General features: G+C 43.5%; 5 protein-coding genes across 10 annotated transcripts in view; 3 read left to right on the top strand and 2 right to left on the bottom strand.

Annotated features, from left to right (window-relative positions):
* LOC121545873 (complement C1q-like protein 4) overlaps nucleotides 1–8,735 on the bottom strand; it is a 12,952-nt gene extending 4,217 nt beyond the window's left edge. The window contains exon 1 of the mRNA XM_041856756.2: nucleotides 7,978–8,735. Coding sequence (XP_041712690.1) covers nucleotides 7,978–8,529 — 552 coding nt within the window. The 5' untranslated portion in view covers nucleotides 8,530–8,735. The remainder of the gene's footprint in view (nucleotides 1–7,977) is intronic.
* Nucleotides 8,736–50,534: 41,799 nt separating this feature from the next.
* Nucleotides 50,535–61,939, top strand: tmem9 (transmembrane protein 9). 2 transcript variants are annotated; one of them, XM_041856758.2, is made up of 6 exons: nucleotides 50,535–50,617; nucleotides 50,981–51,143; nucleotides 53,315–53,406; nucleotides 53,829–53,937; nucleotides 60,920–61,051; nucleotides 61,383–61,939. In XM_041856758.2, the coding sequence occupies exons 2-6, from the start codon at nucleotides 51,048–51,050 to the stop codon at nucleotides 61,533–61,535; spliced, it is 582 nt and encodes a 193-aa protein (XP_041712692.1). In that variant the 5' UTR covers nucleotides 50,535–50,617; nucleotides 50,981–51,047; the 3' UTR covers nucleotides 61,536–61,939. The 2 variants fall into 2 exon arrangements, with proteins under 2 accessions (XP_041712692.1, XP_041712691.1); XM_041856757.2 differs by having other exon boundaries at nucleotides 50,562–50,613.
* A 2,841-nt stretch (nucleotides 61,940–64,780) lies between these two features.
* On the top strand, nucleotides 64,781–109,965 carry LOC121545876 (dihydropyridine-sensitive L-type skeletal muscle calcium channel subunit alpha-1). Of its 4 annotated transcripts, none has more exons than XM_041856762.2 (45): nucleotides 64,781–65,407; nucleotides 77,793–77,898; nucleotides 84,963–85,102; nucleotides 85,445–85,578; nucleotides 85,870–86,022; nucleotides 86,461–86,666; nucleotides 87,252–87,355; nucleotides 87,701–87,846; nucleotides 88,621–88,696; nucleotides 89,027–89,187; nucleotides 90,510–90,735; nucleotides 91,201–91,408; nucleotides 91,494–91,614; nucleotides 92,653–92,767; nucleotides 93,176–93,275; nucleotides 93,673–93,742; nucleotides 94,516–94,648; nucleotides 94,900–95,029; nucleotides 96,540–96,599; nucleotides 96,695–96,801; nucleotides 97,624–97,711; nucleotides 97,808–97,915; nucleotides 98,357–98,409; nucleotides 98,669–98,815; nucleotides 99,369–99,570; nucleotides 99,853–100,011; nucleotides 100,201–100,311; nucleotides 100,454–100,537; nucleotides 101,253–101,300; nucleotides 101,893–101,919; nucleotides 102,035–102,160; nucleotides 102,410–102,475; nucleotides 102,571–102,662; nucleotides 102,988–103,147; nucleotides 103,239–103,366; nucleotides 103,627–103,723; nucleotides 103,935–104,037; nucleotides 104,167–104,268; nucleotides 104,576–104,715; nucleotides 107,146–107,271; nucleotides 107,514–107,728; nucleotides 108,143–108,219; nucleotides 108,494–108,549; nucleotides 108,907–109,044; nucleotides 109,208–109,965. In XM_041856762.2, exons 1-45 carry the CDS (start codon nucleotides 65,211–65,213, stop codon nucleotides 109,523–109,525), a joined length of 5,664 nt encoding a protein of 1,887 aa, XP_041712696.1. In that variant the 5' UTR covers nucleotides 64,781–65,210; the 3' UTR covers nucleotides 109,526–109,965. The 4 variants fall into 4 exon arrangements, with proteins under 4 accessions (XP_041712696.1, XP_041712694.1, XP_041712695.1 ...); XM_041856760.2 differs by lacking the exon at nucleotides 101,253–101,300 and adding an exon at nucleotides 100,784–100,849 and having other exon boundaries at nucleotides 103,935–104,046; XM_041856761.2 differs by having other exon boundaries at nucleotides 64,782–65,407; nucleotides 103,935–104,046.
* Nucleotides 109,966–113,338: 3,373 nt separating this feature from the next.
* Nucleotides 113,339–132,663, bottom strand: smc1a (structural maintenance of chromosomes 1A). The gene is made up of 23 exons (XM_041856765.1): nucleotides 132,285–132,663; nucleotides 131,484–131,672; nucleotides 131,124–131,236; nucleotides 130,638–130,841; nucleotides 130,147–130,385; nucleotides 129,718–129,976; nucleotides 129,091–129,231; nucleotides 128,766–128,948; nucleotides 128,391–128,498; nucleotides 127,601–127,786; nucleotides 125,188–125,367; nucleotides 121,884–122,030; nucleotides 120,228–120,365; nucleotides 119,764–119,987; nucleotides 118,681–118,822; nucleotides 118,242–118,387; nucleotides 117,820–117,973; nucleotides 117,287–117,397; nucleotides 116,864–117,020; nucleotides 116,536–116,690; nucleotides 116,100–116,321; nucleotides 115,701–115,808; nucleotides 113,339–115,431 (listed from the first exon to the last, which is right to left on the bottom strand). Exons 1-23 carry the CDS (start codon nucleotides 132,391–132,393, stop codon nucleotides 115,351–115,353), a joined length of 3,696 nt encoding a protein of 1,231 aa, XP_041712699.1. The 5' UTR covers nucleotides 132,394–132,663; the 3' UTR covers nucleotides 113,339–115,350.
* Nucleotides 132,664–132,763: 100 nt separating this feature from the next.
* On the top strand, nucleotides 132,764–139,453 carry ribc1 (RIB43A domain with coiled-coils 1). 2 transcript variants are annotated; one of them, XM_041856767.1, is made up of 8 exons: nucleotides 132,764–132,918; nucleotides 133,052–133,272; nucleotides 133,378–133,601; nucleotides 133,900–134,014; nucleotides 134,273–134,391; nucleotides 138,302–138,544; nucleotides 138,858–139,024; nucleotides 139,275–139,453. In XM_041856767.1, exons 2-8 carry the CDS (start codon nucleotides 133,074–133,076, stop codon nucleotides 139,354–139,356), a joined length of 1,149 nt encoding a protein of 382 aa, XP_041712701.1. In that variant the 5' UTR covers nucleotides 132,764–132,918; nucleotides 133,052–133,073; the 3' UTR covers nucleotides 139,357–139,453. The 2 variants fall into 2 exon arrangements, with proteins under 2 accessions (XP_041712701.1, XP_041712700.1); XM_041856766.1 differs by having other exon boundaries at nucleotides 132,764–132,957.
* Nucleotides 139,454–144,179: the final 4,726 nt, after the last annotated feature.

The raw sequence follows: 144,179 nt of genomic DNA, 5'->3' as shown, positions 1-144,179 counted from the left end.
TCACCTAGTCTGCTTGGGGATTCAAACCAGCAAACTTTCAGTTACTGGCCCAACACTCCTAACCGCTAGGCTACCTGCAGACCATATCGTCTGAATTGAGACGAGCTTGTTTGTAAGTTTGAATGTTTTTTTTTACACCATCTATGCTCAGTGGGCAGTCAGAGGGATAGGTAGAGGGATATCATAAAGGAAGGATAGTCCTACAGTGAGCCAGGGCAATGGAGGACGAAAGAAAAAGAACATGACAGAGACGTACCACTTAGAAAACATGACAGTAAAAGGATGGCAAAAGAAGACACGGTGGTTGACATAAAGAGAGAAAGAAATCAGGGAATGAGGAGAGGAAGATAGATGTGTGGGCTGAGGGACGAGGCAACAGGGAGACGGGCGGTGTGAGGGCCAGACTGAGATCACACCACAAGACAGATGTATAGACAAGACATGCAACATGTCATGATGGCCAGACAAGTGAACAAGGCATTAGAGAGAGAAAAAGAGAATGGGTCTAGACCAGGGCTCTCCAACCCTGTTCCTGGAGAGCTACCGTCCTAATCTAGCACACCTCATTCTAATAATTAGCTGGTTGATAAACTGAATCAGGTTAGTTACAACTGGGGTTGGAGCGAAAACCTACAGGAGGGTAGCTGTCCAGGAGCAGGGTTGGAGACCCCTGGTCTAGACGTTGTATTCGTGTGCTAAATATCGATGTCTGTTTGAGTTACGTGAAATCAGTATACTCATTAATTAATCCAGAGACTGTCATGTGATGTGATTCCTCCAGGGGATATTTCCCATGTTAACTCCACCTGTATGTGTCTGTGTTTGTGGTAGTTTTCCTCATTGCTGTTAGGGGACATGACATGTGGTTGGAGCTAGAGGTTATGGTGGTGACATGGTGGTGACATAGTGACAGCAGTTTTTCCCCTGCCCTTGCCATCAATGGTCTTGCCTATACTAATGCAGCCATGCTTTAGAATATATCACGGAGGGGTAATACTGCATGTCATGCTATACTTCTTAAGCGCAACATCTCCCCTAACCCCTCATTAACTTTGTGGTGGTGCTTTCATTAATCGATTAATTTATAGTCCCACGCTGACGATCTGTACATTATCTGGAAATAATGGGGGCGAAGTGGTGGGGACCTCAATACAATGTGCAATATGGACATGCTGCCATTATTCCCTTTGATTTAATCTATCCCTGGGTCTTTCTTATCTTTAATCCCATAATCTTTTAATAGATCACCTGAAAGGTCAAGCGATTTCATACGGCCGTGTTAAAATGTCAGTCACCTGGCCCACTCTGTAATGACCAGCACCTGTATTAACTCTAAGTGACATGGGTTGCTTCCCAAATGGCATCTTATTCCCTACATAGAGCACTACTTTTGACCAGAGCCCTAATGGACTCTGGTCAAAAGAAGTGCACTAAATAGGGAATAGGATGCCATTTGGGGCGCAGACATGGATATGGTAGAGCTGCTGAAATATAATATAATTAGCCTTCAGAGTACTATAGCTAAGGAAGCTCTGGCTCTGCCTATATATGGTGCTTGACTCTGTATGCATGCTGGATTTCAATATGAGCTAAAATGGGTGGGACTTCTGTCTAATTTGAAGACGTGATGTAACCTGTATTTGAGACTTCAAGGCAACCAATAAAATAGTTAATGATTATGAAATATAAATCTCTCAAAATAGAGATCATGCTCTTTCCATGACATAGACTGACCAGGTGAATCCAGGTGAAAGCTATGATCCCTTATTGATATCACTTGTGAAATCCACTTCAATCAGTGTAGATGAAGGGCAGGAGACAGGTTAAAAAAGGGTTTGTAAGCCTTGAGGCTGTTCTGGGGGAAAAAGGGGGTGCAACTAGGGCTGTTGCGGTGACCGTATTATGTCATGAAGGCAGTCAAATTCCACGTGACCATTTAGTCACGGTAATTAGGCTTCTCCAAGCTCTGATGCTGCTGATGGTCATTAGTAGCCTACCAAACTTGCTAACTGCCTAGTACTCAGCACTCTATTGTCCCTCTAATCACTCTGACATCATTGCACATTTATTTCAAAATATAATCAAACACTTCATGAGACAACATTTCAATAGGCTATGCAATTGCGGGAGAAAACTGAGTGATGGCCTCTACTAAAAAGAGGAGGATCAGCTTTCTATAGGCTAGGCCTACTAATATTAAGCACATTGCTTATATTTACAACAGGAGTATAGCCTACCTGGCTGGCATGAAAATAAACCACAGGGAAAAGCGTCCTCCATTCGCTATTTAAGTGCGTAGATGACGTATTTTTTCCTGCTGCTCCTGTTTCGATACAGGTGCATTATAATGGTCCATTCTAAATCAAAACAAATGTCACACATATATTATTTAGTATATGTAATGACAAGATTAAATTAAGAATAGTCTGATGGGTGACAATATTAGCCTATCACTTGTGAATTATATATTATCACTTGTGAATGATGCCCAGCATAAGAAACAATGCCTTTTTTTGCAACTTTTTCTAATCATAGTCGCACACCTCATGTAGCCTAGCCCATAGGCCCATATGTTTAAATAAGGAATTGTATCACAACTAAAGTGGCCAAATAACTTCTTAAAATTAAGCACATTAATCTGTTTTACAAGGGGTGTAGAGCCTAACTGGCATACATAAGCAGCGCGTGAGTTTCAGGTTTGGGGAAGGTAATTTTCACCCTAAAAATGCACCTTTTATAATAAAAGCATTACATGCGTAATCGCATTTGTAGTCACTTTTTATAATGGTGTTTTCCCGCTAATAGAACATTTGCGCATAAAGCCTACTGCTGTGTGCGCGTTGCTGGGCTTATAATGTGAAGAAATAGCCTAATAGTTTATCAACATTTTAAGCTAAACGTTCTGATCTGTTGCGTCAGCCACATTGCGTAAAAAAATGTTGGGGATGCTAGTGGTTGTATTAATTTGGGATCTAATGCATTCCACAACTGTCCCAGACTATGTTCTGAATATCTATTTCTCGCACAGAATAGAATAGGTCGACCTTTGTACTATGGGGGATAGTAGATTGGCATAGGCTAGTGCTTTTGCTGTTCGTTAGGCCTGCTCATCTTGTTGGCTGACGAAAAGTACAATGGGGAAAAAAGTATTTAGTCAGGATTTCTTTAGGATGCATTACGGCCACACAAAGGGGATGCCGTTTTTTATTTTTAATACATTTGCTGAAATTTCTAAAAACCTGTTTTCACTTTGTCATGATGGGGTATCGTGTGTAGATTGATGAGGAAAACAATTAATTTAATCCATTTTAGAATAAGGCTGTAACGTAACAAAATGTGGAAAAGGGTAAAGGGTCTGAATACTTTCCAAATGCACTGTATATATACAAATCTGTGTACGCAACCAATACACTTTTATTTGATTTTAATTACATGTACTTACCTAGTAGTCTGGACTGTTATTGTATAAGACTGTTTATGTAAAATACCAAAAACAAACCGTGAGAAGAAGAAGAGAAACCTTACCATATGTTATCAAAATTTACAATTTATCCCAAAGTATAATATCTTGCAAATTGAGATCTTTTGCATATCACAGTAATGCCACTTACATAGTAAACTGTATTTATAAGAAGGTAGTCCACTAGATGTTGTTGGCACTCACCCTCATTCATGTAAAATGCCAACAAAACTCTAGAAAACAGTGCAATGCTAAAGTAACTTGTTTCCCTCTAATACCCAACCAAGAGTCCTCTTGGGGTAGCGAAAACCTTTTCAATAATTTTTTTTATTTCTACTGCAGCAGAGAGAGAGAGTCCCCTAGGTAAGTTTAAGAGCTACTTTTCTATTGGCTTCGCTCTAATAGGTCAGTATATCACTGCCAATGAATCCTGTCAGTTTTATCACCACTGAACCAAGGCACTACAGATAAAAACAAGACTTTGTATACCCCCACATCTCCCTGCTGGTTTCACAGAATAGCCATGCTTGATCAGTTTGTTACCCTAGCCACCCCCAGCCCTCCTTCACCATCACCCTCCTCCTATCAACCCTCTGGTCCTTCTGTTTTCTCTTTCTCCTTTCGTCTACCCTTGTCTGTCTCTTTCTACACACACATTCACACATCCCAGGTTGTATATGAAATGACAGTGCAGCTGCTCCCCTCCCTCCCTCCCTCCCTCCCTCCCTCCCTCCCTCCCTCCCTCCCTCCCTCCCTCCCTCCCTCCCTCCCTCCTTTCCAGGACCGTTTACCAGAGACTCTGTGATGAAAGGGCCAGACCCAGCCAGACACAGCGCGAGAGACAGCCCCAGGCTCTAGGCTGGCCCCAGGGGCCCCATTGCTCCTCACAGCCCCAAGATCAGCTCAGTGTGGCGGCCTCACATGGAGGAGCTCACTCCCCCTCTCCTGGCCATCTCCATCCCCCTGTTGCTCTCTCTCTCTCTCTCTCTCTCTCTCTCTCTCTCTCTCTCTCTCTCTCTCTCTCTCTCTCTCTCTCTCTCTCTCTCTCTCTCTCTCTCTCTCTCTCTCTCTCTCTTGCTCCCACTCAACCCCCACCTCCACATTCATCTCCTTCATAATCCTACCATGCCTCCCTCACGTCTGTTTGTCTCTCTGTCATTTCACCATTACCAGCAAAAATAGCAGACCTACATAAATAATCCTTTCACATATTGGAGCAATATTTCTACCATAAAAGCCCCTGCACCCAAATATCATGCTTTATACATGCATAATAAATCATGTTAAAAATCGTACAAAATAATAGACTTATAGTGTTGAATGCTTGGGGAAATCAAAAGTGGCCACATTCCAGCGTTTTTAAGTGCAGACTATATGCCTGAGGAACAAAGCACCACTTCCCAGTTTGCCCAAAATAATGCGGAGGATGACATATGCTGGGTGTCAATGGGAAGTCACAGTAACACAGCATCACGGTCACCAGCAACATGAGATGCTAATGTAATATTGGCTTGTCACTACGGACGTCTATCAGAATGACCAGCTAACCTTTACAGATGACAATCAATCGTTGTTGTTATTTAAATGATATATGAGAAAACACATTGCTAAGAGTAAATATATTTAGCATATATTTATTGTGTCTATATCATTACCTTGGTCAAATCTATGTTTATGTTATGGTAACAGAAGATATTACCTCTACAGTGGAGTGGATGAATCAGTTAATTAATCTGATTGGTTTTTAAACTGTTAACCACCACATATAGCATATACACCACTACTAACAGCCACATACAGTCGCTGACTCTATAACATATCTAAGATGTAATAAAGTTTGACCAGTAGACTGTAGCCGTATGGGCGCCATAGCCATAGCTCCATACACACACACACACACACACACACACACACACACACACACACACACACACACACACACACACACACACACACACACACACACACACACACACACACACACACACACACTTAATTAATCTGCCTTAGAGTTGACACTGGACAGCCACACAGGGCTTAACTGAACCTCTAGCTGGCTGGCTGGAGGTAGACATGCTTCATGTCCAGTGTAGACTCCGTGACCTGCGTCTCATTTAGAAACAACTACCATACGGACACTGACCAGAGCATGGAAAATAATTGAGGCATTGATAGATGTACAAAGTCATCAGCAGGTGTCTGGAAACAGAATGTAACTATGTAAATTATGAGTAAGAAGTAGTTATAATGTAGCACCATAAATGAGAGAAGCATGGTGGGTGTGTGGGTGTTCACATTGATTTTCAGGATGGAACGCATTTTCTCCAAGTTGATATTTTCAGACCAGCTCAGTGCCCTTGTGGTTATGAAGAATGAATTTTCACAACTTTGATATTTTGTGTTTATGAACCTTTAAACCCACGGCCATAGACAGACACTATAGGGTGCATCCCAAATGGCACCCTATTCCCTATAGTACACTACTTGAGCCCTATAGGCTGCAGTCAAAAGTGCATTATATAGATAATAGGCTGCCATTTGGGACACACACAACTTTCTCACAAAGTTGCAATACTGCTGCACCTGCAGCAATGGAAGAAGATGTCCTTTGACTCTAAAGTCACAGCGGCCATTTTGTACATACTGTACCATCAATCGACTGACAGGGATATAGCCTCAGGCATAGAGCTCTTCTGCCTCAGTTGTTCAGAATGTAATGCACCATTTGGAGGGTTCGAAGAGTGAACATCAGGTTAAAGAAAGATAAGACTTGGACACGAGACAGCATACAGAGTTCAAAAGGACATTACTTTATTCTTGGTCAGGCAACCACCATCTCAATCAGTTTATGTGACAGACGGGAATTAATAGACACAGGTTAGGCATTTCTAATCAATGATCTCCAACTCCAATTTCAACTTTTACAAGAATAAGACCACACAGCAGAACAGTAGTGATTCATTTTCACCACACTTCAATCTACATACATCTAATCTCTCACGTGGACAGATGCATGTAACATAAATGGTATCGTGGCATCTGTCAACAGACTGTGGGAAGCAACAACTAACAAGGAAACATTGTCCTGGTGTGCTGGTTCTTCGTCACTGACCATTTGGACAAATCCTCAGATGCAACTAGGCAAGATTTTAGCTCTGGGTTTCTGAGATGAAGTAAGCGAAATACACATCCCAAAAAACTGTCTGGGGAATCGACTAGGCTGCAGTCAAGGTAACTCGAAAAATAATCTTCTTATATTTAGAGTGGAACATAAACACTGATATTGTGCTGGAGATAATGAATATGAGGGTAAAAAGTGGTGAAGTGTCCCTTTAAACTGATTTCTAATATGAGATCTGATCTCTATATAAACTGTTAAAATAAATGGGACCACCTGATGGTTGTGAGATGGACCTGGGTCTCTGTGACGTTAAATAATTGAGTTGAGTGAAACTATAATTTATGGACAATCAATGGACAAGGACGAGTGGAGGGAGAGGGGGGTAGAAGTGGAGGAGAAGGGGTAGAGGGAGGTGGGGCAGAGGAGGGGGTAGAGGGTGGTAGAGGCAGGAGAGGGGCATACGGGGGGGTAGAGCGGAGGCAAGAGTGGGGGGGTGGGGGTGGTGTTTCAGGGGATCTAATCTAGGAGTTATGAATGATTTAACAGGGTGATGAGATGACTGGAATGACAATATATCTGATATCGCTAACTGGTAGCCAAATACATTTACTCAGGCTTTGGACACATTTAAAGGACTAAATGCCACACTGTTAAAAGAAAGAGTAAGGTGACTGTCTGATTAATTAAGATGAAAACATAGCCGTGTTAAAGTCCTCAAATTAAATCCCTGTGATTTATCCCACACCTCTTCTTTTCCTCTCCAATTATGTGTTCCTCTTCCCACCATCAGGCCCTCTATCTTTAATTAGTACCAGGGGAAAGAGAGAACAGGGAACGAGGGATGAGTGGATGAGTGGCCTGTCAGTTTCACTTTCATTATTTATTTATCTATCTGACGTGTAAGCTGACTCGTCCGCATAGTGACAGCCTGTATCCCAAATGGCACCCTATTCCTATGGGCCCTATATAGTGCACTATATAGGGAATAGGGTGCCATTTGGGACGCAGTCCTGGTGTATGATATCGACTAATTTTACTTTCCTTTGGCGAAGACCGACGGCAGCATACTGCCACTCGTCATTTGGCTATGGCTTGTGGGAATGCAAATATTAGTAGCTGTGATTTTAAAGTGTAAATTGTGATTTTAAAGCATGACTTCTCTTTAATGAGGTAAAATATTTTTTTTGTTCTATATTTTGCTGCCGTGTTGCTGCGGCCCATAGATACAGGGAAATGTGATGTGAATTGAAAGTGACCGATGATGTATAGCAAAGGTGAAAGTGAGTCAATTAGTGATTCTGAGGCAATGGTCAATGGAGATGTGTTGCTCGGACAAACAAACATACATGCACGCACGCACACGCACACCCACATGCACACACTCTCTCTCTCCTACCTGTCCATTCTTCTTCAGGTCGGCCCACATGCTGGTCCCATCTCCGCCCCTCATCAGAACATGGTAGGTGAAGTAGTAGATACCTGGTAGAGGACAGGTGAACTTCCCAGTACTAGGCTCATAGTAGTTCCCTACATTGGTCACCTCATCATCAAACTTCAACACCTCGCTGCCCTCGTGCTGTTTCCTTAGCCCTGCATAGAAGGCAATCTTGGGGCTGTAGAAGGAGGGGACGTAACCATTAGGTCCAGGGCCGGGAGGCCCCTGTGGGCCTGGCTTGCCTGGTTCCCCAGGGGGCCCTCGGGCGCCTGGAGGACCAGAGATCCCAGGGACCCCGCTGTACCCCGTTTTCTTCCGCCCAGGGTAGTCCGGTTGGGGGGACACGGCTGTCAGCTCCTGGCCTGGTTGGGCAGTACTATATGGGTCACAGACCATTCTGCAGCTCCCCAGCATCTCATAATGGGTCCCCCCTCCGCCACTTCCTGGGTTAGCTCCTCCCCCTTTGGTGGTGTGGACCAATAGGGGGATGGCGATCAGGAGGAGTAGGACCATGGCCACGCCCACGGCGGCTCCGATGACACACTTCCAGCGGCTGAGACGAGAGGAGGCCAGGGTCAGAAAGTCCTCCTCCCCTTTAGACGGAATGGTGCCGGGTGCCAGGGTGAACTTTAGAGAGACAGAATATGAAAGAGTGGAAGGAGGGATGGGTGGATGAAAGACTAGAAGGAGTGTATGGAGAGGTTTGGCTGCTGTATGAATGCGGTGCTCTTAGACTAGGAGAACAGGCATCAGCAGCCAATAGAGAGGGTCCGTTGAGACACCATGAGTAGAATGTGGGCGAGAAAAGGAAGATAGTGGACGGAGAGATCAATGACAAAGGGAAGAGAGGAACAACAAGGGAGAGGGGGATGACGACGGGAAGGGGTGGTGAAGGAGCAGGATTTAACTCTTTTAAAATCAGTGATCAGACAACACTGTGTTGTAGTTGTTCTGGACAAAGATCTGGTTTGGATTGTGTTGGATAGGTTAGAGAAAACATCATTTATTTCATTTAGCCTCTTTCACCCGTTTTTTCCAGTTCTTGTCTTCCAGAGTTCTTCTTCGCTTTGATCAAATTCCTTCTCTTTTCTGTGCATCAAACATCAACCAAACCCAGCTCAAGAGAGGGTACAATAGTTAACTTATGACATCAGAACTTATCCAGAGCTCACTGATTCGATATCAGGTGCCAAATTCAGCTAATTATGTACTGTAGTTGGCAATTGTGGTTTGTTTAATAAAGAGTAATTCACAGTCTCTTCTTCAATAGAACACTTCTGCTTTCCTTAATGTCCCCCTAAGAAGGACATAATCTCACCTAATAGAGGTGTCTCTGAACTAAATGTGTCATGACTGAGAGGGAAAAGATGGGAAGAGAAGGAAAAAATAAAGTCGATGTATTCAGAGTTCCCTTCCTGTCATAATCATTTTAGTCCTCTGTGTTTATAGGGTGGTAGTGGTATTATAGGGTGTCCTGGTCTAATTGGAGGGTGCCGGGGAGAGGAAGCAATAATATCTTTATTTTGTGATCCAAGGTATATTCCTCTATTCTGGGACTCACAAAGTCTGTGGAAAGATGAAGAACAAAAATACATTCATATAGTGTTTCTATTGGTTGAGCTTTTTTTTATTATCCCATCCAATGAATATAATTATCCACCCTAAAAATCTAAAGTCCTTGAGGTTTGACACTGACCACTCTCATTTAAAACAACTGGTATTTTCTACATGGAGGACACTGTTTTATTTTCGGTCCTCTTTTCAGATGTTATAAGATAAATGCACAAATAAGGCAATTATTGAAATCGTTTATGAGATCTTACTGGGTAAAAATCCAATTAATCTGACAAAATGTAGTTTTATATTCATCCAAAGCAATCCCTACATATATAACTAACAGCATGTTTAAAGGAATTTAATTCATTTCCAATTATCAAATGTTATTTGTTATATACTTATTTATCGAATTATTATTAGCTTATAGGTAGCCTACAGTATTTCTCTTCGTTTTTATCACTGTTCAAACATGTCTCACTCTCTCCATGACAAATCTGGGGAACCGACACATAAAATCGAAAAGCATGCACCGCACCGTATTTTTACTCACTTTCTGTCTTCCTACTATAGTGAAACTGGGGTCAAGAAGATTTCTCCACCAGGCGTCTTTGAATCGAGTCTATCCAGGTACGAATCCTCCTCGTGCGATGACACTCAGCGAGGAACTTCGCGTGCCAAATGAATAGCCGAAGGCGCGCGCACTTTTTAAGCAGGAGATGGCCGGAAAGTGAAGTGAAGGAATAAGAAATCACTTCTTCTCACCACCACCTCTACGGTAATTTCCCGTTTCGACTGAGATCAGTACAGCCAGGTTACTTATAAAGTCCAACATAGATCTCCATAAATTAGGGAAATAACCAACCCGAAGTTGCTAGAAATGTTTTTGTCGCCTTTGTTAGCTTGTCCAAGTTGCTGTTCAGTGTTGAACATTGAGCAACCTTGTGTTTATAAAAACCTAGTTACTTTGAGGAACTGATGTTTTCTATCCATCAAACCACGTTGAAAAAGCTTCCAATCCCTCCATGTGTAGGCAACACCTGTAAGATCTCTCTCTCTCTCTCTCTCTCTCTCTCTCTCTCTCTCTCTCTCTCTCTCTCTCTCTATCCTTATGTTTTTTATTGCAGGCATTGTGTTACAAAATATAGCCTTTGGGCTATTATAAGGGGGAAATAATTACATGTATTTTGTATGGAAGCCCATTCCCACCACCAATTATTATTTTTTATGTCAATACTATCTAAAAATGTCAAGAAATTAAGTCCACATTTTGAGATACACTATATATACAAAAGTAGGTGGACACCCCTTCAAATTAGTGGCTTCGGCTATTTCAGCCACACACCCTTGCTGACAGGTGTATAAAATCGAGCACACAACCATGCAATCTCCATAGACAAACATTGGCAGTAGAATGGCCTTACTGAAGAGCTCAGTGACTTTCAACTTGGCAACGTCATAGGATGCCACCTTTCCAACAAGTCAGTTCGTCAAATTTCTGTCCTGCTAGAGCTGCCCCAGTCAACTGTAAGTGCTGTTATTGTCAAGTGGAAACGTCTAGGAGCAACAACGGCTCAGCCGTGAAGTGGTAGGCCACACAAGAACTGTTCGTCGGGAGCTTCATGAAATGGGTTTCCATGGTCTAGCAGCCACACACATCGGCTGGAGTGGTGTAAAGCTCACCGCCATTGGACTCTGGAGCAGTGGAAACGCGTTCTCTGGAGTGATGAATCATGTTTCACCATCTGGCAGTCCGATGCGAAATCTGGGTTTGGCGGATGCCAGGAGAACGCTACCTGCCCAAATGCATAGTGCCAACTGTCAAGTTTGGTGGAGGAGGAATAATGGTCTGGGGCTGTTCTTCATGGTTCGGGCTAGGCTCTGTGGTGGAAATTCTAACCAGAAAGGAAGAGAGACTGCAGATTCTTCAAAACCACTTATTTTATTATAACAATTGCAATTCTGGAGCGGTTAACAATCACACAGGTGCAGAGTTAAGAGCCCAACGAAGAAGAGTTGGGTCACAGTTTTTATGAGAAAAAGTAAAAAAGAGACAGTCACATAGACAAAGGGGAAGTGTTCTAGCAGTGGGAGCAAGTCTCATTAGTACATCATATTACTTTAGTTAAATGCATAGATACACTGGATAAACATTATAACAGACTTTAATTAAATGCATAGATACACTAGATAAACATTATTACAGCAATTTTTGCCACCATAGCCCCTTAGTTCCAGTGAAGGGAAATCTTAACACTACAGCATACAATGACATTCTAGACGATTCTGTGCTTCCAACATTGTGGCAACAGTTTGGGGTAGGCCCTTTCCTGTTCCAGCATGACAATGCCTCCATGCAAAAAGCGAGGATCATACAGAAATAATTTGTTGAGATCTGTGTGGAACAACTTGACTAGCCTGCACAAAGCCCTGACCTCAACCCCATCAAACACCTTTGGGATGAATTGGAACGCAGACTGCGAACCAGGCCTAATCGCCCAACATCAGTGCCCGACCTCACTAATGCTCTTGTGGCTGAATGTCCCCACAGCAATTTTCCAACATCTAGTGGAAAGCCTTCCCAGAAAAGTGGAGGTTCTTATAGCAGTAAAGGGGGGACCAACTCCATATTAATGCCCATGATTTTGGAATGCGATGTTCGACAAGCAGGTGTCCACATACTTTTAGTCATGTAGTGTATGTCAGCAAGTCCCTGCAGCAATGTTCCAACAGTGGACGCTTCGTTAAAATAAAACTAGAAAACAACTGCGATGGACAATAGAACTAACCCTGCATAAATCAAGCTCAGCCCTGTTAGTTCTATTTTCCAATCACAGTTGTTGTCTATTATAATGATTTTACTATGTGACCTGATTAGAAAAAATCTGGTCCCATCATAGCCCATATAAAACCGTTTTACATCTGATTCATTACTATGTCATACCCTGGGTTTGGAGTTTTACCTGGTTAGGTTAGCCTAACAGATCAGGGAAAACTCGGGGCCCCAGGAAAACACTCCTGTGGTACCACCTCTGAAATCACCACAAAATGTTACAAATGAAGAAACATATCCTATAAGTATAAGTTAAATTTGTACTTACAGTACCAGTCAAAAGTTTGTACACACCTACTCATTCAAGGGTTTTTCTTTATTTTCACAATTTTTTACATTGTAGAATAATAGTGAAGACATCAAAACTATGAAATAACACATTTGGAATAATGTAGTAACCAAAAAAGTGTTAAGTTTATATTTGAGATTCTTCAAATAGCCACCCTTTGCCTTGATGACAGCTTTGCACACTCATGGCATTCTCTCAACCAGCGTCACCTGGAATGCTTTTCCAAAAGTCTTGAAGGAGTTCCCACATATGCTTAGCACTTGTTGGCTGCTTTTCCTTCACTCTGTCGTCCAACTCATCCCAAACCATCTCAATTGGGTTGAGGTCGGGGGATTGTGGAGGCCAGGTCATCTGATGCAGCTCTCCATCACTCTCCTTCTTTGTAAAATAGTCCTTACACAGCCTGGAGGTGTGTTGGATCATTGTCCTGTTGAAAAACAAATGATAATCCCACTAAACCCAAACCAAATGGGATGGCTTATCGCTGCAGAATGCTGTGGTAGTCATGCTGGTTAAGTGTGCCTTGAATTCTAAATAAATCACAGACAGTGTTACCAGCAATGCACCCCCACACCATAACACCTCCTCCTCCATGCTTTACGGTGGGAACTACACATGCAGAGATCATCCGTTGACCCACACCACGTCTCACAAAGACACAGCGGTTTGAAACAAAAATCTCAAATTTGGACTCATTTCCACCGGTCTAATCCATTGCTCGTGTTTCTTGGCCCAAGCAGGTCTCTTCTTCTTATTGGTGTCCTTTAGTAGTGGTTTCTTTGCAGCAATTCAACCATGGCCTGATTCACACAGTCCCCTCTGAACAGTTAAACACGTCCACACACATACACACACACACACACACACACACACACACACACACACACACGCCTAGACTGTCGTCTGTCTGTGTGAGTCGCTTTCCCTCGCTATCAGGCCTCATTAGGAAGAGATACAGTGGGGGAAAAAAGTATTTAGTCAGCCACCAATTGTGCAAGTTCTCCCACTTAAAAAGATGAGAGAGGCCTGTAATTTTCATCATAGGTACACGTCAACTATGACATACAAAATGAGAAAAAAAAATCCAGAAAATCACATTGTAGGATTTTTAATGAATTTATTTGCAGATTATGGTGGAAAATAAGTATTTGGTCAATAACAAAAGTTTCTCAATACTTTGTTATATACCCTTTGTTGGCAATGACACAGGTCAAACGTTTTCTGTAAGTCTTCACAAGGTTTTCACACACTGTTGCTGGTATTTTGGCCCATTCCTCCATGCAGATCTCCTCTAGAGCAGTGATGTTTTGGGGCTGTCGCTGGGCAACACGGACTTTCAACTCCCTCCAAAGATTTTCTATGGGGTTGAGATCAGGAGACTGGCTAGGCCACTCCAGGACCTTGAAATGCTTCTTACGAAGCCACTCCTTCATTGCCCGGGCGGTGTGTTTGGGATCATTGTCATGCTGAAAGACCCAGCCACGTTTCATCTTCAATGCCCTTGCTGATGGAAGGAGGTTTTCACTCAAAATCTCACGATACATGGCCCCATTCATTCGTTCCTTTACACGGATCAGTCGTCCTGGTCCCTTTGCAGAAAAACAGCCCCAAAGCATGATGTTTCCACCCCCATGCTTCACAGTAGGTATGGTGTTCTTTGGATGCAACTCAGCATTCTTTGTCCTCCAAACACGACGAGTTGAGTTTTTACCAAAAAGTTATATTTTGGTTTCATCTGACCATATGACATTCTCCCAATCCTCTTCTGGATCATCCAAATGCACTCTAGCAAACTTCAGACGGGCCTGGACATGTACTGGCTTAAGCAGGGGGACACGTCTTGCACTGCAGGATTTGAGTCCCTGGCGGCGTAGTGTGTTACTGATGGTAGGCTTTGTTACTTTGGTCCCAGCTCTCTGCAGGTCATTCACTAGGTCCCCCCGTGTGGTTCTGGGATTTTTGCTCACCGTTCTTGTGATCATTTTGACCCTACGGGGTGAGATCTTGCGTGGAGCCCCAGATCGAGGGAGATTATCAGTGGTCTTGTATGTCTTCCATTTCCTAATAATTGCTCCCACAGTTGATTTCTTCAAACCAAGCTGCTTACCTATTGCAGATTCAGTCTTCCCAGCCTGGTGCAGGTCTACAATTTTGTTTCTGGTGTCCTTTGTCAGCTCTTTGGTCTTGGCCATAGTGGAGTTTGGAGTGTGACTGTTTGAGGTTGTGGACAGGTGTCTTTTATACTGATAACAAGTTCAAACAGATGCCATTAATACAGGTAACGAGTGGAGGACAGAGGAGCCTCTTAAAGAAGAAGTTACAAGTCTGTGAGAGCCAGAAATCTTGCTTGTTTGTAGGTGACCAAATACTTATTTTCCACCATAATTTGCAAATAAATTCATAAAAAATCCTACAATGTGATTTTCTGGAAAAAAAATTCTCAATTTGTCTTTCATAGTTGACGTGTACCTATGATGAAAATTACAGGCCTCTCTCATCTTTTTAAGTGGGAGAACTTGCACAAATAGTGGCTGACTAAATACTTTTTTCCCCCACTGTACTGAGCCACTCAGAGAACTGTTCTTCTTCTCTTACACACACATACACACATACACATACACACACACACACACACACACACACACACACACACACACACACACACACACATACACATACACATACACACACACATACACACACACATTCACACACACACACACACATACATACACACACATACACACACACACACATACACACACACACACATACACACACACACACACACACACACACACACACACACATACACACACATACACATTCACATACACATAAACACACACACACACACACACACACGCATACACTCATTCACACGCTTTTTTCCAAGATCCTTGTTTTTGCTCTCCGTCCTGTTTGTTATCATATGTTATTACAGTTATATAATAATATATAGTAAAATAAATCACTTCAAATAATTGCAATAATTGTAATTTTATTTACAGTAAATGCATCTCAATTGCCCAATTAATTTACTAAACAATTGTGGTCAAAACAGTATAGGGACATAGTTGTAGAGGTATTAGTATATGTAATGGCCTTTAATAACATGTTTTTAAATGCAGGTTTTAGCTCCGTATCCTCAGAGAGTTGTGTCATCTCTCTCCATGACAGGCATAATCACACATCTGCATGTTTAAAGTTTATTGGCTGAGATGGGAGCTGATGGGAGGCTCTGGGGAAATACACATTGATGATTACTCTTTTTCATCAATCACCAATCGTTCTACCTCTATCCCTCTTTCCTTAGATATGACCACTGTCAAGGGAGCGAGAGAGAAAAAAACTCAGAGAAGGTAAAAATGGTGCCTAACAAGCGTTAAGCTATCTCGCTATTAGCCTAGTGAATATGTCAAAGTCTAGGAAATAAGACAGCGTGAGACTAGATTTTGATGGAACGTGAAGAGAAGGAATAGGGTGGGTGTGGGGCTGAGCTAGATTAGGCTACTATGGCTCCATGGGGTTATGTTTGAGAACTTAACGAGTGCAGTCCTGTCCTATCCAACACAGGTAGCGGGTATGTGTTGTGTTAAATGGTGTGTCAGTCTCACTTTGTGGCTTGGTCAGTCTGCCAGTGCCATTAAAACCATTAGAATGCTAGAACATTAGAACATAATAGAACACTCCTAAGAGCTCTGGAAGCAGTCTCAGTCACTGACAGGACAACAGATAGATAATCATGGCCAGCAGTCAGAGGCAATATAGTCCGGATTGGATTTTTAGGGGCTGTTAAAATATTACTGAGCTCGTTAATATTGAAATATGCCTATGTGTCTGAGCTGTCTGTCTCTCTCTCATTCCCTCCTTCTGTCTCTCTCGCTCCCTACCTCTCTCTCTCTCTCTCTCTCTCTCTCTCTCTTTCTTTTGGTTTAGCTCCTCTTCTCTCCCCCTCTCTCTCTCTCTCTCTCTCTCTCTCTCTCTCGCTCTCTCTCTCTCTCTCTCTCTCTCTCTCTCTCTCTCTCTCTCTCTCTCTCTCTCTCTCTCTCTCTCGCACACTCTCTCTACCCTTACTTGTCCTTGTTAAATTGTTATTTATTATGAGAAGGGTTCCTTTTATTTGCGTTATTGAGGAGTGTGCGTCCATGCTTCTGGTAGCAGAGGTGTGAACAGGACATTCCATTTACTGCAGCTAGGGCCGGGAGACATTTTGAATTGCTTCCCGGCCCTAGCTCATATATCGTGGTGCAACAAGGAGAAATCTCTCTCTCTCTCTCTCTCTCTCTCCCTCTAACCAAGGATTTAGGCTCAGTCGTTTCTCTCCTCTTTGTCTAAAGAGGACGAGCAGGAACCTATTTATGGTCACATAACTCATGGAATATTTCTCGCATTTGTCTGTGTGTGCTTTCTTGTATACACTATCATATCACAATTTGCATTTAGCCATTGTCAGAATTCAAGGCTCATTTAATATTTAATTCAATTTTAGACCTCAATTTCAAAGAAGCAGGACAAATAATGCAATAGTTTTACAACTTGCATTGTAAAGACAAAATATACAAACCTGCTTGATGATACAGTACGAGGTAGATTTCAGTGAGAACGTTCGTATATTAGATAGGCATCAGTGTGAGTTCCAGTCTGAGGGATGTAAGGATGGTGTTGGAGAGATGGTGAAGGGGATGATGAAGGATGGAGTGATAACATTAGAAGGATGGTTGTTGGATCCCCTAGAGGCAGGTCACAGCTGGATGTCTGATGACCACCACCACTACTCCCTAGGGTCCCACTCCTCAGCAACACAGCTACCCACAGCTAGACCCACGCTACCACTAAACACAGATCCAACTATCTAATCCGCATCCACTGCCAGGGGGACAGATAGCAATCAATCTGGGGGTCATTAGGATACAGAGGATACACCGGATTCAACAGGGTTGTTTGGGGACAGGCCAGAACGACACGCACACACACACACACACCAAACGACGGACAGGAGAGAGTTATTACTCAATATAACCATTGTGGGAGCGGGAGTGAGAAAGAAACAGAACGTGGGGCATCTATACTACAAGTGGTTAGTGACAAAAGAAAGAAAGTAAGAAAGGCATGACCTGGCCTCCAAATAAAGATGGAGGATATCTTGCCTAACATTGATGTGGTGTTAGTTGGAAATAGGGTCAATAACTCCCAGTTTGGTATGGCCTCTCAACAATGAGATCAACGGTATGGAAAGAAATATAATTCTTAAGACAGGAAAAGGGAAGGTATACACTTGTCCACACAGCGCGTGTGTGTGTTTGTGTGTATGTGTACAACATGGTTGTGCTGTGCTGTTCCATTAGACTCTGATTAGGAGGCCTGATGCAGAGTGACAGTGTGCAGATTGAGTTGCACAGCCACTCTCATTCTACCTATTAATAATACCAGCTACACGCCCTGCTCTCTCTCTCTCTCTCTCTCTCTCTCTCTCTCTCTCTCTCTCTCTCTCTCTCTCTCTGTCTCTCTGTCTCTCTCTCTCTCTCTCTCTCTCTCTGTCTCTCTGTCTCTCTCTCTCTCTCTCTCTCTCTCTCTCTCTCTCTCTCTCTCTCTCTCTGTCTCTCTCTCTCTCTCTCTCTCTCTCTCTCTCTCTCTCTCCCTCCCTCCCTACACACTGCCGGCCCGGACCACATTTATTAATCACTATTTGTCACCTGTCCAATGCTCCACCCTCTCTCTCACTTTCACTCTCTCTCTCTCTTTCTCTCTCTCTTGGTCTCGGTCTCTCACTCTGTTTTTTTAACTCATCTTTCCTCTATCGCTCCCTCTCTCCCTCCTGGTCTGTCCAGTTATCCCTTGCTTTCCCCCTCTTCCTCCATTCCAAGCTCAGCGACATGGTCAGGCATACTGAGAGATGTTCTACTCTCTCTCTCTCTCTATCACTCTCTCTCTTTAAGTCCACATACATTTTTGTTAAAAAAAAAAAGCTTTCCAATTTAAACTTTGCATAATTTACGCCCACATTAGGTCTTTACAAAAAAAGTCTGATGTATAATGAATATTTATATTTCTGAACGCTTTGTATTTTTTGCGTGATATTTGAATACATTTTCCCATCAGTTGATCAGATTTCTGCTCACATCTCAGTTAGAGGCTCTTTGACCCTGTTCAGTATAATTATTTATGACTGGATTTCATATTTGTATTTTTTATAATATATATATATATATACACCAGAGACAAACTTATACATACGAACAACAACTTACACACGCACACAAACAATGACTACATCTCATCTGCCAAGACCCACATGATCTCACCCCCATCCCTAGTGCCATCCCTTGGCCTTCAATTGTACCAATTAGTTTTTCTTGGTCTCCCATTCTATTTCAATATTTCAGTAATAAATCATTTTATTTTTCCATTGTATTAATGATGGCAGATTGATTGATTTCCAGGTTTTTAGTATACCTTTTTCAAGATGAGTGATGAGAAGAGAATTGTCCAGCCCATTGGGTATCTCACTACACCCCCATATGCCATGTCTTGAAATATGCAGACAGACGGATTAAAATTAAATGTACATTGTAATACTTATGACAGCCAACTTTCTAGCTCCGCCCATAACTTTTAGACTTTATAGCGTTCCCAGAATGCATGGATTATTGAGTCATTCTTAGTTTTACACTTAAGACATGACTCTGCCGTTGTGCTGTAGAATTTGTGAATTTTGTCTCTTGTATAATACATTCTATACATTAGTTTATACTGGATTAAGCGTAAATTTTCCTTAACTGTAATTTTGTTAGTTATGCTTCAACATTCCTTCCATCTTGTGCCAACATCAGTTATAAGTCTTGGTTCCAATAGTTTATATTTTTTTTCTAAGAGATTGTCAGTTGGATATGCTCTCTGCAAGGTTTTGTATATCTTACCTATCATATGAACATTTTCTGACTCAAATAAGATACCCTCAAGGAGGACCGAGTATTGAAATCAGTGGAATGCCCGGTGGAGTATGATAGCTAAGGAGATTTAGAAAATTCTGCCGTTTGATTGCAAATATGCAGAGGGAGTCGAAAAGAGAACATCTTCAAACTAAGGGCAACCATGGCATCCGTGACAGAGCGGGAGAAGCGTCCATCAATGTATACGGGTAAGATAGTCTAGCTAGCTACATTTTCAGATATTTCAAGTTAAAGATTACTGTTAGCTAGCTAGCTAGCTAACGTTAGCTGGCTGGCTCGCTAGCTAACGTTACGTGTATGATCTGTGTAGTAATATTATTAGTATCTCAGAGCCATTTGCATTGCTAGTTATAGCCTAATGTTAGCTAGCTAGCTAACGTTGAACCTGGTTGGTTAGCTACCTGCAGATTCATGCAGGGTAGTAGCGTTATGAGTTGGGATTATGGTTAATTGTTCATTGTAAACAAAAGACTCCACCATGCAAGTAACCATTTCACTACACCTTCTGTATCCTGTGCATGTGACAAATAAACTTTGATTTGATTTGATATAGTATGTGTTTACCAGAGACAGTAATGTGAAGAACATGACCTGCACCAATGTCAAATTAGGATATAACGTTAGGCCAACGAGACATTGTCCAAGTTCTAAAGTTCTCTGGTAGAATGCCCTGCTTTTATTTGGTCACACTCACAACCGCAAGCTATTTTCTGTAATTGGCTCGCCATTAACTTGTAAATAATGATCTTGTTGTGAGTTTATTTTCCTGTAATAATGAAGACAAAATGAGCTAAAGTGAAGACGTTGTCAGCTAAATGATATGGTCATTATTTGAACTGGCTAGCCAGCTAACTTAACATTAGCTAGCTAGCTAACAAGCTAGAAATGAAATTTAAAAAAAGAAGCTAGAAATGAACCAAAACATTGTTTAGAAAGTTGCTTTTAGTTGCCTGGTTTGCTAGATTGACATTTACTAAATTCATTTTTAAACGGGTGGGTTTATTGGTGTTAAAATACATTAGTGATGCTATTTTGGACCACCAGCCTGCCTGTAGTTTTTGTGTTCAAACATTTTAATAACTACAAGTTTGATGTCGGATGACAATAGAATGTTCATGATGTCACTGCGACAACTGTCGATAGACGTAGTATAAACTAGCCTTTAGTCTTGAAATCTTTGCTTGTTTAGTACATGGCTTCACATGTGAATCCTTAAAGAGATGGGTGGGGCTAAGGCTTAAGAGGGTGTGAACTATGCTGAATGGGTGTAGACAAAGAAGAGCTCTCCAGTAGGTTTACCAAAACATTCAAGGGCCATTTTCTCAAAAGTGAGGTTAGAAGTTGATCAACTTTCAAAGCAGAATTACTTTCCCATTGTTCCTCAACTGTAGTGTTTGATATACTGTACCATTTTCTAGCTCTGAGTCTCTACTTTTATCCAATGTAAAAAACACCATTTCAAATTTTGCTACATAAGACCGAATCGAGTCGGTCGGTCACAAATGTATTATTTCAGCTGGAAAGTTGAAAGCTTCCAAAGTTTTTAATAGAAAAGGCCATTCAGGATGGTCGAAAGCCTTTTCAGCATCAACAGCCATTATTAATACATCTATATCTTGTTGGGTGTTTTTTAATGATTTTTTTACTGTGGATATCAATCATCTAGAATAATGTATAACTACCCTGAACATTAGTTACCCACTATTGACATTTTTAGGATGTTCATTTTGAAAATCAATAAAGTTCTAATTAGTCAAATAGGTTAAAGGTTTTGGACAAGGAGTGGGCACACTAATAAGGTTTTTTCTCAGAATGGAAAGGAAGGAGATTTGTGGAATTTAATAGGATAATAATACTGTATTTCGGTACACTACTAAAAGTTCTGTATGCATTTTATTTCTTCACTATTGATCCCCTCTAAAATTATCTCCCCAGTCACCTAGTTTATCTTTATCTTAGAGTAGAAAAAACTCTGGTGTATATTATAAACTGTTCCTCACTACTGTACTCAAGTCGTGGCATAAAGTAGAGGAATTTTGTATGAACAGTATTTTAATTGGATTCCACAAGCCAATAGTTCTGACTGTGGTTTTCGAGTGTGAATGTGGGTGAACTCAGATTCAGAGAATGGACTTCATATGAAGAAGATGAGGCCATGCTTGTATCAAACAGAGCTGATACCCATAGACCCATTTGAACTCTGCCCACATAATGTGTGTCCCTTGATGTGTTGTATGAAGCTTCCAGGGGAACTACAGGAAATCCTAGCATGTTGGATGGAAACAAACGGACAGACAGACAGAAATCGACATGCACCTCACACCTTCACATGCGAGCCTGAGGGAGGGAGGGAGAAAAAGAGAGAAATAAAAAAACGGCGAAATGAAAGGAGATATGGAATGAGAGGTGGTGTAAATAGCTGGAGGGAAGGATGGAACTTTGTGTTGGAATTAAAGGATGGGATGTAAGCTTTGGTCTCCAGTGAGACCTGCCAGTAGGTTTAACATGGTTTGACAGGAGGCTTGATAAACTGACAACCATTCATGTCCACCTCACAGTCCCAATGAAAAAAAACGACAGATCTATAAAGCTGGGAATACACTAAATACTCTCATTCTATCTGGGGGTTTGAGTAGCACTCTTTAAAAATTTTTAACATTTTACTCATTTAGCAGACGCTCTTATCCAGAACAACTTACAGTTAGTGAGTGCATACATTTTTCATACTGGCCCCCCGTGGGAAGTGAACCCACAACCCTGGCGTTGCAAGCGCCATGCTCTACCAACTGAGCTACAGGGGACCTACAAATAGCCTATGACAATCTCTCACATGTCAAAATAATGTGTGACACACCTTTTCTATGTCAGCTTCCTCCAAAGCATTGTGGGTAACGTGCTAAGCCATCAAAGGTCATTCAGAGGTGTTTGTTTGGTAAAAGCCTGACAGATGAGAGAGGAGAGACGAGCATGTTGTCAGTTCTAATTCTACACGGGGAACCTCACAGCTCTCTAGTCTGGGGAGTAGCGCATGCACACACACACACGCACACACACCTGGGGAGTGTGGGGGTTTCCCGACATGCCCCTCATTGAGGAGGTGCTGTGTTGAGCCTGTGCACGTCCTGGAGCCCCCTGGAGCGTCAGAGTTTGATCCACCTGCTCCAGCTGCGGCTCCAAACTGCAGGCATAGAGGTCTGCAGGCAGACAGGTCTCCACCGGGGCTCTCCTCCAAATGCCACAGTGAGTCACCCTCCTCTGCATCCACAGACAACACAACACTATCAAACCTGGCAGCGCTGAAAGTGCTACACACCATCCTACCCTGTGTCCCCTAACACACTCAGAGTGATACGTGATAGAGTATTATTCATTATTTCATATGAAAGGTAACGAGCCTGTTTCGATTAGGAAGTACAGCTTTTAGTCACAGAAAGAGACAAAAAATAAATACACATAGATATACTCACACGAGTGCACACACACATACACACAGTCTTTCTCTGAGAGCAGAAAAAGGGCTTGCTGTGAATCAACTGTAAACAAACAGGGTGATCTGAGACCATAGTTGTCATCTCACAGCTTCAAGAATCAATATAGCCCCCCTTTCACACTCTAATCCCCCAGCACGTGTGGAGCGGTTTGGCGGAGGCTGGGACCTGCAGAGAGGCCTGGGAGGGAGAGAGGGAGGGTACACACTCTCTTCAATGCCCTCTCATCTTTACCAACTGACGTGTTACATTTATTGTACATTTATTGTAGAGTAAACATTAGCCTAACGCCTTTGCTGCATTTGAATTTTATGACAATAAATCTGTTGCCTCTCTCTTCTGTTATTCTCTCTCTTCCACCTCTCCCTCTCTGTCTCTCTCTCCTCTCTCTCTCGCTCTCTCTCTCTCTCCCCCCTCTCCGTCTCTCTCTCTCTCTCTCTCTTATTTGTAATTCTGTACAACCTTTGCCTTTCTTAGTAGGAAGCATCTCCTTGGTAGAAATGAATTCCCCCTGTCTCTCTCACTCCTCTACACCTAAGTAGTACACAGCTTCCCCACCCTGTTTTATACCATCCATTATGTCTCTCTCACATCCCATATTTCTCTGTCTCTCTCCCTTATTGACTTAATCAGGCTCTTTCCTAACTGGTGGAAGAGTGAAGGCAGTTTAAAACAGAGGAAGAGAGAATGAAAGAGTCAGTAGGAGAGAGAGAGAGAGAGACAGAGATAGAAAGATGGTGGGAGAGAGACAGACAGAAAAAGAGCGAGATAGAGGTGCGTTGGGGTGGGTTTAGTGGGAGACGCTCCAGTGCTTGGCTGACAAACAGAAGGTCCCTCCAGAGCAGAGCAGATGAGAAGAGAGGAGAGGAGCGAAAGAAACGGGTGAGAGAAAAGAGAAGGAGGGGAGTTTGATGTGAGCGTTCAACCCCCAAACCCCCTTCTCTCTCTTTCCCCAGCAGAAATAAAATCTATGGATGCTTTCTTAGTATTCTTCCCATCACATACTGAAGGCTCTACGGAAGGAGAACGCAGACAAGCGGATTGCTGGTGAGGCCAGGGCCGGCTCTAGCCTTTTGGGGGCCATAAGCAAGATTTGGTTAGGGGGCCCACCACCTCATGGCACCTCATGGCCCCACTCTTGACTGTGGAGAGAACATTTTAAGTTTTAAAGTTCATTTCCTGCAATTCTACACATTTTGTCATGGGGCGTAAAGAAAATGTTCCAGTTTTAAAGCTAATTTCCTGCAATTGTACACATTTTGTAATGACTTATGCCATGTTAATATGATCTGAGTGAGAATGACTAACAAAATCAATGGGGGCTCCCCTAGAGGTCAGACCCCTGTGCACAAGCCCTTCATGCCCGGTCGGTATTTGACCATGATTACTACATGTTTAGATAGCTGGCTAGACTAACTACCAATCTAAAGATTGTTAGCTGACATGGCTAATTGAGTTACTGTCAGTGACTGACATAACAAGAGAAAACTGCTGATGCACAAGCAAAATTCTAAAATAGTATTCTACTATTCTTACTCTCAGTAGTAATTTGAGACCCCGACTAAGTTCCTAAAAATATATACAGTACCAGTCAAAAGTTTGGACACACCTACTCATTCAAAGGTTTTTCTTTATTTTACTATTTTCGACATTGTAGAATAATAGTGAAGACATCAAAACTATGAAATAACACATTTGGAATCATGTAGTAACCATAAAAGTGTTAAACAACTCAAAATATATTTTATAAGAAGCCACCATTTGCCTTGATGACAGCTTTGCACACTCTTGGCATTCTCTCAACCAGCTTCATGAGGTAGTCACCTGGAATGCATTTCAATTAACAGGTGTGCCTTGTTAAAAGTTAATTAGTGGAATTTCTTTCCTTCTTTATGCGTTTGAGCCAATCAGTTGTGTTGTGACAAGGTAGGGGTGGTATACAGAAGATAGCCCTATTTGGTACAAAACCAAGTCTATATTATGGCAAGAACATAAAGGTCAGTCAATAAGGAAAAACTCAAGAACTTTGAACGTTTCTTCAAGTGCAGTCGCAAAAACCATCAAGCGCTATGATGAAACCGGCTCTCATGAGGACCGCCACAGGAAAGGAAGACCCAGAGTTACTGCTGCAGAGGATAAGTTCATTAGGGTTAACTGCACCTCAGACTGCAGCCCAAATAAATGCTTCACAGAGTTCAAGTAACAGACACATCTCAACATCAACTGTTCAGAGGAGACTGCGAGAATCAGGCCTTCATGGTCGAATTGCTGCAAAGAAACCACTACTAAAGGACACCAATAAGAAGAAGAGACTTGCTTGGGCCAAGCAATGGACATTAGACCGGTGGAAATCTGTCCTTTGGTCTGATGAGTCCAAATTTGAGATTTTTGGTTCCAACCGCTGTGGCTTTGTGAGACACAGAGTAGGTGAACGGATGATCTCAGCATGTGTGGTTCCCACCGTGAAGCATGGAGGAGGAGGTGTGATGGTGTGGGGGTGCTTTGCTGGTGACATTGTCTGTGATTTATTTAGAATTCAAGGCACACTTAACCAGCATGGCTACCACAGCATTCTGCAGCGATACACGATCGCATCTGGTTTACTCTTAGTGGGACTATCATTTGCTTTTCAACAGGACATTGACCCAACACACCTCCAGGCTGTGTAAGGGCTATTTGACCAAGAAAGAGAGTGATGGAGTGCTGCATCAAATTACCTGTATGTCTGCCAATTGTGATGGTTTGGGATGAGTTGGACCGCAGAGTGAAGGAAAAGCAGCCAACAAGTGCTCAGCATATGTGGGACCTCCTTCAAGACTGTTGGAAAAGCATTCCAGGTGAAGCTGGTTGAGAGAATGCCAAGAGTGTGCAAAGCTGTCAACAAGGCAAAGGGTGGCTACTTTAAAGAATCTCAAATATAAAATATATTTTGATTTGTTTAACACTTTTTTGGTTACTACATGATTTTATATGTGTTATTTCATAGTTTTGATGTCTTCACTATTATTTTACAATGTAGAAAATTGTAAAAATAAAGAAAAACCCTTGAATGAGTAGGTGTGTCCAAACTTTTGACTGGTACTGTATATATATATTGTGTTGGGGGCCCTCTAACGGCCAGGGGCCCTAAGCGACAGCTTATGTCACTTATGCCTGGATTGACCCTGGGTGAGGCCCAGGCCAGCCTTGTGTGATGCTGCTGCTGGGTGGTGTGGGTGCGTGCGTGACAGGTGTTTGTTCAGGCCTGACAGGACAGACGGGAAGACTAGCAACTTGAAAGTTCCTCACCGGGGACTAGGGCTGGACAAGTACTCCCTTTACCTCTCCTTTCCTCTCATCTCACTTTTCACCGGTCCTGCTCTAGTCCTTTCTGTACACTCTGTTCTCATGCCAATCAGATCCACATCAACAGTTAAAATCCATCAACAATTCTGTGATATATTCACTTCTGATATCCAACCCTCGGTTGAGGTGCCTGTCATCTGTTGTCTTCTTTATAAATGCAAATGGCACAGAAATACTATCCCAACAATCATCTCTACCACTACTACCACTAACTAGACACACAAAATCTTTGTCCATTCCTCTTCCTCCCCCCAAATTGTTCCTCGTCTGTCACGTTGGGCCTGGTCGTCATGCTTCCCTGATCATTCCAAAGGTCACAGCTTGTAGCCACTGTCATTACCTGTCACTCTTCTCTCCCTCCTTCCCTCCCTCCCTTCCGCCATCTCTCCCTCCTGAAGACGCTCTGTCATGCATTTCATTCCATGGCTCTGGAAGACAGATCAAAGTGACCTCCTTAGTTGGGCTTTGAAGGTTAAGAGAGGAGAGAGTGAGTAGTGATCCTACTACAAAATGAGCAGAGTGTGTGGAGTGTGGACATGGGAGGGAATGGATAACGTGCGGAGGCAAACAGGAGTGTCAAGGTGATCAAGGTTGCTCTCAACGGAACCTTGTTAAAGTGTTTGTTTAAGTGTTTCAGTGTATCAGACAATTACAGTTTTAACTGATGCTCAGTCTATCAGCATCTAAGGATTCTTCATTCTGAAGGGAAATATTGTTGTTTTCCAGCACTAGTCTAATCAGGGTTCTTTATTGGGCTGAATGTTGTTACTGCGGGAGGAACCAAATGAAAAGGATGCACTGCAGACAAGTAACTGTCTTTCATGTAACCACGAAAACAATCAGAAAAGAAAGCTACTATAACACCCTTTTTTAATTGAAACAAGCTTGATTGAGAGGAGAAGGGAACATCTTAAAGAGACAGTGATGTGAACACAGGCAGGGGTTGTGTCATTTCATCCACCAGGAGAGGTGAGGGGGTAATCATGGCAAAACTGTAATCAGATCAGATCAAATTCATGTTGAGGGGCCTGGCGACGCGCACGCCCACGCACACAAACGCACACACAACGACACACTGTCACACCGACGCACACCAACACATACACACCCCTGACAGACAGACTGGCTAGAATGAATAATGCAAGCAGCATTTACACTGGGAAGTCCATCTCTGATCCCTGATCAGCCAGTTCAGGGAATGACAATTAGACAGAGAGGAAATATCTCCTGATAGTAACAGGAGAAAAGACAAAACTCTGAAGTAAATATGCATCTAAAATCAGTATTCCCTGCTTCATAATGCCCTACTTTTAACTTTGGTCAAGCAGAAAAGTACAGAGACAAAATTAGTGCACTAGGGAATAGAATGTAATTTCAGACGTAGCCTAAGAGGCGAAAAAGCAAAATAACACATAGAGGTGTGCCGTCATACCTAAATACATGGAGGGCTTATGTAGTGTCGTTAGCTTACTCTTTACACAACAGTGATTAATTAACAAAAAGAGAATAAAACAACATCAACCAAAACACCACCACAGTGTTTTTAAAAGCAGTATATTAAACACATTAGGACAACTGAGGACATATCACTACAAAAGTCATTGCAACTACACTGAACAAAAATATAAACGCAACATGTAAAGTGTTGGTCCGATGTTTCATGAGCTGAAATAAATGTGTTTATATCCCTGATAGTGAGCATTTCTCCTTTGCCAAGATAATCCATCCACCTGACAGGTGTGGCATATCAAGAAACTGATTAAACAGCATGATCATTACACAGGTGTACCTTGTGCTGGGGACAATAAAAGGCCACTCTAAAATATGCAGTTTTGTCACACAACACAATGCCACAGATGTCTCAAGTTTTAAGGGAGCGTGCAATTGGCATGCTGACTACAGGAATGTCCAACAGAGCTGTTGCCAGAGAATGTAATGTTCACCGCAGACCAAGTGTAACCACGCCAGCCCAGGACCTCTACATACGGCTTCTTCAACTGCGGGATCGTCTGCGACCAGCCACCCGGACAGCTGATGAAACTGTGGGTTTGCACAACCAAATAATTTCTGCACAAACTGTCAGAAACCGTCTCAGGGAAGCTCATCTACAGTTGAAGTCGGAAGTTTACATACAGCTTAGCCAAATACATTTAAACTCAGTTTTCCACAATTCCTGACATTTAATCCTAGTAAAAATTCCCTGTCTTTGGTCAGTTAGGATCACCACTTTATATATTAAAAAAATTTGAAATGTCAGAATAATAATAGAGATAATGATTTATTTAAGCTTTTATTTCTTTCATCACATTCCCAGTGGGTCAGAAGTTTACATACACTCAATTAGTATTGCCTTTAAATTGTTTAACTTGGGTCAAACGTTTTGGGTAGCCGTCCACAAGCTTCCCACAATAAGTTGGGTGAATTTTGAGCTGGTGTAACTGGGTCAGGTTTGGAGGCCTTGCTCGCACACGCTTTTTCAGTATGCTTGGGGTCATTGTCCATTTGGAAGACCCATTTGCAACCAAGCTTTAACTTCCTGACTGATGTCTTGAGATGTTGCTTCAATATATCCAAATAATTTTCCTTCCTCATGATGCCATCTATTTTGTGAAGTGCACCAGTCCATCCTGCAGCAAAGCACCCCCACAGCATGATGCTGCCACCCCCGTGCTTTACGGTTGGGATGGTGTTCTTCGGCTTGCAAGCGACCCCCTTTTTCCTCCAAACATAAATATGGTCATTATGGCCAAACAGTTCTATTTTTGTTTCATCAGACCAGAGGACATTTCTCAAAAAAGTACGATCTTTGTCCCCATGTGCAGTTGCAAACTGTAGTCTGACTTTTTTATGGCGGTTTTGGAGCAGCGGCTTCTTCCTTGCTGAGCGGCCTTTCAGGTTATGTCGATATAGGACTTGTTTTACTGTGGATATAGATAATTTTGTACCTGTTTCCTCCAGCATCTTCAGAAAGTCCTTTGCTGTTGTTCTGGGATTGATTTGCACTTTTCGCACCAAAGTACGTGTCACGACTTCCGCCGAAGTTGGTGCCTCTCCTTGTGCGGGCAACTATCGGCGGTCGTCGTCACCGGCTTTCTAGCTGCCACCGATCTACGTTTCTTTTTCCATTTGTTTTGTCTTGATTGTACACGCCTGGTTCCCATTTAATTATTATTATTTCCCTATTTAACCCTCTGGTTCCCACATGTTTTTGTGCGTGTTTGTTCTTTGTTTTGTGTCATACGCTTATGTGAGCTGGAGTGTTTTCCCTGCGTGGAAATTAGTGTTGTTTATGTTTTCCGAGTCAAGTACGTAATTTACTCAGTTCTGTGTCCTGCGCCTGACTCCGTCCTACCGCTGCACATTTGACACTTGACAGAAACACGCACCAATTATGGAGTCAGCAGGTGCAGCCAGTCCTCCGGTACCAGTGGAGGAGCGCGTCCAGCAGCACGCGACAATGCTCCAGAATCTTGGCACAGCCATGGATCGCGTGTTGCAGACCATGGAGCGATGGGAGAGATCAACCCACACCGATGTCCACCCCTCCGTCACCTGGACCCAGTGGGATTCGGCTCTCGCTCCCGAGGGCATATGATGGGACGGCTGCCGGGTGCCAGGGGTTCCTGCTCCAGGTGGAGCTCTACCTGGCGACCATCCACCCGGCTCCCTCGGGATACGAGAGCGTGTCCACCTTCATTTCCTGTCTGTCGGGGAGAGCGCTTGAGTGGGCCAACGCCGAATGGGGAGGAATAGACACAGCGTTGGTTCACTATGAGGATTACATCCGCCGCTTTCGGGCATTCTTCGATCATCCACCTGAGGGGAGAGCGGCGGGGGAACACTTGTTCCACCTCAGACAGGGGAAGAGGAGCGCATAGGACTTCGCACTGGACTTCAGGACCTTGGCAGCCAGCGCGGGATGGAATGAGAGGGCCCTGATCGACCATTACCGGTGTAGTCTACGTGAGGACGTTCGTCGGGAGCTGGCATGCAGGGACACCACCCTTACCCTCGACCAGCTGGTGGATCTATCTATACGGCTGGATAACCTGTTGGCCACCCGTGGACGTCCGGATCAGGGTCCGTCCATTCCATCCCCCAGCACCTCCGACCCTACCCCTATGGAGCTCGGAGGTGCTGCTCTAAGGGTGACTGGAAGGGGGGGCCGTTTCCTGCACCAAGTGTGGCCGCAGAGGGCACACTGCTGGTCGGTGCTGGGGAGGTTCCCCAGGGAGTCGAGGCAGCAGGTAGGGCACTGGTGGATCATCCCAGGTGAGTAGGCACCTGACTTACCCAGAGCTCCCTGTTGCGCACATGTGTATATGCATAGAATTTCCTGAGTTTTCCCCGCATTCCCAGCATAAGGCGCTAGTAGATTCAGGCGCAGCTGGGAACTTTATTGACCGTTCATTTGCACGTAGATTAGGGATCCCTATTATTCCTGTTGATGTGCCCTTCCCTGTACATGCCTTAGATAGTCGTCCTTTAGGGTCGGGCCTGATTAGGGAGGTCACAGCTCCACTATGTATGAAAACGCAGGAGGGTCATGAGGAGAGAATTAGTATCTTCCTGATCGATTCTCCTGCATTTCCTGTGGTGTTGGGGCTTCCCTGGTTGGCCTCTCATGACCCCACTATTTTGTGGCAACAGAGGGCTCTCAAGGGATGGTCACGTCAGTGCTCAGGGAGGTGTGTAGGTGTTTCCATAGGTGCAACTACGGTGGAGAGTCCAAACCAGGTCTCCACTATGCACATTCCCCCCGAATATGCTGATTTGTCTCTCGCCTTCTGTAAAAAGAAGGTGACTCAACTACCACCCCATCGACAGGGGTATTGTGCGATAAATCTCCAGGTAGGCGCAGTACTTCCCAGGAGTCACGTGTATCCTCTGTCTCAGGAGGAGACGGCGGCTATGGAAACATATGTCTCCGAATCTCTGGGACAGGGATACATTCAGTCTTCCACTTCACCTGCCTCCTCAAGTTAATTTTTTGTGAAGAAGAAGGATGGAGGTTTACGCCCGTGCATTGACTATCAAGGTTTAAATCAGATCACAGTGAAGTACAGTTACCCACTGCCTCTCATAGCCAGTGTAACAGAGTCATTGCACGGGGCGTGCTTCTTCACCAAATTGGATCTCAGGAGCGCTTACAACCTGGTGCGTATCCGGGAGGAAGATGAGTGGAAGACGGCATTTAGTACCACCTCTGGGCACTATGATGTATGTAGATGACATTCTAATATACTCTGCTACACGCGCCGAGCATGTGTCCCTGGTGCGCAAGGTGCTTGGTCGACTGTTGGAGCATGACCTGTACGTCAAGGCTGAGAAATGTCTGTTCTTCCAACAGTCCGTCTCCTTCCTAGGGTACCGCCTGTCCTCGTCTGGGGTGGAGATGGTGAATGACCGCATTTCAGCCGTGCGTAATTGGCCGACTCCAACCACGGTAAAGGAGGTGCAGCGGTTCTTAGGGTTTGCCAACTACTACCGGAGGTTTATCCGGGGCTTTGGTCAGGTAGCGGCTCCCATTACCTCCTTGCTGAAGGGGGGACCGGTGCGACTGCAGTGGTCAGCTGGGGCAGACAAGGCTTTTGGTCACCTGAAGGCTCTGTTTACCTCGGCTCCCGTGCTGGCTCATCCTGATCCCTCCTTGGCATTCATAATAGAGGTGGACGCGTCCGAGGCTGGGATAGGAGCTGTGCTGTCTCAGCGCTCGGGTACGCCACCAAAGCTCCGCCCCTTTGCTTTCTTTTCGAAGAAGCTCAGCCCGGCGGAGCCAAACTATGATGTGGGGGACTGGGAGCTGTTAGCTGTTGTCAGGGCTCTGAAGGCGTGGAGGCATTGGCTTGAGGGGGCTAAACACCCTTTTCTCATTTGGACTGACCACCGCAATCTGGAGTACATCCGGGCGGCGAGGACTCTGAACCCTCGCCAGGCAAGGTGGGCCATGTTTTTCACCTGTTTTGTTTTCACCCTATCCTACAGACCAGGTTCCCAGAACGCTAAGGCAGACGCACTGTCCCGGATGTATGACACAGAGGAGTGGTCCACGGATCCCAATCCCATACTTCCGGCTTCTTGCCTGGTGGCACCGGTGGTATGGGAGGTTGACGCGGACATCGAGCGGGCGTTACGTACAGAGCCCACTCCCACCCAGTGTCCAGTTGGGTGTCTGTACGTTCCGTCTGATGTCCGCAATCGATTGATCTGTTGGGCCCACACGCCACCCTCCTCTGGTCATCCTGGCATCGGTCGGACAGTGCGCTGTCTTAGTGGGAAGTACTGGTGGCCCACTTTAGCTAAGGACGTGAGGGTTTATGTTTCCTCCTGCCCGGTGTGCGCCCAGTGCAAGGCACCTAGACACCTGCCCAGAGGGAAATTACAACCCCTACCCGTTCCACAACGGCCGTGGTCACACCTTTCGGTGGACTTCGTGACGGATCTTCCTCCGTCACAAGGTAACACCACGATCCTGGTCATTGTGGATTGGTTTTCTAAGTCCTGCCGTCTCCTTCCTTTGCCCGGTCTCCCTACAGCCCTACAGACTGTGGAGGCCCTGTTTACCCACGTCTTCCAGCACTACGGGGATATAGCGTCTGATCGGTGTCCCCAGTTCACATCGAGGGTCTGGAGGGCGTTCATGGAACGTCTGGGGGTCTCGGTCAGCCTGACCTCAGGTTTTCACCCCGAGAGTAATGGGCAGGTGGAGAGAGTTAACCAGGATGTGGGTAGGTTTCTGCGGTCCTATTGCCAGGACCGGCCGGGGGAGTGGGCGGTTTTCATCCCCTGGGCAGAGATGGCTTGTGGAGGTCTACAATTTTATTTGTGACGTTTTGGCAGATTTGCTTTGATTTTCCAATGATGTCAAGCAAACAGGCACTGAGTTTGAAGGTAGGCCTTGAAATACATCCACAGGTAAACCTCCAATTGACTCAAATGATGTCAATTAGCTTATCAGAAGCTTCTAAAGCCATGACATCATTTTCTGGAATTTTCCAAGCTGTTTAAAGGCCCAGTCAACTTAGTGTATGTAAACCTCTGACACACTGGAATTGTGATACAGTGAATTATAAGTGAAATAATCTGTCTGTAAACAATTGTTAGAAACCCAACTTGCCAAAACTATAGTTTGTTAACAAGACATTTGTGGAGTGGTTGAAAAACACGTTTTAATGTGCTCTTCACGGATTCATCCGTGAAGAGCACACTTCTCCAGCGTGCAAGTGGCCATCGAAGGTGAGCATTTTCCCACTGAATTCGGTTACAACACCAAACTGCATTCAGGTCAAGACCCTGGTGAGGACGACGAGCATGCACAGTCGGAAGTTTACATACACTTACAGTGGGGAAAAAAAATATTTAGTCAGCCACCAATTGTGCAAGTTCTCCCACTTAAAAAGATGAGAGAGGCCTGTAATTTTCACCATATGTACACGTCAACTATGACAGACAAAATGAGATTTTTTTTTACAGAAAATCACATTGTAGGATTTTTTATGAATTTATTTGCTAATTATGGTGGAAAATAAGTATTTGGTCAATAACAAAAGTTTCTCAATACTTTGTTATATACCCTTTGTTGGCAATGACACAGGTCAAACGTTTTCTGTAAGTCTTCACAAGGTTTTCACACACTGTTGCTGGTATTTTGGCCCATTCCTCCATGCAGATCTCCTCTAGAGCAGTGATGTTTTGGGGCTGTCGCTGGGCAACACGGACTTTCAACTCCCTCCAAAGATTTTCTATGGGGTTGAGATCTGGAGACTGGCTAGGCCACTGCAGGACCTTGAAATGCTTCTTACGAAGCCACTCCTTCGTTGCCCGGGTGGTGTGTTTGGGATCATTGTCATGCTGAAAGACCCAGCCACGTTTCATCTTCAATGCCCTTGCTGATGGAAGGAGGTTTTCACTCAAAATCTCACGATACATGGCCCCATTCATTCTTTCCTTTACACAGATCAGTCGTCCTGGTCCCTTTGCAGAAAAACAGCCCCAAAGCATGATGTTTCCACCCCCATGCTTCACAGTAGGTATGGTGTTCTTTGGATGCAACTCAGCATTCTTTGTCCTCCAAACACGACGAGTTGAGTTTTTACCAAAAAAGTTCTATTTTGGTTTCATCTGACCATATGACATTCTCCCAATCCTCTTCTGGAACATCCAAATGCACTCTAGCAAACTTCAGACGGGCCTGGACATGTACTGGCTTAAGCAGGGGGACACGTCTGGCACTGCAGGATTTGAGTCCCTGGCGGCGTAGTGTGTTACTGATGGTAGGCTTTGTTACTTTGGTCCCAGCTCTCTGCAGGTCATTCACTAGGTCCCCCCGTGTGGCTCTGGGATTTTTGCTTACCGTTCTTGTGATCATTTTGACCCCACGGGGGTGAGATCTTGCATGGAGCCCCAGATCGAGGGAGATTATCAGTGGTCTTGTATGTCTTCCATTTCCTAATAATTGCTCCCACAGTTGATTTCTTCAAACCAAGCTGCTTACCTATTGCAGATTCAGTCTTCCCAGCCTGGTGCAGGTCTACAATTTTGTTTCTGGTGTCCTTTGACAGCTCTTTGGTCTTGGCCATAGTGGAGTTTGGAGTGTGACTGTTTGAGGTTGTGGACAGGTGTCTTTTATACTGATAACAAGTTCAAACAGGTGCCATTAATACAGGTAACGAGTGGAGGACAGAGGAGCCTCTTAAAGAAGAAGTTACAGGTCTGTGAGAGCCAGAAATCTTGCTTGTTTGTAGGTGACCAAATACTTATTTTCCACCATAATTTGCAAATAAATTCATTAAAAATCCTACAATGTGATTTTCTGGATTTTTTCCCTCATTTTGTCTGTCATAGTTGACGTGTACCTATGATGAAAATTACAGGCCTCTCTCATCTTTTTAAGTGGGAGAACTTGCACAATTGGTGGCTGACTAAATACTTTTTTTCCCCACTGTAAGTGTATGTAAACTTCCGACTTCAACTGTGCATGCTCGTCGTCCTCACCAGGGTCTTGACCTGAATGCAGTTTGGTGTTGTAACCGAATTCAGTGGGAAAATGCTCACCTTCGATGGCCACTTGCACGCTGGAGAAGTGTGCTCTTCACGGATGAATCCCATTTTTCTGATGTCAACGTTGTGAACAGAGTTCCCCATGGTGCCGGTGCAGTTATAGTACGGGCAGGTGTAAACTACGGACAACGAACGCAATTGCATTTTATCGATGGCACTTTGAATGCACAGAGATACCGTGACAAGATCCTGAGGCCCATTGTCATGCCATTCATCCGCCACCATCACCTCATGTTTCAGCATGATAATGCACGGCCCCATGTCGTAAGGATCTGTACGCAATTCCTGGAAGCTGAAAATGTCCCAGTTCTTCCATGGCCTGCATACTCACCCGACATGTCCCCCATTGAGCAGGTTTGGGATGCTCTGGATCGACGTACGGCAGCGTGTTCCAGTTCCCTCCAATATCCAGCAACTTCGCACAGTCATTGAAGAGGAGTGGGACAACATTCCACAGCCCACAATCAACAGACTGCTGATCAACTCTATGCGAAAGAGATGTGTCGCCCTGCATAAGGCAAATGGTGGTCACAACAGATACTGACTGGTTTTCTGATCCACACCTTACTTTTTTTTAAAGGTATATGTGACCAACAAATGCATATCTGTATTCCCAGTCATGTGAAATCCATAGATTAGGGCCTAATTAATTAATTTCAATTGACTGATTACATTATATAAACTGTATCTCAGTAAACTCTTTGAAATTGTTGCATGTTGCATTTCTATTTTGGTTCGGTGTATGAACTTATTGTTGTGAAGGGAGGGAAAAGACGGTTGGGGGAGACTGAAGAGGACGACGAGGCAAGGAAGGAGGGGGAGAAGGGATATACAGTCAAAAGTTTGGACACACCAACTCATTCAAGAGTTTTTCTTTATTTTTACTATTTTCTACATTGTAGAATAATAGTGAAGACATCAAAACTATGAAATAACACATATGGAATCATGTAGTAACCCCCAAAAAAGTGTTAAACAAATCAAAATATATTTTATATTTTAGATTCTTCAAAGTAGCCACCCTTTGCCTTGTTGACAGCTTTGCACATTATTGCCATCTCTCAACCAGATTCATGAGGAATGCTTCTCCAACAGTCTTGAAGGAGTTCCCACATATGCTGAGCACTTGTTGGCTGCTTTTCCTTCACTCTGCAGTCCAACTCATCCCAAACCATCTCAATTGGGTTGAGGTCGGGTGATTGTATAGGCCAGGTCATCTGATGCAGCACTCCATCATTCTCCTTCTTGGTCAAATAGCCCTTACACAGCCTGGAGGTGTGTTTTGGATCATTGTCCTGTTGAAAAACGAATTATAGTCCCACTAAGCGCAAACCAGATGGGATGGCGTATCGCTGCAGAATGCTGTGGTAGCCATGCTGGTTAAGTGTGCCTTGAATTCTAAATAAATCACAGACAGTGTCACCAGCAAAGCACCCCCACACCATCACACCTCCTCCTTCATGCTTCACGGTGGGAACCACACATGCAGAGATCATCCGTTCACCTACTCTGCGTCTCGCAAAGACATGACGGTTGGAACCAAAAATCTCAAATTTGGACTCATCAGACCAAAGGACAGATTTCCACCGGTCTAATGTCCATTGCTTGTGTTTCTTGGCCCAAGCAAGTCTCTTCTTCTTATTGGTGTCCTTTAGTAGTGGTTTCTTTGCAGCAATTCGACCATGAAGGCCTGATTCACGCAGTCTCCTCTGAACAGTTGATGTTGAGATGTGTCTGTTACTTGAACTCTGTGAAGCATTTATTTGGGCTGCAATCTGAGGTGCAGTTAACTCTAATGAACTTATCCTCACCAGCAGAGGTAACTCTGGGTCTTCCTTTCCTGTGGCGGTCCTCATGAGAGCCATTTTCATCATAGCGCTTGATGGTTTTTGCGACTGCACTTGAAGAAACTTTCAATGTTCTTGAATTTTTCCTTAATGACTGACCTTCATGTCTTAAAGTAATGATGGACTGTCATTTCTCTTTGCTTATTTGAGCTGTTCTTGCCATAATATGGACTTGGTTTTGTACCAAATAGGGCTATCTTCTGAATACCACCCCTACCTTGTCACAACACAACTGATTGGCTCAAACGCATAAAGAAGGAAAGAAATTCCACAAATTAACTTTTAACAAGGCACACCTGTTAATTGAAATGCATTCCAGGTGCCTACCTCATGAAGCTGGTAGAGAGAATTCCAAGAGTGTGCAAAGCTGTCATCAAGGCAAAGGGTGGCTACTTTGAAGAATCTCAAATATAAAATATATTTTGATTTGTTTAACACTTTTTTTGGTTACTACATGATTCCATATGTGTTATTTCATAGTTTTGATGTCTTCACTATTATTCTACAATGTAGAAAATAGTAAAAAAAATAAAGACAAACCCTTGAATGAGTAGGTGTGTCCAAACTTTTGACTGGTACTGTTCATACAGTAAAAAGGAGAAAGTGTCATTGTTGGCTGCCACAATTTATCGTTAAATCCCTGACAGGCACTAACCATAAATCACCAAATAATCCTTAATGTCCTCCTCTCTCCTTCCTGATGCCCTTGGTACCACCACAACATCAGGTCAAACCGCTGGCCATTAAGGCACTTGTCCATTCCACAGTTTGGGTTGGGTTTACTAGATCAGCGGTTCTAAACCTTTTCCTTTCTGATGCCTACTGAGACTCTTTTCGGGCTGTTGATACATCATTTTTATGTCCAGTATTTTGAGGCGCACTGATAATATTTTGTTATTTTCAGTTCTTCCATTGCTTTTACTGTGGACCCTTTGAAAACATACTCAAGGTCTTTGGATGAGAATCACTGATGGCTGTATCAGTGAAGTGCAGGACATAACAGGGGACAATAGCAGATGGTGGAAGAAAATAGTACATGCTGTACATTTCCTACAAGGCATCGCTAGTGATCCTGTATGTCAGGCTGCATTAAGTAGGCAACACTATATTGACATCTCCATGGAAACGTTCCATTGCATTACGGATACACAATTCACCCTTGTTTTCTCTTTACATTCCATTAAAGCTTCAGATATTTGAGAGACACAGGAAGAGTATCCTTCTTCCTAAACATATTTGACCTCTTTACATCTATGTACACATGGTTATAATAGGAAGACACAGCATATCGATACATAATAGTGTGATACAGGAGTTAGCCTCACCGATCAATAGTATTTGTCAATATAAATCTTATGAGGAGGATGAAGTGGATGGATGGTTGCATATACACTATGGTAATGAATAGGTTTATTAGTGTGGTAGTTTTAGGGAAACAACTGACTAACAACTCTTCTAAATGATAATTAAAAAACACAGAATAATACAGTTAAATTATAATAACATAAAGCGTTATGTTATATAAAGTGTCCAATATGTCACGTTTATGTGCTTAAATGTGTTGATTGTGTTTCTTGGACAGCACCGTGTATCCTTGTCATGTCCCGGTCACAGCTGAGGTGTAGAGGAGCGATGAGCGCTCTGGTCCGATAATGTGCGGTGTCTTACCTTGACACTGATAGAAAGGTAGAGCGTGTCTCTACAGATGGACGGAGAAAGGGATCAGTTCTTCCTTCTATCCTCTACCTCTCCATGTCTCTCCTGTCATCTCTTGATGATGATCTTTATCTACTCTCCTGAAACGGGAGATTTGGACAGTTTCTATTGTCTCCCTCCTCCCCCCTCTCTCTCTCTCTGTGTGTGTATGTATGTGTGTGTGTGTGTGTGTGTGTGTGTGTGTGTGTGTGTGTGTGTGTGTGTGTGTTTTCTTACAGGCAGGGATTAGCATCGACTTGGGGGACGTCTGTGAAAATGTCATTGTTTTGTTGTGTTTTTGTTTAGGACACTGTTTATACAGTGTGGATGATTGTTGATACCCAACGGAGATAGAAAGAGAGAGAGAGAGGAGGAGAGAGAGAGAGAGAGAGAGAGAGAGAGAGCGAGAGCGCGAGAGTGTGTGTGCGTGCGTCCATGTGTGTGAGAGAGTTGCAAGTGTGTGCGTGCATGTGCATGCGAGCGTGTGTACCTGCGTGTGTGAGTGTGTACGTACATGCGTGTGTGCATGTGCATCCGTCCATCCGTGTATGTGTATTGTCGTTGGGGGACGATTTCTGTCATCACTTTAGAAGGCTGTGACCCCAGAACACAGGGCACTGAGCTGCTGTATTATTCAGACATAGTCTCACCCCCCTGTGATTGCTGGGAGCTGACTGACTGACATTTGCACATGTAAATCGGTTCCGTTCCCCCCCAAAAACATACGCTGCTTAAGGAAAACAGTGGAGGGACCAGGGTCTCTATGTGTGGAGGTGGTGGGATGGTGTGTGTTTGTGTGTCCTTATGTGTGCACACACTCACGTCCATCCTTGTGTGTGTGTGTGTGTGTGTGCACATCCGTACGTGCATGTTTGTCCATCCTGTGTCATGGTAGCTCCTAGGATTTCAAATTCTGTCTGAATATCCTGCTCTGCTCCAGCAGTCAGTCTCCTCACTGAGCATCTCTGTCCCTTAGAGGCAGGTCAGTCTGGAGGAACTGCTACCTCCTCTGCATCTATTTCAGGTGCACTCACCTCTTGTTTTTTTTTTGTCATTTAGCAGACGCTCTTATCCAGAGCGACTTACAGTTAGTGAGTGCATACATTTTCATACTGGCTCCCCGTGGGAAACGAACCCACAACCCTGGCGTTGCAAGCGCCATGCTCTACCAACTGAGCTACAGGGGACTAGCTCTTGGCACCACACTCACCAGACACCTCCTCTCCTCCTACTCCTCCTCTCCCCCTCCTCCTCTCCCTGGGCTTAGGTGGGTGTGTGATTGACAGCTGTCTTCTCAGATGAGGCAGGAGAATACCACCAGCTGTCTCGGACTAAACAACAGAACAACAGTAGTTCTCAGACTGAACAAATGTTTTCTTTAACATTTCTTGCTTTTCTTTTTTCGGCTGCTTAAACAGCACTTTAATTTGTAATGATGTCACGATCGTCATAATGATTGGACCAAGGCGCAGCGTGATAGGCGTACATCTTTTTAATAGTGTACTGGCAACACGATACAAAATACAAAACAACCAAACGTAACGTGAAGTCCTCGGTTAACAACACAAACCAACACGGAACAAGATCCCACAAAACACAAGTGCACAACAGGCTGCCTAAGTATGGTTCCCAATCAGAGACAACAAGCAACAGCTGATTCTCGTTGCCTCTGATTGAGAACCACCCCGGCCAACATAGAAACACATAACCTATAAATAAATAAATAAATAATTGGTCATTTAGCAGACGCTCTTATCCAGAGCGACTTACAGGAGCAATTAGGGTTAAGTGCCTTGCTCAAGGGCACATCGACAGATTTTTCACCTAGTGGGCTCTGGGATTAGAACCAGCGACCTTTCGGTTACTGGCACAACGCTCTTAACCACTAAGCTACCTGCCGCCCAACCTAGAACAGAACATAGAAAACGAAACATAGACACTACACAAAGAAACTAACACCCTGGCTCAACATACAAGAGTCCCCAGAGCCAGGGCGTGACAGTACCCCCCCAAAGGCGCGGACTGCGACCGCGCCAACATAAACCCAACAGGGGAGGGGCCGGGTGGGCATTCCTCCTCGGAGGCGGATCCTGCTCCGGGCGTGACCACCACCCTCTAACAACCCCCCCGTAGCGCCCCTGGTCTGGTCTGGCCCCACTGGCTGGAGCTGGACTGAACATCGGTGGAGCGGATTGCTTAGGCTCCGGTGTGGAGCAGCTGACCGGTACCTGACCAGGCACCGGTGAAACAGGCACGGGCTGTGCCAGACTGACAACGCGCACCACAGGCTTGGTGCGGAGAGCAGGAACGGGCCGGACCGGGCTGACGACGTGCACCATTGGCTTGGTGCGGGGAGCAGGGACGGGCCGGACCGGGCTGACGAAGCGCACCACTGGCTTGGTGCGGGGAGCAGGAACAGGCCGGGCCGGGCTGGCGACGCGCTCTTTGGCTTGGTGCGAGGGGCAGGAACAGGCCGGGCCAGGCTGGCGACGCACACCATTGGCTTGGTGCGAGGGGCAGGAACAGGCCGGGCCGGGCTGGCGACGCGCACCACAGGCTTGGTGCGAGGGGCAGGAACAGGCCGGGCCGGGCTAGCGATGCGCACCACAGGCTTGGTGCGAGGGGCAGGAACAGGCCGGGCCGGGCTGGCGACGCGCATCACAGGCTTGGTGCGAGGGACAGGAACAGGCCGGACCGTACTGGGAACACACACCACTGGCCTTGTGTGGGGATCAGGAACGGGCCGGACCGGACTGGTAACACACCTCAGTACCTCTCGCCGTGCCTCTACACTCTCCCTCCCTCTACTGACCAATGGCCCCCGTAACCTGGTGGCCTTCTCTCCTCGTCCACAAACTCGCCCTTTATCTGCCTCCAGCAGCCCCGACGTCCATGCCGTGTGCCCCCCCCAAAAAATTTATTGGGGGTGCCTCTCGCCTGTCCGACGACGGCCCGGTTGGCGCCGCTTCTCCTCTCCTGCCTGGGTCTCCCCCTTCATCGCCCTCCGGTAACGGACGGCCTCCTCCTCCGTGATCTGCCCCCAACCGAGGAGGACATCCACTAACGTTACCTCCGGCGTTTGCTCCTGGACCCGCTGCTTGGTCCTGTATTGGTGGGATCTTCTGTCACGATCGTCATAATGATTGGACCAAGGCGCAGCGTGATATGCGTACATCTTTTTAATAGTGTACTGGCAACACGATACAAAATACAAAACAACCAAACGAAACGTGAAGTCCTCGGTTAACAACACAAACCAACACGGAACAAGATCCCACAAAACACAAGTGCACAACAGGCTGCCTAAGTATGGTTCCCAATCAGAGACAACAAGCAACAGCTGATTCTCGTTGCCTCTGATTGAGAACCACCCCGGCCAACATAGAAACACATAACCTAGAACAGAACATAGAAAACGAAACATAGACACTACACAAAGAAACTAACACCCTGGCTCAACATACAAGAGTCCCCAGAGCCAGGGCGTGACAAATGATTTCTCACGAACACCTCTATAGTTCATGCTTTCCCAGAATGATCGATGGGGCTTCTATGGTTACACAGATTCACAGTTTATATAAACCAAAATAAAAAAGTAACTGTACTTATTCGATCCATAGGGTTTCACAAAATCATGTTGTGGCATCCCCCTGGGTTTCAGGAATTCTTTACCATTTTCATTTAAATCAATCATTCAAATGTACACTACCAGTCAAAAGTTTGGACACACCTACTCATTCAAGGGTTTTTCTTTATTTTTACTATTTTCTACATTGTAGAATAATAGAGAAGACATCACAACTATGAAATAACACATATGGAATCATGTAGTAACCAAAAAAGTGTTAAACAAATCAAAATATATTTTAGATTTTAGATTTTTCAAAGTAGCCACCCTTTGCCTTGATGACAGCTTTGCACACTCTTGGCAATCTCTCAACCAACTTCACCTGGAATTATTTTCCAACAGTCTTGAATGAGTTCCCACATATGCTGAGCACTTGTTGGCTGCTTTTCCTTCACTTTGCGGTCCAACTCATCCCAAACCATCTCAATTGGGTTGAGGTCGGGTGATTGCCAGGTCATCTGATGCAGCACTCCATCACTCTCCTTCTTGGTCAAATAGCCCTTACACAACCTGGAGGTGTGTTGGGTCATTGTCCTGTTGAAAAACAAATGATAGTCCCACTAAGCGCAAACCAGATGGGATCGCTTTCAAAGGTCTTGAAAGGTTCCGCATTGACTGACCTTTCATGTCTTAAAGTAATGATGGACTGTCGTTTCTCTTTGCTTATTTGAGCTGTTCTTGCCATAGTATGGACTTGGTCTTTTACCAAATAGGGCTATCTTCTGAATACCACCCCAACCTTGTCACAACACAACTGATTGGCTCAAATGCATTAATTAATAACTTTTAACAAGGAACACCTGTTAATTGAAATGCATTCCAGGTGACTACCTAATGAAGCTGGTAGAGAGAATGCCAAGAGTGTGCAAAGCTGTCATCAAGGCAAAGGGTGGCTACTTTGATGAATCTCAAATATAAAATATATTTTGATTTGTTTAACACTTTTTTGGTTACTACGTGATTCCATATGTGTTATTTCATAGTTCTGATGTCTTCACTATTATTGTACAATGTAGAAAATAGTAAAAATAAAGAAAAACCCTGGAATGAGTAGGTGTGTCCAAACCTTTGACTAGTACTGTACATACACTTCCGTTCAAAAGGTTGGGGTCACTTAGAAATGTCCTTGCTTTCGAAAGAAATGCAATTTTTTTGTCCATTAAAATAACATCAATGATCAGAAATACAGTGTAGACATTGTTAATGTTGTAAATGGATATTGTAGCTGGAAATGGCTGATTTTTAATGGAATATCTACATAGGCGTACAGAGGCCCATTATCAGCAACCATCAGCCCTGTTTTCCAATGGCACGTTGTGTTTGCTAATCCAAGTTTATCATTTTAAAAGGCTAATTGATCATTAGAAAACCCTTTTGCAATTATGTTAGCACAGCTGAAAACTGTTGTGCTGATTAAAGAAGCAATAAAACTGGCCTTCTTGAGACTAGTTGAGTATCTGGAGCATCAGCAATTGTGGGTTCGATTACAGGCTCAAAATGGCCAGAAACAAATATCTTCTGAAACTCGTCAGTCTATTCTTGTTCTGAGAAATGAAGGCTATTCCATGCGAGAAATTGCCAAGAAACTGAAGATCTCGTACAATGCTGTGTACCACTCCCTTCACAGAACAGCGCAAACTGGCTCTAACCAGAATAGAAAGAGGAGTGGGAGGCCCCGATGCACAACTGAGGAAGAGAAAATACATTAGAGTGTCTAGTTTGAGAAACAGATGCCTCACAGGTCCTCAACTGGCAGCTTCATTAAATAGTACCCGCAAAACACCAGTCTCAACGTCAACAGTGAAGAGGCGACTCCGGGATGCTGACCTTTTTGGCAGAGTTGCAAAGAAAAAGCCATATCTCAGACTGGCCAATAAAAATAAAAGATTAAGATGGGCAGTCTGTTGCAAAAATAACTCCATGTTTGATAACCATGGCACTGGCAGCAAATTCAGTCTGGCCCAAAACAACCCTACTACTTGATGAAGACAAATGTGCAAACTCAGGTTGGCAGGATTGCTCTCTCGCCGAGCGTGATCGGCTACAGTTGGGAGGACGGAATCATAGCGTTTTGATTTATAGTTTTGTGTTGTCCCTGGTTGGTGGATCACCACTCTCTGCTGCCTCCTAGCCACCAATGTAATTACAGTGTGTATCTATTAGAATAGGCATATCAGGAATCCCAAGCACGTACACATGCACACACACACACACACACACACACACGCACACACACAGTCGAGCCACCAACCACCATAATTACCATGTGTGTCTATTAGAATAGTGATACTACCCACAGCACATCACTGAGAGGAGAGGAGAGGAGAGGAGAGGAGAGGAGAGGAGAGGAGAGGAGAGGAGAGGAGAGGAGAGGAGAGGAGAGGAGAGGAGAGGAGAGGAGAGGAGAGGAGAGGAGAGGAGAGGAGAGGAGAGGAGAGGAGCGAACGGTGGGGAAGTATCACTTACCGGTGTTGTTGTCTTGTTACTCAAACAGTGTACTCTGCAATAACATGATAGAGAGAAAGAGAGGAGTCCACAAAAGGCACTGCAGAAGATGTAAAAGTAAAAAATAAGAATGGTTAGAGGTAGTACTGGAGGGAGTGGGAGAGGTGGAGTGAAGAGTAGTGAAATGGGAAAGAAAAGGGTAGGCTACTTTGTGCAATATTGTGTTTCTAATTGAAACATTCATTTCACAACAAATATTAACATACTTTCTTTGCATTTTGTCAAGCAAGCCCTATATTCCAAATTGAGGCACAATATCTAACAGTCCTGAGAATATCTGTGCTTTAATCAGTTGTAAAGGCTACATGTGCAATTGATTGAATTGGAGGTTCCAAGAACATACAATAGCTGGTCATTAGACATCAAGGCATATTGAAAGCTGCTGTACTTCCTCTATACCTCTGGCATCCTACTACAGGGATGAGCCGTATTATACAGTATACATATCACAATGGATGACTGTGGACTTGGAGCCTTGTAGCATCACCTAGTGGTCAAACTGACTACTTTTTGCACAAAACAATTGTCCTATACGCTTTTGCTTGTTGGTGGATATTCAAAATATTTTCTTACATTCTATTTAGATCATTGAAATGGAGAGACGATCTAAACTCGTACAACATTTTTGAAGTAAAAATATGAAAATATGTTGGTTCTGAGTGTTCTGTTCTAACCTTTCAGGTGATGAAAGGCCAGTGACTGTCTACCTCAGTGGGCAGAGGTCGGTGTCCATAAATAGACAATTAGCCTTTGGGTTTAAAGACCCTCACTGTGCAGGAGACAGGAAGGATTACTGCTGAAGAGAAGAGGCTAATAATGGTAGAGCTGGTGAAGCTTAATTTCTCACAGTCCAGTCTGGCGAGAAAGACTAGTGAAAGCAGGATATTGGTGGGAATTATGACTCAATGTTCTGGGGCTGATACCAGGAATGGACCACGTTGTCCACTGTACTCAGTACTTACTTAGCACATGTATGACATAGGAAAGGTGGGAAGGGGGTTGCACTCTTGAACCATATAACTCCCCAACAATGCGGATGTATTGAATCTGAAGTGTGCAGCATTTTGACCTTTTTGGTCTTCATATCCAGTCGTCCTCAGGTCAAGATAGAATGGTGCCGGAGAAGATGGCTGCCGTTTTACAGCCTTCTAACCAATTGTACTATTATGTGTGTTTTTCCGCGTTATTTGTAATTTATTCTGTACATAATGTTTCTGCCATCGTCTCTTATAACCAGAAAGAGCTTCTGGATATCAGGACAGCGATTACTCACCTTGTATTGGATGAATAATTTTTCTTCAACAAGTCGGACGCGAAGACACCCGACAAGGCCCAAATCCCAGTCATTCGCATGAGAAAGAGACAGAGATATTGTGGACGTAGGTCGGGGTGCCTTGTAAGGATCCGACGGTGAGCGAGTAAACTGCCTCTTCCATCAATCCTATTAGCCAATGTTCAATCATTTGAGAATAAATTGGATGACCTAAGATTACGGTTATCCTACCAACGGGACATTAAAAACTGTAATATCTTATGTTTCACCGAGTCGTGGCTGAACGACGACATGGACAACATACAGCTAGCGGGCTATACGCTACATCGGCAGGATAGAATGGCTGACTCCGGTAAGACAAGGGGTGGCGGTCTGTGTATATTTGTAAACAACAGCTGGTGCACAAAATCAAATACTAAGGAAGTCTCGAGGTTTTGCTCGCCTGAGGTAGAGTATCTTATGATAAGCTGTAGACCACACTATTTACCAAGAGCGTTTTCATCTATATTTATAGCTGTCTATTTACCACCACAAACAAATGCTGGCATTAAGATTGCACTGAATGAGCTGTATAAGGCCATAAGTGAACAGGAAAATGCTCATCCAGAGGCGGCGCTCCTAGTGGCCGGGGACTTTAATGCAGGGAAACTTAAATCCGTTCTACCTAATTTCTACCAGCATGTTAAATGTGCAACCAGAGGAAAGAAAACTCTAGACCACCTTTACTCCACACACAGAGACGCATACAAAGCTCTCCCTCGCCCTCCATTTGGCAAATCTGACCATAACTCTATCCTCCTGATTCCTGCTTATAAGCTAAAATTAAAGCAGGAAGCATCAGTGACTCGGTTAATAAAAAAGTGGTCAGATGATGCAGATGCTAAGCTACAGGACTGTTTTGCTAGCACAGACTGGAATATGTTCCGGGATTCTTCAGATAGCATTGAGGAGTACACCACATCAGTCACTGGCTTCATCAATAAGTGCGTCGATTATGTCATCCCCACAGTGACCGTACGTACCCCAACCAGAAGCCATGGATTACAGGCAACATCCGCACTGAGCTAAAGGGTAGAGCTGCCGCTTTCAAGGAGCGGGACTCTAACCCGGACGCTTATAAGAAATCCCGCTATGCCCTCCGACGATCCATCAAACAGGCAAAGAGTCAATACAGGACTAAGATTGAATCGTACTACACTGGCTCGTCAGATGTGGCAGGGCTTGAAAACTATTACAGACTACAAAGGGAAGCACAGCCGCGAGCTGCCCAGTGACACAAGACTTCCAGACGAGCTAAACCACTTCTATGCTCGCTTCGAGGCAAGCAACACTGAAGCATGCATGAGAGCACCAGCTGTTCTGGATGATTATGTGATCACGCTCTCCGTAGCCGATGTGAGTAAGACTTTTAAGCAGGTCAACATTCACAAGGCCGCAGGGCCAGACGTATTACCAGGACGTGTACTCCGAGCATGTGCTGACCAACTGGCAAGTGTCTTCACAGACATTTTCAACATGTCCCTGACTGAGTCTGTAATACCAACATGTTTCAAGCAGACCACCATAGTCCCCGTGCCCAAGGACACTAAGATAACCTGCCTAAATGACTACCGACCCATAGCACTGACGTCTGTAGCCATGAAGTGCTTTGAAAGGCTGGTCATGGCTCACATCAACACCATTCTCCCAGAAACCCTAGACCCACTCTAATTTGCATACCGCCCCAACAGATCCACAGATGATGCAATCTCTATTGCACTCCACACTGCCCTTTCCCACCTGGACAAGAGGAACACCTACGTGAGAATGCTATTCATTGACTACAGCTCAGCGTTCAACACCATAGTGCCCTCAAAGCTCATCACTAAGCTAAGGATCCTGGGACTAAACACCTCCCTCTGCAACTGGATCCTGGACTTCCTGACGGGCTGCCCCCAGGTGGTAAGGGTAGGTAACAACACATCTGTCTCACTGATCCTCAACACGGGGGCCCCTCAGGGGTGCGTGCTCAGTCCCCTCCTGTACTCCCTGTTCACCCATGACTGTATGGCCAGGCACGACTCCAACACCATCATTAAGTTTGCCGACGACACAACAGTGGTAGGCCTGATCACCGACAACGATGAGACAGCCTATAGGGAGGAGGTCAGAGACCTGGCCATGTGGTGCCAGGATAACAAGCTCTCCCTCAACGTGACCAAGACAAAGGAGATGATTGTGGACAACAGGAAAAAAAAGAGGACTGAGCACGCCCCCATTCTCATCGACGGGGCTGTAGTGGAACAGGTTGAGAGCTTCAAGTTCCTTGGTGTCCACATCACCAACGAACTATCATGGTCCAAACACACCAAGACAGTTGTGAAGAGGGCACGACAAAGCCTATTCCCCCTCAGGAGATTGAAAAGATTTGGCATGGGTCCTCAGATCCTCAAAAAATTACACAGCTGCACCATCGAGATCATCCTGACTGGTTGCATCACCGCCTGGTATGGCAACTGCTCGGCCTCCGACCGCAAGGCACTACAGAGGGTAGTGCGTACGGCCCAGTACATCACTGGGGCCAAGCTTCCTGCCATCCAGGACCTCTATACCAGGCGGTGTCAGAGGAAGGCCCTCAAAATTGTCAAAGACTCCAGCCACCCTAGTCATAGACTGTTCTCTCTGCTACCGCATGGCAAGCGGTACCAGAGTGCCAAGTCTAGGTCCAAAAGACTTCTCAACAGCTTCTACCCCAAGCCATAAGACTCATGAACAGCTAATCATGGCTACCCGGACTATTTGCATTGTTTTTCTCGGTCGCCCATTTCAATATTTCATTTTTCATTAGATTTTTCCATTATGTAAATTTTGGCGGATTGATTGATTTCCAAGTTTTTAGTATACGTTTTTTTCAAGATGAGTGATGAGAGGAGAATCATCTAGCCCATTGGGTATCTCATTACACCCCCATATGCCATATATTGAAATATGCAGACAGAAGGATTAAAACCTTTGCACTTCATAGCATTCCCAGAAAGCATGGATTATTGATTAATTCGTTTTACACATAAGACATGACTCTTCTGTTGTGCTGTAGAATTTGTGAAAATATTTTACATCGAAATTTCGTGATATCTTGGTCAGTCCAAAATGACTTTTTAATTCTGTCATGGAAATAAATGTATTTTCTGTTACCAAGTCATTTACCATTTTTATGCCTTTAGTTTTCCATGTGGACCAATTTATTGGTGAATTCTGAAAAGCTTTCCAAGGTTGTGTATTTAGGGCATGATATTGGTTCTTGTAGAATACGTTTCATTTTCTTCCATATTGTTATAGTGTTCTTAACTATGAAGTTGTTAATGTTCTTAGCTTTATCCTTTGAAAATAGACAAGTACGATTCTGGGGATGAGTATGTGCATCTTCAATGTGTACCGATTGTTCCTCTTTAGTGCATTTAACTATATGTCGCAAGAAAAAGCCTTGGGTAGAGAGTTAATACAATTCCAAGTGTGGAAGGTTTAAACCACCCTCAGATATAGGAAGATGTAAAACTTTGCTTTTTATTCTATGAAATTATTTGCTCATATAAAGTCTGTTATGACCGAGTGTACTTTTTTAAAGAATGTCTACGGTGGGGTAATTGGTAATACCGAAAATAAATACAAGAACTTTGGCAGCCATGCCATTCTAAAGAGGTTTATTCTACCTGTAAGATGTATGGGAAGATTATTCAATTTAATTAGATCTGCTTTCTTATTGTTGAGTAATGGAATAAAGTTATCTTTATATATTAATCTAAATGATATTGATATGATTACCAGGGATTAGAGATATTGATCGGGTCAAGAAGAAGAAACAGGGGTTTACATTATACATTCCACCGGAGCGAGAGAGGATTTCAGGATACAGACTTTAGTCAGTCAGAGGACACACATTTGTCAATAGATTACACACACTGGACTGAGGCTTTTTCCAAATAAAATTGCATGCAATGATGTACACATATTGTACAATGCCAGAGATCCTAATACGTCACATCTTTTTATTCCAGCCCAGTAGGTGGCGGTAATGTACCATTAAAATTGGTTGCCAACAACGGTTAACACCACTGAAGAATAAGAAAAGCGGAAGTCATCTTCTTGTGGTAGGTGCGTAGGAAATAAATAACGTTTTTAAACGTATTTACTAGCTAATAAATATACCGCTGGTGTTGTATTTTTTTATGTTTCTTTTGTAACATACACATATAAATCAATGGCACGAATGTCTTCGACTTAGCTTCCATTATAGGCCCTTAGTGAGAGCTTGCTAGCTGTTGCGTGCTACCCGATGACTGTTGACAGCAGTTGTAAATTAATTTGTTTATTTCAAAATGTAACTAGAGAAGACCTGTGGGAGACAACTTAATGGAATAATATGTAGTATCTAGCTACGTAACTAACATATCCTTGCTAACATTTGCCATAAAGAGTGTGTTTGTGGGTGCGTGTGTGTGTGTCCTCTTCCTCCAGATATAGGGTAGTGGTCTTCATCCAGTCCAGGTTAAGGAGGTTGCTACCTGGCGGTCTGTCTGTTAGTATGTCGTCCAGGAGAGAACAGAGTTCCAGGTCCCTTTTATTCGGCCTGCTTGTTGTACTGCTCTGTGAAGTGATCTCCTTTGCACACGCTAGTAAGGTATGTCAATACTAGGACTATCAACTCTGGTGTATTCTACTGTAGCCTGAGTCCCAGATCTGTTTCTACTGGCTTGCCAATTCTATTGCCAGGGCTGCGAACTTTTGAAGAAAGCTTTGAGTGAGATTTGCTATGTGAATTTCATTGCCCAATGGCACAACCCCTAGACGGGGGTCTGGGTGTCCTCCCCCAGGAAAAATGTACTGTTTTAAAGCTCATTTCCTGCAATTCTACATATTCTGACATGGCTTAGGCCTATGACCAGAGTGAGAAAAAAAAAACACAGGTCAGGTGTATTTAGGACGACAGTTACTTTGAGTATTCGAGTACTTCGAGCTGACTAGGTGAAAAATCTGTCTGTGCCCTTAAGCAAGGCCTAATTGCTCCTGTAAGTCGCTCTGGATAAGAGCGTCTGCTAAATGACTAAAATGTAATGTAATGTAAAATGAGTATGCAAATATTTTTTTACATATTTATTTGGTGGTTTGACACTTTATTCAGACAGTAATTAAATTAGATGGAGAGACAGGAAAATGGGAAGGTTGGATGCAGGGATTGATCCCTGTTCTCAGGTGGAAAGCTGGACACAAACATATTGTATTTTGTAATTTAGGTAAACTATCTCTTTAAAATAGGGCTGAAAGAAAATCCTGCTTGCTCTCCGGGAGGGTTGACTACCCCTGATGTTTCCCAAGTTCTGGTTGTTTAAAAATATTCTTGTTATAACAATTAATTTCTCAAAATCACTGAACCTTCAAGAAAAGTCTAATGAATATCAATATTCTGCTGGATTATTCCTACTAGTTGAAGATCCTTGCCATCATCTTACTCTACATAGACAAAATATGTTGAGTTTATGAGTTTTAAGCCCCCCTAAAATGTCAACAATTATATTTGATTCCTGGAGCATATAATATCCATTGCTTATTTGTATGACTTATTCAAAACTGTCCATGAATGGCTGAAAAAATACATAGCCTCATATAATACATTTTCAAAGACACAAGTAGGCATATCAGATTTCACATATGGGATTACACTGGCAACATTGGGAAGAAGTGGAATAATACAATGTGTGGGGAATAACAGTAGTGTTCTTGCTGACAAGCACAGTAATTACCCTATATTGTAGCCCATTGTTAAGAGTGAGAATTGTTCAACTGATCAGACTAAATAAAGTAAATAGATAATAACATCTCCTGAAGAGAAGATGACATAAATCTGCCCTTACACATTTTTACATTTTACATTTTAGTCATTTAGCAGACTTACAGTTAGTGAGTGCATACATTTACACCAAAACCAAATTATGTTTCTATTTATTGTCCCCCCTCTAGAATAAAATGTACACTTTTGGGTTCACAAGCTGTTTGACAAAAGTATTTTCAGTTACAAATCAGGTCACCCTACCAAACTTCCCTGCTAAAACATACTGTAGGTCTGTGCTGCCTTTTCGTTGTCACAGCCTAAAAGCCAATCACCAAACAAGGGGACTAATGCAAGTGTGGATTAAACATGCTGTCAAAAGGCTGCATTCTTTAATATGGGCGGGAGTAACAGCAAAGTCATTTAGTTGACATTGTACAAAAAAAGAGCGCTACCATTCTGCTATTTTTACAGTTTTATTAACTTAGCAGATACCATTCTCTCTTTCCATTCAGTTCTATTCTAATCTTAAGAGGCATTTCTTTAAAACATGCATCCAATCCCCTTGATCCCTAACATAACTAGACCAATCATATGCTTCAATGTTCTTGCTGTGGCAAGACAGGACAATGATAGAGGTTCTGCTCGTGATGGTAAATTGCAGGCGCAGATGCTCCGATTTAAAAACAATTTGGAGCACAGTTGAAAAGTTAATGCAATGACTATAATGGACTAATTAGAAAAATAAAAGCAGTACTTTTCAATAAGTGAGATATAAGAGGTGTGCCGTGAGAGTGTGAGAAGAGGGTCAAATGCGTGTCTCACATCCAATGCGTGAGAGTTTGCAGCTCTGCATTGCTCTGATTGCCTACAACGTTTGGTGTGACAAATGACAATGACAGCAATGGCGTTAACAAGACAGCACAAATAGATCTGGTATAAGCTAGTGTATACTGCTACTGCTGTCATCTTTTGATAATGCACATATCACTGTATAGTAACAAGGATCTTCTCTATATTCACAGAGTTTTGAAGATGTGCGCTGCAAGTGTATCTGTCCACCCTACAGGAACATCACCGGACACATCTACAACAGGAATGTCTCCCAGAAAGATTGGTGAGGGATTTTCTAGTGCATAACATGTGCATGCACATCATGCTGAATTCACAATCTAGTCTTCCACAAAGAATCCCCACATAGTTAATAATAATAATATAATAATATGCCACTTAGCAGACGCTTTTATCCAAAGCGACTCACAGTCATGCGTGCATACATTTTTGTGTATGGGTGGTCCCGGGGATCGAACCCACTACCATGGCGTTACAAGCGCCGTGCTCTACCAGCTGAGCTACAGAGGACCACAAGTTCTGCTGAGGGGTGGTGGATTTCAAGTTCCATACCATAAATTAATAGTTTGTTGTTTATCATAGTCATGGAAAGGCTCAACTAAAAATGTAGACTACATCTTGGCCCAGTCCATAATGTCATTGTTACATCTTGGATCCATCCTAATATGTTTATTTATCTGTCCCCAGTAACTGCCTCCATGTAGTGGAGCCCATGCCAGTGCCGGGCCATGATGTGGAGGCCTACTGCCTGCTGTGTGAGTGCAAGTATGAGGAACGCAGCAGCAACACCATCAAGGTACTGAGTCTGACCCTTACACACACAGTTGATTTCAACCTCTATTAACTGGTGTTGGGTATGGTTAAATTCCATGTGCCCATAGGCACAACTTAGCCTCTTAAAAAACTCTCCTGAGGTTAAGGGTCACTGATTGTAACTCAGCTATGGCGGTCTGGAAAGTTACTGCTAAGGACTTATTGTCCACTTAGTAGATGGTTTATAGCCTTGAGTTATGTTATGGCATGTGCTGGCACTGGGAGAATGGAACAGATAAGGATGCTCTTATAATAAGGCCTTCGACCTTGTGTTCTTTGGATTATGTTACAGACTCTCAGGAGAACGTTTCTGTCTTCCCCTTTGTGCACAATTATTTTATTAAACCTTTAAAATACAGTTGTGGTTCGCTTTATCCTTTGAATCCAGCATTTCCACACCTGAGCAACCTAAGATTCCCAACTGTGGTAAAAACTGACTGGTGGTAATGCTAAAGAGTAAATGGTATAGGAGCATGGTGTTTAAAACCATGACTAAAGGAATACATTCACGACTATCCATACAGCATATACTGTACGTAAGGCCCGACTCTAAAAGTGTAAATGCCAGATAAATGAGAGAACCAGACTGAGACCATTGTACTGAAATGCACGTTTTTTTATTTACGCCTTAATGTTTATCAGTAAAATTCATTACAATTTCATTAAGGTAATGTGATGGCCGAATGTTATACATTATGGCTGGCTTACTGGTAACTGAAGTTGTACATTATGGCTGGCTTCCAGGTAACTGATGTTGTACAGTATGGCTGGCTTCCTGGTAACTGATGTTGTACAGTATGGCTGGCTTCCAGGTAACTGATGTTGTACAGTATGGCTGGCTTCCTGGTAACTGATGTTGTACATTATGGCTGGCTTCCTGGTAACTGATGTTGTACATTATGGCTGGCTTCCTGGTAACTGATGTTGTACAGTATGGCTGGCTTCCAGGTAACTGATGTTGTACATTTTGGCTGGCTTCCTGGTAATGTTATACATTATGGCTGGCTTCCTGGTAACTGATGTTGTACAGTATGGCTGGCTTCCAGGTAACTGATGTTGTACATTTTGGCTGGCTTCCTGGTAATGTTATACATTATGGCTGGCTTCCAGGTAACTGATGTTGTACAGTATGGCTGGCTTCCAGGTAACTGATGTTGTACATTTTGGCTGGCTTCCTGGTAATGTTATACATTATGGCTGGCTTCCAGGTAACTGATGTTGTACAGTATGGCTGGCTTCCAGGTAACTGATGTTGTACATTTTGGCTGGCTTCCTGGTAATGTTATACATTATGGCTGGCTTACTGGTAACTGATATTGTACATTATGGCTGACTTATAATAATATGCCATTTAGCAGACGCTTTTATCCAAAGCGACTTACAGTCATCCTGGTAATGTTGTACATTATGGCTGGCTTCCTGGTAATGTTGTACATTATGGCTGGCTTCCTGGTAATGTTGTACATTATGGCTGGCTTACTGGTAACTGATATTGTACATTATGGCTGACTTCCTGGTAATGTTGTACATTATGGCTGGCTTCCTGGTAATGTTGTACATTATGGCTGGCTTCCTGGTAACTGTAAGTGTATAGAAGGTTCCACTATTCAGACCGCAGGTTATGCTGTGGGTGCCAGAGTGGAGCTTAGTGGTGCAGGTTCCCAGGTGGTCATCGAAGTTCAGGTCCTTCTCCCAGATCTCAAACTTCAGGGAAGCCCTGGATGCCACATTCAGAAAGTTAAATACGGCACTCCAGGATGGGTTTTGAGTATCATTGTGCCAGTCTGTCATGCCACCGGATTCGCCACCACACCAAACCTTGACATAGGGGTCAGGGTAATTACCAGCAGAGTCCTCTAGAAGCCCGACACCCTGACGTTTGCAGCATACATAATAATAATAATAATAATTTTGCTAGGTATCGTTAGCTAGCGCCAGTCAGCTGTACCTGCGCCAAAACTCCTGTATGTTTCATCCTATAGCTTGTTCTCCATCTTTTTAAAGAGTGAGCCAACATGTTTTCAGCACTTTTATTTCCATGACTGATCAAATAAAATTTTCTCATGCTCTATCTTGTCTCTCTGCAGCAGACATGGTGAGCAATATGTTTAGAAAATCAAACCACAATAAAATGGCAGTATTGAATCACAATACATTGAAAATCGTGAGAATCGCTATACATATCGTATCGTCACCAAAGTATTGTGATAATATTATTTCATTAGTTCCATTTGCAATTCCCAGCCCTAGTCTTCACAGAGAAGAGTAGATACAAATAAATAAAAAGTCAGAAGGTCAAGGAAATATATTTTGTGCTTTATGCAAAATGCAATAAAGTAATAAAGTACACTCTCGTTACAGGACTTGATATGAAGATTAGAATGGAGTAGGTCTAACCTGTACTATGTAGTCTGTATCTCAGGGGAACTAACCACTGATGTTTTTTCCCTATGCCCTCTCTGTGTTTATAAAGATTTCACGCATGCATCAGCGATCGTTGATGGCACTTAAATTGTTGCTCTGTTGGTGTCATGTTTTGGCTGAGAAAAAAAAAAGAATACAAGTGAAACTTGGTAGCACAAAGATGGTTGGAGGTCCACACATCAGAGAATGTTGACTTGAATAAGTTGCTTGTATTAAATTATACTGTCAATCCTCCATAGGAAACCTATTGAAATCATAGAAATATAGATCATAGAATAGACATTCCTGTTTAAGTTGGCATTTGACCAGCGGTCATCTTTGTGGTAGTAATTGGAAGTACAAATTTCTATTCAATATACATTTCTATGATGTACCAGCTGTGGTCTGAAGGGATATGTCCATTCTATGAATTATATTTCTATGATTGAAATGACACCCACCCTGCATTCAAGAGTATGCTGTATCTCAACCGATGGCAGGCACAACACAAACCCCTTAGATGATGTAAAATAGGGTCTAAGCTACAACATATGAAAATAATCGTAGTTGACGTGTTTTTAGATCATTTACGTCAAAGGTTAAAAAATGTTGTTTTAGAGAATTTGGCGGTACGTCCAACCAGCCTCACAACCGCAGACCACGTGTAACCACACCAGTCTAGGATCTCAATATCAAGCTCCTTCACCTGCGGGATCATCTGAGACCAGCACAAGGACAGCTGATGAAACTGTGTTTGCACAACCGAATAATTTCTGCACAAACTGTCAGAATCAGTCTCAGGGAAGCTCATCTGCGTGCTCGTCGTCCTCACCAGGGTCTTGACCTAACTTCAGTTCGGTGTCGTAACCCACTTCAGTGGGCAAATACTCACAGTGGTGTAAAAATACTTAAGTTGTTTTTTGGGGTATCTGTACTTTACTTTACAATTTATATTTTTGACAACTTTTACTTTTACTCCACTACCCTAAAGAAAATATGTGATTTCTACTCCATACATTTTCCCTTACACCCAAAAGTACTCGTTACATTTTGAATGCTTAGCAGGACAGGAAAATGGTCTAATTCATGCACCTATCAAGAGAACATCCCTGGTCATCCCTACTGCATCTGATCTGGCAGACTCACTAAACACAAATGCTTTGTTTGTAAATTATGTCTGAGTGTTGGACTGTGCCCCTGGCGATCCGTAAATTACATAAACAAGAAAATCATGCCGTCTGGTTTGCTTAATATAAGGAATTTGAAAACTTTTACTTTTGATACTTAAGTATATTTTAGCAATTACATTTACTTTTGATACATAAGTATTTTAAAACCAAATACTTTTTGACTTTTACTCAAGTAGGATTTTACTGGGTGACTTTCACTTTTACTTGTCATTTTTCTATTAAGGTATCTTTACTTTTACTCAAGTATGACAAATGGGTACTTTTTCCACCACTGAATACTCACCTTCGATGGCCACTGGCATGCTGGAGAAGTGTGCTCTTCACGGATGAATCCCGGTTTCAACTGTACCGGGCAGATGGGAGACAGCATGTATGGCGTTGTGTGGGCGAACGGTTTCCTGATGTCAACGTTGTGAACAGAGTGCCCCATGGACAACGAACACAATTGCATTTTATGGATGGCAATTTGAATGCACAGAGATACCGTGACAAGATCTTGAGGCCAACTGTCGTGCCATTCATCTGCCGCCATCACCTCATGTTTCAGCATGATAATGCTAGCCCCCATGTCGCCATGATCTGTACACAATTCCTGGAAGCTGAAAATGTGCCAGTTCTTCCATGGCCTGCATACTCACCAGACATGTCACCCATTGAGCATGTTTGGGATGCTCTGGATCGACGTGTATGACAGCGTATTCCAGTTCTCGCCAATATTCAGCAACTTCGCACAGCCATTGAAGAATGGGACAACATTCCACAGGCCACAATCAACAGCCTGATCAACTCCATGCGAAGGAGATGTTGCGCTGCATGAGGCAAATGGTGGTGCCCCATGGGTACTGATTGGTTTTCTGATCCACGCCCTTACTTTTTTTTATTTTAAGGTATCTGTGACCAACAAATGCATATCTAATTAATTTATTTCCATTGACTGATTTCTTTATGAACTGTAACTCAGTCAAATATTTGAAATTGTTGCATGTTGCATTTATATCTTTGTTCATTTTCATTTGGTAACAGAATTTTGAGTTGTATCACTTAATTACAAATAGATGTCAGTAAAAACACTATAACTAATTGGTAGGTCTACCTTTACTTGTTACTTCTGTGAACTTTCATTATGCTCCCTCATGAAAGAGATAAATTAGAAAATATCTTAAAGATGCAGTGCTGCTTGAAAGTATGTGAACCCCTTGTGCAATTACAGATCTTTTCAGTTTTTACCATGAAATCTTCATTTAATCAGAACCAGTCTTTTTGATCTGACATAACAGGTTTTTATTGACCAATACCATGTGTTGGTGTAGAGGAAATCATGTGTGTAGTAGAAAAACAAAATTAAAAAGGAATTAGTGCAGGTGCAAAAATAAGTGAACCCTAAGTTGCGTTGGTTAAATCAAGTAGGTAAGTAGAATCAGGTGGGTAAATAATTAGCTACCAAATGAACCAATCAAATGAGAGATCGTTAGGAAAGAGTTTGGGCGGGACCCTGATAAATAGCTAAAATAAACCTGGTCAGTTTGGTGTTACCCATCCAGTTGAATGCGAAGCACACCATGCCGAGAGGAAAGGAGATCTCAGAGGCCATCAGGACGAGGGTAGTGAGAGTACATCAGTCTGGGGAAGGCTATAAAATCATCTCAAAAAGATTTGAGCTCCATCAGTCCACTGTGAGGCAAATAATTTTTAAATGGAGAGCATTTAACATGACAGCAACTCGGCCTAGAAGTAGTGGACGCCCTTCCAAAATATCCCCAAGAGCCACAAGAACAATAATAAATCAGGTAAAAGCCACCCCAAACATAACAGCTAGAGATTTGCAGACCTCCCTTGTGGCATCTCAGGTAACTGTGCATGCTTCAACAATAAAAAGAACACTGAATCGAAATGCCATTCATGGGAGGGTTGCTAGGAAGAAGCCTATGCTGTCAAAAAAGAACCAAACTGCCCGTCTTAACTTTGCCAGAGACCACCTGGACAAACCGGAAGGTTTCTGGAAGTCCAAAATTGACCTTTTTGGTCACAATCAACACCGCTATGTTTGGCGAAAACCCAACACTGCCTACCACCAAAATAACCTTATTCCAACAGTCAGGCATGGTGGTGGGAATGTCAAGATCTGGGGCTGCTTTTCCTCCTCTGGACCTGGACGACTACACATCATTAAGGGAACCATGAATTCTGAGGTATACCAGGAGATTCTTGAACAGAACTTCAGGCCATCAGTCAAGGAGCTAAAGCTGGGCCAAAAATGGGTCTTCCAACAAGACAACGACCCAAAGCATTCAAGCAAATCTACCAAAGAATGGCTCAGGAGAAAGAATATTTGTGTTTTGGATTGGCCAAGTCAAAGTCCTGACCTAAATCCAATGGAGATGCTGTGGCAGGACCTGAAGCGGGAAGTTCATGCCAGATACCCCTCAAACCTCACTCAATTGGCTGAGTTCTGTAAGGAGGAGTGGGCAGAAATTACTCAAAATAGATGTCAGAGACTGATTACTGGCTATAGGAGACGTTTAGTCCAAGTTATCGCTGCTAATGGAGGTGCGACAAGCTATTGACTGAAGGGGTTCACATATTTTTTTTCACATAAGTTTCTGTTAAATCACTTTTGTTAAATAAACAATGAAAATATCTCTTTTTTTTCTGTCATGTACTTGGAATGTCTTTATTACGAATTGGGGTTTAGATAAGGATTATATGTTTATTTTCATATTTTATAGCAAAATAATGACCAGGGTTCACATACTTTCAAGCAGCACTGTATGTGGGTTTTTGGTAACGGAATTTCATGGCGCAGGGCAATGTTTCTTAAATAATTTCTCCAAAACGAAATATAAGTGTTGATATTGTTTGGCAGGGGTCTTTAGTTCAACATTAATGTGTTTTGATGTATTTCTATTACCTTTTTAATACTTTTTCTGGTAGATGTTTTCTAAGGCCCCTTTTCCATCTGTTTGACCAGAAATCAAAGCCTTTGCTTGTTCCTAATATTTAGGATAGAAAATTGTTGGAAAATGTATATATGCCTTAATTTCAACAACAAAACATATCTAGACTCTGCTTTAATTTGACACCAGATTTGACATTCTGCTATGAACTTCACATCTTTTCTTATTTTTTTATTTAATATTTGTACATACTTTTTAGATACTGTATTTGCCAATGTGAATAATAAATTATATATTTATAATATAGAAATAATGTTTGAAATATCCCTCTCCCTCTGCTTTTTTTTTGTAATAATACATCATTTCCTCTCTTTGTATTCCTGCAGATCTTTTAATGTTTGCCTTTGCATTTCACAAAGCAGCCGAAGGCTTTGTCTACCAAACTTTAATCAAATCTGCGTTCTATCCTCTGTCCCAGGTGACCATCCTCATCTACCTGTCAGTGGTGGGCTCCCTCCTACTCTACATGTTGTTCCTGCTGCTGGTTGACCCTCTGATCCGTAAACATGACCCCTATATCCAGCCCCTTCACAACGAAGAGGACTCTGAGGTAGGCCAACTTTTAAATACACATAAGCACACGCAAATTAATGAGTTACGTTACTGTTTGAATTCTGGAAGGTCAGATATACAGGAGCTTTATTTCATTCATCAATTGTAGAGTGCCAGCTTTGCTCTTCCACATAGTCACCACACAGAGGGATCATAAACTCACATTACCTATCAGTTAAGCTTGATGTTTTGATGATTTAGTTCTCTCTGATACCGCTAAGTTTTGTTGAGGTCAACCGGTGAAGGTCAACAGGTGAAGCACACAGGTGTGTGATGTCCTTTGTCTGTAACGTCCTGTGCTCTCTCTCTGTCTCTGTCTCCCCTCACAGGACATGCGGCCACAGCCTGAGGGTGCCAGTGCTGCTCAGGGAGGCAGAAGTAACACAGTACTGGAAAGGGTAGAGGGGGCACAGCAGCGGTGGAAAAAACAGGTCCAGGAACAGCGCAAGACTGTCTTTGACCGACACAAGATGCTTAGTTAAACCCCAATGGCTGACTTCAGATCAGAGGCTAGAGTCACCTCCTGAGCTTTGTCCACATCTGCTGCTGTTGTACTGTCATTAGCTACATCGTTGTTGTTCAGGATTTCAGTTCCTTTGCCATTTCAATACATTCCCACCACGTTTAAGACAGTTTATGTACAGTAATGTTGTTTGGAATGATGGCTGGCCCAATTGTCCTTTGTTTCCAAAATGATGGTTGCTGTCATAACTCAAACGCTAAAGAATACAGATGTGATAGATGTGTATCAAAATGAGGAGTAGAACAAAACAGCATAATGCAAGTTGCAGTTACATCATCATCTCTGCGTCATACACTGAGTATACAAAACATTAAGAGACAATTGAGACATGGATTGTGTATGTGTGCCATTCAGAGGTTGAATGGGCAAAGATTTTGCCTTTAAACTGGGTATGGTAGTAGGTGTCAGGCGCACCGGTTTGTGTCAAGAACTGCAACGCTGCTAGGTTTTTCACGCTCAACAGTTTCCCGTATGTTTCAAAGAATGGTCCACCACCCAAAGGACATCCAGCCAACTGACACAACTGTGGGAAGCATTGGAGTAAACATAGGCCAGCATCCCTGTGGAACGCTTTCGACACTTTGTAGAGTCCATGCCCCGACGAATTGAGGCTGTTCTGAGGGCAAATGTTTGGTATACTCAGTGTTTACCGTTAAATGAAACTGGATATATTGCAATCATGGCATCAACAATAAGCTTGAAAAAATAAGACTGATTCAGAATGTCTTAATAAGCTTAACCACCTTTAAAAAATATATATATATCAACACTCATTGTAGCATTGTTGTGTTGTGACGTTATCTCAGCCAGTGGATACTGTAGCTAGGCTGAATGTTTCTAAATTATAAGTTCACTGGAAATAGGCTGACATTGCCAGTACTTAATTGGTTAATTTAATTATTAGCTAGTTTCAAGCAATATTCATTCCTTAGTTTAAGCACTGTATGAGAACCAGCTCACTGCTTGTGGTTCATTTAGCACTTCATGATGATATCCTTTGTACTGAAAGACACAATAATGGAGTATTTATTCCTTTATTAGCCTTGTAATAATGATGAATCGTTTTGCTTACTTTGTTTTGAGAGGCTGACTCGGCCTGAGGTGGAGTTTATTGAAACTCCTGAGGAAGCTGAATGTGAATGGCTTGTCTTGTAACGCTCTTTATAATGTAGTTATTAACTGGAGAATCACTGGTTAATGGTTTTTGGAATTACTGGAATGCCAAATGACTTTGAATGATTCCAGAGTGGCATGTTGCAGTCAGTGGATTGTCTCTCACAGTCTATTAGCTAGGGCTGATGCTGTGCGTGTGCAGGGGGGAGATTTCCATTCACAGTCAAAAGTGAAATCATGCTGGCCTGCTTTTCCTCAAACATACATGTTGAGGAATGCTGAAGATGTCTGTTGAATTATTATTTCTTAATGTATTTTTAGCTGATGTATTTAAATGCAGATGCACTCTTTTAATTGACGTTGTTTTCATAATGTGAATATGATAGGCTTATATGTTGATGTTTAAGGCATCAACTGATATGTTTGATTAGGTTTTTATTACAGTTATATCTTGCACTGTTGAAAGAATGTGTGTTACGTAATTGTCCTTCATCATGCTTGAAAAACAATAAAATAAGTTCCCTTGGTTGAGCTTATATTTATTTATCCTGTTGAAGTTATTTGGTAAAATAGTTTGAAGACTCTTTTGTCTTTATAGATGATGTTAGACCCCTTGTTGTCACTTGGGTTGTTGCCTGCTGCCTTTTTCTGAAGCCATAGCCCTCATGTTCTGTTGTGCTTTTATTACTTGTGACCACTAGATGGCGACACAGCACATACTTTTGTAATTTATTTAGGCCTATGTTAGCTGGGCCTGGGGGAAATATACTTAAAAGAACCATTGCACATTTTGTTAATAGAACACTTAGCTTAGTCCTTTTTAACAAGATTGTGGTAGCTAGAGGACTTGTGAAAAGCTATTTCACAGCCTTTATGATTAACCTTACAACTTTAAATGAAATGCTTTTGTGTTGTATTGTGGTTTTTTGTTTGGTAAATGAAAGTTACAAGTTAAGTTGTGTGAATGGATATACAGTCATGTGAATAGTATTCTTTTGATGCAGTTTAGACATGCCACCTGTCCTATCCTGGAGAGGGGTTCTGTGGCATTATGGTGTACTAGTCTCTGGTGACTGACAACACTGGCCAGACCAGCGAGCATGCGTGATTTGGTTCTGGGTGGCGAGTAGCTCTGGTCCAGGGTGTTAGTGTGTGTACCTCCACTAAACACACACAAAAACCCTGGACCAGAGCTAGGTGCCGAGATCAATAGTAAACAGGTAAATATGTTGTGAAACACTTCAGAGAGATCATGACAACATGAGAAGACTCTTAATCGTCACTAATGGCCCTATTCCCTATATATTGCACTACTTTTGACCAGGCCCCTGGTCAAAAGTAGTGCACTAAATAGGGAGTAGGGTGCCATTTGGTATGCAACCTTTGTGTTCCTGCCTGCCCACTTACTGTGCTGTTCAGATGAAGAATGTTTATACTGTAGACTAGTTTGGGTTGGCACTATGGTGTAAACACTCTCCTTCATCTGCACTGTGTCACAGAAGCACAACAAGTCAGCCTGCCCTGGCCACTGAAGGAAAGAAAGAACATCCACAACTCTTTCCCTCCCTCCCTCTCTCCTCCCTCGTTTCTCTTCTCCTTAATGTGTTCAGAGCAGACGCGGCTACAGCCTGCACCTCTTTCCTTCAATTCCCTCCCTGTCGTCGTCCTGTTTTCTCCTCTCTTATTTTTCATGTGTTCAGACAATGCAGCTAGAGCTGCTACAAGTACCTCCTTCCTTCCTGCCCTCCCGCTTTCCTCTTCCTCTTCTTCTTCTTCTTCATGTTCACAGATTAGGGTCTTCTTTAGATCTCTGGTCGGTAGGGGGACAGCTGCACACTTTCTCTGTCTGTCTTTGGGACAGGCAGTTTTTTCTGCCGTCTCAGGAGGACTTCCCCTACCCCCTGCCCCTCTACCCTGACTGATCCTGCTTCCCCCTTCCTTCCTTGTGCTCACCGTCCCCCACCCCCTCACCCCCCAAAACCCCCTTAACTACCCCTCTACTCCCCTAAACCCTCCTCAGCCACCTCCCAACTCTCTGTCATTCCCCCTACCCTCCACCTCCAGCCTGTTAGCCATCCCCAAGCATGGCTACAGTCAGTCCGTCGTTAGCTGTCTATATTTAAATCAGGGAGGCGGCCGGGCCAACTGCTGCTCTTCAAGCAGCTCACAGACAGTTCCTCTAAGTTTTCCTCTCCTGGTCTGGTGTAGTTTTCTCTTCTAACAGAATCCTGGGCCAAGTGGATCACTCTGTCCTGTCCCTGTTCATGTGGCTCTGAGACAGAGAGACAGAGTCAGGAGGACAGAGAGAGAGGGAAGAGGGTGGAGACAGAAGAGAAGAGAGCACAGAATAGAGAACCTAAGGATTGTGGAAGTTCTGGAACTAAGTGGGGCCACAGTGGAGTCACAACACAGAGTTGTGTAGCAGATACCTCCGTTTCTGGAATATTTGGTGGTGATTAGAGGAGAGGACGTATCTTTCCCGGATATAGAAGCTTCCTCCCGGGCGGGACAGGAGGACAGTATGGCGGCCAACGGTGAGCCGGCGATGGCTGCGTTGACATCGTTCATCATGAACGAAGAGGAGCTAAAGAGGAAGCAGAGGGAGAAGTTGAAGAAGATGCAGGCGACGGGGGGTAACCCTCGCCCCGCCCGATCCCTCTTCTTCTTCACCCTCCAAAACCCCTTCAGAAAAGCCTGCATTAACATCGTAGAGTGGAAGTATCCTTTATGGGACCATACAGTACACACACATGCATGTACGCGCGCACACACACGCACACACACATTGACTGTGACATCCATTATGCTAAATGTATTGCACAGAAAATGCTCTTTAACACAATCCTGACTCTTGCTCTCTTGCTCTGATTCTGTTGAAGAAATGTTCCATGTAGCTTATTGTATGCTCTCGACTCATGTATGCTCTCGACTCATGGCATACCTATATTCTCTGCTGAACGTATATGTGCTTGGTGGTTGAACATTCTATTCTACAGTATCACTCTCTTTTGGACACTTCAGAGACTTTAAAAGTGTTACTTGCCAAATGTTTTGTATATCAAGTACATATGCAAAAGCAATCTGCCTGTCATGCTAAAAGCATACGAATAGTTGAACAGGGAACTCCCCAGCTGATGCATTTAGTTCCCAAGCGCAGCCATGTCTATAATCGTCTTTAAAATCTCTGTTGAGGAACTGTTGAAGGTGTTAAGACTTTTGTTATGCACTCTGTCTGGGTTGCCTACCCAGAGTCTATGTGAAATATGTAACCCCAGTCTTTTCACTGTCCAGGGTGCTTATCCACGGGTTAACCCTGCACTATTTTTAAAAAAACAGTCAGTAACAGTTAATGAAGCCAGTTAAGTTAGTGATAAGTGTCTGTCTGGCTGACTTGGCTGCTTTTAATATGGAAAGAGCATTGTTGAAATGTTAGGGCACAGTTAGCCATATATATATAATCTACCAGTATCATATAGTTGAGTACCTACCCATGGGTGCACTTTCAAATTGCCATGGTCTGAGCTGAGGGGCTTTTCCACCCATTCCAGTTATTCTATGTCTATGACAGTTAGGTTGATCCTGAAGACAGGCTGTTGAAGGATGTTTTCCTACTCTGGGGTTTCCACCCTGTTTTTAGATCAGTCTCACATACTGTAGCTGCCTGCTGGTTATACATTGGTACAGTATATGCATTTCATCTAGATTTCATCTAGTATTCGTCAACACTATTTCTCCTGGCCAGAGGCAAAGGCTTGTCTTCAGTTCAGAACTTTTGATGATGGAGATTGTTATTTATTAGATCCACTGCTTGTTTACGTCATAGAATATGGTTTGTAAGATGATTTGCCAACTGACAGGATGTCCTATTCATAGATTAAAGATGGCACATACTTTTGTATTTCCGCAGACATGTTCTGGCATTGTCAGTTGTTAGGATGAAACATCCTCTTACATTCAACCGTAAAAAGATCAAGTTTGATTGTTTACACATTGCTTTGTGCTCACAAAATCCAGGCCTCAGGTACTCAGAGCAGAAGAATGTTCTAGAAATACAATAAAAAAATATACACTCTTTACAACACTTGTAAAATTGACTTTTCCTATGTGCCCTGCACGAGACTGATCTTAGTAATTATTCATCATAGGCAAATCATTAACTTCAGACTTATTTGAGTGTGTATTAAGTGTGTTTAAACGGTTTGATAATATTCTGGGTCGGTGGTCAGTAGTACAGCTGTTCTGTGGCATCACACTGGGACACTGCTGCTGAGCTGTCAGAGGATTTCAGACATAGATCCCCCTAGAGGTGGGAATGAGCAGGACTATGGCAGATTCATGGTCTGTTTCTATTCGTTATTTTCGATTTTTATTTGAAATTCAGTTTAGTTACAGTTAGTTGTCAGACCTGATTTGCTAGTTTTTATTTAGTTTAAGTTTGATAAAAAATATATTTCGTTTTTATATTATTTTGTTTCAGTTAGGGACAGAAAGTGTGCGTGGGAGACTAGAAGCCATTGGTGTTGTATAGTTTTTGTGTTTTTTGGGATGTCACAGTAATACATAAAATGATGGGTCAGGTCCAATGACTGTATATGAATGAACAAAGTGATTGATGACGTCACACCATGCATTCCTATGTGAAGACTCAAAGGCCCATTTGAAGCTCAGGAAGTCGGTTTTAGTTTGCTAAAATGGCGTTTCTTGGGTGGAGATTTATGTTGACATAAATCAAAGACAGTACAGTATGAAGATAGGCAGAAACTGCTTATTCAATAGAAATCCCGGATCACACTTGTAAGTGATGTCATGGCGACGTTGGCTAGCTAATCTCATGCGCAGAAACATGTAATCGGGTCCAACGGTCGTCTCACGCTGAACTGCGCATGTGCAGGCTATCAAATCAAAGGCACTCATTTTATATAAAGTTGTTTTTGACGAAAATGAAAACGTGTCAGTTCGTGTCAGCACTTTCACAGAATTGGAGTAATAACATGTTCAACTACTTAAGATATTGGCTCGAATCTGTTGTGCCTTTAGATTTCGAGGCTAGCTCAGTGCTGCCACCTCTCATTGAGTATCTCAAATAGAAGGCCGACAGGGGTACTGCAGGCTGCCAGTAGCTTCTTCTGTGTACGATTTAAAAATAATCGGTTCAAGGACATACATCTGGTGTAATAGAAGCAATTATTGGTACCATGATTGTCTTCTATTTTTTGTTAATTTACACAAAGATTGACCACGAAGATCCAATTCACTATAATGGCGATCCTGTTTTTTGAAAACAATGCCTGCAGTATGGTGGTCAGCCTTGAACTTCATGGCTTCAATGAGAGGGGGCTGTCGTTCTACCCAGGTCAGGTCATAGGTTAGGAAGTGACTTGAATTTCAAAGGAATAGCGCCTAGACTGGTGCAAGGGATAGGGTGGAAGGGAACTGTCTTTCGCCAATGTTTACACCAATCCAATGCTTTTTGACTTTAGCAGCAATGTTCCCTCAAAACATTTTCAGCACTGAGCAAATTTCAGGTCAGCTGAGCGCAAACTTGAACGTTGTGAAAATTCTGTGCAACTTCCAGCGCGCTGTGGCATACAGCAGGTCAGCCACCAGGGGGAGACTCGTCGAGGCCTGGTAACAGATGGAGTATACGTCACGAGGTGGTGGCGCCATCTGCTGGACGTGGCAGGTCTCGACGGGCTCCCCGGACAGGACTAATTGGGGCTGATTGGGAGCTGGTGAGTAATTAAGGGCGGATTGCTCACCAGCTGTGCAAGGCCCATAAAGCTGCCAGAAGGGCAGCACATGGAGGAGGACTGGGGGAAGTAAGGTAACTTCCGTGTAGTTGGAGACGGTATCCTGGAGAGGATCTCATGTGGGAGACCTAACCTTTTCTTTTGATTATTTTATTAATAAACACTCTTGAAACCGAGCTAATCATACTCTGTCCGTGTCTGATCTGTGTAAACGTCTTGACCCAACCCCCTGATCTGCCACAAGTGGTGGAGAATGCGGGCATTTTGATAACGTGGTCAGATCAGGGTTGACGTTTACACAGCATCAGCATGGACGAGTTGATAGCTCAGTTCGTCCGGGCCCAACAAGCACAACAGGCGGTTCAGGAACGAACGCTGGAGGAACAGCGACTACAAAACGTCCGCCTCGTGGAGGAAGTCAGGAAGCTGCAAGGAGGAGCGTCTCCTGAAACCCATCCCAACCAGTTTTTAATCAAGCTAACGGAAGACGATGACATTGAAACATACCTCTGTACGTTTGAATGGACAGCGCTACGGGAAGGATGGCCAAGGCCAAAGTGGGCAAGTCTGCTGGCCCCGTTCCTCTCTGGGAATGCCCAAAAGCCGTATTGGGACCTGAACGACGAACCGGCGGCTAACTACGACGGACTCAAATGGTAGATACTCAGCCGCTACGGGTACAGCCTGGCCCATCAGGCTCAACGGTTCCACGACTGGAGGTTCGTACCCGACGCATCCCCCCGAGCCCAGATGAGCGACCTTCTGCGCGTCACCAGGGCATGGCTCCTAACCGACGTACCCACCCTCTCCCTCCTCGACAAAGTGGTCCTGGATCGCTTCGTTGGGGCACTACCACACGACATGAAGAGGGCAGCGAACCTGTGCGAGGGGACGGAAGGACAACCCCACCACGGTATACCCCGAACCGACAGTCGGCATGGCCAAGGGACCGCAAACCCATGGAGAGACGGCTGGGGAAGGGCCGACCCGCCACCAACGACCCCAGGTAGATGGAGACCAACGGAGGTGTTTTGAGTGTGGCGCCCGGGGCACATTGCATGGAATTGCCCTGCTCGAGAGGAGTCGACGCCATCAGCTAGCACTGGAGGCCAGGTGGGTCACGCCATGAACTATGTCACCTCCTGTTGGGCGCACCATGAATCAACTGCACCCATGGTCCCGGTGAAGGTTGACGGACACGACATGGAAGCGCTATTAGACTCCGGAAGCATAGTTACGCTCGTAACCACGAGCCTGCTGAACCAGGAGACCGAACGGGGTAGGAAGATGGACCAACATCGTGACACCACAAGGGAGCTGCCAGATGATGGTGGGTGCAGTACCAGAGCTGCCAGTACCTATCCTAGTGGGACAGGATTGTCTGCTGTTCGCGGCCCTATGGGGGCATGAGTTAGATACGAGCTGGCCAAAGAAGAGAGCGGGGACGACCCCTCGCCTGTGCGGCCAGAACGCCACCGGTTAACCAACCTGACTCTACGGGTCCGGAGTCGGAGGGGGAGCCGGAACCCGAACCTCCTGGGGAACCACTGGAGGAGGAGCCCAGCCTCCCCCTTCTCGATTTCGAGGGGCCAGTCGAGACCCCCGTTGGGGGTCAACTGAGGGGACAATTCGGGACGGCCCAGTGGGAGGATCCGAATTTGAAAGCTGCCGCAGCCCAAGTGATAGCGGTGGATGGACAGTTACTTCCGGGGGTGAGTGACTGGCGATACCCCCATTTCCAAATTAAGAATAACCTTTTGTATCAGGTGTTGCGCCAACAAGGGGAACTTCGAGAGGTATTGTTGCTGCCCCGACGGTACGTAGGAACCTTTCTTCAGCTGGCCCACACCCAGCTGTTGGGGGTGCACCTGGGAATGGAGAAGACCTGGGAACGGGTCGCCGCCCGGTTCCACTGGCCTGGGATGAGGAGGACCGTGGAAGACTACTGTCGCAGCTGCCCGGAGTGTCAACTCACTGCCCCGAAAGCACACTTCCGAAACCCTCTGGTCCCCCTGCCGATCATCGGGGTGCCCTTTGAACGCATCGCCATGGACATAGTGGGACCCCTGGTAAAGACTGTACAAGGACACAGGTACATCTTGGTAATAGTAGACTATGCCACCCGGTATCCCGAGGCCATTCCCCTACGGACGGCAGTATCCAAGGGAATCGCCCGGGAGCTGTTCCACCTCTTTAGCTGGGTGGGCATCCCGAATGAGATCCTGACAGACCAAGGTACAGAGTTTATGTCCCACCTCATGAAAGAGTTGTGTGCCCTCATGCAGATCAAGCAGATCCGGACCTCTGTTTTTCACCTGCAGCCGGATGGGCTCGTCCAGCGCTTTAACAAAACACTCAAACAGATGCTGCGGAAGGTCATCGAGCAGGACGGGAAAAACTGGGACCAGCTGCTACCCCACCTAATGTTCTCAATCTGAGAAGTACCACAATCCTCCACTGGGTTTTCCCCGTTTGAACTCCTCTACGGGAGGAGGCCACGTGGCCTACTGGACCTCGCCAAGGAGGCGTGGGAAGCCCAACCGACCCCCTTACGCAGTGTGGTAGAGCACGTGGAGACGATGCAGGAGCGGATGACAGCCATATGGCCAGTCGTGAGGGAACATATGGAGAAGGCCCAACGCGCCCAAGCCCAGGTCTACAATCGGGGAGCCCAGCCCCGAGAATTCCAGGTGGGAGACGGGGTGTTGGTGTTGATCCCCACGGCCGAAAGTAAGTTCCTGGCAACATGGCACGGACCATACGAGGTGGTCGAGAAACTGGGACCTGTCAACTACCGCGTACGGCAACTGGGGAGACGGAAACCTCAACAGATTTACCACGTGAACCTGTTGAAGAAGTGGCACGAGAGGACAGCCATGGCCGTGTTATGGTCGGGACCCAGGACGCCAACGGTACCAGTGGTGGTCCCGAGCAGTGAGGACCTCGACCCAGCCCAGAAGCAAGAGCTCCGGGAGCTTGTCGATCGGAACACGGCGGTCTTCTCCTAGATGCCGGGCCGCACGACCCTCATTGAACACCACATCCGTACCCGGCCCGGGGAAAATGGTAAGAAAGAGGCCGTATCGAATTCCGGAGGCCCGACAGAAGGCAGTGAAACAAGAAGTGGAGGCTATGCTGTGGATGGGGGTCGTTGAAGAGTCCCACAGTGCATGGTGCAGCCCCATCGTGTTGGTGCCCAAACCGGACGGTAGCCTCCGCTTCTGTAATGATTTCTGGGGTGTGAACGACATAAGCGTATTCGACACCTACCCCATGCCGAGGGTGGACGAGCTAATCGACCGATTGGGAAAGGCCCGGTACATCAGCACACTTGACCTGACCAAAGGATATTGGCAGGTACCATTGGCAGCCTCCTCCCGGGAGAAGACGGCGTTCTCGACAGCAGACGGTCTGTACCAGTACCGGGTGCTCCCATTCGGTCTCCACGGAGCCCCGCCCACATTCCAGTGACTGATGAACAGAGTGCTTCGACCCCACCAGCAGTACGCAGCGGCCTATCTGGATGATATCATCATCCACAGCCAAGGTTGGGAGGAGCACCTGACGCGCCTCCAGGCGGTGCTGGACACGCTCAGACAAGCCGGGTTGACCGCAAACCCCAAGAAATGCAAGCTAGCGTTCGAGGAGCTGGAGTACCTGGGGTATTTGATCGGACGGGGGAACGTCAAGCCCCAGGAGAGGAAGGTTCACGCGGTACGTGACTGGCCCGTTCCACGCTCCCAAGACACAGGTCAAGTCCTTCCTGGGACTGGCAGGATACTATAGCTGGTTTATCACCAACTTTGCGGCTATAGCTTCCCCCCTCACCGATCTAACCAGGGCCCGCCTCCCGAAAACAGAAGCGGCGTTCAGCCGTCTGAAGGAAGCGCTGTGCTCCCATCTGATTCTCGTAACGCCCGATTTCCAGGTGCTGATGGTGGTCCAGATGGATGCATGTGATACGGGACTAGAGGCCGTTCTGTCCCAGATACACGATGGGGAGGAGCACCCTATCATGTACATCAGCCGAAAGCTGATACAGAGAGAAATTTTTTTCTCAATTGTTGAGAAAGAGTGTCTGGCAGTGAAGTGGGCGCACAGATGGAGTATACATCATGAGGCGGTGGCTCCATCTGCTGGACGTGCCTGGTCTCGATGGGCTCCCCGGACAGGACTAATTGGGGCTGATTGGGAGCAGGTGAGAAGTTATAGGCGGATTGCTCACCAGTTGTGCAAGGCCCATAAAGCTGCCAGAAGGGCAGCACATGGAGGAGGACTGGGGGAAGTAAGGTAACTTCCTTGTAGTTGGAGACGGTATCCTGGAGAGGATCTCATGTGGGATACCTTTTCTTTTGATTATTTAATTAATAAACACCCTTGAAACCGAGCTAATCATACTCTGTCTGTGTCTGATCTGTGTAAACATCTTGACCCAACCCCCTGATCTGCCACAGCGCGTTTACTGTGAACACTGAGGCTGTACCCGATTTAAGTTAGTTTTAACAGTGGCCATGTAGACTACTGTGGCTATTTGATCATAATGTAGGCCTACCAGAGTGGCCTACCATAAAAAACAATGGCGAAAATGCATCCCATAACATTTTAACATGGAAATAGCTGTTCTATCATTCAGCCTACAATAGCAGCCAATGTGTGGTGTTCAATGTAGGCCTACATTCCATGAGGGAAAAAAACATGCAGGGCTTGACATTAACCTGTTTATCCACTTGTCTTTCAGACAAGGAGGTGACTGAAAAATATGTTGTTTAATGCAAGAAACCACTTTACAAAATAAAATGCATTATTATTCGCATACTATTATTACAATCAGACAAATTATGCTACCCTCTGCTTATTGGCTACATAGCTTATTCAAGCCTGTCTCAAAATACAACACTTCCCCTTTAAGACAAAAAAAAAAAGCTCTTTAACTGACTCTCTTTTCAAATGTCTAGAAATGTATACGTTTTGTGCTCTTGTAGGAAGCAATCACTCCCCTATTGCTGACTACAAATGATCTATAACTGGCCTAATAACTCACTAACTAGCAAAGAATATGAACAAATGTGCACACGTGGCTACATGCAGCTCTCGCTTTGATCTCAAAACAAGCGCATCTACTCACGACCGCTCATGCTGTAAACACAGTTCAAAGTAAATGGCACAGATCCATATATGGCAATTGTCTGTGTATAGTATGGGCTGAGTAGTGCGTGTCAATGCAATAGAATCCTACTCCGATGCGTTCTGCCTACAACAAAATCTCTTGCATAGTACGGTTTGTTTCGGTATTGCATTGATTCGATCACAATTGCCACAGTAAAGAAAACGTTGATAGTGTTAACAGGGAAAACTCTAGAACAGTGGTCACCAACCTTTTCTGAGTGAAAATCACTGAGTCAAAATTCAAGCCGAGATCTACCACTCAGATTTTTTTTTACATGACTTAAAAAAACGTAAGTCTATGTGTCACGGTCGTTGAGAGACGGGTCTGACCAAGGTGCAGCATGGTATGCGTACATGTTTATTAGAACAAATAAACACTCGACAAAAGCAACGTAACCGTGAAGGTCCTAAGGGCTAACACCACAAGCCTAACAGGAACACAAACAAGATCCCACAACTAAGGTAGGCAACATGGCTGCCTAAGTATGATCTCCAATCAGAGACAACGAGCGACAGCTGCCTCTGATTGGGAATCACACCCGGCCAAACATAGAAATACAAAACTAGACTTAAACATAGATATACAATACATAGATCTCAACTGAAACTCACACCCTGACCCAACCAACAAGAGTTCTCTAGCTCAGGGCGTGACACTATGCAACATTAACCAATTAAAAACAGTACTGTAGCGATGAGGTTTGTGCAGTAAGCTATAGGCCCAATACATTATCACCGCATATTGGCTTTGCTTGAATTGTCCTGCCAATGCATCGTTGTTCGGGCCTTTAAAAAAATATATATATTTCAGAATTTGAGGTGGGCTATATGATCACACCGGTAATAGATCCGTTGTTGTATTACTTGTGAAGCACAGCTGAGAGCATACATTTAAATAATTAGCTTTCTATTTTTATTTTACTGGGCTGATGGTGATGGTCAGTCTCAGCGGAGGGAGAGAACAGCAGACTGAGGGTCCACCTCTCAACATCCCTCCGCTCTCCCTTTCCTCCACTGACACTGACCAAAAAGGGACACCGTCTTCCAGATGATGGTGAAACTCAAGTCGCACCGCGTTATTTCTGCCTCATGCACAAATTCATGTTGTTACATGAAGTTAAATATTCCTTTGCTGTAGCTTTCTTTTATGCCTGCTACGTTACTGCAGACACGGCCATCTAAGCCATCCGATTGGCCAGCGATAGGCCTATAGTGCACTTGATTTGCTCTCTGGGCTCGCCGAGAAGGCAGAGTTTGTACCTTCAGACACATTAAATGGTTCAAAATGGCAACAGTTTGCCTACCCGGCTGGCAGGGCAGCTGAAACGGGTGCACCTATCGCCAACAGCCAGAGACAAATAAAAAAAATAGGAACACAAGGCTAATCGTTGGGTTTTTTACAGAAATGTTTGGTGATCGACTAGGAATACCTTGTAGATCGACCATTCATTTTACATTTACATTTTCGTCATTTAGCAGACGCTCTTATCCAGAGCGACTTACAAATTGGTGCATTCACCTTATGATAGCCAGTGGGACAACCACTTTACAATTTATTTAAACAATTTTGGGGTGGGGTAAGGGGGGGTAGAAGGATTACTTTATCCTATCCCAGGTATTCCTTAAAGAGGTGGGGTTTCAAGTGTCTCCGGAAGGTGGTGAGTGACTCCGCTGTCCTGACATCGTGAGGGAGCTTGTTCCACCATTGGGGTGCCAGAGCAGCGAACAGTTTTGACTGGGCTGAGCGGGAACTGTGCTTCCGCAGAGGTAGGGGGGCCAGCAGGTCAGAGGTGGATGAACGCAATGCCCTCGTTTGGGTGTAGGGACTGATCAGAGCCTGAAGGTACGGCGGTGCCGTTCCCCAGAAAAGAAAGAAGGGATACTGGTCTGTAGTTGTTGACATCGGAGGGATCGAGTGTAGGTTTTTTGAGAAGGGGTGCAACTCTCGCTCTCTTGAAGACGGAAGGTCTAGGATGAGTTGATGAGCGAGGTGAGGTAAGGGAGAAGGGAGAAGGTCTCCGGAAATGGTCTGGAGAAGAGAGGAGGGGATAGGGTCAAGCGGGCAGGTTGTTGGGCGGCCGGCCGTCACAAGTCACAAGATTTCATCTGGAGAGAGAGGGGAGAAAGAAGTCAAAGCATAGGGTAGGGCAGTGTGTGCAGGACCAGCGGTGTCATTTGACTTAACAAACGAGGATCGGATGTCGTCAACCTTCTTTTCAAAATGGTTGACGAAGTCATCCACAGAGAGGGAGGAGGGAGTGGGAGGGGGAGGAGGATTCAGCAGGGAGGAGAAGGTGGCAAAGAGCTTCCTAGGGTTAGAGGCAGATGCTTGGAATTTAGAGTGGTAGAAAGTGGCTTTAGCAGCAGAAACAGAGGAAGAAAATGTAGAGAGGAGGGAGTGAAAAGATGCCAGGTCCGCTCGGCTGCCCGGAGCTCTGTTCTGTGAGCTCGCAATGAGTCGTCAAACCACGGAGCAGGAGGGGAGGACCGAGCCGGCCGGGAGGATAGGGGACATAGAGAGTCAAAGGATGCAGAAAAGGAGGAGAGGAGGGTTGAGGAGGCAGAATCAGGAGATTGGAGGGAGAAGGATTAAGCAGAGGGAAGAGATGATAGGATGGAAGAGGAGAGAGTAGCGGGAGAGAGAGAGCGAAGGTTGCGACAGCGCATTACCATCTGAGTAGGGGCAGAGTGAGTAGTGTTGGAGGAGAGCGAGAGAGAAAAGGATACAAAGTAGTGGTCTGAGACTTGGAGGGGAGTTGCAGTGAGATTAGTAGAAGAACAGCATCTAGTAAAGATGAGGTCAAGCGTATTGCCTGCCTTGTGAGTAGGGGGGGACGGTGAGAGGGTGAGGTCAAAAGAGGAGAGGAGTGGAAAGAAGGAGGCAGAGAGAAATTAGTCAAAGGTAGACGTAGGAAGGTTAAAGTCATGAGCCATCCTCAGGAAAGGAACTTATCAAGGCGTCAAGCTCATTGATGAACTCTCCAAGGGAACCTGGAGGGCAATAAATGATAAGGATGTTAAGCTTGAATGGGCTAGTGACTGTGACAGCATGGAATTCAAATGAGGAGATAGACAGATGGGTCAGGGGAGAAAGAGAGAATGTCCACTTGGGAGAGATGAGGATTCCTGTGCCACCACCCCGCTGACCAGATGCTCTCGGGGTATGCGAGAACACATGGTCAGACGAGGAGAGAGCAGTAGGAGTAGCAGTGTTTTGTGTTCGATCGCGATCAACCGGTTGGTGACCACTGCTCTAGAAAGTTGAGTGAAGTTCAATCTCGTGCTTCTATCTGTGGGCTGATATTTCTGCACGGCAGTCCCAGGGAGCTATTTTAGTTTGTTTTGGAGTCAAAGATAATAGGTTCAGTATAGTTTTAGTTTTTCAAAATGTTTGTTTAGGGGTTCACAGCAAAGCTGTAGGGGTTCTTAGATTATACTTTTTTTCTTGACATGGTCAGATAACTCAAGCATATTGATAACTTTTTTCCTAATTTGGCTCACAGACACTAGAGGCCATGAGTAACTTGGATAAGAAGAATGGCACCGATTGGCCTATAGGTTATAAGCAGTCTCACTTAAACACTCAAATCTGCCACCCCGTTTACATGATAGAGTGCTTGCTTCGTAATCTTGTGTCCTTTCTGTCATCCTGTGAACCCCGTTCATTGCTGCTCGTAGCAATATTTTTTATTTCAGTTTACTAAATAGTTTTTTCATGACTAGTTTTAGTTTGCTATAATAACCGTGGTTAAGGGGATGGGGTTACAGGCAGCGTCAGAGTCAGTCAGTACTACACGCTAAGCTTTCAACATGGTTGCTGCTATGATACTGTTTAGGACAGACACTGCTGCACACTGGCTTTTGATAAGATTTTATCTGTTGGATATCAGAGATGCTTGTCTGGCTATTAGGTCATCAAATGATGATCAGAATCACATGTAGACTCATATTGCAGTACTAATTTGACATCAAGACAATGCAAATGCCAGGTGCAGACGGCAAAAAATTGGAAATCTACTGATTGTTTTCACCATCAAGGTCTATCTCAGGAAGCATCACAGTGAAATCCACAACAAGAGCATATCTCTCAATAGCTCAATGTTCCTGTCTGGTCCAGTCTCATATTGTTCTATATTAGCCCTGTGTGTATCTGCCTGGTTGTTGTCTTCCTGAGCCGTCCTCTCCAGACCGTTTGAGATCATCGTCCTGCTGACCATCTTTGCCAACTGTGTGGCCTTGGCTGTGTATCTACCCATGCCTGAAGACGACAACAACGCTACCAACACCAGCCTGGTGAGAACCTACTGACCTGATCTTCAGTGTGTGTGCGTGTTTGTGTGTGTAAAGCTGTTCTGATTGTAACATAATTATAACATACACTGAGTATACCAAACAGGTGACATCAATAATGGATCATAGCTTTCACCTGGATTCGCCTTGTCAGTTTATGTCATGGAAAGAGTAGGTGTTCTTAATGTTTTGTATACTCAGTGTACATTTGCTAGAGCATTTTAAAGCTGATTGATTTGGGGTAGTGTTGTTTTGGGAAGAGGCTAGATTTCGTTTTTTTCCAGTGGAGTGACGTCACATCAACATGCAATAGTCAGAGGGTATTTTGTGGCTGATGGCAACTAAGGCATGTTGAACAAACTGATGGTCATCAGTTGGACAACAACTGCTGTATCCTTCTATCCTTAGCTTATGACTAGTAGGCTAATACATGTCAAAACTGCTTGAAATCCAAGTAATCTCCTTTAAAATAAACAAAGTGTTTGGTCATAGTCAGTTGGGAATCTCTGTGCTTTCCCTTTTGAGTCATTGTAAGGTCAGACTGTCCTGTCCAGCAGCTAACTGCTCCAGCTATAGTACATCAGCCCCTTGAGTCCCATCCTCATCCTCAACATGCCTCCAGAGCTAAGTCAGTGCTATACTTAGGACATTGCCTTCTCACAAAATGTGTAAACATACTGAAAAGGAGGCAAGGGAATCAGTGAGAGGGTTTTAGTTTACATGCTGAAAGTTACATTGAGGTTTTATATGTTCAGAAAATGAGGTTGAGATTTTGGAGCCTTGGTTTTTGACAGTGCCACACCAGCATGCTAAATGAGACTGTGACATTCGTTTGGATATAGTCGCCCATGACAGACTGTTAGCTGGAAAGATTTGTTTCTGGGTTCCAAGATTAGCCTGGATGTGATTTCCATCCGCATACACTGGACAACAGCCACTCATCATCTTAACACTGCTACGGTATCAACTAGGCTGGGTGCCAGTCTGAACTGCTCTCTTGCCAGCTTAAATCCATAATGAAATAGACAGGCACCCAGGCTAAGTACCAACATCACCTAATAAAATATCTGTAGATCAGATATTTTGAATAAATTGATCACACTCTACATAGCAGGTGACTCTTAATGTCTCCAACGTTTATCACACTCAGTGACTGTAAGGCAAGACAGGCATTAGGCAGGTGTTAGCACTCCCTAGCCTGGTCTGAGGAACTGAGGAGCGTCCTGAGGCTTTATATTTAGACCTGTTCTCAGAGGTGTGCGTTGATGTACTGTTGTGGGTGTGGGAGTACGGTGCAGGCCATAGTTCTGAGTTGGAGGGTTATACTTATATATAACCTCACAACCCAGGGGGGTTTTACATACACTCACCCCATAATCAGCTGGTAGAGCACGGCGCTTGTAACGCCAAGGTAGTGGGTTCGATCCCCGGGACCACCCATACACAAAAAAAATGTATGCACCCATGACTGTAAGTCGCTTTGGATAAAAGCGTCTGCTAAATGGCATATTATTATTATTTATTATTATAATTTAGGGGATTTCTAAAGGAATATTTGAAAGTGATAACTAGTCGATGATACTGGCGAGTGGCTATATCTGTAAGGATTGTCTTCGAAGATCAGAGACAGGCTTTCAGATCAAGCATAGAACATGCACTGTAAAATAAATCTAGTTGTTTCAACTCATTATTTTTAAGTAACTGGTTCCGTAGCCTTTTTTTCTGTTTACTCCACTTTCTGGTCCAAGTGTTACCTGAATAACCCCAAAAAATATTGGCCAAACTTGAGAAAACTATACTGTTCAGAAATATAAACGCAACATGCAACAATTTCAACAATTTTACTGAGTTACAGTTCATATAAGGAAATCAGTCAATTGAAATAAATTCATTAGGTCCTAATCTATGGATTTCACATGACTGGGAATACAGATATGCATCTGTTGGTCACAGATACCTTAAAAAAAGGTATGGGTGTGGATCAGAAAACCAGTCAGTATCTGGTGTGACCATCATTTGCCTCATGCAGCGTGACACTTCTCCTTCGCATAGAGTTGATCAGGCTGTTGATTGTGGCTTGTGGAATGTTATCCCACTCCTCTTCAATGGCTGTGTGAAGTTGCTGGATAAAGCGGCGGGAACTGTAACACGCTGTTGTAGATGTCGATCCAGGGCATCCCAAACATGCTCAATGGGTGACATGTCTGGGACATTTTCAGCTTCCCGGAATTGTGTACAGATCCTTGCGACATGGGGCCATGCATTATCATGCTGAAACATGAGGTGATGGTGGCGGATGAATGCCACGACAATGGGCCTCAGGATCCTGTCATGGTCTCTCTGTGCATTCAAATTGCCATCGATAAAATGCAATTGTGTTCATTGACCATAGCTTATGCCTGCCCATACCATAACCCCACCGCCACCATGGGGCGCTCTGTTCACAACGTTGACATCAGCAAACAGCTCGCCCCAACACGACGCCATACACGTGGTCTGCGGTTGTGAGGCCGGTTGAAGTTACTGCCAAATTCTCTAAAACGACGTTGGAGGCGGCTTATGGTAGAGAATTTTTCTGGCAACAGCTCTGGTGGACATTCCTGCAGTCAGCATGCCAATTGCATGCTCCCTCAAAACTTGAGACATCTGTTTTAGAGTGGCCTGCACATTTTAGAGTGTCCATTTATTGTCCCCAGCACAATGTGCACCTGTGTAATTATCATGCTGTTTAATCAGCTTCTTGACATGCCACACCTGTCAAGTGGATGAATTATCTTGACAAAGGAGAAATTCTCACTAACAGGGATGTAAACAAATGTGTGCACAAAATTAGAGAGAAATAAGCTTTTGTGCATATGGAAAATTTCTAGGATCTTTTATTTCAGCTCATGTAACATGGGACCAACACTTTACATGTTGTGTTTATGTTTTTGTTCAGTGTAGTTATACACACAGACAGTGTTTTAACATACAACGTTTTCATCTTACATATTTGACACACGTTGGCATACATGATTACATTGTCCATGTTCATTTATACAGTTATTAATATTCAACATGTCCTCACCTGGGATTTGAACTTGCAAACTCTTGGTTCACGGCATTCCAATCTTACAGCTACGCCACCGTGTCTATGTCAATGACTGATTTCACCTGTATTACTACACTTTGCACTCCAAAGTAAATCTCAACTCTGTTAAAAGTACACTCAAGAAAAACTATTTTATTTATCATAGTGATTAAGGAGTTGCATTAAAACAGAATAATATGCCCCACCAACATTAGACAACTGTACAGAAAACACTCAAATTACTGAAATAAGTAAATTAAATCAATGAAGAGAGAATGGTCAGATTAACTGATAATTGACACCGGCATGGTGGCGTAGCAGGAAGATTGGAATGCCGTGAACCAAGAGTTTGCGAGTTCAAATCCCAGGTGAGGACAGGTTGAACAATGATTACTGTATAAACTAAATGTGTGTCAAATATAAACGTTGTATGTTTAAAGCACTGTGTGTGTGTGTGTAACCAGTTGCACAGCCTTGTTTTAGTTGAGCAAACACATCATTTTAGTTTTTTCAAGTTGGAGCAAAGTTTAGGCCAACAATTGTTTTTGTTCAGGTAACACTTGGACCAAAAAGTTCAGTAAACAAAAAAAGGCTGTGGAACCAGTTACTAAATAATTATTAGTTGAAACGGTAACACTTTACTTGACACCCAGCGTCATAACACATTATGACACGGTCATAACCATGTCATAATATGTCATAACAACTGACATAACTTGTAATAACCTGTCATAATGTGGTCATAACACTGTCATGACCCATACATTTACACCTGTTGTGGCATATATTGCGTTATTTTATGGCTGTCTATGGCAGTCTATGACCCTGATAGACAGTCCTGACCTTAGGCATAACTCCTACTGTATAGAATGTTTAGCTGGAACACCCAGTGCACCAACTGCTACTTAGCGCCACATAGCTAGCTAGCGCTCCCATGTTCAGGAACCCTGTGCCTGGTTCTCCCTAGTTCTGCTTAATTCTGGTTCCTCGTGGTTCTGCAACAAGAAAACTAGCCATAGGTGCCTATGCCATGGTCCTGCTTGGCTCAGTTAGTAGAGCATGACGCTTGCAGCGCCAGGATTGTGTGTTCGACTTCCGCTGGGGTCACCCATACGGAAAGAATTATACAAGCACTACTGTAAATTGTTTGGATAAAAGCATCTGCTAAATGGAACTCTGTCATGATCCACGTTCCCTCTCCTTTCACCACAACAAAGTAAGACTACCATGGCCAACATAAAGTATACGGTTGATGTGTTGTCCATCCATAGGATACACAACCATCTCATCACCCTAGATTACAACCCCAGCATGATCCATCTAGCCATTCCTGTCATTAGATCTGATTTGGCATTAGATCTCCTAATGCTTCCATGATTAATCCTGTATGACTCGTCTCTCAGCTGGCCCAGCCTGGAGTCCCAGATGGATGAGCTTTACAGTTTTCTGACTGTTCCAATACTACTTGAACCCAGGTCTGAAGCCCACCCGCCCTGGTTGTTAAAAGAAGTGGGTCGACATGCATTCACAGTCAGCATCACCTCATGGACGCACAGCACTGTCATTGGAAACACTCAGTCAGATACTTATACATACTGTCCTACTGTGTAATTCACTTTAAAGTGTGTGTGTGTGTGTGTGTGTGTGTGTGTTGGTCCCACCTTTGCTGCTATAACAGCCTCCAATCTTCTAGGAAGGCTTTCCACTAGATGTTGGAACATTGTTTCGGGGACTTGCTTCCATTCAGTCACAAGAGCATTAGTGAGGTCAGGCACTGAAGTTTGGCGATTAGGCCTGGCTCGCAGTCGGCGTTCCAATTCATGCCAAAGGTGTTCGATGGGGTTGAGGTCAGGGCTCTGTGCAGGCCAGTCAAGTTCTTCCACACCGATCTCGACAAACCATTTCTGTATGGACCTCGCTTTGTGCACAGGGGCATTGTCATGCTGAAACAGGAAAGGGCCTTCCCCAAACTGTTGCCACAAAGTTGGAAGCACAGAATTGTCTAGAATGTCATTGTATGCTGTAGCGTTAAGATTTCCCTTCACTGGAACTAAGGGGCCTAGCCCGAACCATGAAAAACAGCCCCAGACCATTATTCCTCCATCAAACTTTACAGTTGGCACTATGCATTCGGGCAGGTAGCGTTCTCCTGGCATCTGCCAAACTCAGATTAGTCTGTCAGACTGCCAGAGAACGCGTTTCCACTGCTCCAGAGTCCAATGGCGGCGAGCTTTACACCACTCCAGCCGACACTTGGCAATGTGCATGGTGATCTTAGGCTTCTGTGCGGCTGCTCGGCCATGGAAACCCATTTCATGAAGCTCCCGACTAACAGTTATTGTGCTGACGTTGCTTCCAGAGGCAGTTTGGAACTCGCTTCAGCACTCAGCAGTCCCGTTCTGTGAGCTTGTGTGGCCTACCACTTCGCGGCTGAGCCGTTGTTGCTCCTAGACGGTTCCACTTCACAATAACAGCACTTACAGTTGACCAGGCCAGCTCTAGCAGGGCAGGAATTTGACAAACTGACTTGTTGGAAAGACTGAGGAGCGTGTGTCTGTCCTAACGACCACGGTGGTGTTAGTTTCATTCTGTAGAAGGACATTGGTTATTGACGTCATTTGACCGATCAGATCAATAGTACATGCAAATAGTTAATCTGAGTATTGACTACTAATAAGTATAAGCAGTGAATAAGGATGATTAACTCTGAGCCAACTGCAATGCTGCTATATGCAAGACAATTAACTTTCCAATAATTCCATTATTTATCCTTTATCTAACCAGGACATCCCATTTGAGGTCAGAAGACCTCTTTCTCAATGGAGACCTGGCCAAACTGTAACGCAAGCAGGGTTTAGTTCTGTGATTGTTCTTCACTACACATACATAGCAGTCATATGTACATACAGTGTGGAAAACATTTAGAATAGGTATTTTATCCATCCATTCGGTTTGTTTCAGTCAGGGGAACCAGGAAATAACTGAACTCCTTGGAAGTGATTTGTGAAGGAGGGAATTGGCAACACAGAGATGTAGGCCTAAATGTAGTCTACAAAAAATAGATGTCGTAAATGTAGTCTGTCATGGTGCAGTTGTGTGTTCCACAATTTCTCTGCCTGTCTGTTTTAACGACCACCACAGTGTGTGCGACCGGTTGGCTGAAAACAGTGTATAGAGACAGAGGGACACCATACATGGTGCTGTTCTGTGTGTGTTCGCCTGCTCTTCCTGACAATATCAATGCTAGAGCTAATACCACAGGGAGTAAAATGTTTATTTGACTTATCGTCAGTAACATAATCAGCTCAAATGAATGATAAGTCAAATACGTTTATCTGTGTCCTTACTAACCTTTGAGCAAAACATCATACTTTTCCTCTGCAAACTGTTTATGTGAGAGCTAGTATGTTATTATATGAGCCAGTGTGTGTGTGTATCTGACAAAGCTCAGACATCTGAACTACAATGGCACCCAGTCTCACCATACATCCCGCTTACTGAGTCAGCGTCATCCCTTTAAACCCTGTCTAGGCCCTGTCTAATCAGAGCTGTCATGAGAGAACAAGCTGGCAAATGTAATACCATTAAAGCCTGTTTGATTCTACAGCAGCCCATGTGTCAAAGGTTTCAGTGACCCCAATAATTTTTCCTTAAAGGCCCACTCCTATATTCTTATATCATTAATGAAGAAGAAAAAAAACGCTCTAAATATCACAGAGTGGCCCTTGAAATGCTTTTTATCCTCTATTAAACTAACTGCCATCGATAGGCCTTTTCTGGCAGATGGGCTCTTTGCGTTTCTAAAATGAGAGATGTAAGACCATGGAGTTGGGTATCAAATCTGATCCCAACCTGTTGTGTGTGTACGTTGTGCGTGAGGTTTACAACTGTGACAGCAAATAGAACAAATTCCGTTGTCTCTTTATAATGGATAAATAAAGATAAAGACTTTTGTGAAGAGTCTCATTGCCAAGGTTTTTGTGTATTTTTCTTTCAGGAGAGTCTGGAGTATATCTTCCTGGTGATCTTTACGTTAGAGTGCTTTCTGAAGATAATAGCGTACGGCTTTATATTCCACGAGGGAGCCTATCTACGGAACGCTTGGAACTTACTGGACTTTGTCATCGTCTTCATGGGGTAAGACGAGCCCTATGGAGGGCCCCCTATGGAGCCAATCAAGCTAGCACAGTATGGTCGGGTCTGCACAACAGTGTATTACTTTCTATGCCAGTAGATTATAAAGGGGGCATACAATGCATTATAACCACACCATAATGCATTATGCTTGGCTTTAGTTGGCTTCAGGTAAAGTATTACAGAGAAAGTCAATTGTTTAGTATCTCTGTGGTGTTCAGTTAGTTGTATGCCACTCTATAATGTCCTATGTAGCTGTTATAAAGGCTTTCTGAATGCATAGATAGTGAGCCTACAGTAAAGTGATACCAGTTACTAATTCTGTCTGTTGTTTTTCTCCCCCAGCCTCTTCACCATCGCCCTGGACACCATAAACTATCTAGCAGGCATTCAAATGGAGAAAGGAGGAGGGTTCGATATGAAGGCCCTCCGAGCGTTCAGGGTGCTCAGGCCCCTACGTCTCGTAACAGGAGTCCCCAGTAAGAACCAACACATCACTCATACACGCACGCACATACACACACACACACACACACACATTGTTTGACGCTTCAGTTGTTTGATTCTCCAGTGCAATGTTTCGACCAAAATATCTTCGTCAGGCACAAAGTAGCGGGTCACAATGTCATCTCATTCCATTATGTTTCAAAATATTGGTTTTAGCTTAGCGCACATTTCTGTTTCTTTAACACACCATTGGCTAATATTTATGTTTTTTTTTATTGAAATAGTACTGAGGTAGTGAGCTCCTCCCTGCTGTTCCCCTCCAGGCCTGCAGGTGGTGATGAACTCTATCCTGAAGGCCATGCTTCCCCTGCTGCACATCGGCCTGCTGGTCTTCTTCATGGTCACTATCTACGCCATCGTAGGTCTGGAGCTCTTCAAGTGTAAGATGCACAAGACCTGCTACTGGACCGGCACAGGTAAGCAAAAAGTAGTAGTTAGTAAAGAGTATTTGAGGTAAATCACTGACATTGAGGACAAACAACTATGACAACCAGGTAATGTTTGGACAACCAGGTAGCTCTACTCTACTCTTCGGATGGAGGTCCGAGTTGTAAACAAGGCACCACTAGCCTGGTTGCTAATGTGTTAGTGCTGTATAGCCAACTCTTACAATGTATTGTCGGCCATAGGAGATTGCTATACAGCAGATACTGATCACGTCACCACCCATCAAATTCTTTCACAATGAAAATGTTGTTGAGTCGCTCTCTGTCCTTTCCTCCAGAATTCTGGAATTGGAATTGAGTTTACTTTCTGAATTGATTGGAATTGAAATCGAATTGACCCCAACCCTGGTCACCACACATCAACGTCTTTCACAATGAAACATGTTGTTGTCTCTCTCTCTCCTCCAGACATCATGGCTACATTAGAGAACGAGAGGCCCGCCCCCTGTGCCCAGGCCGGTAACGGGCGCCGCTGCCTCCTCAACGGGACAGAGTGTCGTTCAGGCTGGGCGGGGCCAAACTTCGGCATCACCCACTTTGACAACTTTGGTTTCGCCATGCTCACCGTCTTCCAGTCTATCACTATGGAGGGCTGGACCGATGTGCTCTACTGGGTCAGTCTCCCCTCACCATGAGAAGCATCTGACAGCAGACTCACAGCAGGGTCCTGTGGCGTGCCATTACCTGAGAGTACCATACATCTAGGCACTTCACAGGACATGAGATGCGGTCAGGTGCCAGCATCCCACAGAATCCTTCTGCGATTCCGCAGACAGATTATTTTGCCTCCCATTGACCTAATTAAAGGCAGTATATTAGAATAGATGACCAGTCCAGCTTCGTCTTGGTGTAGCAAACAACCTACTGTATTACTGTAGTGACACTGTAGTCGGTAGTAATGTTGTGTTGTCCTTCAGGTGAATGAGTGGCCCTGGCTCTACTTTGTGACTGTATGACTGAATGACAACTCAGTCCTGGGGAACCCAAGGGGTGCACATTTTGGTTTTTGCCCTAGCACTACACAGCTGATTCAAATAATCAACCTGTCATAAATGTTTGATTATTTGAATCAGCTGTGTAGTGCTATGGCAAAAACCAAAATGTGCACCCCTTGGGGTCCCCAGGACCGAGTTTGGGAAACACTTGTGTATTATGTTGTAGTGACGTTGTAGTAATGCTGTAGTGATGTTCTCCTGCAGGTGAACGATGCCATAGGGAACGAGTGGCCCTGGCTCTACTTCGTGACTCTGATCCTAATTGGATCCTTCTTCGTACTCAATCTGGTCCTGGGTGTTCTCAGTGGGTATGATCATGTCCTCTACTCTACTCTACTCTACTCTACACTTTTAGAAAAAAAATGCTATCTAGAACCTAAAAGGGTTCTTTGGCTGTCCCCATAGGAGAACCCTTTGAAGAATCCTTCTTGGTTCCAGGTAGAACCCTTTTGGGTTCAATGTAGAACCCTTTCTACAGAAGGTTCTACATGGAACCCAAAAGGGTTCTCCTATGTGGACAGCCGAAGAACCCTTTTGGAATCCTTTTTTCTAAGAGTGTACTGTTCTTCTAGTTACCTTATGGTGTATTTCATCAGAAATTTAATTCTCTATTATTCTCTACAGTACCTTTTTGTCCTCTTCCCTACACCCAGAGAGTTCACAAAGGAGAGAGAGAAGGCTAAGTCCCGAGGGGAGTTCCAGAAGTTGAGGGAGACCCAGCAGCTGGATGAGGACCTGAAGGGCTACATGGAGTGGATCACTCAGGCTGAGGTCCTAGACAACGACCAGGAGGGGAAAGGTAGCTTCTGACACTGTCCAATTGTACATTGACTCTTGAGGGTGCCCGACATCTCTTGGAGGTGTCCAACGTCTAAATTGTTATAGGGTGCCTGATTTGTTCTGGGGGTTCCCAGGGGTTTGAGCAACATAACATTTAAATTTTAGTCATTTAGCAGACACTCTTATCTAGAGCGACATACAAATGAGGGCATTCATCTTAAGATAGCTAGATGAGACAACCACATTTCACAGTCATAGTAAGTACATTTTCCCTCAATAAATTAGTTAACAGCAAAGTCAGTGCTAGTGGGAAAAGGCAAGTGGGGTGGGGTGTGCCGTGGGGTTTATTTAGATACACTTCAAAGAGGTAGGGTTTCAGAAATGTTCGGAAGATGGGCAGGGACTCCGCTGTCCTGATGTGGGCGGCAGGTAGCTTAGTGGTTAAGAGCGTTGTGCCAGAAACCGAAAGGTTGCTGGTTCTAATCCCCGAGCCAACTAGGTGAGAAATCTGTCGATGTGCCCTTGAGCAAGGCACTTAACCCTAATTGCTCCTGTAAGTCGCTCTGGATAAGAGCGTCTGCTAAATGACTAAAATGTAAATGTAAAATGTTAAGGGGAAGCTTGTTCCACTATTGGGGTGCCAGGACAAAGAAGAGCTTTGACTGGGCAGAGTGGGAGCTGACCCCCTGTAGGGGTTGGAGGGCCAAGAGACCAGAGGTGGCAGAATGGAGTGCTCGGGTTGGGCTGTAGGGTGTCTTAATGTTCCCCCTAATATTCTGTTTATTCTTGGCAGGACTCCTGCCTTTGACGGAGGCAGACACAGACAGTCTGATAGGGCTGGAGAGCGAGAGCCGGGTGGTGTACTACTAGTGAGTACAGAGATAAAAACATAAGCAATACATCATTTAAATGTAGTATTTATTTTACAGATCATAGACACGGTGACTAGACTATTAGACCATTCTCTCTACCTTCCTCACTCCACACTCCCTCTCCTTCTTCACTCTCCCTCATTCTCTCCTTCTCTCCTTCTCTCCTCTCTCTCTCTCTCTCCTCTCCTCTCCTCTCCTCTCCTCTCCTCTCCTCTCCTATCTCTCCCTCCTTTCCCGCTCCCCCTCTCTCTCCTCTCCCTCTCTCCCCCTCTCATCTCTCATTTCTCCTCCCTCTTTCCTCTCTCTCTCTCATCCCTCTCTCCCCAGTCGTCTGGCTCGTCGCTGGAACCGGTTCTTCAGGATGAAGTGTCTCGTCTATGTAAAATCTAAGAAATTCTATTGGTCGGTGATTCTGGTGGTCTTCCTAAACACTGTTGCCATCGCTAGTGAACATCACCACCAGTCAGACATGCTTACTACTCTACAAGGTACACACACACACACACACACACACACACACACACACACACACATACACTCATGCATGCAGGCATGCACACACATACACACACACTCATACACACACTACTCTATAAGGTCTGTTTTACACTCTTACTGATGCTGCCGTTGACTAGTAAATCTAGGAAGCATGTTCTGCATGGGCCCGATTCAGAGTAAAGATAAACTACCACAACTCAGGCTTTCGCTTAAATCATTAATTGATGTCAATAAGAGACTTTCGCAAAAATTTTGAGTTACGCAGATCTCAGGTCAGAATATCGGCACATTAGCATACACTAGTGTACTGTATCTCATTTCTGTTACGTCTTTATCTCTTAATATATACTGTGACCTCTTTTACTTTTACTCACTGATATATGGTGACTTTTTTTAGTTTACTGATGTTACCCCCATAGACAGAACCTGAGCCTCTAGTACAGAAATAGCAGCTCTCAAACGTCTAAAATACTGCTGTCTCAGGGTCAGTTCTTAGCACCCTGTCTTGCCTATAATGAATGGAGGGGGTTTTACGCACATCCAAAATAATAACAGGAACTGGACAAAAAGAAGGTCCAATACATATATATATATATATATATATATATATATAGAGAGAATAATTGCCTGGCAACCGAGACTCCTTACTCTGGCCAAATGTTACATCAAGCCCACGGACGTTAGTTTCTACTCCACAATGAGTCTGGATCTGAATAACTCCCCGACCCTTCACCGAATATGAACACATTCGGGCCCGTCTGATTGGTCCAGAAACCGATGGGTTGGGTCAGAGCCAAAACACACATGGGTAAAGCGGCGGTTTGAAAATGTGCCATTGGATTTGTTACTCTGATTGGTTAGAGACGATCCAATCGCTGATGACTTTGTTTTGTCTTTGGGTGCTTTGGGTGCTTGTTCCCAGCAGAAGTATTTTCCGACTTGTTTGAAAAAGATGACCATCACTCACAAATAAATATAACTTAGATCAGTGGTGGCTGGTGGGAGGAGCTATAGGAGGACAGGCTCATTGTAATGGCTCGAATGGAATTAATGGAACGGTATCAAACACATCACATATATGGAAACCACGTTTGACTCCGTTCCTTTGATTCCATTCCAGCCATTACAATGAGCCCGTCCTCCTATAGCTCCTCCCACCAGCCTCCACTGACTTAGCTGTATTATTCTCTCAGGTGTCAGATAGTGCCAACATGGATCAGTTCTTAGGGGCTTGTCTTGCCTATCCCTGATTTCTTATTGGTTACCTATTGCCTATCCCTTTGTCCTCATTGGTTCCTGTGTCCTTTCTCAGATAATGCCAACAAGGTGCTGCTGACCCTGTTTGCGTTGGAGATGTTTGTGAAGATGTACGCTCTGGGCCTGCTTCAATACTTCTTGTCGCTGTTCAACCGATTCGACTGCTTCGTGGTGAGTGTTGGCATCCTCGAGATCATCCTGGTCACTGCTGACGTTATGTCCCCTCTCGGCATCTCTGTCCTCCGCTGCATCCGCCTGCTGAGACTGCTCAAGGTCACCAAGTAAGTCACCTCACTGGAAGAGCATTTATTGACCAAACATTTGCTATTCTTGCAAGCCTTATCAAATCTTGAGCTAGCTAGCTAGGTATAACCTTCCCTCAGAGAGATATAACATTTGGTGACACAGCTGTTGGTATGATTTTGTGTTTGTTCCCTGGTGTCCTACAATCATTGAGCTTCGTCTCTGTGCTTTCTAAGTTTAATGAGTCAACAATAAAACAGCACTTGTCAAGCATTGCATTTGAAATGACGAGATCAACAATATGATATGATGTCAGTAATATAGTCATAATCAATGTAATCAAACATTTGATATAGGCTAGTATCGCTACAGTGGCCCTAAGGGGCAAAGTAGCTTTTTATTTTTGTGAGCACACTGTCAGTAAATATTGAAAGCTACTTTTCCCCTAAGTACCACTGTACAGTATATCTCTGATAACAGCCCACTACTCTCTCCTCTCTCAGGTATTGGACCTCCCTCAGTAACCTGGTTGCCTCCCTGCTAAACTCAGTCCGTTCCATCGCCTCTCTGCTCCTCCTCCTCTTCCTCTTCATCGTCATCTTCTCCCTGCTGGGCATGCAGGTGTTCGGGGGGAAGTTTAACTTCCCAGACCAGGAGATCAGACGCAGTAACTTTGACAACTTCCCCCATGCTCTCATCAGTGTCTTCCAGGTATTGTAGTTTCTATTGTAGCACGATGTGTTGACTGACTGATGGACGGACGGATTGATTGAATGGCTTCCTCCTCTTCTCTCAGGTTCTGACAGGAGAGGACTGGAACTCCATCATGTATAATGGTATCATGGCTTACGGTGGACCAGTCTTCCCTGGCATCCTAGTCAGCATCTACTTCATCATCCTCTTCACCTGTGGAAACTGTATCCTTCACTTCACCAGTAAAGGACCATACATTGAAATAGGTTCAGAATATTTATTGAGGAAATGGAGTGGATGTGAGGGGATTCAGGCAGAGAATGAGATGAAGCCAAGGGCTGTAGATGAATGATCCAGGGGGTGGACCCTGGAGTGTTTGAGTCTCGGGTTGACATCATCATCATCATAATCATCAGGCCGTGGTAGGTAGGCTGCTGTGGTGATGGCAGTAACCCTCAGGAGATCGGTTGTCACTAGTTACCACAGCCACAAAGTCAAAATTGGCTATATCATAAAAATTTATGAAAACAAAATATAACTTTCGTCTTAATGTAAGGTTAGCAGTGTGGTTAAGGTTAGGTTCAAAATCAGATTTTAAGAAAATAAATTGTAGAACTAGGCAGGGGTTAGCCATAATTATGACTTTGTGCCTGTGGTAACTAGTGACGACCCAGGAGATCCTTGGAAGAACCTAAGAGAAGGGATGCAAAACTTGATAAGGCTAGAAACGCACAGTGTCATGCAATGTGACATGAACTGCGGAACAAAGAGGAGGAATGTTCGTTTGGTCAGGTTTAAGTAGTGGTGGACAGGTGTGGAGGCTGATTGGCAAAGAGTAGCAGCTGGTGCTAGTTGAGTTGGAGCTGCACTCAAGGCAGCTAGTTTAAAGAGTTGTATTCAAGTCAGTTCCACTCTCCTGAATTTCATTTCATTATTAACTCCATCAAATAGAACAGAGTACAGGGGTAGTCATAATGTCATCAGTGTCCTGTGCAAAATAAGTTACTTACGTATACATAAAGCAAGGTGCTGTTCAGGGCTATTCTCAGAACCCAGAACCAAATCTCCTGTGCACGCTGGCCAACTTGATTAATATTTTTGTTACCGTCTGTCAGGATAGACTAGTTTGTGACCTGTGTGGTTACATAAAAGGGCTTGTTTTATAGGATGTAAATAATTGTATAATTACAAGGCTAGACTGTGGCATAGCTAAGAGCAGACCAAAGTACAAGGCTGTTGTTTCCTGAGCGCTGTGTGAACAGACATCCTCCTCAACGTGTTCCTGGCCATCGCTGTTGACAACCTGGCAGAGGCAGAGAGCCTGACGGCCGCGCAGAAAGACAAAGCAGAGGAGAGGAAGAGGAGGAAACTGCTCAGGTAAACAAAACAACCCTCTTTCGACTCAACACATTGGCACCTTAGCAGAAAGAGCTAAATACATTTGAGATGTTAGCAGTGCTTGACTTGGACTGAAATAGGTGCCAGTACTCATTTTGGGTGCCAGTTTATATTTAGGTACGGGAGCTCCACAATACTTTTGAGCTAATATTCTATAGGGGGTGCAGGAACTCAAGCAGAAGAAAATCTGTGGTGCTGGTACACAGTTGCGGTGAACTCCTGCCCATGTCAAGTACTGGATTTTAGCTGCTGTTTGCTCAACTTTCTCTATCCTCCTTTAGCTTTATCTTCCCTCCTTTCCTTTCTTAATCTGCTGCTGTTAGCTATACACCCTTTATTACAACTAAATGTTCCCCTATTCTCCATCTCTCCACCTGTTCCTACCAGGGCCAACATGCCAGACAAGGCTGATGAGGAGAAGGTTCTGCTGGCTAAGAAACTGGCTGAACAGAGGGCTAAGATAGAGGGGATTCCCACCACTGCTAAGGTTAGTACTACTGACTCAAGAGTCATCTATCTGTACCGGGCAGGTTAATGTATGAGGTTAGTTAACTAACCCTAACATTAACAAGTTGGCTGAACAGAGAACTAAGATAGAGGGGATTCCCAACACTGCTAAGGTCAGTCAGCAAAGAGGGCTACTGAGCCAACAGGATCTAACACCACATGTCTTGGTGCAGGGTTACATTTCACTATTTCAGTCCTGAACCAGGTGTTGAGATGGCACTGATAGCCTACTGTATACTGTACTATTAAGCTGTCAATATGCTAATGCTGGGTCAATGTGTGGTATTTAGTTAGCTGTGTCTCTTGTATTCTGAATCTCTATGTTTTTAGCTGTTTATAAACCTATCTCATTATGTATCCATTGTTTTCAATTCCAGCTGAAAGTAGATGAGTTTGAATCCAGCGTGAATGAAGTGAAGGATCCCTTCCCTCCTGCAGACTTCCCAGGTAGGTGGTAGGTCAGGCAAGGCTTCAGGAATTATCCCAACATACACTACTATACTATCATCTGAATCTCACTTCTGCTAATCGAACCGTTTACAAAAATAAGCAATTGAATCTAAAAGTCAATAGCTAATTGCAGTAGGAAAGCTACTGCTTGATGTTGACATCATTACATTGGATTGAATGACTATCAGTGCTGCTATCCTGGCCGTATAAGAATAGCCCCACCTAATAATAATTATTAGTTGCTCATCCCAAAGATCATCATCTTTTAAGTCCAGTCTATTTTCACACACTGTCCACTGCCTTATAAAGGCTGTACTCCCACACGTTTTTGTTGTTATCTAGTCATTTTCCTGGAATTGGAAATATGAGTAGTCTGAGGTTGTTGTACTCATCTTCGACAGAGCAGTGAGCACATCCTCTCTTTTCTCCCTGCTACAGTAGCCTGATCCCAGATCTGTTTGTGCTGTCTTGCCAACTTCATTGTAATGCCACTAACCATAGGAGTTGGCAAGACAGCACAAACAGACTTGGAATCAGACTATTGCTACAGTATGTCTTATGTTTATGAACCTAAAAGTGATATGGTTGTGTTTTTGTTTGAAGAGGAGCCCTTATTTTAAAAAAATGTATCTGGTTATAAATTGAATTACTTTAATAAAAGAAAATGGATAGCACACCATAAAAAAAAACAGTAAATGATGAATTTACTGTATAATAATTTAATGACTGCCAACTACCAACTGTCCTATCCACGACACCCTCTGTTCTAGGTGATGACGAGGAGGAGGAGCCTGCTATCCCTGAGAGCCCACGGCCTCGACCAATGGCTGACCTCCAGCTGAAAGAGGAAGAGGTTCCTATGCCTGAGACCTACTCCTTCTTTATCTTCGGACCGGAGAACAAGTGAGTCCCACAGATCAACACAGTCCCTATTCAATTAAATTCAGGCCAACAACAAACCATGGGGTGTATCTGACATAGAGTGTTATTAGACAGCTATTGAAATCATGTTTCAATAATAAGTTGGCCTTGTAAAAAAAAAAAAAATAATAAATAAATAAAAGAAAGTATTCCCGTCGTATGTTACAATAACTATGTAAGTTGAGGTTGTTGTCTTTTCTTTGTGTGTGTGTGTGTGTTCTCTCCTTGGTCAGGTTTCGTAAGCTGTGTCATAGGATCGTCAATGCCACCCCCTTCACCAACTTCATCCTGCTCTTCATCCTCCTCAGTAGTATATCACTGGCCGCTGAGGACCCCATAGACCCCAAGTCATTCAGGAATAAGGTGCTCAGGCTATGTTCCACTAAGAAATCTAAGTGTAGGGTGTCCACCTATTGCCCAGAGTGGGTGAAAACATGCTTTGGTGATGAAATTTCACTTCCTTCTTTTATAAAATACATTTTACCAAGACAAATATGATTCTTCATGTTCTGAATTGTTCAGTGGGGTCTTTCTCTAACATATCATTAACATTATATCCAAAAAGTCCGATTTTGTAACCTAACATAGTTGATAATAAGGACCGAGCACTGTTGACAGAGCGGCAACACTTTCTCGCAGCGACTTTTTAGGATTTGACATGTTGTGGTTGTCTGCAAAGTTGTTTCTGCAGGTCGCAAAAAGCAAAATGAACATGACACGAGCTGAAAGAAATGTATAGGCTTTGGAAATAAAAAGCTTACAGTACGCTCAGTGCTACGTTGACATTTCACAGAGATACGCTTGTTTTTGTGAGAAATCTTCTAAAAATAACAATAATTTCACATAAATATGAAAAGTGAATACTAATATATAATATATATTTTTGACCACTTTTTTTCTCTGGCCTCCATTTAATTATTCACCCTTATTTTGCCTACAAAGGTAAAAACTCCAATAACTTTCGTAAGGATTATAATCGAGACATGAAGTTTAGACAATTGGTTTTCTTAGAGGAGTATCTATACCATTAACATATTATTTTACCCATAGGTCAAAAGATGCGTTTTGATTGGACACCCTACTAAGTGGTGTCTTCTAATGTGTTCCAGTCAGACACATCAAATAAAATACAATTTTAAATAAAGGGCCCTTCAAAACAACACATCAATAAACTTTTCATAAAAGGACTATCAAATCAGATTTTAAATAAAGTGTATGTAAAACACAAAAAAACTTTACATAAAAGGACAAACAGTGTAAAGCAGGGGTTCTCAATCTTGTTGGGGCCGGGGACCCCTTTTGTGATAGCAAATTCATCAGGTTTCCTCATAATCAGAACACAACTCGAGTTAGATAAAAATATCAGACAAGGAGTTTTACTATGACCATGGCAGTGCATGGCCGGACAAGTCTTTTAAAGGCCAATGTCTTAGCATCGGAGAGAAAATGTTCAAGCTAATTTCCTGCAATTCTACACATTTTGTCATGGGGCAGAGAGAAATATTTCCTGTTTTAAAGCTTAAATTATAGTAATTCATGTAAAAAAAATATATAAAATGAGTTGAAAAATTTATAATTGGTGGAGTACTGTGGATACCAATATCCCTGTGAGCCTCCCAGGCAGATGTTCCCCAGGGTTAAGAACATAAATTGTAGATGAATAATATTACATTGTATTTAAACATATTCCATGGATCCCTCAGCCAAAAGTTGTTTAATCTGTTAGTAATATTCATAAAAATATATATTGAGATCTGGCTGCAGACCCCCTGCAGTACCTCGGACTCCCCTTTGAGAACCCCTGGTGTAATGTACGCTTTATGAATGACTTCACTATGCGAAGATAACTCAATCAACCCTCTCTTTTCTGCAGGTTTTGGCTTATGCTGATATCGTCTTCACCACTGTGTTCACCATTGAGATTGTGCTGAAGGTAAAGTGGTCTAAATTCTTATTGGATGAAATTGTATAATATTTACGACATTACCCTGGTGACAGTTAGTGTACCCAAGTGTTTCCCCCTTCCAGATGACGGTGTACGGAGCCTTCCTACATCCAGGCTCTTTCTGCCGTAACTCCTTCAACATGCTGGACCTGCTGGTGGTGGCCGTGTCTCTGTTGTCCATGGGAATGGAGTGAGTGGAGCAATGTTGCTATCCTGATGGATGATAGTGAATATATAGTGTTACTGTATTATTCTTGTGGATATACACAGAGTTGACAAAACATTAGAAACACCTGCTCTTTGCATGACATAGACTGACCAGGTGAATCCAGGTGAAAGCTATGATCCCTTATTGATGTCATCTGTTAAATCCACTTCAATCACTGTGGGAAGTATTGCCGTCAACATGGGCCAGCATCCCTGTGGAACGCTTTTGACACCTTGTAGAGTACATGCCCCGACGAATTGAGTCTGTTCTGAAAAAAGGGGGTGCAACTCAATATTAGCAAGGTGTTCATAATGTTTTGTACACTCAGTGTAGTTCTTTGTCTGAGTGGTGCTGTAGAGATACAATAGAGCGCTGTAGAGATACAATAGAGCGCTGTAGAGATACAATAGAGTGCTGTAGAGATACAATAGAGCGCAATAGAGATAAAATAGAGCGCAATAGAGATACAATAGAGCACTGTAGAGGTACAATAGAGTACAATAGAGATGCAATAGAGCGCTGTGGAGATACAATAGAGTGCTGTAGAGATACAATAGTGCGCAATAGAGATAAAATAGAGCGCAATAGAGATAAAATAGAGCGCTGTAGAGATACAATAGAGCGCAATAGAGAGACAATAGAGCGCTGTAGAGATACAATAGAGCGCTGTAGAGATACAATAGAGCGCTGTAGAGATACAATAGAGTATCTACAAGTGTACATACATTACATCATTTTAACCAGCTTTTCCTGCTGGGATGAGCATATTGTTAAGGCTGTTGTGTGTCTGTCGTGGGTCTGTAGGTCCAGTGCCATCTCAGTGGTGAAGATTCTCAGGGTGTTGAGGGTGCTGAGGCCTCTAAGGGCAATCAACCGAGCCAAGGGCCTGAAGGTACTGTACACCACATACACACACACACGTATTTCTATACAAATGCATTGTCACACAGCTGGTGATCTGACCTGTATGTGTCTTATTTTTTTACAGCATGTGGTCCAGTGTGTGTTTGTAGCCATCAAAACCATCGGCAACATCGTCCTGGTCACCATGCTGCTAGACTTCATGTTCTCCTGCATAGGGGTCCAGCTCTTCAAGGTACGGTTCAAACTGTATGTTGTAGCTATATGCAATAGCTCACATATGACACTGAGAACTGCATGGTCATAGACAGCTCAGTGGCTTTATTATGATTTATAATATGCTAGACTGCTAAGGGGTCCAGCTCCTCAATGTGAGATTGAATAATGTATGTACAGTAGTAGCTCTATTACATAACACTTGAGGTCAAAGCCAGCTCAGTGGTTAGGGTTGTGGTTGGGGCTAGGGTTGAACGGGGATGTGGACATGAAGCTAGGGTTAGGGTTGTGGTTAAGTCTAGGGTTAGGGTTGTGGTTGGGGCTAGGGTTAGGGTTGTGGTTAAGGGTAAGGGTTGTTAGTAATCATATTTCAAATTACTCTAAATATGTAGTGGGAACTGTAAAGGTTGTGTATTACTTTATGTAACTTAGCTCATGATTCTGTTGTGTTCTCCTCCAGGGTAAATTCTACACTTGCTCAGACCCCTCCAAAATGACGGAGGTCACGTGCCAGTAAGACACTTTTATTATCAGTCTCTTTAACTGTCCCTTATTCATTCCATTGGGCATTATCTGAAAAAAATATGAATTCCTCACTTTTCTCCAACCCCATTCTCTCCTCCCATCCTCCTCTCCCTCTTTCTCGTTTCCTTCCCTTCCCTCTCCGCCCTCCCTTTCTCTCTCAATTCAATCCAACTTCATTGACATAGCACTTATATTGTCAAAGTAAACATATAACACTGATGGTCCAATACTGAATCTCTCCCCCCAGGGGTATGTTCCTGAAGCACCAGGAGAATAGTCTTCAGGAGATGGTGTTGGCCCCCAGGGAGTGGATCAACAGTGACTTTAACTTTGACAACGTCCTCAACGGCATGCTGGCTCTGTTCACCGTGTCCACGTTCGAAGGGTGGCCACAGTGAGTTACCCAGCCTGGAAGCCGAACTGGCTGAATCAGGGTTGGGGCTCAATTCCATTTCAACTCAATTCAATTCAGGAACTGAAATGGAAATTCAAATTCTCCATGATGGTTTTCTATGAAGAACATTTAGAAATTGGAATTACAGTTCACTTCCTGAATTGACAGAGTTGAAATGGAATTGACCACAACTCTCGTATGAGTGTCACTGTTTCACTGTTGTTTCACTGTGCTGATTCAGCCTGGAACTGGACATGTCTTCATTGTATTGAATGGTTCCAGGCTAGATCAGTGAAGTGAAACAGTAGTGAGACGGAGCGATATTCAGTTTGGATTCTAGGCTAGGTACAGCAAGACATATAGCCATAATTAAATGTATCCCTCTTTCAAGTTCCTCTAACAAGGGAAGTATTTTTTTACTCTCTTTCTCTTTCCTTTTATAATTCTCCTTTTATCTCTTGCTCTTTTTTTCTCTCTCTCTCTCTCTCTCTCTCTCTCTCTGGATCCTTTGTTCCCTCCCCCCCTCCCTCCCTCCCTCCCTCCCATCTCCCAGGCTGTTGTATAAGGCCATAGACTCAGACAGGGAGGATATGGGCCCAGTCTACAACAACCGTGTGGATATCTCCATCTTCTTCATCGTCTACCTCATCCTCATCGCCTTCTTCATGATGAACATCTTCGTCGGCTTCGTCATCGTCACCTTCCAGGAGCAGGGAGAGTCTGAGTATAAGAACTGTGAGCTCGACAAGAACCAGGTAAGCTGACTAAGCATATTGATGTCTTCTAAAGTCTTAACTCTTTATGATCGACAGCCTGTAAGAAACACAAGGCTTTACATCGCAGAGTATTCTTATCTGCAAGTATTCTCTTTGAGATCTGTGTGTTTGACAGAAATGTCCATGTAAATATTCCATGCACTGCTCAATGCATGATTTGTGTGAAAATCCAAGTTACGTCTCCACATCTCAAGTTAGCAGTTGTCCTGTTACTATTTAACAGATACTGGGCTTTACTTCCAATATCTTCTCTCTCCTCAGCGTCAGTGTGTGCAGTATGCTCTGAAGGCCAAGCCTCTGCGGTGCTACATCCCTAAGAACCACTATCAGTACAATGTGTGGTACATAGTCACCTCCTGCTACTTTGAGTATGCCATGTTCTTCCTCATCATGCTCAATACACTGTGTCTCGGCATGCAGGTAAATCTAGAACACATCCATTCTATTCTATTCGTTCTCAACACACTGACTGCCCAATTCTGATCTTTTTTCCACTAATTGGTCTTTTGTCTCTTTGTTTCTAATGGCAGATATTTTGGAGGTATTGTATAGTCAAACTGCTGTTATGCTATTTCCTCAATGGGTTTGTTGTGAATTTCCACCATGCAGCACTGTAACCAGTCAGACCATGTGACCAAGCTGTCTGACACTTTGAACATGATCTTCACTGTCCTCTTCACCGTGGAGATGATCCTCAAACTCATGGCCTTCAAAGCTAAGGTAGGGTTAGGGGCAGGCCAGGCTCTGGGCTGGCAGGAATGTTTACTTTAGAATGTTTAGTGGGCCTTTCTAAGTATGCTGGAGGTTCTTCCTTTTCTATAAAAGTTTTTCTCCATGCCCCTGTGTATTCTGTGCATCCCAGGGCTACTTTGGAGACCCATGGAACGTGTTTGACTTCCTCATCGTCATCGGCAGTGTTGTCGATGTCATCCTGAGTGAGGTGGATGTGAGTACACAGAATAACGGCAGCCATGTTTGTACACTTATGCATGTTGTACAGTAATAGTAGATACTGGCCATGTTCAGTAGGGAACATTGTAGCAAAACGTCTTGCAACAGTAAATGTTTCATAATGTTTTCTCCCCACTGAACATGAACCTGATGTGATCTTTATAAGACATTCCCATGCAATGTGATATGATTTCAAAGTGATGGATTGTGTTTATTCAATTTATTTACAACTGTGACCCAGAAACACAAACTCCTGGCTCCACAGCAGCAGGCTGTGGGAAGCAGCACTAGTTCACAGCAGGACCTGGTCAGTACCACTGTCAGACACACCCCCTCCACGCCCCACATAATCGCCAGCCCCTGCCATTGGAATGTCTATGTTACATGTTGATGTAATGTTGCACCAAGGACTAATATTCCATCATTGGTATCATCTCGTCGGGTTGAGTTCAGTGAAGTGAAGCTATGTTAGGAAATACTACAGTATTTTGAACATCACCTTGTTCACGTCTCTTTTCTCTCCTCTCCTTTCACTTGGTTGAAGCACCATGTTTAGTTTTTTCTCTCTTCATCCAACACACTCCTGTGTTTTCTCCACTCTGAACCTCACCCATCAACATCTCCAGTTCCCTCACCTCCATCCACCTGTCTAACACCATTTCCCTCCTCCTCCTCCTCCTCCTCTCCCTCTCTCTCTCCCCTCTCTCCAGACTGCCTTGGCCTCTAGTGGAGGACTGTACTGTCTCCATGGTTGTGCTGTAAATATCACTTTAAACTGCATCGGTATCTGCATGGGCCTTGCTGTGTGCTGAGCACTGAGCACTGTGAGCACTACTCTAGTTGTCTGTTGCTGTCCTGTGAGGCCCTAGCTAGATGCGTCCTTACAGAGAGATTGTGGACCCAGCCCATGGGGCATCTTGTTGTACTAGGAGCTAATTAGACATTGGGTTAGACATTGCTTACCATATAATTGTATCTAAGATTTGCTCAGTATTCTATTGACTTGGTTTGTAACTGTATGGCTCTTCTCTGAACATGTATATTGCTAACTAACTGATTAATGTCATCAACACAGAAAGTACTGATGTTTGTGTCTACATTTACAATAAGCCTTGAAGACTGGATATTTATTTTTGTATTTTGCATGGGTTACCAAGTTCTGAATGTATCTATTAATAACTGTGTATCATAACTTCCCCCACCTATAGTTTTGTAGAAATGAACGACAATTTATGCTAAATCTATTTTTTTTTGTTACAGTAATGTGTCTGTTTACTATCGCATATAAATATCCACTAACGCAACATTAATGTCTGCGGCTAATATGATCTATCTCTGATTATATTTCAGGAGACAAACCCTATGCAGGCCATTGCAGTAAGACAGTATTTTTTTTAAAAATTGTTTTCAATTATTAGTCTGACAAAGTTACTCTGTAATTGTACCATTGATATGAATGAATGAAAATGAACGTGTTTTTATTCACCTACAGCATTCTGAGAATGCCAGAGTGTCCATCACGTTCTTCCGTCTGTTCCGTGTGATGCGTCTGGTCAAACTACTAAACAGGTCAGAGGGCATCCGCAACCTACTGTGGACCTTCATCAAGTCCTTCCAGGTCAGTACCAGTCAGTGTTTCCCTAGCCTCAATTTACAGGCTTCCTCACATTTGTTCATAACAGCAGAGTGATGAACAAAACTTGGGGTATGGCAACACTAGACCCAAATGGAAGGTCTAGTCCAACTTGTTGGTTTTGGAGAAAATTCCTACTGGGTTGCAGCAACCATGTATGGAACTGATGGTAGTTTAAGTAAATGTAACTGGATATCACTGGTTGGGATGACTCAATGTGTGTTTGTTCTGCAGGCTCTGCCTTACGTGGCTCTCCTGATCATCATGCTCTTCTTCATCTACGCAGTCATCGGGATGCAGGTCAACTTCTAGGAGTGAACTGAACTATTATGAATCTATATTATATAAGTACATACACACTATGGGTCCACTTACCCTTGGGTCTTCCCTTTCAGGTGTTTGGGAAGATAGCCTTAGTGGACGGCACACAGATCAACCGCAACAACAACTTCCAGACATTCCCCCAAGCTGTCCTGCTGCTTTTCCGGTGAGTCTGTCAGTCAGAGCGAGAGAGTGGATGAGTCAGGATGAGTCAGTCAGCCAGAGGTAAGGTCAGAGTTCACACATACTGTATATCCACCACTGAGGTGTCTGTGTGTCTATGGGAGGGTGCAACAGAACTTTCAGATATAAATATACTGTGTAAAAACACCATTCTATCTGTGATGTAATGATTTGGCCTATTGAATACACTAGTTGTGCTACAGGAGAGGCGTGGCTGGAAGAGATGCTGGCTAGTATATACGGGAAGCTGTGTGTTGTCCTATGGTCAGGTGTAACTGAATCGTATGCCCTGTGTATTCTCCCAACAGTTGTGCAACAGGAGAGGCGTGGCAGGAAGTGATGGTGGCCAGTATGTATGGCAAGAAGTGTGACCCCAAGTCTGACTTCCTACCTGGGGAGGAGTACACCTGTGGGGCCAGCTTCGCTGTCTTCTACTTTATGTCCTTCTATATGCTGTGTGCCTTCCTGGTGAGTAGTCCTTCCTCCTCTCCTCTCCTCTCTTCTCCTCCAGAAAGTAATTTATGTTGTTGTCTTAAGTTATCTTTCTCTCCCATCTCAGATTATCAACTTATTTGTGGCTGTGATCATGGACAACTTTGACTACCTGACACGTGATTGGTCCATCCTGGGTCCTCATCATCTGGATGAGTTCAAGAAGATCTGGGCCGAGTATGACCCGAATGCCACGTGAGTCATCTCTGAACCCAGATCCAAACTTTGCGTGCGCTGGTCAGCTATTTATGTCACGAGAGACTGGTCCTCTGTCAAGAATGCAGGGACAATGTCCCATGGCATTCCCTTTCAATCCAAAATAAGTTAATGTTGGTATGAGTTTCACATGGCATCTATATGTAGTTGATGTTCTAAGTTTTGGTACCCAAAGCTAATATATAGCTCCTCTCTGTAAGTCAATGTGTCTAAGTGCATTTTGTCCTCCTGTCCTGCAGGGGGCGTATAAAACATCTGGACGTGGTAACACTATTACGACGGATCCAGCCTCCGCTAGGCTTTGGGAAATTCTGTCCGCATCGCTCAGCCTGCAAGGTAAGTCATGTTATTTGGATGAAATTGATTGCCATTTAAATGGGTGCCATTGCCATGTACCAAGTATAAGGTAAGGTAAAGAACGCAACTACAACACAAGAACACAACCACCTGTGCTGACGGATGTGGTTCTGTGCCTGATAGAGTGTGTACAGTACATCTTCTCACTGATGTCCATTCTCTCTCATTCCCCTCTTCTCCCTGACAACAGCGTTTAATATCCATGAACATGCCCCTGAACAGCGATGGCACAGTCACCTTCAATGCCACTCTGTTTGCCCTGGTCAGGACTGCCCTCAAGATCAAGACTGAAGGTGTCGAAGGTGTCTTGTCTCTAGCACTGCGCCCATCTCACACCATAAATAATATACCATGTTTATGTTTATGTGCTTTTATGTAATACTTGATGTAATACTTTGCTTTTCCTGGCTTATGTTGACTAGGTAACTTTGAGCAGGCTAATGAAGAGTTAAGAGCCATTATAAAGAAAATCTGGAAACGCACCAGTATGAAACTGCTGGACCAGGTCATCCCACCAATTGGAGGTGAGCATTTCACTGTGACCCCTACATGAACCCTACCTAACTGAAAGTCCATGTATAAAAGCCTCTAGAATGGAGCAGCATGCTGAGAACCCTGGTCAGAAAAGTTGATCTTATCTGTTGACTCTTTCAAATATCTTTCCTAGGTGACTTTTCATCTAGCTACTTATGCCTATTTTCATGGCCCTTCGAGCCAGATTGTGTTTACCAGGGGTGCTGTGACAGATTTCCATCCACCACGACATAGGCAGTTGCCTCCAGTAAGCTCTGTTTGGGTTTTGACACTTTGTTTTATTGGGATCTGTCCTAGATGACGAGGTGACGGTGGGAAAATTCTACGCCACCTTCCTGATCCAGGATCATTTCCGTAAGTTTATGAAGCGTCAAGAGGAGTACTATGGCTACCGGCCCACCAAGAAGAGTGCTAATGGGAGTGCTCCAGAGATGCAGGTGAGGCTCTTCACAGTGTTGTACAGCAGGTTTGGGGTTAATTCGAATTGAAGACAGTCAATTCAGGAAGTAAACTGAATTTCCAATTCAACAATTGAAAAAAGGGCATCTATTTTCAATTACTTCTCAATAAACTGAAAAGGAGAAGCTATTTATTTAAAGCATTTGTCTATTTACAATGTAAAATTGAGTGACTTCAATTCCAATTGACCCCAACCAACACTGTAAAGCAGTGATTCTCAACTGGGGGGTCGCGATTTTAAGGGGTCACAGGACTTGTGCAAGAATATATACAGTTGAAGTCTGAAGTTTACATACACCTTAGCCAAATACATTTAAACTCAGTTTTTCACAATTCCTGACATTTAATCCTAGTAAAGATTCCCTGTCTTAGGTCAGTTAGGATCACCACTTTATTTTAAGAATGTGAAATGTCTGAATAATAGTAGAGAGAATGATTTATTTCAGCTTTTATTTCTTTCATCACGTTCCCAGTGGATCAGAAGTTTACATACACTCAATTAGTATTTGGTAGCATTGCCTTTAAATTGTTTAACTTGGGTCAAACGTTTCGGGTAGCCTTCCACAAGCTTCCCAAAATAAGTTGGGTGAATTTTGGCCCATTCCTCCTGACAGAGCTGGTGTAACTGAATCAGGTTTGTAGGCCTCCTTGCTCGCACACGCTTTTTCAGTTCTGCCCACAAATGTTCTATAGGATTGAGGTCAGGTCTTTGTGATGGCCACTCCAATACCTTGACATTGTTGTCTTTAAGCCATTTTGCCACAACTTTGGAAGTATGCTTGGGGTCATTGTCATTTTGGAAGACCCATTTGCGACCAAGCTTTAACTTCCTGACTGATGTCTTGAGATGTTGCTTCAATATATCCACATCATTTTCCTTCCTCATGATGCCATCTATTTTGTGAAGTGCACCAGTCCCTCCTGCAGCAAAGCACCCCGACAGCATGATGCTGCCACCCCCGTGCTTCACGGTTGGGATGGTGTTCTTCGGCTTGCAAGGTACCCCCTTTTTCCTCCAAACATAACGATGGTCATTATGGCCAAACAGTTATATTTTTGTTTAATCAGACCAGAGGACATTTCTCCAAAAAGTCTGGCTTTTTCATGGCGGTTTTGGAGCAGTGGCTTGCTGAGCGGCCTTTCAGGTTATGTTGATATAGGACTCGTTTTACTGTAGATATAGATACTTGTGTACCTATTTCCTCCAGCATCTTCACAAGGTCCTTTGCTGTTGTTCTGTGACTGATTTGCACTTTTCGCACAAAAGTATGTTCATCTCTAGGAGACAGAACGCGTCTCCTTCCTGAGCGGTATGACGGCTGCGTGGTCCCATGGTGTTTATACTTGCGTACTATTGTTTGTACAGATGAAAGTGGTACCTTCAGGCATTCGGAAATTGCTCCCAAGGTTGAACCAGACTTGTGGAGGTCTACAAATTTTTTTCTGAGGTCTTGGCTGATTTATTTTGATTTTCCCATGATGTCAAGCAAAGAGGCACTGAGTTTGACATCCAAGTTGACCTGTCAACCATCACCCCAGAATTCAATAAACGTATCAAACTGAAGAAACACCCCCAGCTTTCCCACTGATAGGCGCCACACACACACACACACACACACACACACACACACACACACACACACACACACACACACACACACACACACACACACACACACACACACACACACACACACACACACACACACACACACTATGTTGATCATTATTGTTATTAAATTCTGACATTCATATTACATTTTATTGAAACTATTCACATGGTAATTGATGATGAAGAATTCCTAATGATTGTTGTTTTTTCTGTTTTAAACACTGGTATGTGTTACTGATAATTTATTACACCCCACTCCTGAACTGGTCGCCTAATTAAATTGCTTATTCTCTTGAATTGATAATAAATGTTTTCTCAGTTAATATGGCTGTGTAATGACTTTCTTTAATACCATAATAGTAGCCCATTGAGACAGAGTCTATTTTGCAAGTGAACCCTGCCCGAGAAGGCAGCTGCAATACAACATTACAAAATGTAATCATCAACAGTCCATAATACTGGGTCGAGACTCAATTATCATTGTCAAATTTGGGTCCCCAGGCAAAACCAGTTGAGAAACACTGCTGTAAAGGATCATTTCTGCACACCATCTTTAGGCCTCGATTGTTTACAGTACTTTCCCAAAATCATCCTCAAATCATCCTCTGCTTGTCTCGAACATCTCGAACACTACTTTAATCTCCATCTTTCTTTCTCTCATCCTCTCTTGCTTTTCTTGCATCTTCTCTCCCTTTCTTTCTCTCCTCACCTTGGTCTTCCTTGTTGTTCTCACCCTCTCTTTTCTCTACCTCCCTCTCTGTTTGCCCCTCTCCCATATCCTCCCTCCCCTCCCCAGGCTGGTCTGAGGAGTATAGAGGAGGAGGCAGCTCCAGAGCTCCACAGGGCCATCTCAGGAGACCTTCTGAATGAGGAGGAGATGGAAAGAGCCATGGAGGACTCTCTGGAGGAAGGCATCTACAGGGTGAGACACCAACGGAGCACTTTACTTTAGTTTAGCCAACTTTATTATCCCATATGGTTAATATGGTTCCAATGTACCATATACAAAAAGGACATTCAAAACAATAACAACATACCATACTGTATATGTACACATATTTCATGTAGCCTGCCGCAGTCTTTATCTTTCATCAGAGCAGGGTAGATAAACATATAGATGTGCCCAGGGTATGTTAACCCCAGTGTTTGTGTTTGGTTGTCCAGCGCCAGGGTGGTCTGTTCGGGGACCATTCAGACCCGTTCTCCACAGAAATCAGCAGTGTCCTGCCCTCCCACATGGCTAGCCAACGTCCCCTACATTTATCAGAGAGCCGCCCCGAGGAGGCTGAGTCGCCCATCAGTCGCTCAGACTCAGTCTTCCTCCCCAATACAGAGTTCTTTCCCATGACCCCCACCAAACACAACAGCAACAACAACGCGTGAGTACCCTCGTCCCCAGGCTAATTGAGTACTGTTACTGACCCCAAACAAACACAACGCGTGAGTAACAATACTGACCTCCACCAAACACAACAGCAACAACAAACTGTGAGAACTGTTACCAAACACAACAGTAACAACAAACTGTGAGAACTGTTACCATACACAACAGCAACAACAATGCATGAGTAGAGTACTGCTGCGCCACCAAAGCTGCATTTGCTGCCACAGTAACGAATGTAGGCCCAAGATTATTAAGCACTTTGAGAACCTGGAAAAGCAATGTATGAATCCAATCAATCAATGATCTTCTTCTGCAAATGCCCAAATTCAGCACAATTAGGGTGATATGTTGCTGGTATGTATAAGGTACATGGCTTACCTGATTATATATATATTTTTTATTTGTATAGGTTTTCTTATGAGAGAGAGGAGAGTCCAAAAGTGACCAGACACCATTCCAGAGTGAACACAGAGCGCAGCTCTCCAGGTCAGTTATAGCGTGCTTGACAGTCAAAGGTCATTTCCAATTGAGCTGACATGCGTAGCATTTACTGTGAATGCGATCTCCGCGAAAAATGCTTTAAAAGCCACATTGTCAGCTGTCTAGTGCGCTATGAATTGAATCCCTGCCCTAGTCACCTAATCGATCCTATTATCTACTGATCATCATCACTTGCATGATATTTTACATACTGTTGGATACTCTTTAGTCATTCTTGTGTCCTACAATAACTGTGTTCTTCTTTGTCTGTCCCCTGTAGATAACAGACACTTACCTGAGATCAGTGAGAAACCAATCAGAACAGACATCACTCAGGTAACATAATACACATCAGATTGAAGACCCCATACAACCCATTTAAACACTGAATGCCATACACCAGGGATGGGCAACTCCAGTCCTCGGGGGCCTGAGTGGTGACACACGTTTTCCCCATCCCTAGCAAACCACAGCTGATTTTAAACTAATTGCATTCTAAACTGAAGATCATGATTAGTTAAATACTGGAGTCAGGCGTGTTAGCTGGGGCTGGGGCAAAAGTGTGACACCAATCAGGACCCCGAGGACTGGAGTTGCCCATCTCGGCCACAGACAAAATGGATTGAATTTAGCTGAGCCATGATTCTATGGTTCCATGAATGTCCCTACTCCTAACTGTAAGTGTTGTTGTAGTTCCCCTATGACCCCAACTACGGTGAGAGCCAGTCTCTCCCCAACTGTTCCCAAGCTAAAGGGGAAGCTACAGAGGAAGCTGTAGGAGCCACAGGAGGCTCTGTTTCTGCACCTGCCGCTGACCAGCTGATCAAAGAGGTACGTTGATACTGATTAACAGATCGTTGTACAAACAAGAGTATACAATTATTTAAACTACATGTGTAAATCCATGTTTTTCCTCTGTGCCAGGTTCCTCCCTCAGACCCTATGTTTGTAACAGTAAACAACATATCATTGTACGTCTCATGTTCTTCCTCAGGTCTTAGTGGTTGGTGGTCTTGGCGACCTGGCCAATGACGATTCATTTGTGGTGGTGACTCGTAATGAAATGGCTGAGGCGTTGCGCATGCCCATGTCCCACTTTGAAGACGTGGCCCTGGGCCTCCTCAACGGGCGCAGCGGCCGTGCCACCTCTGCCACAAGAAAGAAGAGCCCCATCCCTGTACCCCCCTCCATCCCCGCCCGGCCCTCTAGGGCTACAGCACTGAATCCGAAACCCCAGGAGCAGAGAAAGAAGCACCCAATCCCCCCCTTTAAACAACACCAGATGGGGGAAGAGGCAGACACCAAAGTGTAGAGAGCCTGTCATCGGAGTGCCATGATGACAGTGGCGTTATCTTGTGACATATGACATGACACTTGACTTGACAAGGCTGTGTTGTAGTTGGTGACATCACACACTCACAGCGTTAACAAATCCTGATTAGTTGCCATGGAGATGAGATCAATCCACTAACCATAGTTTCCAATGGAGACTGGAGGAAATAGGCCCACTAACCAGGGTTGATGGCCGAGTTACTAGGCTCTAGCTGGTTGGCTGTTCAGGTTTTAACATGTTATTCCACTGTGGTTGATTCTTGTCAATTCTGATTCAATTCTTGAATCAGATTCATGATTCTTATGGAAAACTAACCAACAAAGGAAAAGCAATGTTCTGCTACAGTAATACATATTAATCTTCTCAGTTCCGACATATTTATAATAACACAAAATAAAAAAAGAACTTATCACAGAGTGCACAGGTTCATGAACCTCTTTCTTTGTTATTCTGTTTGTTGACGTAATAATCCATTCCATAGAGTGGTTGGACAGAACAACTATGTCCAGTCTGCTGTGTTTCTTCCTAAAACCCTATACACACTACAGGTTAGCATTTTTTCGTCATGAATCTTGTTGTGGAAGCAGCGCTACAGAGTGGTCACTAGCTAGCATAAACAAGTAATACAATCTCATTTTAAACCTAACCCTAACCTTAAATTAAGACCAAAAAGCCAATTTTGACTTTGCAGCTGGTCTATCTAAGGAGAAATCACTCCGTTCTGCCTCCAGGACAAGACACATGACAATAAACGTCAACATGCGTACACATGCAACTTGATTTGATTTGTACAACTGACACAAAACACATTTGAAATAACGTGTTGTGTGCTTGGTGACAGATGGTGCTTTCAAGACAAATGGGAACTCTGAAAAAAAACGAGGTCACATTATGACGTCAGTGATCTTCAGGTCAGAAAGTCGAAGCTCTAGAAAGATGCCAGAGTTTCCGACTTGGAATTCCAAGTTGGATGACCGTTAAAAACGATTTTTCCCAGTCGGAGCTTGTTTTTTCCCCCAGTTGTCTTGAACGCACTGAAGTCAGAGAATTCCCAGTTGTTTTGAACACGGCAAGAGTCTGTGAGTGGTGGCGAGTGTCCCGGCAAGGGCTGAAGGGGCAGAGAGGAAGTGAGAAAGAAAGGATGCCATTTTGGATCACCTGTGAGTGAGTTTCTATGTATCCGGGACAACTGCAACTGTTTGAACGGTTCAGTTCCATCTTTTGAAAAGGGGCTCTCCTGCTCAAACATCCAGGATTCAAGGAAAGGCTTAGTACACACTCTGGTTGTACACCTGATGCACAACACATTTGACACAATGGTTGTGATACATCAAATAGTTTTGATGAAGCCTCACCATAGAGATAGAGGACTCAGCATTGATATCACCCATCTTAGCATGGACAGTGCCATTGAGGGCTTCCGCCATTTTAAAGTGGTTGGGAGCAATCAGCCACTGAAGAAGAGAATTAGCTATTTTAAAATGGAGATAGCCTGAATGGCGCTGCTGTCACACACTATACTGGTGCATATACAAAGGTGAGTCCTCTATCTCTATGAGCCTCACTGTTTGTGTTCTTAAAGGCAACGTCCTTCATTTATGTTGTTAAAGGAAGGACTTAGCATCTTTTTACTTTATTTACACGTATCTTATTTTATTGAATCAAGACTTGTACAATACAGTTTCCTTGGTGCTCACTCTCCTTCCACTGTGGGGTTTGGGCTCTTTTTTAAGAGGAAGTTTCTTTTTTTTAATGTGTTGGACATTTCTTTGTACTTTTAATTTATAAGTTATTATTCTATTATCAATGTTTGAATACTCACTGAAGTTAGTGTATAGGGGAGAGTGGGGTAAGTGGAGCAATTTTTTATTCAGCATCAAGGGAAATATAAATCCTTTCTAACAAAGATATCTACCTATATTTCAGGATGTTGTGTATCCCTGGAAATTCGTTTTGAAAATGTAGCTTGTCCAAAAAAATGTGGTCTCTTGGCACAACTTACCCTGGGTTAAGCCACCTACACATTTCTGTACTGAATGAAATATTATTACTACCTTTTTAAAGCCATGTCTATCTTTATTTCCCAAACACAATTCAACACTAACTTTTTGTTTTTTAAAATAATTTTAAGCATATTTTACCCCAGTCTTAACACCTAACAAACACTTTGTACTTTCTTTTTAACATATCCCAGCGATTGTATTTATTTATTTAACCAGGAAAGGCTCATTGAGATTTGAAATCTCTTTTTCAAGCGTGCCCTGGCCAAGATAGGCAGCACCAAGTCATTACACAATTACAGACAGACATGGAAAAACTACAAGTCATCTAGTAAAAACCATAGAAAACACAGAAGTATAACAAAATCATAAAACCACAAATTAAAAGCATTGACAGGTCAAGGAATCAGAGATATTTTATTAAATGAGATTAATATGTATTAATGACCGGAGGTTAAAATGAAGTTGAAAGAAATAAGAAAATAAGGCGATTGAGGATTTTAAGTGGTGCTGAAGTTACTATAGATTTTATTTTATGAATGCAAGAGTTGTTAGTCATATCAGCATACCTGGAGTATGGTGGATTTAGCATGAAGGCCCACATAGGAGATTAACTGGTTTTGTACAAAACGTTGCACTTTTTTTGTCTGGGAAAGAATCTCATAAGTATTTTGCTTGATTCCTTGCGAGCTCTTTTCTTGCCTTTTCCTGAAAATGTCAGTAGTAAGCAAGGAGACCATTGGAGAAGATCTGACGTTTTGAGAAGGACGCAAAGAAACAACACGGAATCAAGGAAAATACTTTTGAGATTCACCCCGGGTCTGTTTTATTTCTTTAGTTACTCTAACAGGTCTTAAAGGAAGTATTTTTCACTTCATCCGCTTGTTGGCCATTTCTGCCTAAGTAACCTGTTTTATGTCTTTAAAAAGAATGTCCGATTTATGCAGGGTTAAGTAATGGGTGGGACAGCTTCTAACTCTGCTATAACAAGTCTACACAAGTATACCCATCTTCTAATTTGTGCCTTTCAACATTATTTTTTATGTCAGTCAGATGGAGCTTATGTCAAAACAAACAAATAAAACAAAATATACATCAAATTGTGTTACTTGATTTTTTTGTTATCTTCAGTGCTTGACTTGGACTGAAATAGGTTCCGGTACTCATTTTGGGTGACGCTACTGTTTATATTTAGGTGCAGGAGATCCACAATACTTTTGAGCAAATATTTTAGAAGAGGAACAGGAGCTCAAGCAGTAGAACATTTGAGATGCCGGTACTCAGCTCCAGTGAGCTCCTTCCCAAGTCAAGCACTGGTTATCTGCAAAAATAAAATGTACAAAGGAAGAAATACCATGAGAGTGGCTGAGACATGGCTGGCTGTTTAAAACATAACACAAGAAGCATCAGCATAACAGGTGAGTTTGCTCAAATGGTGCTGAAAAATGGGATAACATGACAAACGTAATGGTTAGTCTGTAGAGGGAGCCTCAGCGAAAGACATGTCAAGTTTGAATAATCTCTCCTTTATACTGCTGCTGCGTGAAAACAGAGGCACTACCTTGAAATGTCAAAGCATACGTACACTGACGTACACTCCGCTCCCCCTTACGGACTGGAAAGTCCTGAAGTAAAACACACACACACTCACGGAATGAGTAAAAGTTATAAAACTCAGGAGTGAAACACAAAAACATACAAACATATGCAAATATCTGCAAAACACAAGCACCGAACAGTAAACCTAAAGTTATAAAAGGGTTAAACCTACTTAACAAAAATAGAACACAAGTTAAAATAGTATATTTTATTAACTGAAAGGAATCAATACAATGTCAATGGAATAAACAGGTCTTGTGCAGAATATACCCTTAAATGGATAATTACATTTCCCATTGGCCCTGGACAGATTTAAAACAGAGGCAGGGGGATACTTTTAAAGCAGACTCCATCCCCAAGTCAATAGGGCTAAACTTATAAAACTTTATCCCCTTTATAAATTGACCCTCACTTTAGTGATACAATTCATAAAGTTTGGATAAGAACATGCGCCTAATATTACCAACAATAAGTAATTGCTTTTCATCATTATAGTCTTAGAAAGTGATGTTCACCAGTTGTTCCCCTCTTTAGAAGAAGCAGCAAATCTAACAAGGTGATACAACTATATGGATTGCCCTAATGGAGTTTCATCATGATTTCATAGCAGTTTATATCCAATAAGATACTTAAACAGTTGTGATTTACCTCTTATTATTAGGTCATGGTTAGGGTTGAAAAAAAATTAAAAAAAATCTGGTACCTTCCCCCAAATTCCCAGAAATGTTGTTTGGAGGATTCCGGATTTCCTGTTGGTCCCTCCTGATTCCAGGTATCTTCCAGGGAATTTGGGGAAAGATACCAGATTTTTGCAACCTTAGCATGGTTTAGGCTCAGAGTCTGTCTGGTAAAACCAATAGGTGGCTTGGTAGCCTGGATCCAAACTGAATTGTTCCGTTTCACTTCACATATATTTTAGGGTTGCACCACTCACAGTCTTGCTCACGCATGGTAACGTTGACTTTATTTAGGCCTCAAGGTCCTATTTGTCTCTGCTCACGTCTCCCCTTCAACTATATCAAACTCCACAGTTTCTCCATCTCCAACACTGCGATGGTATTTCCTACGGGTTGTTTTTCTTTGTCATCCAGTGTCATTCCTGTTGGTGAAACCAACTATGGCTATTACTGACTTGATACTACACTTGATCTTAGCCAGAAGGCAGAGAAATAATATCCATAGCCATTGCTGACATTGAACCACATCGTGAAGAAGTGAAACAACCAGAAAATTCAGTTTGGATACAGGCTAGTTAGACGTGGGGATTTAAAATGATCAGATGACATCCGACTGGGAATGAAGTGGCCACCTAATGGGACCTAAGGGTCTTCCAATCCTGACACAATTCAAAGATTAGTAAAAAGTAGCATAATAAGTGAAAAACACCCAAGCAGGCTGAACACAAAGAAGAAAAGACCAGAATTTCAGATACATCCATTACATTGACCAGTGAAATATCAGAAGGCAAGAATTTGAAAAAAGGTGAAGGAAAAAGATTAGAAAACATTTAAGACAAAAAAAAAAGAAAAGCCTAATGGTTACATGTAATACATTATCATTGTCAGCAGGTTTCTACCATCTGAGGGACAAAGCCTGATGCAAATACAAAATTGTCAACAAGACATGATTTCCAAATCATTTTACCATTTTTCTAAGCCTCATAACCTTGTCCTGAAATAAAATACTCATATGAAGATTCAATTGTATAAATGCACATTATATTCAAGTTGAAGCTTTCTAGAAATAACTACTTTGAGCTGCTGTAACTTATTGTCTCACCCCCCTCCCACTCCATTCAGAAAAAGCACAAATTCTCTAGTCCTAATATACTCCAAAAATACAGAAATGATTCAAAAACATGATAGCAAACAACATCTATGAGCTAATGGATGTTTGATACACGATAAAACCAACACATTATTAGCTACATTTGCCATCCAGACACTAGCGATTTGGGTCATACTCATTAGGCACCAAACGGAAGAAAACGAGCAGAAACAGGTAGGGATTAGCTGGACTTATCCAATAAGAAACATTAATTTCTGTTCACAGTTACAAAACGTTTTAAAACATTTTCTGTTGCCAGCACTAATGAATATGACCCTGGTTCAGTTGACCGACCAGAATGTCAAAATGCCAATGAGTTAAAAGGTATGCCTGTCGTTTTGCTCCTCTACTCTGTGTGATGTCCTACTTGTTGGGGTCCTACTCGTTGGGGTTGGGGTTGGCGTCAGGGTACACAGACAGGTCAAAGGTTAGCACTTTGCTGATGACGCAATCTCCTTGCTGTGGGGGGAAAGAGTGATGCTGTCAGTTTTGCCCTTAAGTCATAGAAAACAGTTAGCATACGTGGCTAGTCATTCTATTATCTAAAATGTGAGAGAAAATGACAAGACATTCTTCTAGTTAGTAATGTTTTTATGTAAAAGCTAAGCATTACAAGGATTTATGGATAGGTGTGTTGGATCGTGGGTATGTGTTGTGTGTGTGTGTGTTTTGTTACATCCGTGTTTGTGTGTGTGTTTTGTTGCGTCCGTGTGTGTGTGTGTGTGTACCTCTGGATAGACCCCGATGAGAGAGTCAGCCTTGGTGTAGAACTCTTCCTTTAGAGAGATCACTATGGCCTGAGTGTTCACTGACTGATCCTTGATGTAGTTGGCCACCTGTATAGATGGACAGTATTAGACATAACAGCATGGTAATTACATAACAAGTAGTGATGTCGTTAGTCATCTACATAATATGGATAGGCGACACAGACATCACAATAACAAGCCACCCTATCCCTACAGTATATAGTGCACTACTTTAATTAGTGCACTTACATAAATAATAGGGTGCCATTTTAGACTGATAGTGGTGATAGCGAGATTTCATGACAATTACATAGTAATCACATATGGGTATTTCATGACAATAATAATAGTTTATGCAGCAGGGTTTTAGACACAGACCTTGCCAATGTTGGTGTTGTCCAACGCAGCATCAATCTCATCCAGGACGAAGAATGGGGCAGGCTTGTAGCTGTGTATGGCGAACAACAGAGCCAGGGCGGCTACAGTCTTCTCCCCTCCAGAGAGGTTGTCCATGGGTCTGAACCGCTTACCAGGGGCAACACAGTTATAGTTGATCCCATCCAGGTAAGGCTCCTCTGGGTTCTCCGGCCCAAGGAAGGCCTGGGATGAAGGAACACACCATCAACATACAGAAAGTTTTGTTCAAATCGAAAGGGGTGCAGTCAAACAGACCATTGATTTCATATGGAATGAACCCTATGTCAATGCAAATGCCACATAATACAGTATGTAGCTACTTTTACTTGGTGGAATACATTTTAGACTGTTTGTGTATGGTACAGTACTACTATGGAGTATTTCTGAAGGATAATACCTGGGCAGAGCTGTTGCGTGACAGGGCTTTGTAGATTTCATCGATGTTGGTGGATACAGCCTCAAAACAGGCGTTGAAGCGGTCAAACCTCTCCTTCTTGATCTGCTCAAACGCCTGCTTGGCCTTCTTGGCTCTTTTACGGGCCGCCTCAAACTCTGGAATACAGAATAGATCATCATAAACGCATTATGCAATGTAGATACATCCTTTCCTGTTTCAGTAACATTTGATTCATTCACCAAGAGAGAGATGGTAAGTTAGTCCATTAAGACTCAAGTGTAAGCCTGGGTTCTACACATTTCTCAACTAATTCATCTCTCTTCCGTACCGTCGCTGGTCTCCTGGAACTTGTCCCTGACAGACTCCAGTTTCTCCATGGCCTTCATGTTGGGTGCGCTGATCCTCTGCAGTATGGACTGCTGCTCGTTGAGACGTTGCTGCAGTGTGTGCATCTCTGCCTTGATCTCATCCTCCGCCAGCGCGTCCTGAGAGAAAGCAGACACACAAAAATATGTTAGGTGACTCATGTCCTTGGGCTCACACTACATTTCAAACTCACATAAAACAACCCCATTGCTGGGTATTGAATCATGGCTGAAACAGCCAATTTTACATGTACAAAGATACAGAGACTGAGTCTATGGGGAGATGAACTGCGTCCCAATTCTCCACACGTCTCCCAAAGTATGCACTTGCACACTCCCAGACACAGCCTTAGTATGCAGGGTTCACGCATGTGTTCATTTATTACCTTGAGGTCTTCAGACAGGATGCTGTAATCAATCTCTATGAGAGCCTCTTTAGCCAGGACAGTACTGGACGTTCTCTGACTGCTGCTAGACTCCTCCTGCTGGGAGCTCCCCTACAGAGAGAGAACAATGTCAGAGAGAACAATGTCAGAGAGAGAGAACAATGTCAGAGAGAGAGAACAATGTCAGAGAGAGAGAACAATGTCAGAGAGAGAGAACAATGTCAGAGAGAGAGAACAATGTCAGAGAGAGAGAGAGAGAGAACAATGTCAGAGAGAGAGAGAGAGAGAGAGAACAATGTCAGAGAGAGAGAGAGAGAGAGAGAACAATGTCAGAGAGAGAGAGAGAGAGAGAGAACAATGTCAGAGAGAGAGAGAGAGAACAATGTCTAAGAGAGAGAGAGAGAGAACGTCAGAGAAAGTGAGAGAGAGAGATGATGTCCGAGAAAGCAAGAGAGCGAGATAATGTCAGAGAGCGAGCGAGAGAGAAAGAGGGACGAAGAGAGAGTGGGAGAGAAAGAGAGAATGTTAAGTACCTCTCCCTGGCCGATGTCGTCCATGGTCCCAGAGCGTAGCGGCAGTCTGATGTCCTGCATCTTACAGGCCTGCAGCAGGTTGTGGCGGTCGCTGCGTTTCTGCTCCAGCTTGGTCTCGATGGCCGTCACCTCCTTCTGCAGCTGGGTCAGCTCCCTGAGGGAATAACACACGCCGGTCAAACAATACTGCCGCAAACTGCAATGCTACAAAACTAGTAACCATCTTTCTGGGTCAGCTCCCTAAGGTAAATACAAACACAATTGTTGAACACAAACCAATGGAAATGCTACAAGCGGTTCTTTTTTCAATCAGATACAAGAACAATGTAGTAAGTAAGAAATATTTGCCTTTTAGAAATGGGCAGAAAAAGAAGATGAGGGTTTTGGTGTGTGTGTGCGCGCGTCTATGGTTTAAGACTCACTTGTTGGCTCCTCCCAGTTTCTTGCGTATCTCCTCCATGTTGTGGTTCTTGTCGTTGACCTCGGACTTCTTGGTGAGGTGCTGGTTCTTCAGGTCCTGCAGCTGGGCCATGGTCTCATCTATGATCTTCATGTGGCGGTGCTCCTCCTGGGAAAGACAGACAAGGAGAAAAAAGTTCTAAAACGTCCAATCTCACCAACAAAGAAAGAAAGTACACATTTGATTAACGCTATCGGTCTAAGAATTTAGGCTGCATCCCGAGTCTCTCCCGTGCATTTGCACACTTCTCGTTATGGATTTAAAAGCATTGGATTGGTGGAGGGTGGTTGGACGGCGTTTCCGCCATTGTTAAATCCATGAGTGGGAGTGTGCAACTGCATATTTCAAGTGAAAGGGACACCGACTTAGTTCGGAAGCCTTTTACGTTAATCTCTATTTACCTTCTTGAGTCTCTCTATCTCCGCCTCGTCCTTCTTGACGGTCTGCTCCCACATCATGACCTTCTCCTTGTCCTCCTTCAGCTGGTTCTTCTCATAGTCCAGCTGGATGCCCAGACGAGTCTTCTGGGTTTCAAACTCCAGCCTAATGGTCACACAGACACAAAATGGATGTTGTTAGGTTAACACTCCACATGTGTAGTTCCCACTGTAAAGCATGGAGGAGGAGGTGTTATGGTGTGGGGGTGTTTTGCTGGTGACGCTGTCGGTGATTTATTTAGAATTCAAGGCACACTTAACCAGCATAGCTACCACAGCATTCTGCAGCGATACGCCATCCCATCTGGCTTGGGCTTAGTAGGACTATCATGTTTTTCAACAGGACAATGATCCAACACACCTCCAGGCTGTGTAAGGGCTTTTTAACCAAGAAGGAGAGTGATGGAGTGCTCCATTAGATAACCTGGCCTCCACAATCCCCAGACCTCAACCCAGTTGAGATGGTTTGGGATGAGTCGGACGGCAGAGTGAAGGAAAAGCAGCCAACAAGTGCTAAGCATATGTGGGAACTCCTTCAAGACTGTTGGAAAAGCATTCCAGGTGAAGCTGGTAGAGAGAATGCCAAGAGTGTGCAAAGCTGTCATCAAGGCAAAGGGTGGCTATTTGAAGAATCTCAAATATAAATATATTTTGATTTGTTTAACAATTTTTTGGTTAGTACATGATTCCATATGTGTTATTTCATAGTTTTGATGTCTTCACTATTATTCTACAATGTAGAAAATAGTAAAAATAAAGAAAAACCCTTGAATGAGTAGGTGTGTCCAAACTTTTGACTGGTACTGTACATATTACCTCAACTAACCTGTACCCCCGCACATTGACTCGGTACCAGTACCCCCTGAATATACCCTCGTTATTTTTTTTTTTACTTTAGTTTATTTAGTCAATATTTTCTTAAAACTGTATTGTTGGTTAAGGGCTTTTAAGTAAGCATTTCACGGTAAGGTCTACACCTGTTATATTCGGCGCTTGTGACAAATACAATTTGATTTGACATTGACACAATGGAGGAGAGTGACTCACCGTTTCTTGGCGATCTCGTTCTGCCTCTTGACCTTCTCCTCCTCGAACTCTCTGATGTTCCTGACCCCAATCTCCTTACAGAACTCGATAAACACCTCATCTTCCACAACGTTCATCCGGTCTCTCAAATTATTGACCTCCTTTTCACGGGATTGGATGATCCTCTTGATGTCGTTGATGCGAGGTCCAAAGTTAGCCAGCTCACTCTCCAGCTTGGACTTCTCCTACAGAGGGTGGGAAAAGGACTTGTTAGTCTAATGAATCACAACAGTGTGTGTCTAGGGGTTCTAGAAACCATACTGACACACAGTGTAGTAAAAACCTATATTAATGACTTTGAATGACTAATTATAGATCACCACATCACTTAAAAAGCCACATGCAGCTCCAGAGCCACAAGTTGCAGACCCTTGGTTTAGGGCTAATACAAAACGAACTGACACCGTGTTGCTACACCTCCATACCTGCATGTTGAGGGAGAGGTGTCGTGTCTTGGTCTGCTCCAGGTCGCTCTGGGAGTATTTGAGTCTCATCTGGAGGCCGTGGGCCTGAGACTGGACCTGGCGCAGCTCTGCCTCCTTCCTCTTAGCCTTCATTTGCTCCTACACCCACAGAGAGAGATGCATCATGATTATTGTTGTGTTTTTCCTTTCACAGCGATGCCCCATTGTTATCGTAGTCCTGTTCCTTTCAGAGATGCATCATTGTCCTTGTAATGCTTGTGTCCTTGACAGCATTCTAATAAATACATTAGGTTGCTTATCCAACTGCAGCTTGATAAAGGCTCAGTAAAATATGTTTGACAGTCCTTAAGTTTCATATTAACATGTTATACATGTTATAAGTATGGTAACATGTTATGAGCAATGTTCCCTCTAAGCTCTCCCAGGACTGCCACGCAGAAGAAATATCAGCCCGCGCAGAGAAGCACGAGATTGAACTTCACTCAACTTTCTGGAGTTTTCCCCGTTATTTAACACTATCAACATTTCCCTTTAATATGTGGGAATTGTGATCGAATCAACGTAAATATTATCCACTTTCAATGCAACATAGCAAGAAAAAAATACAAAGTATGAAGACTTAATATGCAAAACTATCCAAGAGATTGTATTAGACAGAATGCATCGGAGTAGGATTCTATTGCATTGACAGGCACGACTCAGACCCGTACTCTACACGGTGCGCCATAACCAATCAGAGCTGCAGTAGGCCTATATGCAAATAGACCATTGCCATATATGGATCTGTGCCATTCACTTTGAACTGGGCTGTGTTTACAGCATGAGCGGTCGTGAGTAGATGCGCTAGTTTTTTAAAGATCAAAGCGAGCGCTACATGTAGCCACGTGTGCACATTTGTTCATATCCGTTGGTAGTTAGTGAGTTATTAGCCCAGTTATAGATCATAGTCAGCAAGTGGGGAGTGATTGCTTCCTACAAGAGCACAATGTGTGAATTTCTAGCAATCTTTGACAAGTGAGTCGGGTAAAGAGCTGTATTGTATTTTGAGATGGGCTTGAATAAGCTAAGTAGCCAATAGGCAGAGAGTAGCATAATTTGTCTGATTCTCTGTAATAATGGTATGGGAATAATGACACATTTTATTTTGTTAAGTGGTTTCTTACAACAAAAACAAAAAATTTCATTCACCTCCTTGTCTGAAGGACAAGTGGATAAACAGGTTAATGTCAAGCCCTGCATGTTTTTTTCACATCGGCTACTACTGTACGCTGAACGATAGAAAAGCTATTTCCATGTTAAAATGTTATGGGATGAATTTCTCCATTGTTTTTGATGGTAGGCCACTCTGGTAGGCATATATTATTATAAAATAGCCACAGTAGTCTACTTGACCAGTGTTAAAACTAACTTAAAGCAGGTACAGTCTCAGTGTTCACAGTAAATGAGCCGGAAGTTTAGCCAAATTTTCAATGTTCAGGTTTGTTCTCAGCAGACCTGAAATTTGCTCAGTGCCGGAAAAAAATAGAGTGAACATTGGTTATGAGGTATGATGCTCCAAATCACAGTAGGATATGTGACTGGTTTACCTTGAGTGCCATAACATGTTATGATGGTGATATGATGCTCAAGATCCCAGTGGCCAGAGTGACTGTTTACCTTGAGTTCCTCAGTGAGTTTCTCCTTCTTGTCCTTGAGTTTGTCCACAGCCTTCTCATCCCAGCGCCTGGCCTTAGCCTTCAGATCACTAGCACCACCAGAGATCACACCAGACTTCTGGAACAGAGTACCGTCCAGGGCCACTGTCTGGAGTGGGAGGTAGACAGAAAGAGAGGAGTGCAGGGATGAAGAGGGAGAAAGAGAATGAATGAAATTAATTGAAAGAGTTAATTTGCACATCTTTCACTCAAGGTGTGTGTGTGCGTGTACCTTGTGTTTGAATGCAGTTTTCTACTAGCGCCTACTTTTTCCCCTTCAATTAACTAGGCTACTTTTCAATTCGCTAGTGAGAAAAAAGTCTGCCGAGCCCTCTCCCGCTAGAATGAACCATATGCATCTTCTAGCAATCTATTGATAGGACAGGCGCCTGTCAGTCACAAAGTGAGCGATGACAGAGTCTAAATCCACTTAGCCTATTGTTTTCTGGCACATTCATTTACTTTCTTTAGCGTGCAGGGTCCGACATTAACGATGGCACAGGGTCAGTAAAAACATGTGCCGGGCCAGTGGATATCGACTGTCACTGCCCCGACAAGGATTCAGTTCAACATTTACCTGCTCTGTTACAGTCTCCCATTGAAAACTACACGCGTAAATGTCATGCTATTTGTATTTGAGCAATATGATTGGCTGTTCATTCAAGCACCACCACGCTCCCGTGAGTCAGAACTTCTCGAGCAGTACATGGATGCCTGTGCCTATACCTCAGTGGCCTTCACACAGCACACGCGAGCTGTCAGAGCAAAAATAATCTCCCATCAATCTACTCGCTGAGCTTATTTATTTTAGGGATAGTGATTTATAAAAGTAAACCTTCAATACTGAAGATACTAGCAATATGCTGGCTACTGTTGATAGTGTGCAAATAGAAAGCTACAAAAAGAGCATTCGTCTTGGCTAGCCTACTGTAGCCATGTCGATCTCCCTTTTGGAATTTGTGTCTTAAAAAGGGACAGCATCCTATTTTCAAATCTTCTCAAAATTACGTACTTTAGAAACAAAAATGAATTCAATTCTAAAGAAGAGTAATGACTTGCTTTGCTCAATTATATTACATAGCTTTTTAATCCATATCATAATAACCAAATGTAGCTGAATATAGAGGGAAAGCATGACCCCAATGCATTTAAGACCTACACCATATGTCCGGGCCAGTAGACATTCTGTTGGGACTAGTGGAGAGAATGAAGTAGTAAACTGCTGCATTCTGTGTAGCAAAGCCCATGTTTAACACCTGCTTCATTCTTCAAATCATACCGGTATTGCAGATAGCTACAAACTCCTGTTGCGAAACGTGCTTTTATAAGCCCAATCATTGCACAACAATGAAATTGCATGTTCAAAACAGTTTTGATAGCCACGATTAAAAATAGCTACACACTTTTTTTCCAACTCTAATTGAAGTGCACTTCCCATTCTGCCTTCAAGTGCATACAATGGTAGGCAGGCTTCAGCACACCACACACCAATTTGCAATGAGCTGGAGGCAGTATGCATTTTTAAAACATATACTTAATTGTTTGAAACCTGAATGTTTTACTACATTACATTTACATTTTTTTTTTTTTTACATTTTAGTCATTTAGCAGACGCTCTTATCCAGAGCGACTTACAGTTAGTGAATACATTTATATATATATATATATATTTTTTTTTCATACTGGTCCCCCATGGGAATTGAACCCACAACCCTGGCGTTGCAAACGCCATGCTCTATCAACTGAGCTACATCCCTGCCGGCCATTCCCTCCCCTACCCTGGACAACGCTAGGCCAATTGTGCGCTGCCCATGAGTCTCCCGGTCGCGGCCGGCTGCGACAGAGCCTGGATTCGAACCAGGATCTCTAGTGGCACAGCTACCTTAGACCACTGCACCACTCAGGAGACTACATGAGGCATGTTTACCTTGCTTTAAAGTAGCCTAGCCAAAATAAAAATTATTTTGCACTATAGCCTATTTATTGCCTTACCTCCATAACTTGCTACATTTGCACACACTGTATATATATTTTCTGTTGTATTTTTTGACTGTGTTTTTTAGGGATGTAGCTCAGTTTGTAGAGCATGGCGTTTGCAACGCCAGGGTTGTGGGTTCGATTCCCATGGGGGGCCAGTATAAAAAATGATGTATGCACTCACTAACTGTAAGTCGCTCTGGATAAGAGCGTCTGCTAAATGACGTAAATGTAAATGTTTACCCCATATGTAACTCTGTGTTGTTGTTTTTAATTGCACTTTGCTTTATCTTGGCCAGGTCACAGTTGTAAATGAGAACTTGTTCTCAACTGGCTTACCTGGTTAAATAAAAAAATAAAAATAAATATTAGCAACCCATGCTAGTTGTTGCATCTTTAGATCTCCCCTCTTCCTAAATTGATATTTTCATCTCTGTCTCATGAAACCGCTAGCATGCGCGAGTTGCGCTTTTGACAACGGTGTTTTCCCGCTAATTGCATTATGGAACAAACATCTGCGCATAGCCTACTATCTTGTACGCATTGCTGAGCTTATGTGAAGAAATAATAGTTTATGAACATTTTAAGCTAAGCGTTCTGATCCATTGCATCAGCCACATTACTTTTTAATTATTATTTTTTATGTAGCCTAGGCCTACTGGTTGTGTGAATTTGGATCTATCATCCTACAACTACCCCAGAGTTTGCTTGGAATATGCAACTTTTTTCTCGCATAAAAACGACAAAGCTGACCAATAGAATAGCTAAACTTTTCTACTATGGGGATAGTAGATTGACCGACTAGTGATTTTGCTGTTCATTACCCATATCGTTGGCTGAGGAAAAGTAAATGTGGACAGTTATTCTAACATCTTCAAATGCGCATCGGAATTCGGAAAGGACACACGCCGTTGCATCCTCAAGTTGCATGTTCTGTCAAGATGAATTACCATAATCTAAATGTAATTCATGTGATTCTGAGCACCGTGGGTGGACGCCCTAATCAGGTTACGCACCCAACGCATATGGATCCGGTAAACGGAAACCCTGTATTGTACAACAGCTGATGAAACTAACACTGTAAAAGTGCGGAAAAATTTGATCAGTGTTATTTCCTGATAGTTGCAGGTAGAAAATACAATCTAGCATTAGAATGTACCAGAGGCCACTAACAGAGAATTTCATTTCCAGGGGAGCCTGGCTGGCTACTTTTTCTATTTGGCTGGCTTCTCCATGTGCTTGTAGAAAACACTGTATGGTGTGTGTGAATGCATCAGTGTGCCTCCTACCTTGTGTCTGTAGGGTCCTCCGAAGGCGATGCGTCTAGCGTCCTCTACGTTCTCACAGACCAGTGCGTTACCACAGGCGTACTGCAGGGCCTTCTTAATGTGAGGCGGCTCGTAGCGGATCACATCTATCACCAGCTTGGCTCCACGCAGCTCACGCAGCTTCTCATCTGTAGGCTTCACCTGGAACAGAGACACAGACAGTTAGACTAATAATAAAAAAAGTGGTCAGATGCAGATGCTAAGCTACAGGACTGTTTTGCTAGCATAGACTGGAATATGTTCCGGGATTCTTCAGATAGCATTGAGGAGTACACCACATCAGTCACTGGCTTCATCAATAAGTGCATCGATGACGTCATCCCCACAGTGATCGTACGTACATACCCCAACCAGAAGCCATGGATTATAGGCAACATCCGCACTGAGCTAAAGGGTAGAGCTGCCGCTTTCAAGGAGCGGGACTCTTAACCCGTACGCTTATAAGAAATCCCGCTATGCCCTCCGACGAACCATCAAACAGGCAAAGAGTCAATACCATACTAAGATTGAATCGTACTAAACCGGCTCTGACACTCGTCGGATGTGGCAGGGCTTGAAAACTATTACAGACTACAAAAGGAAGCACAACCGCGAGCTGCCCAGTGACAAGCCTACCAGACGAGCTAAATCACTTCTATGCAAGCAACACTGAAGCATGCATGAGAGCACCAGCTGTTCCGGATGACTATGTGATCACGTTCTCTGTAGCCGATGTGAGTAAGACTTTTAAGCAGGTCAACATTCACAAGGCCGCAGGGCCAGATGGATTACCAGGACGTGTACTTCGAGCATGTGCTGACCAACTGGCAAGTGTCTTCACTGACATTTTCAACATGTCCCTGACTGAGTCTGTAATACCAAAATGTTTCAAGCAGACCACCATAGTCCCTGTGCCCAAGAACACTAAGATAACCTGCCTAAATGACTACCGACCCGTAGCACTCATGTCTGTAGCCATGAAGTGCTTTGAAAGGCTGGTCATGGCTCACATCAACACCATTATCCCAGAAACCCTAGACCCACTCCAATTTGCATACCGCCCCAACAGATTCACAGATGATGCAATCTCTATTGCACTCCACACTGCCCTTTCCCACCTGGACAAGAGGAACACCTACGTGAGAATGCTGTTCAATGACTACAGCTCATCGTTCAACACCATAGTGCCCTCAAAGCTCATCTCTAAGCTAAGGATCCTGGGACTAAACACCTCCCTCTGCAACTGGATCCTGGACTTCCTGACGGGCTGCCCCCAGGTGGTAAGGGTGGAGGTCCGAGACCTGGCCGTGTGGTGCCAGGTTAACAACCTCTCCCTCAACTTGATCAAGACAAAGGAGATGATTGTGGACTACAGGGAAAAAAAAGAGGACTGAACACGCCCCCATTCTCATCGACAGGGCTGTAGTGGAGAGCTTCAAGTTCCTTGGTGTCCACATCACCAATGAACTATCAAGGTCCAAACACACCAAGACAGTCGTGAAGAGGGCACGACAAAGCCTATTCCCCCCTCAGGAGACTGAAAAGATTTTGCATGGGTCCTCAGATCCTCAAAAAGTTCTACAGCTGCACCATCGAGAGCATCCTGACTGGTTGCATCACCGCCTGGTATGGCAACTGCTCGGCCTCCAACCGCAAGGCACTACAGAGGGTAGTGCGTACGGCCCAGTACATCACTGGGGCCAAGCTTCCTGCCATCCAGGACCTCTATACCAGGCAGTGTCAGAGGAAGGCCCTCAAAATTGCAAAAGATTCCAGCCACCCTAGTCATAGACTGTTCTCTCTGCTACCGCACTGCAAGCGGTACCGGAGCGCCAAGTCTAGGTCCAAAAGGCTTCTACTCCCTTCTACTCCCAAGCCATAAGACTCCTGAACAGCTAATCATTGCTACCAGGACTATTTGCACTGCCCCCCCACCCCCACCCCCCTCTTTTACGCTGCTGCTACTCTGTCTATTATTTATGCATAGTCACTAACTCTACCCACATGTACATATTACCTCAATTACCTCGACTAGCCGGTGCCCCCGCATATTGACTCTGCACCGGTACCCCCCTGTATATAGCCTCCCTACTGTTATTTTACTGCTGCTCTTTAGTTGTTTGCTTTTATTTATTTTTACTTAACACTTCTTTAAAAATTGCATTGTTGGTTAAGGGCTTGTAAGTAAGCATTTCACTGTAATGTCTACACCTGTTATATTCGGCGCTTGTGGCAAATTAAATTTGATTTAATACAAGCACAGAGACACAGAAAAATAGACTGGACTGATACAAATTCTAACTTAATAGTTGAGGTAAGTGTGCGCATCTAAAGATAAGATTCCACCCTATGTAAGTGACCAGTCCTATTAAACGTAGTCTTCCCCAGTGTGTACCTCCAGATAGTCGAGGGGCAGGAAGGTCTCCGGCTCTCCTCTCTGCTCCTTGATGTACTGGATGCAGTCTCTGCCAGTCTTCTCTGAGTCCACGATGATGGCGTCCATGTTCTTGCCCAGCACCTTGGTCACAGCGATCTGAAACTTCTTCTGAGTGGGCTGACACAGGTCGATCAGACGGCCGTACTGCAGGGAGAGAAAGAGAGCGTTGGAATATGTCAAAACCATTTCACGATCACTTCAATATTTCTGATCAATATTCTGAGAGAAGAAACGTGTCTAGAACACAATAATAATAATATAATAATATGCCATTTAGCAGACGCTTTTATCCAAAGCGACTTACAGTCATGTGTGCATACATTTTTACTTATGGGTGGTCCCAGGAATCGAACCCACTACCCTGGCGTTACAAGCGCCATGCTCTACCAATTGAGCTACAGAGGACCACTGAGAACAGTGAGCAGTTGTGTGGAGAGTAAAACAGAGACAGAAGAGAGCATCCTAGTGACAAGCACAAATAGCCAACTGTGGTTGTCCTATTGCTAACTCTGCCTCCAGTCCCCAGTACTGCCACAGATTCGGGATAGAGTTTGATGCTCTCCATGATCTCGCCTTTGTCTGGTAGCCTCTAGCCTTTACAGCTAAATGTGTGGTAACTCTATGCTAGCTGCAGCTTCCAGAAATGTTTGCACAGATCCAGCGTAGTTTCTTAATACTCTGTGGTTGCCCTATGCCACCTGACAGCACCCAGGCCAAACTCTGTAGCTGTTGGTGCCCGCAGTCTTACCACAGATCCGGGATACAGTCTCTTGATGCTCTCCATAATCTCTGCTTTGCGTGCCTGCCTGCTGTTCTCCTGTCTGTCAATCCTGGCGTCGCCCAGCTGCTCCATCACCTAGGGAAGAGACAAGATGTCAGTCAAAAGTCTTCAGGCAATGTTGACTGATATGACATGGTCCTGGGACTTGTAATTTGCTAGCAATCTACATAGCAGCAAACCACACAGGAGACAAGCAAAACTAAAAATGTATAGATTGTTTTTCTTCTTCCAGATTAGCAATTCTTATACAGTTATCATGTAATGTCAACATAAAATGTTTTGACTTTCCCAGTGTATTTCAGTATCAACCAATTGTTTGATTGACAGATAGTGTTCAAGTACCTGGTTGAGTTCCAGATTGATTTCATCAATCCTCTTCTTGGCCCCCTCTACCTCCTCAGTCAGCTCCTCCTCCATTCTCTTCTGTTCATCCAGAGACTGCTTGCTGGTGGTAATGTAGTCCTCCAGCTTCTCAATACGCTTCTGGTTCTCCTCTATCTCACGGATCTTCTGCTTGATCTTGGCCTGCAGATGGAACATATTAATAAGGTTAATCTCTCTTTGGCCAGTCACCTTTTCCGTTGCACAACCTTGTTACATTGCGTGCCCCAATGATCACAACCCTGTATTCCGTATCATCATCATCATCATCCTCCCCATCCTTTACCTCAGTCTCCACTTTCTTTCTCTCCTCAAGGTCGAGCCGGTCCTGGTCGGCCTTCTGGTCTCTGTTGAACTTCTCCAGCTCCTGGGCCAGAGTGGCCGCCCGCTTACTGGCCTCCTCCTTCAGGCGGTGGTAGGCCTTTACCTGGAGAGAGGAGGAGGGAGGTGGTGAGTATTAAATATTCACCTACATATTTATTAGAGAGATTTGGGATCTGAACCAGAGACCTTCCCATACATCCCTCACTGAGGCCACAGTGCTGCCTGATAATCTGCTGTAACCCTTCATAGGATCCCAGTCTATCTCCCTGTGACCATTCATATTTAACTTATAAAACACCCTCATGACCGTTCATAGACTAACCTGGTCCTGGCCCTGTGCTGCCTCCTCCATGCGGTCATCAAACTCCTGTCTGGCCATCTGGCCCTACATAAGTTACTATACCCCCTATAACTCCCTTATTACACTTCATAGACACTACATAGGCTCTAACCTGGTTTTCCTCTAGATTAAGATCCCGTCCCTTGCTCTAGGCCTCCTCCTCCATGCTTCTCTCTCCTATGACTCTTCATAGATCATTATGAAGCTACATAGACCCTTATTACCCTTCATAGGCTCCCAGTCTCTAACCTGGTTTTCCTCCAGTGTGAGGTCCTGTCCCTGGCTCTGGGCCTCCTCCTCCATGCGGTCGTCAAACTCCTGCCGGGCCATCTCCACAGCGCCCTGTTCTTTCTCTAACTCATCCATGTCCCCCTTCCTCTTCTTGTACAGCTTCTGGGCATTCTGGAGGGACTTCTTGGCTGCCTCCAGTTTTTTTATCTTGTGGGAGGTGTTCTCTTTGGCCTTGATGTACTGCGGACGCTTTTGGTTCAGTTCAGCATCCTTCTCCCTGTAGGAGGAAGAGGGGGAGTGGAAAAGGATAAGATATTAGGCTTGTTAGGCTCCTTCTTCACGGTCTATTCCTCTTTCCCCTTCCTCCCTCACTACTCACTTGACCTCCTCTACAGGCTGCTGGTCTCATCATCCTCCCAAGCCCTTTCTCCCTCCCGCCCCACTCACTTGATCTCTTTCTCCACAGTCTGTTGGTCTCTCATCATTCGTCCCAGCTCTTTCTTCTTCTCCTTCAGTTCCTCCTCCACGTGGTCCATCTTCTTGCGGTCCTTGTCGATCTCCTTGTTGCGGTGCGATAGCTCGCGGTTCAGCTTCTCGATCTCGGCGTCGTTGTGGTACAGCTTGAACAGCTGCATCTGGACATGAGCCTTCACCACCTCGTCCTTCAGACGCTGGTAACGCTCAGCCTGGAGAGGATTAGGGAGAAAGTGTGTGAATGATACATGAAAACTACATACAAGGTTCGCAAATTGGGCCAATTGTATAAATCACACCAAAACAAAAACTAGAAGGGTTTATGTGTTGTAGGGCAGAATGGAAGAAAATAATGGAGTCTATCAATCCATCTCAATATTACCTTCTACCTACAGATGGGAATTGAGAGTTAGTGAGCTCTCGTGAGAAGAGAAGAATGCTATCAGACCGGCTGTCATCCATACCTCCTCTTTCTCCTGCTTGGCTTCTTTGCGTTCAGCGGCGATGTTCTTCTTGCGGTGGTAGTTAAACTGTGTGTCCTCCTCAGCCTTCACCATCTCTTTCTTCCTACGGTCGTACTCCTGAGCCAGCTCCCCAGACCGGGAGATCTCCTCAAACAGAGCCGTACGCTCCTTAGGGTTCTTCATGGCTATGGACTCCACTGCACCCTGATTGGGGAATACATAGAGGTCAGCGGTTACGAACAGTCTTACACAGGGTAAGCGAGGTCCATGGACGAACAGTCTCTAGGGTTCTTATTCACTTTTAAGAAAGCACTACACACATTCTGCTGAAATATGCTAATTGTTTGCATGTGTGTAATATAGTGTACATTTTGTATGAAGAAAGATCGAGAAAACCCAGCTACTCATGCAAATTAAATTGTTATATATTTTTGCATGTGACTATTACTGTGATAACTGTATGTTACTGTTTGAATCAGTTCTCACCTGGAAGACCAGGAAGTTCCTGGCCTTGATGAGGATTCCTAGTTTCTCCAGCTCCTCGCTGTACTCTGCCAGATTCACCACCTTACTGTTGATACGGTACTCTGACGACGAGCCTGACACACAGAGAAGATTGGTGATAGTTATGGCTATCCGTCAAAGATCAGAACACAAAGGGTGTGTCAAAAATGGCACCCTATTCCCTATATAGCGCACTACTTTTGACCAGGACACGTCGTCAAAAGTAATGCACTATGTAGGGATTTGAGTGCCATTTCAGACTCAGACCAACACTACACATTGAACTAGCAGACACAGCCACACAGTTGAGCACTTCTGGATGTGGAGACAGCAGTGGCATACCAATGATGATTCTGGTGAAGGTGCGCTCTTCTCCACTGTCCTCGTGGTACACCATGCTCACAAAGGCTCTGTTGGCTGCTGGCTTCCCCACGGGAGCTCCATGGATCAGGTCCTTCAGTGTCTTCACACGCAGGTTGCTGGTCTTCTCAGCCAACACAAAGCTGATGGCGTCCATGAGGTTAGACTTGCCTGGGAGGGAGAGAATATGAATGGGACTCAATGGCGTCAGTGAGTGAACTATTCAAGTCTTGCAAATATTGTTTCTTTGGAAAAGGACGTAAACTAACTTACTAGCTTAGGACTGGGAAAAGGTGATACCTAATCAGTTGCACAACTGAACGCATTCAACCAAAATGCGTCTTCCGATTGCACTCAATACCTCTGAATCAGAGAGGTGCGGGGGCTGCCTTAATCGACGTTCACGTGATCGGCGCCCGGGACTACATAAAAGTATTGATCTAGCTAATGTTTATTAGATCAACTACTTGCGAGGTCTCATTCATTTGTTCTCATTGACTGGGTGACTGTCAGTGAAGGAAATGTGGACCATAGCCAAATGTTTTGCACCCGTGGCTAGCTAGCTACAGTTATTTAAAAAATGTAGCTAATATTAAATAGAATACAAGTGTTCATATGCTGTCGTTATCGACAAAGTAACAAGTATAGCCGCCATGCATTTGCATCAATGTTGCAAATAATCAACCCGGCTAAACTAGCATTAGCTAGCAATCTAGCTAGGCCTAGCAGTACAGTGACATTAGCTAACTAGGCTACTTGCAATGTTAATTGGCCATCACTTACCGGATCCATTGGGTCCAATAATCGCGGTGAACTTGTGAAAGGGACCAATGATTTGCCTGCCCTTGTAAGATTTGAAGTTTTCGATCTCTATTAGTTTCAAATAACCCATTTTGATCAGATCTCTTGTGCGCAAACAGAAGAAGGAATATGTGTTGTGCTAGCAGCTAATGTCGCTAATGCTAGCTAGCTTTTTAACTCAAACGAGAAACATGCAAGCAAATTGTAAACACTTAAAAATGCAAATAAGCAAAAGTTGCATAATCGGTTGGTGTGCCCGGCTAACTAATTCGATTAGCTTGCAAGCTAGCTTTCAAAATGTACGACTGCAACAACAATGCGCCATTTTACAGTCTTCCTGCACGATTGGAGACCTCTGAGCGCGCGCTAAGTGAATTAGTTCTCGCGAGATGTTGCTTCTACAATGTATCCAAAGCGCCACAATGTTACTGTTTATTTCTCACATTTATCAAAATAGCATTGTAATCGAAAGTATTCACACTCACTGATGGCATTATTATTACAGTGAAACTGATATGATCAATCTTGTTAGCTAGATACTTTTTTGTTGCACATTTAGTTCACTGGTGTTACCATGGTGATTTTGTATCATCTAAACAAAAGGGGAGTGAAGAAGGTGACCTCTCTGAATGATGACAATTGCACCTGTTTTTTGGTACTTTTCGGCAAAGTTTTCATAGTATTATGAATGTTTAATCGCCAAAGCAACAAAATCATTATATCTTGTTAAACTTCTCTGCCTACTACAGATCCAACAAACCTAGAAGAGTCATGTATAAAGTGGATTTGCCGGTGGACAACTCCGCGGATGTGGCAGTGGAACGCCGACGGGCCGCAGAGGCTGCGCGCCAGGCGAACATTTTCAACACCAGACACCGAGTGATGGGTCTGGATCTCAAAGCACTGGAGCAACAGGTGGTGGAGAACAAAGAAAGGGAGCAGATGGAGAGTCAGCGAGAGAGGGCCTTCGGTAAGCACAAGGCAAGGGGACAAGTTGAAGTTTTAGACGAGGAACTGAGGAAGAACCAAATTTGAAAGCATTTTACCATAAATTGCCTGTGTTTTTTTTCTTCAGATATGTTGAGAGTGACTCAAGATGAAGTGTTGATGCAACAGCAGCAGGAGGAGGAGGAGAGGAGAGCAGAGTTAAACAGAGACCTCATCCAGTACCGGGCCATCCGACAGCGGGCAGAAGACACCCGGGATGCTGATCTCAATGTTCTCCGGCAGGGGGCGCTCGGGTTGTACATTCCCATCCCAGAGTCTGAGCTGGGACCTGCCAGTATGCAAGTGTTCCAGGTATCACAGATGACACTGTTATAAGCAACAAGATATCAAAGTGTTAAGGGAAATTGGGAAATATGTTGGAATGAATGAATAATGCATTTCTTACACAGTCATTCTGTAGAAGATGCCATGGAAGAAATGCATATCTCCTGACCTGGATTTTAGCAAATTTTCTTTTAAAGCATTTTACTTATTTTCTAATTGTGTGTTTTCATGGCCATACTGTACTGTATATATGTGTGTGTGTGTGTGTGTGTGTATGTGTGTGTGTGTCTTCTTCTTCTGCTTCTCTGTTGTATGCTGTACTCAGGGAGAAGGCATTGGGGACAATGACAAGAGGAGAGCTCAGATGGAGCAGACAGAGAGAGCACTACGAGCACAGAGAGAACAGAATGAGAAACTGCAGAAGAAGAATAAACACAAAGGTGAAACAGACACACAGCTATCATACACACTATGCACACCTACACTACACATCACCCACACAAATAACACAACACGCTCTCATACACATAACTGCACTCTAAACAGTAGCATCATCCATCAACACCCCCTGAGAATACGCACTGTGACCGTGGGAGTATATGAGTGGTGTTTGTGCAGAATGACAAGAGGCATTTGGATGATTTAAGGACACTATCTGAACTAAATAGGTGTGTGTGTGTGTGTGTGTGTGTGTGCAGAGCTACTGAAAGGCACGGAGCTGGTACTGCAGGACCTGAGGGCTGTTCAGTTAGACGCTCTGGAAGAGGAGTGTAAGAGGGCTGGCCGTATCGCTCTCAACAACTACAACCATGCTCGGGTAGACACACACTCTCACACATGCCACCAGCCAAGGATGCACAGATGAGACTGTGAGCTGTGACATGGTTTTTTATTTTAATTACAAAACTAATTGAAGACATTAAGCGATGCGTACACACTCACTCAGGGGAGATGATGAGCACATTAGAGGCACTAAGCAAGTAAACTGATTTGCGCTCACACACGACGACACAAACTGCTTTGATGTATGCGTGGGCAGATGGTCTCCTTTCTAAAAAGCTTTTTCCCTCATCTCATTTGCCTGTCTGACTTGATATGAATAGATTCTCCCCAGTGGGAGGCATCATTATAAATGCTTCTGGTCACGCTGGTTTTCATGTCAATGTGGTTTCTGTTAGATTTTTTAAATTGCTTTGGTACTATTTTCAGAAGTATGTGATACATTTTCACAACTCTTGGCACAAAACTCCAAACTGGTCACACTTGTAACGGAGCCAGTCTTTCATTCAAAACCTGTCATTGTGCATTCATTTGGATTGTAAACATCTCTCACCACACAATCATTGATTCAAAATATACGTTTATTGTGAAATGTAATGAGAGCATTGGTTTAATCACCAAAACACAACATAATGAAATCTTTTCAATTTAGTCGTTTTAACTACGAGTTAATCCAATAGCAAACAATGCAAGATACGCGTTTCAAATCATCCATAGAAGTGCTGAAAGTAATATGCTACAGTACTGTAAATTACAGTTTTCACATTAGGCAATATACTTGTATTACCCAACAAAATTGACAGAAAATCTAGAATTTCCATGATATCTATCCAATGTGTAATCAAAGGTGTGATCAATGAAGACATCCTCTACAATCATTCATGCAAAGAAAATATATATTTTTCAGATATAATTGCAACATAGGTATACTGTCTGTAATCAAATGTAATAAATGAAATTAACCTAATTAAAGGAATGAAAATAAAACAACGTTTAGCACACATTAATTTGTATCACGCCTCTCTTAAGCATTTGGCCATAAATTCTCATCCACATCAGTGAATGTCCTCATTGTTCATGCACCGCGGGAAAAAAAAAACTTTTGGCATGGAGAATCCAAGCTTGACATTGGTCTGCATTGATGTCGTCGCATGCCTCATCCATGGCCAGGAGGGTGGCACGCTCATGGGGATGGCGATCATACACCTTCCACCTCCATACTGAAAAAAATCTATAGGGATGAGGAAAGGAGAGTATGGGGGCAGGTATAGGGTCACGAATCGGGGATGGGCCCGAAACCATGCCTGAACCACCTCTGCATGGTGGAACCTGACATTGTCCCACACAATGACATAGGTGACCCCTTCACCTTGACAGGCCTGCTCAATTTCATTTAGTGAGCAGCGTTGTAGGATCCAAGTAATGGCCTACATCCTACCACACCATCTTCAGAGATAGCTGCGCACATGGAGATGTTTCCCCCATGTTGTCCAGGAATTTGGACGATCGGTCAGCACACGGCCACGGCCACCACCATGGGGTCTTCTGTCAATTCTGAGGGTAGAGTATACTGTCAATAGATCATACTGTAACATGTTTTGTGAATTTACATGCATTACAATGTAATTTACTGTAAATGTAATGGTAAAGCATAATGCATATCCTGCAGACTTACCGGTTTTCTTGGCGAAATGTTCTCCCGATCGAATTGACAGTTGATCTTTTCATATTGGGGTGAACTAATCTGTCAGTCTCTGCCATGGTAAGGCCTCTGTTTACCACATGGTCATCAACAGACACAACAGTTCCCTGCCGTCTGCCTCCCTCTCTCTGATGTCCACCTCTTTGACGGGGCCATGCCCACCTCTTTGACCTCTTTGACGGGGCCATGCCCACCTCTTTGACCTCTTTGACAGGGCCATGCCCACCTCTTTGATGGGGCCCATGCCCACCTCTTTGACCTCTTTGACCTCTTTGACCTCTTTGACAGGGCCATTCCCACCTCTTTGACCTCTTTGATGGGGCCCATGCCCACCTCTTTGACAGGGCCATGCCCACCTCTTTGACCTCTTTGACAGGGCCATGCCCACCTCTTTGACAGGGCCCATGCCCACCTCTTTGGCCTCTTTGATGGGGCCCATGCCCACCTCTTTGACCTCTTTGATGGGGCCCATGCCCACCTCTTTGACCTCTTTGATGGGGCCCATGCCCACCTCTTTGACCTCTTTGACGGGGCCCATGCCCACCTCTTTGACCTCTTTGACGGGGCCCATGCCCACCTCTTTGACCTCTTTGATGGGGCCCATGCCCACCTCTTTGACCTCTTTGATGGGGCCCATGCCCACCTCTTTGACCTCTCTGACGGGCCCCTTGTCCACGAGCTCTTTGATTTCTTCCTCTCCCTTGCTGTCTATCCTGCTCCATGTTGAAAGAAATTGCAAGTGTTTTTATATGGTGACCAATTGTGGTTACCACTATGTGAAATCAATTAGTCATAACGAGTATTCATTATGTATGGTTATCATGTATCATACATGTAATTTAGATGTTTATACTTTACAAACACACATTTTATTTCTGTAGTTCTCAAAATCCATATATAGTAGACAAACCAGTTTAAAATCTCTAGATTTACCAAACGGTTAAGTGATTAACCATTAAGCGCAGTTGGATTAAGTGATGGTCAAATGTATTTAAACAAATGAGAAGAGAATCATATGAAAGTATTGTGAGCATTGCATTGTGACAGGCAATTATTTTATATGAAAGGTATTTTTAGATGAAACACTGATTAAGTTTGGTGAAAAGGTTACTGTGTGATTTTGTGTGTTGTACTTAGTCAAATGAAAAGGTGCTTAAAGTTGAGAAAAAAACAGCCTTTTTGATGATCTGTTTAGAATTTTGTACAAAGAGTTGTGACATTTTACCACATACTTGTGAAAATAGTACCAAAGCGATAAAGAAAAACTGTAATAACCCCTTATGCACAGTAGCTAAGCTACACTACAGACTGACAGAGTGGTTCAGACAGACATAGTCCTTTTAGCAGGTAGCCTCTTAGGAAGTAATTGACTGGCTCCAGATAGACGTTAATGCCCTTGCTCTCTCTAGGACCAGATTAACCCTAACCATAACAATTAGGTTGAAGAGTAAAGGTTTGATTCAATCTGTATCGTGGAAGTTCAGCACTATAGCATGATCGAGCCGACATATGCAGCGTTTACCGTGAATGCAGTCTCCATAAATGCAGGAACATTGCCTTTAAATTTAAATCGCGCTATAGTGATGAACTTCCGCTATACAGATTGAATCAAGCCCTAAATATACACTGAGTGTACAAAAGATTAAGAACACCTTCCTAATATTGAGTTGCACCCCCTTTTGCCCTCAGAACAGTCTCAATTCGTCAGGGCATGAACTCTACAAGGTGTCGAAAGCGTTCCACAGGGATGCTGGCCAATGTTGACTCCAATGCTCCCACAGTTGTGTCAAGTTGGCTGGTTGTCCTCAGTGTAGTGGACCATCCTTGATATGAATGGGAAACTGTTGAGTGTGAAAAACCCAGCAGCGTTTCAGTTCTTGAAACACTCAAAGCGGTGCGTACTACCATACCCCGTTCAAAGGCACATAAATATTTTGTCTTTCCCAGTCACCCTCTGAATGGCACACAATCTATGTCTCAATTGTCTCAAGGCTTAAAAATCCTTCTTTAACCTGTCTCTTCCCCTTCATCTACACTGATTGAAGTGGATTTAACAAGTGATGGAAAGAGAGGGTGTTCCTAATGTTTTGTACACTCAGTGTATGACTGTGTATCAGTGCAACTTCTACCTACTCCCCAGATCTTGTGACAGTGACCCTTAACTCTCTCTTCTCTTAGGTCATGGAACTTTTGGTCTAACTTCTGACCCTTGAACTCTAACCCTCTCTATGACCCCCACCCACAGGCTGTGGAGCGTGTAGAGAAAGAGAGGAAGGAGCGCATGAGGAAGGAGGGAGAGGAGATGGCAGAGGTGTGGCACATGGTGACATCAGACATCCTGACAGAATGTCCCAAGGCTGCAGAGAGAGAAGTAGGTGGAGGCCCAGTGGGCGGGCCCAGGGTGCTGACGGACAGGTGGAGGGGGATGAGCCCAGTTCAGCTGAGCGCCATCCGCAGGCAGAGAGATGAACAGCGCCTAGAGGGAGAGGTACTGATAACCTCGGCTACTTGTGAACGACTTTAATTTTAGTGCAAATCTTCCATTGACACTAATGCATATTTTAAAGTCAAATCAGTTCAAAATCTGCATTCAGCTCAAAGAGAACACATTCATAGAGTCTCTATTGATTGTTGTGATCATATAAATAACATTGTTTTATCTCTATGGTTGTGATAGGCAATCATCATTGTTGATTCATCTCCTGAAGAAGCAATCTCATCATGAACCTCTCCTTCGATCTTCACCCTCAGGCTTATTATCATATTTCTCATATTTCCCCTATTTTCTCAAATCATTTTAGAGGCTGAGGGAGTTTGAGAAGCAGAGAGACGCTGCCTGGGACATCCAGCGCATGGTGCAGACCCGAGAGGATGAAGAGGAGGAGCGGAAAGTGATGGAGCTGAAGAAGGAGAAGAGGATTGAGATGGACCGATACAACGAACAGCTGGCCAGAGAGCAGCGCGAACAGTAAGCACACAACCACACTCACACACATCCATCTTTACATTCTTTCTTTACAGATACCGAGTGAGCAACATCATGGCACATAACCATATTCAATAGAGACACACACACAAACACTGTACTGTCAAAGTATAAAGAGATACTATTACGTACATGGTGAAAGAATTCAAAGTCCCAGTTTTCACATAAAAAAAAAGACATTTTTGTTGTAAAACAGATTTCACAGTGTATTTTCTCCATCTTGTCTCACCAGTCAGCAGTACCTGTCCAAGACGCTGTATACCAACAGACCCACGGCCCAGTACTTTACTCAGTTCAGCAGCAGCTCACGCTGAGGAGATGACCAACGCAAACTCACCGCACAATACTGGATCTCAGATTTAGATGATATGCACAACACAACAAGCAAATGAAACGTTTATGATACAGTCATACTTCACATGTTTTCTTGTTTTTTGATCCCTAAGATTTAGTCACTAGGTCAAATGTTGCAGTCTTCTGCAGCTTTTCAGGAGCTGTATTTTAGGTATAGAATGGACACCGTGACAATCTAGCTGTTCTGTATAGTAGTGATCAATATCTAATTTCTCTGATCTGTTGAGGATAAACATGCATGTCACCATCTTTAGACATTGATGCTATGAGTGATGCTAATGATGACACAAACCAATGACGCCGCTTTTGGTTCCGATTAGTCCAAGGTTCTTTATTTAATTAATTATCACATATTTAGTTACAAGTGGCTGATTCATAATGCAGATCGTTACAATGTCATTGGACACATAACATACAGTACAACACCACTCCACACAGTGCCCCCCCAACTCTCTCCACTTCAGTCTCAACCAATTAGCACGAACACAATAGCCTGGTCACAGATCTGGTTGTGCCGTCTTGCCAACTCCTATGACTTTAGCATGATAACGACCATAGGAGTTGGCTATACAGCACAAACAGATCTGGGAGCAGGCTACCAATACACTACTGTACCCACCAGTCCCCCAGTTCCATTGTGCTAATGGCACCCCAAACACACCACACAGAGGGACTCGGTCTCCCCTCAGGCAGTGAAATACACAGTATCCGTCCCCTCATTCCTTCCATCCCTCCACCATGACTGTAAATCCATATACGTTTCGTACCTTAAAGAAGCTGATGCTGTTATTCTCTTCTATATGCAATTATTATTCACTTTTTTATTTGATGTTGTAGGTATAAAAAACTGGAAATGAAGTAAGAGAGGGGAAAGTAGCAAACGCTAGCACTAAACCTGGCTTAGACGATCCCCTCACTGACCACATGAAAAGCAAAGCAGAAGTAGCTAGAAAGGCAGGCAGTAGAGTGCGTATCTGTGTGTTCAGTAGTTCACTTATTCCCCAACTCATTCAAAGCTAACATTTGCCCTGACACTACTGAAATCACACCATGACAAACACAGATGGTTAGCAGCTAGATAGGCTGCGTCTCAAATGGCACTCTATAGTGCTTTACTTTTGACCAGGGCCCATAGGGATTTTCCTGAACACAGGGCCCTAAATGGCTCTGGTGAAAAGTAGTGCAGTGTAAGGGAATAAGATGCCATTTGAGACACAAACCATAGTCGTGATAGAATAATATTATCATTCTGTATGAAAATAGATTTCTAAAAAGAATTTGTTTTGTCCTGAGTGTGTCTAACAGCAAACTACAGGGAGCTGAGCTCACTCAAACCTCTCATTTAGTCAGACTCACTGGCTGCGTCTGAATTGGCACCCTATTCCCTATATAGTGTACACATTTTGTCAAAATTAGTGCGCTGTATAAGTGGGTGCCAATGCGGATGCACCCACTGCCTTTCTGCCAAGCCAGAGACAATCCAAACAGTAACAGTGGATGATAGCTTGGCTTGCAGTCAGACCTGGGTTCAAATAACATTTGTTTTTTTCTCAGCTACTTAAGCTGTGCTTCTGGCACAATGGACCCAATAGAGTGTTCCCAAAAGTGCAAACCTTTGTCTCCGCCCATCTTGCAATCCAGGCAGGCTCAATCAAACTCTCCTTTGAAAGAAAACAAAACCTATTTGAACCCGGATCTGTCTCGGGGTAGACTGTAGGCTAGTTTGAGTGGGGTGAGCAGTGAGGGCAGAGCCAGCACATTGCATATACTCCCTGTTGTGCTCCATCACAAGCTAGCTCACTGCATCCCTCCCTCCCATCCTCATCATCACATGATGAGTGTCCGAAATGGCACCCTATTCCCTATATAGTACATTATTTTGACCAGGGAATAGGGTGCCATTTGGGACACAAACAGACTCTCAACACAGATACTCACTGTACTGCAATGCTTAAAGCGATACTTTTTTAAAATGATGGCGAAGTGCCCCTTACAAGTCAGGAAACATTTATGGACATGATGAACATTAACATAATTTTAACCTCAGTTTTCAATGGGTTGGCATTGATTCTACTGTATATTCTAAAACAACAAAAGCTACTGATGTAATCTCAGCACACAGAACCAAATCTCACTTGCGCACTTCTACTATTATTGATGTAAAATGTTTCTTTTTTTTGTTAGTTTTTTTATCTTGTTTTGCAACATTTAAGGAATGGTGGGAGGATTTTTTTTTGCCTTTTAGTTTACATTTTTCTTATCTATTAACTATTTTTCTAAAACAGCCAAATCACTGTCATTAGTTGTCAATACAGGAAAATATGAATTAATAGGTTAATTACAAAAAAATACAATAAAACTACTTGCAACGTTTGAAGTAAACTTAAGACAGAGTTTTAAAACCCACACACTTGTATCAAACAAACGCATTGATAAATAAAACAATCGTTTGGGTTGTATTTACATTCAAAGTGACATTTAAAAAGCTTTTTCTTTCTTCTCTTTTATCCATACCAATACCTCTGTTCTCCTTTTCTCTAAATGCTTATGTCATAATTCCTGCCATTGTCTAATTCAAAAAGGGGTTTTTGGCATGTAAATATTATTTCTACCCAGGCCTACAAAGAATACATTCTATACGTTAAGATGCAAAAAGCAACCAATCTACACGTTTGCCTTTCATCCCAATCTGCCGATCAGGTAATCCTGTTTTGGATTGACAGCGTGCATTGTTCAGGGCATGAAAGGAATATTGAATGTGTGTGTGTGTATGTGTATTTCACTCCCTGCGAACTGTAAATATATAGAAATACTGCTCCCCACCACACCATTACAGTGTGCAATAGTGTTATGTTATACTATGACATGAAGAGGTATGGGAAAGATAACGTTTAACAGCGGACATAGTTTAATACACCGTAGAAAGAGACACAGACATAATAAATACAGAAAGCTAGTACACAAAGAGGTCTACACATAAATTACAATATCATACCAATAATGACGTCACACTTGTGGTGAAAAGGCGAGAGTAAAGTAGAATAGACTAGAGTAAGCATGTAATCTGGTGCTCTGGATAGAGGGCCAGTAGGCACTGGAACTCATAATGAACATGTACGTACATACTGTATCTATAATACTGTATATGGATAGATAGATAGATATAATGCACAAAAATACACAGATTTGCTTAATGCTATACAGCATTTTCACCCAATTTATTTACTATGAAAACCTGGCTAGGGTAAAATTATGATTATCTTGATTCATGTAGAAATATGTAGAAAATAATCTAAATATGAATCACCTCATATATGCAAATGATCTATAAAACAATATATAAAAATGAGAAAATACAAAGCAAAACTTGATCGCCAACTAAAAACAACGTTGACTTTTTGTATTCAAAAAGTTAGTAGAAAAATAAATGAATCATAAAAGATGATGTTGCCAACTGTCGAAGACATTGAAATCATGGCAAATAATATAAAAATGTGATAGTAATAAACATCTATAAGACTTGCCATTTGTAACCCACATTAGCTTGGCTGTCTGTATCCTCTGTCTGTCAATCATTCCCTCCCCATGTATCCACATCTTCCCTGCATGTCTGTGTACCATCGTACCTGAAATTACATTGGCTTCTCTTCCTAGCATCATTTTATAATCCTGTCTCTCCCAGTCCAATATGTCACAATGATTTGATAGACGGTGAGAGAGAAAGAGGGGGGGAGTCAGGAGATGTGAAGGTCTGTCACTCAGGTATGTTGTAAAATACATAGAGAAAGACGGGTCACAGGACATCTTTAGGCTGGTGTGGGTCTGTCTGTCTGTCTGTCACGTCAGTCGGCCTGTCTTATCAAGAAGGATACTCCTTTGGTCAAATAGTCCGGTCTGTCAAATGGAGAGATAACATTAGGGGTGAGTGGGGTAATTTGAGCCAAAAGGTAAATTGAGCCACCTTTGTTTCTAGGAAACCACACACAAAATGTATCACTTGACCAAATAAATAGGAAGAGGTCACAATTTCATGGAGTCTATGAAGGATGAAAGCACATGGAAAAAGTGGTAAGCAAGTTAGGTCCAAAAAACGGATTTTCACCAAGTCAAATTAATTTATTGTGTTAGAGGTTTCATGATGCTTTTATCTAAACCAAAGTAGATCATTTTAAGATGGTTCTTTACATCATTTGGGGTCTCTATAAGATTCAATATTAGGTCCTAAACCTAGCATGAAAGTGCATGCTTGTTGCTATGTGGGCTAATATATTCAAACTGTTTGCCTTTGGGTAAGTTGAGCCAATGGCCATAGAGTAAGATGAGCCATGGTTGAACCAATGGCAAGTTGAGCAAATTGAAGTGTTTTCTTCCCAGGCGTAATGTAAGGCCTATGTCAAAAGTGTCAAAAATAGTACAAAGTGTTTGTTAGGTGTTAAAAGATGCTTAAGTGGCCTAAATCAGGGTCACACAGTGTCTCTTGTGAGCAGCAACCCACATTGAAACAAAAGTTTACACCTCACACACATGGTTCTGAGCTTACAAAAAAGAAGACGTACCATGTCAGATATAGAGTTGAAATGTATTCCATTTTGAGTTTTCATCCCAATATTACACTTTATATACATCACAGAAGACTGAAATATAACAAAACCATTTGAAATAGAAAATTAAATGTTTATTAATTATAAAATGATGAAAAAGATTAATAACATTCCACCCATGAGGCCACTGGGTCATTTGACTGCAGGAAAGGGCTACAGCTGTAATAGGTAATTTGTTGGGA

This window comes from Coregonus clupeaformis, chromosome 30 (assembly GCF_020615455.1).
Source record: "Coregonus clupeaformis isolate EN_2021a chromosome 30, ASM2061545v1, whole genome shotgun sequence".
In the NCBI taxonomy this organism is placed as follows: Eukaryota; Metazoa; Chordata; class Actinopteri; order Salmoniformes; family Salmonidae; genus Coregonus; species Coregonus clupeaformis.
Note: the sequence above shows the minus strand (reverse complement) of the source record. Positions and strands in the feature narration are given on the sequence as shown.

Excerpts from the sequence above, each read along its gene's own strand:
- tmem9 (XM_041856758.2), top strand. The coding sequence starts at position 51,048 with ATGTCGTCCAGGAGAGAACAGAGTTCCAGGTCCCTTTTATTCGGCCTG. Across the intron at positions 53,407-53,828 it reads AATGTCTCCCAGAAAGATTG|TAACTGCCTCCATGTAGTGG; the intron begins GTGAGGGATTTT and ends ATCTGTCCCCAG. Across the intron at positions 53,938-60,919 it reads GCAGCAGCAACACCATCAAG|GTGACCATCCTCATCTACCT; the intron begins GTACTGAGTCTG and ends CCTCTGTCCCAG.
- LOC121545876 (XM_041856760.2), top strand. The coding sequence starts at position 65,211 with ATGGCGGCCAACGGTGAGCCGGCGATGGCTGCGTTGACATCGTTCATC. Across the intron at positions 87,356-87,700 it reads GTCCTGGGTGTTCTCAGTGG|AGAGTTCACAAAGGAGAGAG; the intron begins GTATGATCATGT and ends CCCTACACCCAG. Across the intron at positions 98,410-98,668 it reads ATGACGGAGGTCACGTGCCA|GGGTATGTTCCTGAAGCACC; the intron begins GTAAGACACTTT and ends CTCTCCCCCCAG.
- smc1a (XM_041856765.1), bottom strand. The coding sequence starts at position 132,393 with ATGGGTTATTTGAAACTAATAGAGATCGAAAACTTCAAATCTTACAAG. Across the intron at positions 129,977-130,146 it reads ACTGTGGAGAAAGAGATCAA|GGAGAAGGATGCTGAACTGA; the intron begins GTGAGTGGGGCG and ends TTCCTCCTACAG. Across the intron at positions 122,031-125,187 it reads GAGGACCCTACAGACACAAG|ACAGTGGCCCTGGACGGTAC; the intron begins GTAGGAGGCACA and ends CTCCCACTCCAG.
- ribc1 (XM_041856767.1), top strand. The coding sequence starts at position 133,074 with ATGTATAAAGTGGATTTGCCGGTGGACAACTCCGCGGATGTGGCAGTG. Across the intron at positions 134,015-134,272 it reads GAAGAAGAATAAACACAAAG|AGCTACTGAAAGGCACGGAG; the intron begins GTGAAACAGACA and ends GTGTGTGTGCAG. Across the intron at positions 139,025-139,274 it reads GCCAGAGAGCAGCGCGAACA|TCAGCAGTACCTGTCCAAGA; the intron begins GTAAGCACACAA and ends TTGTCTCACCAG.